The sequence below is a fragment of the Leuciscus leuciscus genome (genome assembly GCF_965113295.1).
Source record: "Leuciscus leuciscus genome assembly, chromosome: 18".
NCBI lineage: Eukaryota > Metazoa > Chordata > Actinopteri > Cypriniformes > Leuciscidae > Leuciscus > Leuciscus leuciscus.
In genome coordinates this window covers 36,866,957-37,011,135 of record NC_138742.1, presented here as the reverse complement: position 1 = coordinate 37,011,135, position 144,179 = coordinate 36,866,957, and positions in this window count along the sequence as shown.

The window sequence follows — 144,179 nt, the reverse complement described above, 5'->3', positions numbered from 1 at the left end:
GAATTCCCAGGCCTCCAGTCAGAGGCACCCTGTCCCTCTTCGCAATCCTCACCAACGGTCGGACAATCGAACACACACCTGATTCAACTCATCAGCTCGTTAGCAAAAGACTCCAAGAGATAAGAGAGACATCAAAAATGTGCAGTGACGGGCTTCTTTTTTTTCTTCTTTTCTTTTTTTCATGCTCCGGAACCGGCTCCATGAGCCAAAGATCGATTTAATACGCAGTCCCCGGATAGTGGACGAATCAGATATGAAACTGATAAGAACAGAGTTTATTTATTTATTTATTTATTTTTGAATTTGTTATTTTCACACCACCGTTACCAGTATTGGATATGATCACCTACGACAGCCATACACAGCAATATACACTACTTCCATGAACATCTGCTGTCACACAAGACTAAAACATTTCTCTCATTGAACACTTTAAAGGGGGTGCACCGTTCCCAGAAGTACTGCAATACCGGGTCGATGCGTGGAGTGGACGGAGCAAGCCCCTATTCCATCTCCCAGTTCCAAAAATCAATTTAATATATGGTGCCCGGGTAGGGCACGTATCAGATATTAAACTGATAAGAACAGATTTTTTCTTTCGAAAAAAGTTTATTGACACATTTTCATTCTTTACATTTCCTCATTTTTCTTTTAAAAATTGCACATGTCTTGTAAAACAAAAATGACACAATTAAGGGTTAAAAATCAGTATTGGGTGGTGTGTCGTGTGAAAGTCCATGTGTGTAAAATGTTGGTTTAAAAGAAGGTAAAATGAATGAAAATAAATAGCAATAAATGATGTAAAACAATAAAACATGCCAACTAAAACATCATCTCTTGTACAGGATCGCGGGTGAGTCCCTATCAAGATTGTCCATTCACTCCAGGTCTCCAGAACAGGCTCCGGACCTCCCGCTTCCGGTGCCCAGCGGAGATCCCCTCCCTCCGGCCCGCTGGCCCGCTGTTCCCGTAGCCGGTGTGGTGAGGGTGCATCTACGGGCGGCCAGGTACGGTGGTGGCCGGGACCTTTCCATGCGACCCCAGCCCCCCCATCCGAATGACGACGTCCGGCGCCTCCTGCAGCGTTGATCTTATAAGTTGCTCGCACGCGTGGAGGGGCACCGTAACGCGTTTCCCCACCAGCAGGTTTCTGGTGGTCCAGATGGCATCCTTGATATGGTTGAGGGTGAGCCAGAGCGAGGTAAATTGTTTTGATGTGAGGTCCTTCAAGCCCTGACCCACCCCCAGGATGGCGAGCTTGTATTCCATCTGGACACTACCCGCTGGCAGGCACGGGAAAACCAGGGGGCTGGTCCTGGCCCACAGGTCCCGCGCAGCACCGCACTCCCAGAGCAGATGGTAGACGGTCTCCGGGGAACCACATCCGGACCGTGGGCAGATGGAGTTTTTGGCCATGCCTCTGGAGTGCATGACCGCCCTGACCGGGAGGATCTCATGAGCCACCATCCACGATAAGTCCTTATGCCTGTTCTGGAGAGCTGGGTGGGCTGCGTTCCTCCAAACATCTTTGGCCTCACCTAGTGTGAGGCCTGGAACCGGACTCACCGATTCCCGATCCTGCACAAGAGAGATAAGAGACTTGTGGTTAGTTAAAATGGTGGCATCATTGGTCTCTAAAAGGTACTTTTTTAAAAATTTCTTTATAAAACTGTATTCTTTAGGCAAGTTAAAAGACACTGGACATTTAAGATCAATGGGTAAAATTTTCAAAGTTCTTAGGTAAGACCCCATCCAGAATCGGGTCATGGCTGCTGTCTTGTGTTCTCTGGATGGGGTCAGGGCGTATTGGATGTGGAGGGCGGCAAAGCGGCTGCCTAAAAACAGGTGGGGGTCTGGGAGGCCTTTCCCGCCATTCTCTTTTTTCTTTTTGACGACCTCCCTCTTTAGTCGTTCCCACTTGGACCCCCACAGGAAATAAAATACCGCCCTCTCCAGGTTGGCCAGGAATCGTCTTGGGGGACTAAAAACAGAACAGACAAGTAAAATCAGTGGTAAAATCACGGATTTAAAAATTAAAATCTTGCCTTCTAACGTCAATTGTCTTAGTCCCCAAAACCCCAGTCTTTGCCTGACTTTCCCTAACATGTCAGTCCAGTTTCCCTGTCCTCCACCCTCTTTGTCAAATTTGACTCCTAAAATTTTCATGTTATTGTCTTTAAAATTCAAATCAAGTCCACCTGTGTCCACGTCACCCCACGGCCCGAAGAGCTGGGCCTCGGACTTGCTCCTATTGAGCTTGGCGCCCGAGGCCCGACCGTACCAGTCAGTCAAGTCCATTGCTCTTCGTACTGATACAAGGTCAGTCGCTAAAAGGGTCACGTCATCCATATATAAAACACAGGTCGCCGTCAGTCCACCAGTTCCTGGGATGTCTAGTCCTTTAATCCATTTATCCCTTCTCAAGATTTGTGCCAGTGGCTCAATACAAGCCACATACAGAAGGGGAGATAAGGGACACCCCTGACGGACTCCGCTGTAGAGTTTTACAGCTTTGGATAAATGCCCATTAACCAAAACACTGCTAGACAGATCGTTGTACAGCAATCCCAGGAAACCCCATTTTTCCCAGTACCTGAAGCAGGTACTGGTGCGAGATGCGGTCAAAGGCTTTTTCGAAATCTAAATTTAGGACTACTAGCCGAATGTTTCTGTCTCTCGCATAACAGATGGCATCTCTGATCAGTACCAGGCTGTCCGTGATCTTCCTGCCGGGCACAGCACATGCTTGATCCAGGTGGATTACGTCCTCTAAAACAGTCGACATACGTGTAGCTAAAATCTTACTAAAAAGTTTGCAATCATAATTTAAAAGGGTGATTGGTCGCCAGTTTCTCAAGTCAGTCTTGTCTCCTTTTTTGTGTAGTAAAGTGACTATCCCTACTCTAAAGCTGTCCGGAAGTCTGTCAAGAGTCTCAAATTCTTTAAAAACTGTCAATAAGTCGTGTGCTAAAATGTCCCAGAAAGTCAGATAAAACTCAAAGGGGAGTCCATCCATACCTGGGGACTTCCCCTTTTTAAAACCTTTTAAAGCTTTGTGCATTTCTAAAAGAGTAAAATCTTGGGATAAAAGCACATCTGGACTCTTTACCTTTTTATCTAAAAATCCTAAAACTTCCTCTAAGATGCTGTTGATTTAAAAATCTTGCTTTCCCCTGTTGTTTAATTTCATGGAAACAGACACCAGTGATTTTGCAAAGAGATCTCTTATTTAATTGGGTTATAAAACATAGGAGGAAGAGACAATGGACCAAGCTAAGGTCTAATTCAGCTTCTCAGTCACCTTCTTTACATTTCCGTCTCTTCCTGATTTTCGGACAAACAGGGCTTGGTTTTTATATCCCTGACCAAGAAAAAAACTACATCACCATAGGAACACATACATTCAGCAGAAGAACATGTGGTTTCCATTAACGTTGGAATGTATTCCCCTTATGCTATGCATATACATTTCAGTCCAGCAGCAGCACACACTCAAGTCCAAAGTCTCCCAAAGTCTCTCCCACATATTCACAAAATACAATGAGTACAAATAATTATGAATGTATATAAAGAGTATAAAAGAGATACATAATACTACTAATTATGAATATTAATAAAAGGTAAAAAAAGTATTAATAATACTAAAAACAACAGTAAATGATGAAATTTGAGTCTTCAGTCCCTCCACTGGAACTACGGCCGTCAGTTCCACCATCATTCCCAGGTTGCGACCCTATAGAAGTGATAGTGAGGAGGAAAAGCAGACCAAGAAATAGAATAGAAGACAGAAGAATAGAAAAAGAAAAGAAGAAAAACAAAATAACAAAGAACCCCAACCATGTTATGTCCCCGTACTATGTGTTAATTTAACATCTATGTGTAAGCATTTAAAAATGAACCCCAATCATCTAAGAAAAGAAAAGCTAATAATTCTTCCGCCAGTGCCTTGACTCGTTAATTACTTAACTCCTCAAGTTCCTGGCCAAAACAACAAACTAAAATAAACGTTGATCTTAAAGGATTCTATCCCTCGGGGTTGAAAATCAATAGGCGGGTGTTCATTGTTTGTGAGGTTGTGTTTTGTATGTAGTGTAGAATGTGTAAAATCTCTTATTTCACACAGAATTTCCCATTCTTGGATCTATCAATATGTCTTGTATTGAGAATAACTTACAACCATCTCTAATCAATGTCAATGGACTTGATTCCTGAAATGGAAGCAGAGAAATAATTAAACATCACTTCTTTATTCCCAATCTTTAAAGCTAATGGATGAACAGTGCTCAGTATCAGGCCATAAGCCGTCATTATCATTTTGTTCATTCACTAAGCAAGGTTTAACTTGTGACCAATGATACCATCTATCTGTTCCTACACCCTTCCCTTTAAGGCAAACACTTGTATCGGTTGTTAAGAGTATCTCATATGGTCCCTCCCATCTAGGCTCTAAACCTTTCCTAGCAATGCGTTTGACCATAACAAAACTGCCTAACTCAGGAATGTGTGGAATATCAGTAGTGGTATGTTTTTCATCCCATTGCTGTTGAGCTTCTCGCACTTTCTTATTATTGTCTTTGGTAGCTTTGTCCAGCATTGTGAGATAATGTCGTAACTTCTCTTGGAACAAAGTAGAATCTCCTCCCGTTCCCGCAGGTGGCGGAGCATCAGGAGGTAGGACCATTGCTCTTCCAGTCATCAGTTCAAAAGGAGTTAGTCCTGTTACTCTGTTTGGAGTTGCTCTCAAGTTCCACAGAATAGCAGGTAATAACTTATGCCAACCTTGGCCAGTTTGCAGAATGGCTTTGGTAAGAGCGGTTTTCAACGATCTGTTCATTCGTTCTACCATGCCTGAGCTTTCCGGATGGTACGGAATGTGAAACTTCTGTTTGATCCCCATCAATTTCATTGCTTCCTTCATCAGTTTTCCAGTGAAGTGAGTTCCATTGTCAGAATCAACTTCATATGGAAGACCCCAGCGAGGAAAAACTTCTTCCACCATTACTCGTGCTGCCGCTTCAGCTGTGCAAGTTCTCGTAGGGAATGCTTCCACCCACCTAGTAAATCTGTCCATGATTACTAGAATGTATTGGTACCCTCCACTGGGTGATAAAGGTCCTGTGAAATCGATTTGGAGGTGTGTCCATGGACCCGTTGGTCTGGGTGCATGTGACATTCGCACCTTTACAGATTTTCCCACATTTGCTTTCATGCAAATTAAGCATCTTCTACAGTAATCATCAATGTCTCTCATCATTCGTGGCCACCACCACGTCTCACTGATTTGAGCTTTCATTGCTTTTGCTCCAGCATGCACTTTTCCATGATACAGCTGCATTAGTTCTCTTCTTGTTCCAATCGGCATCACCACTTGTCCGGTTGGAATTCTCCAGATGCCTTGATCATCCTCTTTTGCTCCTGCTTTTATCCATTGTTCTTTCTCTTCATCTGTCTCTATTTGATATGACAGAAGATGATGCTCAGGATTATCTTTGCTGTTTTCCTGTACCATGGTAACAGGAGTAAGAGGTAGTAAAGCTGCTTCTCTAGCTGCTGCATCTGCTGCCGCGTTTCCTTGACTTTCTTTGGACTTGTCTGATTGATGTGATTTTACTTTGATCACGGCTGCTTCTCTTGGTAAGTGACATGCTGCAATCAAGCGACGAATTATGGAAGCGTGTTGTATTTCGCTCCCGCTACTAGTGATAAGTCCACGTCTTTTCCACAGAGCAAGATAGTCATGGACCACGCCAAAAGCATAACGACTATCTGTGTAGATGTTGACTCGATCTCCTTCTGATAGTTCAAAAGCTTCCGTAAGTGCCGTGAGCTCAGCTACTTGTGCTGAAAATTGCCCAGGAAGAGCTCCTTTCTTCACAACAGTTCCATCAGCTTCCACTACAGCCCATCCAGTATGTCGTTTTCCATCAACGTAATAACTGGATCCATCAACCCATAACTCCTTATCTGGATTTTCAAGAGGGATTGGATTAACAGGACCATGGCTTTCCTCTTCTACTTGTTTTTCACACTCATGTGGTGTTCCCTCATGTGGTTCTAGCATCATTGTTGCAGGGTTAAGGGATGTGTCTCTGATTATTTCCACTCTCAAATCCTTGTTCAACAAAGTTGCTTCCCATTTTGCTCTTCTTGCGTCAGTTATGGTCTTGATGTTTGTGTTGTTCAACAACGTCACTATACTGTGTGGAGTGTGAAGTATGATAGTTTGTGCTCCTATCAAATTTTCCACAGCATCCACTGCCCATGTGGCACCATCGAGAGCTTGTATACATCGTGGTTGACCAATCATTGTGACAGGAATCTTTGTGGAAAAGTATCCAACTGGTCTGTATCGATCACCTGGTTTTTGACACAGTACTGCTGAGTAGGTCTCATTTCCCACCCTGGTCCACAAATGGAATGGCAATCGTCCATCGGGAAGTCCCAAGGCTGGGGCTGATGTCAGTTTCTCTTTCATAGATATAAATGCTTCCTCAGCTTCTGGTGTCCAGGTTATCTGCTCCACTCCAGGCTTTCCTCCCTTGTACAAGTCGATGAGAGGACTAGTGATGCTGGCAAAATCAGGTATATACTGGCGACAGTAGTTGAAAAGTCCCATCACCTTCCGTATTCCTGTAACTGTTAGAGGTTTTGGGAGTTTCCGTAATGCCTCTACACGCTCTGTTGTCATTCTCCTTCCCTCGACAGATATTTCTTGGCCCAAGTAGATAACCTTGGTTTTGGCCAACTGTGCTTTGTCGGGGTTGACTTTGAATCCTCCTTTCCTAAGGGCTTGTAGGACAACATTCAGAGCAAATATATGGCTGTTTTCATCTGGGCTTGCAATCAACAAGTCATCAACATATTGGATGCAAACACTCCCTGAACTCTCAATTTCAGCTTTTCGCTCCGTTAAGAACTGATCCAAAGTTCTATGGAATACCACAGGAGATAAATTTAGCCCTTGTGGGAGTCGGTTCCAGACAAACTGTTTTGCCCCCACTGTGAAGGCCAATTTCTCTTGAGATCTTTCGTCAATAGGTATAGACCAGAAAGCCGACAGTACATCTAATACTGTGAAAATTCTTGCGTTTCCTGGAATATCATTCAGAATGGTGGCTGGATTGGCCACAATAGGATGCGGTTTTGGTGTTACACTGTTAAGTCTTGTGTAATCGATGGTTAATCTCCATGAGTTATCCGATTTCTTGACAGGCCATACAGGACTATTAGTGGTTGATGAAGATTGTCTGATGATTCCTTCAGCTTCCAAGTCTGCCACTATCTCTTCCACAGCTTGTCTTGCTTCAGGTCGGATAGGGTATTGTTTATGAGGGGCATGTATCGGTCCCTCAATAACAACAGGGTCAATGTTGGCTTTACCGCAATCCAATTTGTGTTTAGCCCAAACATCTGGATATAAACTGCACAGAAGTCCCCACACACCATCTTTTCCCCAATCTCTGATAATTGGTTTTGCTGTACCAACAGACGTTAGATTACATGTGCGATCTTCGTGTGGTATTATTCCAGCTGTTGTAGCGATTTGACGACTGTCGGTAAATATGATCATGTTCAACAGTGGAAGAATGTCCATGCCAATAAGGCTTCCTTGTGAATTCGGACCCACCCAGAAGGATGTCCATAAGACTTCATCTTCATGTATTTGCAAAGGAACTTGTATACTTTTGCAAAATTTAGTGATACCTCCTCCAACTCCTTCAACTTCCATAGTTTCATCTGTTGTAGGTAGGTTCAGATCTGTTATCGAAATCGCTGCTCCTGTGTCAACCAAAATGTCACATGGGTGGCCCCCTATCAATGCATTGACGAAAAGGCGATTGTCTCTTTTCTTACTAATACAGGGGGCCGCTAATTCCTATTGCGGATGCATAATTCCCTCTATGAGCTGACGGACTTGCGCTTCAGTCCACATCTTCCCTTGAGAGGTTTCATCATTTTTTTTCGCACTGACTTGTTTAAATGATGGACCTTGACCTTCTGCTCCACCTCCTTTAGCCCAACAATCTTTTATTGAGTGGCCACGCTTTCCACAGTTGGTGCAGAAAATCATCCTCTTCTTTGTGTCCATGTTGTATTGAGCTGTTGCCACTCCTCTTCGATTTGGCTTGTTTCCTTCTTCCTTGTTTGATCTCGTAGCCATCTCTAAGCGCCCAGCCCATTGTAAAATCTGATCATATGTCTCACCTGGATTGACTCCAAGTGATAAGGCTTGTTGGTATTTTGTACTAAGTCCATCCACAAGTGTGTCAGTGAACTGTACATCATCTCTGTCAGGTTGTTTCTTAGCACAGAGAGCCCATCTCTCGTAAGCATTCCACTTACGCAGAGCATATTCATCTGGAGATTCATCATCCTTTTGCTTAATCAATGTCACTAATGTGAAAGGAATTTTTCCACTGCCCAAGATTTCTTGGATTTCTTTTCGAAACACATCTAATGCTTGCCAAAGACCCAGGGGTCGCCCCTGGTCATCAACCCACAAATTTATCCATTGGGCTGTGGTTATCGAAGCTGGCAAGCGTTCCCATCTGTCTCTTGGGATTTTAGCTTTCACAATGGTGTGTATGTCTTTTAATGTCATTTGATGTGCTTCAACCAGAGAGTCTAATTCTCGCCAAAACTCCGTGTTTGGATCTTGTCTCTTCAGAGGAGGCAAGACTGTGAGAATGGCTTGACGTTCTCCTGGTGTGAATGGTCTCTCTTCTGTCATCATTTCAGATTGTAAGTCTTCCCTTTTAATAACAGGTGAAGAAAATTCAGGACCGATCTTGTCAACTGTGATCATGTCGTCATCTCTTGTCTCATCATCCCAGTCAGATCCATAATTACGAGCTGGTGTACATTGCAACATGTCTCTGTTTGGCTGGGCTGATTTAGATCTTGTTATTACTGGAGCTGCTTGTGCAGATGCAATGTACATCTTGTCAACTGGACCTCCATTTGATCTCGAAGGTTGAGACTGTGTCACAGGTTTAGATGAACTTGTATATTGTTCAGGCAAAGCTGGATAGATTGGTTTATAAGGAGGAGGCGTTACTGTGGTTGCGGATTTCACTGGTAGTTGTGAATATTTTCTTTCCGCTTCAGTTATTATATTTGTCCAATCTGGATCAAACGAATCATCATTGGTTGTATTTTCTCCATCTGAACATTTAATAGACATGATTTTGTTCAACTTATTAAATGCTTCAATTTGAGGCTTCATTGCTTCAGCAAGTGGAACTGGACCGCCATTTATATCACAACAAATTCCACCTTGCTTTACAATCCAATGAGCTGCCAGTATTGGAAATGCTTGTGATTTTATCTTGTCTTTTTGAGACTCGAACCATTGTAACTGTGCATCCATATTTGCATTTATGTCAAGTCCTTTTTTCAAAAGCTTAGCTTGTTTCTTGTTCTTTCTTTCTTTCAAGGTACCAAGCCGAAATTGTTCTGCTGTTACAGTCACTTTCTGCCATCTTGCAAAGTTACTTTGTGCTGCTCAGAACAGCAGGGATGTGTGTCTGTGAGTGTGTTTCTCTAAGGGTGGGGCTATGGTACTCTGCTTCTCTCTCGCTCTCTCTGTATATTATGTGTGTGCGCTCAGAACTGCAAGCCTATGTATGTGTGTGTATGCATATGTGCATGCATGTATGTGTGTGTGTGTGTGTGTGTCAGAGGCTACCCTTCTTCTCTCTCTCTCTCTCCCTTCTCCAAACTACAGTATGTGTGTGCATGAAGGTATGGAGCAAATTCTGAAGGGAGGGGCTGCCTCACTCTTTCTCCCTTTACAGAACAAAAGAAAATTTTATAGAAAAGTTAACTTCAATGTTTTTCAGTATTTTGTTTAGGTTCCAGTTAACTCAAAACAATTTTTTCTTTCTTTTTTAAATATTTGTGGATTTTATCTCAGATTAATTTCTTGTTTTCTTTTTTCTTCTTTCTTTAAGCTTACTCAGATCGGTATCCTCAAATATTTGAAGAGCTTTACGGTCAAAATTGGAATGCACGCGATCCTAACTATTTTTACTCGTATTACTCCAGTGTATTAACGTGCTTTAGAGTTTTACCTGCCATCGTTTTAAACAGACTCGCCACACTTTAACCACTCATGTCAATCGAGCTTTGCTTGTGTTTCACCTCTTCGCCCCGGGTGCGAATTCTTCCGTGATGGGTATACTTTAGGAATTACTCTGCCTTCGTTTTTACAGTTCCGCCATATCCCTCACCAATCAGTGAAACCAGCAAATATCTATAAATAGTTTAACCGTCTTACAGCTAATTCTCCCAGATTTTTGACTAGATGGTCTTTTTTCTAAAAAAGATCCTTCTCAATCCCAGCATATCAAATAACTTTAGAGGTTTACTTTTCAGAGAACTCAAATAAGCCAAATTAAATTGAATTATTTTTATTTTTTTATTATACTATGTTTTATATTCTTTGGCAAAACCACAGGCTCCTTAAACAACACAGTTCTTTTTAGCAGTTACAGTCATTGTCTCTAATCATCAGGCAGACTTAGAACTTTTATATAAAGGAAAAAGTCTTACCTTGAGACATTATTTCTGGATATACTATCTTGTTCTTCGTGACGCCAAATTGTTGATTTAAAAATCTTGCTTTCCCCTGTTGTTTAATTTCATGGAAACAGACACCAGTGATTTTGCAAAGAGATCTCTTATTTAATTGGGTTATAAAACATAGGAGGAAGAGACAATGGACCAAGCTAAGGTCTAATTCAGCTTCTCAGTCACCTTCTTTACATTTCCGTCTCTTCCTGATTTTCGGACAAACAGGGCTTGGTTTTTATATCCCTGACCAAGAAAAAAACTACATCACCATAGGAACACATACATTCAGCAGAAGAACATGTGGTTTCCATTAACGTTGGAATGTATTCCCCTTATGCTATGCATATACATTTCAGTCCAGCAGCAGCACACACTCAAGTCCAAAGTCTCCCAAAGTCTCTCCCACATATTCACAAAATACAATGAGTACAAATAATTATGAATGTATATAAAGAGTATAAAAGAGATACATAATACTACTAATTATGAATATTAATAAAAGGTAAAAAAAGTATTAATAATACTAAAAACAACAGTAAATGATGAAATTTGAGTCTTCAGATGCCATTGTGTACCTCTTTAGTGCTGTATAAATTATTGTAAAAACTTTCAATTTCCCCTAAAATCAGATCTGTTGTATTTACCTCCCCACCTGTAAAAGTTTTTAAAGTATTAATTGACCCTCCCCGTGTTATTGTCTTTTTAAAAAAATATCTAGTACACTTTTCCCCTTCTTCTATTTCTCTCTCCTTACATCTTAAAATGACACCTTTACTCTTAGTTTCGGACAAATCTGACATTTCTTTCTTTACTTCTTTTATTTCTTCTGTAAAATCCAATCCACTGTTTAAAAGGTTAAAATATCTCTGCAGTCTTTTTTGCAGCCCCATCATGCGTCTTTTTTCTTTGTTCTTTTTATCTTTTCCAATTTGTTTAAAAAACCATCCTGTCTTTTGTTTCACCATCTCCCACCACTGTGCACGTGAGTCGTAAAAGTCCTGGAGGGTCTGCCATTGGCTGAACTGCTCCCTATACTCTTTGACCACTTCCTCATCCTCTAATAGGGAGCAGTTCAGCTTCCACAGCCCTCCCCCTACAGTCACACCTGTGGGTAGTGAAAGAGTGCAGGACAGCATCATGTGATCAGAGAAGAAGAGGGGGGTCAATGTAGCATCGGTCGGCGGGCAGTCCCTTGTAAAAACATAGTCAATTCGAGAGGCTCTGGCACCGTCACCACTGAACCAGGTGAAGCCCTCCTCTCTTTGATGCATTGTTTTAAAGCAGTCAACTAACTTAAAATCTTTGACTATATTTTGCAATAAAACCGATGTCTTGTCGACCTTAAAATCCTCTCCTACCCTCTTTCTGTCCTTTCTTGATAAAACACAATTAAAATCCCCTGCTACCACTAGGGGAGCCCTACCTAGCATGTGGGGCTGCAGGTCTTCTAAAAGCTCATACCTGTTGTTTTTTCCTGTAAAACCATACACATTTAAAATGTTAAAATCCTTACCTAAAAAAGTCAGATTAGCTAAAATTGCCCGCCCATCCCTCACCACAGTGCTGCCCTTCACCAAAACATTGGGATTTTTAATTAAAATAGCAACACCGTCATTTTTGTTAAAATTGGACCCACACCAGATGGAAGGTCCTGGGGTCCAAATCTCCTCCCACTTCCTGTAATTTGTTAAAAAAGGCAGACCACATTCTTGCAGTAAAAACACATCTGACTTAAAAGATTTTAAAAGGGATAACACGCTCTGTGCTCGTATATTACTCTTCACACTTCTCACATTGATTGTGGAGATAGTGAGAGCCATGAGCAGTATGGTTAAAAAGGTGTGAGACATTTAAAAGAAAACCATGGGACTACAGAGATATAATTAAAATCATGTTACATCTTGTTGCACTTGCCTTTCCTTTTGCCCAGAGAACCTGGGATCAAGGGGGAAAGTGCTTGACGCCTCAGGGCTCGCAGAGAGGACCTCTTGCGACTCCTTTGGCAACGATGTTCTTAGCTTGAAATGCAGAAAAGAGACTTCATTTGGAGATTCTGCGGGCCACATACGGTCTAGATCTTCCATGGGGGAACTATCTAGCCGATGCGCTACCCGCAGCTTTTTCTCCTCTGTTTGAACCAGAGGAGATCTCGCAGTTCTTTTCTGCACTTGAGCATTAGGGAGCGAACAGTCTGTTTCACTCCCACTAGTGGACACACTAACCTCAGACACGGTTACTAGGGAGGAAGCCATTTCCTCCTCTACATCCTCCATACTGTCTTCTTTTTCATTTTGAGGATTGGCTTCCTCCCCCTCACCAACTGCCAGAATTGACTCCGCCCCTGTGGCCGCCCCACTTCCTCCTTCCTGTCCAATCCCTGAGGCTGGCTGGGGGTTTGAATTTCCCGCCAAAACCTCAGGGCCCGCCTCCTCAATTGTTTGTTCTTTGGGTGGGGCGGCCATTTTGTTGCTTTTTAACTTGTTGGCAAAACTTTTAGGGCAGTCTCTGTAGAGATGGGATGATTCTCCACAGAGGTTGCACTTTCTGCCATTTTGGCACTCTTCAAAAATGTGCCCAATTTCTCTGCACTTCCTACACACTACTTCTTGGCATGCCTCGGCGAGATGTCCAAGTTGACCACACTTGCGGCATAGCTTGGGCATCCCTTGGTAATGGATGTAGCCTCTATTCTCTCCCAACACAATCATTGAAGGTATTTGACTCAGGCCATGGTAGCTGTTGGGATCTGCCCATTGTTTTATGGGCACTCTCCACGCACAGCTCCAGATACCGTCTTCATCTAAAACCTTGACTGGTTGTCCACGAATAGAGCAATATCTTGCCAACCATACAGCAATGTCATCTCCACTTACTGTTTCATTAAACATCCTGACAATCACAACCTTCAGTGAATTATCAGTCAGTTTTTCCACAGTGAACATGGAGAAATTGGCTTTACACATTTCAAACCGAGTCCAAAAAGTACTTAGCAAGGAAGCCGAAGCAAAGCTTACATCAAAACCATGATTCAGGGGCAGAGTCAACAGGCAGTTTATGTCCACAACTTTAAAACCAAGAATCTGTTGGATGCACTTCCTAGAAAAGTCCAATCTGGACATGGCCAGGAGAGTGCCATCCTCTTTTGCTTTGAATTTAAAATGCACGCTGTGGTGCCTCCTCACGCCGGACCGAGCAGCCGACATGTTGGAGGCACCACCAGCCTGCTGCGGCTAAAACTCAACAATAAATATACAATAAATAAATTAAAACCTGCTTACCTTAAAACAAGATTCCTCGCAGAAACGAGTCGTCACTTAAAAGCCGCTTGTCAATGTACCTCCTGAAGGATGTAGGTCCCGTGTGACAAGCCACACACGAAACCAAAAGGTCCCACAAGAGGCGATCGCTGTCCCAAACTTCTGACCAGACCACGTGATCTTAGCCAAAAGGCCGAGAAGCGATGCCGCAATGACGCCGAGGCGGGGGAGCCACCAAAGGCCACGCCCACCTGGGCCGCGGCGAGAGGGCCTAAGGTCGCCAACAAACAAGCTCACCGAAAACGGATCACAACGGAGTGCACAACACGACACTTTGGAGTGCAACCTGGGATTTTGGATCATCATCGTTCAAAAGCACGGAATGGCTCGTAACTCCTAAACCGTCCGTCGCAGACCCAAGTGTCTTACATCACCGGAATCCTTGGCTCGGGCCGAACGAGACGCACGCCACGGATCGGATGGTCGCGCTGGCGAGATTTTCGGGTATTTGGGATTTTCCGAAAAACCTACTTTTGCACAGTAGTCCTGGGTCGTTTGCCCAATCTGACCCAAAGCGGTGCCGAAAGATTCTCTGGAGTCTGACTGCCGACAGTGACCAGGAAAAAAGTCGGAATTTCGATTCACGTTGGCGACGGGACGCCAAGACGTTGGCGGTGGGCGAGGCGGGCTTTACTTGAATGGCTATAACTCTCCGACGGCAAAGAGACAATTACACCCAAGTGGGTACACCTGTGTACGGGCTCAGCCTGTGGTCACGTGAAAAGGGATGTGGCGACTGGCCACTTGGTGGCGCTGTAAACAGAAAAAAACAACAGCTTGAATACGGCCATAGACGACTGTGTATCACGTGATTTTTCACACGTGCACAAGGTATTCATACCACATGATAGAACTCCTCATTCTGAACAACTTTGGACCACTGCTGTCAATCAAAGCGTTCGTTAAATATTGGAGATTATGTGAAGAATGAAAAAAAAAGAAGAAAAAAAAACAAGCCTCCCAGGTTGTTTTCTATCTCTCAATCAACCACTGCAGTTCGGTTCTCTGGACTTCCAAGGTTTCATCAACCATCAGGAGAAGAAGGAAAAATGATTGGAGCTTTAACAATCTGCTCTTTTAATCAGTGTGTGTGTCCAGGGGAGAGCGCGAACGCAGTCCCCCACTACCATAAATTATGCAGTCGAGATTCCCACATTTGGGGAATTCGCAGGGGTCAGCACAACCGGAGTGCAATGGCCGAGCCTCGCCCTGGATGAACCACCTCCCTGATCATGGTGTCTCCCCTGCCAGGTAAGTATGAATTCCCGGGCCTCCAGTCAGAGGCACCGTGTCCCTCTTCGCAATCCTCACCAACGGTCGGACAATCGAACACACACCTGATTCAACTCATCAGCTCGTTAGCAAAAGACTCCAAGAGATAAGAGAGACATCAAAAATGTGCAGTGACATACTACACTTGATCTTAGCCAAAAGGCCGAGAAGCGATGCCGCAATGACGCCGAGGCGGGGGAGCCGCCAAAGGCCACGCCCACCTGGGCCGCGGCGAGAGGGCCTAAGGTCGCCAACAAACAAGCTCACCGAAAACGGATCACAACGGAGTGCACAACACGACACTTTGGAGTGCAACCTGGGATTTTGGATCATCATCGTTCAAAAGCACGGAATGGCTCGTAACTCCTAAACCGTCCGTCGCAGACCCAAGTGTCTTACATCACCGGAATCCTTGGCTCGGGCCGAACGAGACGCACGCCACGGATCGGATGGTCGCGCTGGCGAGATTTTCGGGTATTTGGGATTTTCCGAAAAACCTACTTTTGCACAGTAGTCCTGGGTCGTTTGCCCAATCTGACCCAAAGCGGTGCCGAAAGATTCTCTGGAGTCTGACTGCCGACAGTGACCGGGAAAAAAGTCGGAATTTCGATTCACGTTGGCGACGGGACGCCAAGACGTTGGCGGTGGGCGAGGCGGGCTTTACTTGAATGGCTATAACTCTCCGACGGCAAAGAGACAATTACACCCAAGTGGGTACACCTGTGTACGGGCTCAGCCTGTGGTCACGTGAAAAGGGATGTGGCGACTGGCCACTTGGTGGCGCTGTAAACAGAAAAAAACAACAGCTTGAATACGGCCATAGACGACTGTGTATCACGTGATTTTTCACACGTGCACAAGGTATTCATACCACATGATAGAACTCCTCATTCTGAACAACTTTGGACCACTGCTGTCAATCAAAGCGTTCGTTAAATATTGGAGATTATGTGAAGAATGAAAAAAAAAGAAGAAAAAAAAACAAGCCTCCCAGGTTGTTTTCTATCTCTCAATCAACCACTGCAGTTCGGTTCTCTGGACTTCCAAGGTTTCATCAACCATCAGGAGAAGAAGGAAAAATGATTGGAGCTTTAACAATCTGCTCTTTTAACCAGTGTGTGTGTCCAGGGGAGAGCGCGAACGCAGTCCCCCACTACCATAAATTATGCAGTCGAGATTCCCACATTTGGGGAATTCGCAGGGGTCAGCACAACCGGAGTGCAATGGCCGAGCCTCGCCCTGGGTGAACCACCTCCCTGATCATGGTGTCTCCCCTGCCAGGTAAGTATGAATTCCCAGGCCTCCAGTCAGAGGCACCCTGTCCCTCTTCGCAATCCTCACCAACGGTCGGACAATCGAACACACACCTGATTCAACTCATCAGCTCGTTAGCAAAAGACTCCAAGAGATAAGAGAGACATCAAAAATGTGCAGTGACGGGCTTCTTTTTTTTCTTCTTTTCTTTTTTTCATGCTCCGGAACCGGCTCCATGAGCCAAAGATCGATTTAATACGCAGTCCCCGGATAGTGGACGAATCAGATATGAAACTGATAAGAACAGAGTTTATTTATTTATTTATTTATTTTTGAATTTGTTATTTTCACACCACCGTTACCAGTATTGGATATGATCACCTACGACAGCCATACACAGCAATATACACTACTTCCATGAACATCTGCTGTCACACAAAACTAAAACATTTCTCTCATTGAACACTTTAAAGGGGGTGCACCGTTCCCAGAAGTACTGCAATACCGGGTCGATGCGTGGAGTGGACGGAGCAAGCCCCTATTCCATCTCCCAGTTCCAAAAATCAATTTAATATATGGTGCCCGGGTAGGGCACGTATCAGATATTAAACTGATAAGAACAGATACTACACTTGATCTTAGCCAAAAGGCCGAGAAGCGATGCCGCAATGACGCCGAGGCGGGGGAGCCGCCAAAGGCCACGCCCACCTGGGCCGCGGCGAGAGGGCCTAAGGTCGCCAACAAACAAGCTCACCGAAAACGGATCACAACGGAGTGCACAACACGACACTTTGGAGTGCAACCTGGGATTTTGGATCATCATCGTTCAAAAGCACGGAATGGCTCGTAACTCCTAAACCGTCCGTCGCAGACCCAAGTGTCTTACATCACCGGAATCCTTGGCTCGGGCCGAACGAGACGCACGCCTCGGATCGGATGGTCGCGCTGGCGAGATTTTCGGGTATTCAGATATTCAACAGCTTGAATATTTGGGATTTTCCGAAAAACCTACTTTTGCACAGTAGTCCTGGGTCGTTTGCCCAATCTGACCCAAAGCGGTGCCGAAAGATTCTCTGGAGTCTGACTGCCGACAGTGACCGGGAAAAAAGTCGGAATTTCGATTCACGTTGGCGACGGGACGCCAAGACGTTGGCGGTGGGCGAGGCGGGCTTTACTTGAATGGCTATAACTCTCCGACGGCAAAGAGACAATTACACCCAAGTGGGTACACCTGTGTACGGGCTCAGCCTGTGGTCACGTGAAAAGGGATGTGGCGACTGGCCACTTGGTGGCGCTGTAAACAGAAAAAAACAACAGCTTGAATACGGCCATAGACGACTGTGTATCACGTGATTTTTCACACGTGCACAAGGTATTCATACCACATGATAGAACTCCTCATTCTGAACAACTTTGGACCACTGCTGTCAATCAAAGCGTTCGTTAAATATTGGAGATTATGTGAAGAATGAAAAAAAAAGAAGAAAAAAAAACAAGCCTCCCAGGTTGTTTTCTATCTCTCAATCAACCACTGCAGTTCGGTTCTCTGGACTTCCAAGGTTTCATCAACCATCAGGAGAAGAAGGAAAAATGATTGGAGCTTTAACAATCTGCTCTTTTAACCAGTGTGTGTGTCCAGGGGAGAGCGCGAACGCAGTCCCCCACTACCATAAATTATGCAGTCGAGATTCCCACATTTGGGGAATTCGCAGGGGTCAGCACAACCGGAGTGCAATGGCCGAGCCTCGCCCTGGGTGAACCACCTCCCTGATCATGGTGTCTCCCCTGCCAGGTAAGTATGAATTCCCGGGCCTCCAGTCAGAGGCACCCTGTCCCTCTTCGCAATCCTCACCAACGGTCGGACAATCGAACACACACCTGATTCAACTCATCAGCTCGTTAGCAAAAGACTCCAAGAGATAAGAGAGACATCAAAAATGTGCAGTGACGGGCTTCTTTTTTTTCTTCTTTTCTTTTTTTCATGCTCCGGAACCGGCTCCATGAGCCAAAGATCGATTTAATACGCAGTCCCCGGATAGTGGACGAATCAGATATGAAACTGATAAGAACAGAGTTTATTTATTTATTTATTTATTTTTGAATTTGTTATTTTCACACCACCGTTACCAGTATTGGATATGATCACCTACGACAGCCATACACAGCAATATACACTACTTCCATGAACATCTGCTGTCACACAAGACTAAAACATTTCTCTCATTGAACACTTTAAAGGGGGTGCACCGTTCCCAGAAGTACTGCAATACCGGGTCGATGCGTGGAGTGGACGGAGCAAGCCCCTATTCCATCTCCCAGTTCCAAAAATCAATTTAATATATGGTGCCCGGGTAGGGCACGTATCAGATATTAAACTGATAAGAACAGATTTTTTCTTTCGAAAAAAGTTTATTGTCACATTTTCCATTTTCATTTTCATTTCCACACATTTTTCCACATTTTTCCTTTAAAACATAACACATGTCTTTAAAACAAAAAATACACAATTTAACGGTTAAAAATCAGTTTGGTTTTGTGTTGTGTAAAAGTCCATGTGTGTAAAATGTTTGGTTTAAAAGAAGGGTAAAATGAATGAAAATAAATAGAAATAAAGGATATAAAACAATAAAACATGCCAACTAAAACATCATCTCTTGTACAGGATCGCGGATGAGTCCCTATCAAGTTTTTCCATTCACTCCAGGTCTCCAGGACAGGCTCCGGACTCCCCGCTTCCGGTGCCCAGCGGAAATCCCCGCTCCTCCGGCCCGCTGGCCCGCTGTTCCCGTAGCCGGTGTGGTGAGGGTGCATCTACGGGCGGCCAGGGTCGGTGGCGGCCGGGACCTTTTCTGTGCGGCCTGGCCCCCCCATCCGAATAACGACGTGCGGCCCACCCTGCAGCGTTGATGTTATTCTATGCTCGCACGCGTGGAGGGGGACCGTCACGCGTTTCCCCACCAGCAGGTTTCTGGTGGCCCAGATGGTATCCTTTATGATGTTTAGGGTGAGCCAGAGCGAGGCAAATTTCTGCGGTGTTAGCTCCTTCAAGCCCTGACTCACCCCTAGGATAGCGAGCTTGTAGTCCACCTGGGCTCTACCCGCTGGCAGGCACGGGAAAAACAGGGGGCCGGTCTTGGCCCACAGGTCCCGCGCAGCGCCGCACTCCCAGAGCAGATGGTAGACGGTCTCCGGGGAGCCACATCCGGACCGTGGGCAGATGGAGTTTTTGGCCATGCCTCTGGAGTGCATGACCGCCCTGACCGGGAGGATCTCATGAGCCACCATCCACGACAAGTCCTTAAGCCTGTTCTGGAGAGCTGGGTGGGCTGCGTTCCTCCAAACGTCTTTGGCCTCACCTAGTGTGAGGCCTGGAATTGGACTCACCGATTCCCGATCCTGCACAAGAGAGATTACAGACTTGTGGTTAGTTAAAACTGTGACATCTTGATTCTCTAAAAAGTATTTCTTTAAAAAAAATTTGATAAAACAATACTCTTTGGGCAAGTTAAAAGACACTGGACATTTAAGATCAACTGGTAAAATTTTCAAATATCTTAGGTACGACCCCATCCAGAAACGGGTCATGGCTGCGGTCTTGTTCTCTCTGGATGGGGTCGTTGCATATTTAATGTGGAGGGCGGTGAAGCGGCTTCCTAAAAACAGGTGGGGGTCTGGGAGGCCTTTCCCGCCATTCTCTTTTTTCTTTTTAACGACCTCCCTCTTCAGTCGTTCCCACTTGGACCCCCACAGGAAATAAAATACCGCCCTCTCCAGGTTGGCCAGGAATCGTCTTGGGGGACTAAAAACAGAACAGACAAGTAAAATCAGTGGTAAAATCACAGCTTTAAAAATTTAAATCTTGCCTTCGTAAGTCAGTTGTCTTAGTCCCCAAAACCCGAGTCTTTGCCTAACTTTCCCTACCAAGTCAGTCCAGTTTCCTTGTCCTCCACCCTCTCTGTCAAATTTGACTCCTAAAATTTTCAAATTATTTTCTTTAAAATCCAAATCTAGTCCCCCTGTGTCAACAGTCCCCCACGGCCCGCAGAGCTGGGCCTCGGACTTACTCCTATTGAGTTTAGCGCCCGAGGCCCGACCGTACCAGTCAGTCAAGTCCATTGCTCTTCGTACTGATAAAAGGTCAGTCGCTAAAAGGGTCATGTCGTCCATATATAAAACACAGGTCGCCGTCAGTCCACCAGTTCCTGGGATGTCTAGTCCTTTAATCCATTTGTCCCTTCTCAAGATTTGTGCCAGTGGCTCAATACAGGCCACATACAGAAGGGCAGATAAGGGACACCCCTGACGGACACCGCTGTGAATATTTACAGCATTGGATAAATGCCCATTAACTACAAATCTGCTGATCAGACTGTTGTACAGCAGTCCCACCCAGGCTATGAATCTCCCTGGAAACCCCATTTTATCCAGTACCTTAAAAAGGAACTGGTGCGAGATGCGGTCAAATGCTTTTTCAAAGTCTAAATTTAGGACTACTAGCCGAATGTTTCTGTCTCTCGCGTAACAGATGGCGTCTCTGATCAGCACCAGGCTGTCCGTGATCTTCCTTCCGGGCACAGCGCATGCTTGATCCGGGTGGATTATGTCCGCTAAAACCGTCGACATACGTGTGGCTAAAATTTTGCTAAAAAGTTTGCAGTCAACGTTTAAAAGAGTAATGGGTCGCCAGTTCCGTAAGTCCGTCTTGTCTCCTTTTTTATGTAAAAGTGAAACTATCCCTATTCTAAAGCTGTCAGGAAGTCTTTCAAGAGTCTCAAATTCTTTAAAAACAGTCAGTAAGTCGAACGCTAAAATATCCCAAAAAGTTAAATAAAACTCCAGAGGAAGTCCGTCTGTACCAGGGGACTTTCCTCGTTTAAAACTTTTAAGAGCTTTGTGAATTTCTAAGATGTTAAAATCTTGAGATAAAATTGTACATTCGCTGTCGACTTTCTTTTCTAAAAACTCTAAAACTTCCCTTAGCGTGTCATTGTGAACTTCTTTTGTGCTGTATAGGTTTTCATAAAATACTTCAGTTTCCTTTAAAATTTCTTTTGTAGTGTAAACCTCCCTTCCTCCACTTTTCAAACTAGTGATAGCCCCACCCCGTGAAATAATCTTTTAAAAAAAATACCTAGTACACCTTTCACCTTCCTCTATCTCCCTCTCCCTGCTCCTTAAAATGACACCTTTGCTTTGACTTTCGGATAAAACTGACATTTCTTGTTTTATTTCTTTAATTTCTTCGCTAAAATCAATCCCATTATTTGAAAGATTAAAATACCTCTGTAGTCGTTTTTGCAGCCCCATCATGCATCGATTTAATCTATTCTTTTTATTTTTCCCTATCTTCCTAAAAAACTGTCTTGTCCGTTCCTTTACCATCTCCCACCACTGTGCACGTGAGTCGTAAAAGTCTCGGAGGGTCTGCCATTGGCTGAACTGCTCCCTGTACTCACTAACTACTTCCTTATCTTCCAAAAGGGAGCAGTTCAGCTTCCACAGCCCTCCCCCTACTGTCACACCAGTGGGCAGTGAAAGGGTGCGTGACAGCATTATGTGATCTGAGAAAAAGAGGGGGGTTAATGTTGCATCGGTTGGCAGGCAGTCCCGTGTAAAAATGTAGTCAATGCGAGAGGCTCTGGTGCCGTCACCACTGAACCAGGTGAAGCCCTCCTCTCTGTGATGCATTGCTTTAAAACAGTCTACTAATTTAAAATCTCTAACTAAACCCTGCAATAAAACCGATGTTTTGTCAACTTTAAAATCCTCTGTCCTCTTCCTATCTTTCTTAGTTAAAACACAGTTAAAATCCCCTGCTACCACTAGGGGAGCCCTACCTAACATGTGGGGCTGCAGGTCTTCTAAAAGCTCATGCCTGTTATTTTTGTCTGTAAAACCATACACATTTAAAATGTTAAAATCCTTACCTAAAAAAGTCAGATTAGCTAAAATTGCCCGCCCATCCCTCACCACAGTGCTGCCCTTCACCAAAATATTGGGATTTTTGATTAAAATAGCAACACCGTCATTTTTGTTAAAATTGGACCCACTCCAGATGGAAGTTCCTGGGGTCCAAATCTCCTCCCACTTCCTGTAGTTTGTTAAAAAGGGCAGACCACATTCTTGCAATAAAAACACATCTGACTTAAAAGATTTTAAAAAGGATAACACACTCTGTGCTCGTATATTGCTCTTCACACTTCTCACATTGATTGTGGAGATAGTGAGAGCCATGAGCAGTATGGTTAAAAGGGTGTGAGACATTTAAAAGCAACCAAGTGACTACAGAGATATAATTAAAATCATGTTACATGTTGTTGCATTTGCCTTTCCTTTTCCCCAGAAGACCTGGGATCAGGGGAGCAAGTGCTTGACGCCACGGGGCTCGCAGAGAGTACCTCTTGCGACTCCTTTGGCGACGATGTTCTCAGCTTAAAATGCAGAAAAGAGACTTCATTTGGAGAATCTGCGGGCCACATACGGTCTAGATCTTCCGTGGGAGAACTATCTAGCCGATGCGCTACCCGCAGCTTTTTCTCCTCTGTTTGAACCAGAGGAGATCTCGCAGTTCTTTTCTGCACTTGAGCATTTGGGAGTGAAAAAACACTTTCACTCCCACTGGAGGGCATACTCACCTCCGAGACGGTGTTGAGGGAGGAAACCGTTTCATCCTCTCCGCTTTCTGTTTCATTTCCTTTTTCTTGTTCGGGAGTGGTTTCCTCCCCCTGTTCCGTATCAATCCGTGACTCTGCCCCTGTGGCCGCCCCACTTCCTTTTTCCTGACCAATCCCTGAGGCTGGCTGAGAATTTGAAATTCCCGCCAAAACCTCAGGGACCGCCTCCTCCTCCCTTTGTTCTTTTGTTTGCCATGCTTGTGGGGCGGCCATTTTGTTGCTTTTAAGTTTGTTGGCGAAACTTTTTGGGCAATCTCTGTAGAGATGGTTTGATTCTCCACACAGGTTGCACCGCCTGCCATTGGTACACTCCTCAAAGTTGTGACCAATTTCTCTGCATTTCCCACATATAATTTCCTGGCATGCTTCAGCTAAGTGCCCAAACTTTCCACACTTCCTGCATAATTTGGGCATGCCCTGGTAATGAATGTAGCCTCTGTTCTCGCCAAGCACAATCATTGAAGGCAGATGATTCAGGCCCTGGTAGCCCCCGGCGTCTTCCCATTGTTTAATGGGAATTCGCCAAGAGCATGTCCAGATGCCGTCCTCATCTAAAACCTTAACTGGCTGGCTTCGAACGGTGCAAAATCTACCCAGCCATACACAAATGTCTTCCCCAGTCACTGTCTCATTAAACATTCTAACAATCACAGTTTTAAGTGTGTTATCAGAGAGCTTTTCAACAGTAAACATAGAGAACTGGGATTTAGCTGCTTCAAATCTGTGCCAAAACTCATTCAGGTGGGAAACCGCTCTAAAGCTAACATCATAACCTTTGTTGAGGGGCAGAGTCACAATACAATTTAAATCCTCAGGTTTAAAATTTAAAGTCTTTTGGATCAGCTTCCTGGAGAAATCAAGACGTGACATCCCCAGTAGCTTCCCCTCAACCTCTTTAAAAAGGAAACGCACGCTGTGGTGCCTCCGCATGCCGGCACGAGCAGCCGACATGGTGGAGACACCAACAGCCTAAAAACTTAAAGGAACAATAAATAAATAAATAGATAAATAGATAAAATGTCTTACATTTAAACTGTACAGTCGTAAAAACAGCTGGATCAATGTACCTCCTAAAAGTTGTGTGGCTCGGGATACAAGGCTAATCTCGAGCCAAGAAACCTCCAAGAGGCGATCGCTGTCTCCACCTGACGACCAGATACGTGATCTTAGCCAAAAGGCCGAGAAGCGATGCCGCAATGACGCCGAGGCGGGGGAGCCGCCAAAGGCCACGCCCACCTGGGCCGCGGCGAGAGGGCCTAAGGTCACCAACAAACAAGCTCACCGAAAACGGATCACAACGGAGTGCACAACACGACACTTTGGAGTGCAACCTGGGATTTTGGATCATCATCGTTCAAAAGCACGGAATGGCTCGTAACTCCTAAACCGTCCGTCGCAGACCCAAGTGTCTTACATCACCGGAATCCTTGGCTCGGGCCGAACGAGACGCACGCCTCGGATCGGATGGTCGTGCTGGCGAGATTTTCGGGTATTTGGGATTTTCCGAAAAACCTACTTTTGCACAGTAGTCCTGGGTCGTTTGCCCAATCTGACCCAAAGCGGTGCCGAAAGATTCTCTGGAGTCTGACTGCCGACAGTGACCGGGAAAAAAGTCGGAATTTCGATTCACGTTGGCGACGGGACGCCAAGACGTTGGCGGTGGGCGAGGCGGGCTTTACTTGAATGGCTATAACTCTCCGACGGCAAAGAGACAATTACACCCAAGTGGGTACACCTGTGTACGGGCTCAGCCTGTGGTCACGTGAAAAGGGATGTGGCGACTGGCCACTTGGTGGCGCTGTAAACAGAAAAAAACAACAGCTTGAATACGGCCATAGACGACTGTGTATCACGTGATTTTTCACACGTGCACAAGGTATTCATACCACATGATAGAACTCCTCATTCTGAACAACTTTGGACCACTGCTGTCAATCAAAGCGTTCGTTAAATATTGGAGATTATGTGAAGAATGAAAAAAAAAGAAGAAAAAAAAACAAGCCTCCCAGGTTGTTTTCTATCTCTCAATCAACCACTGCAGTTCGGTTCTCTGGACTTCCAAGGTTTCATCAACCATCAGGAGAAGAAGGAAAAATGATTGGAGCTTTAACAATCTGCTCTTTTAATCAGTGTGTGTGTCCAGGGGAGAGCGCGAACGCAGTCCCCCACTACCATAAATTATGCAGTCGAGATTCCCACATTTGGGGAATTCGCAGGGGTCAGCACAACCGGAGTGCAATGGCCGAGCCTCGCCCTGGGTGAACCACCTCCCTGATCATGGTGTCTCCCCTGCCAGGTAAGTATGAATTCCCGGGCCTCCAGTCAGAGGCACCGTGTCCCTCTTCGCAATCCTCACCAACGGTCGGACAATCGAACACACACCTGATTCAACTCATCAGCTCGTTAGCAAAAGACTCCAAGAGATAAGAGAGACATCAAAAATGTGCAGTGACAGGCTTCTTTTTTTTCTTCTTTTCTTTTTTTCATGCTCCGGAACCGGCTCCATGAGCCAAAGATCGATTTAATACGCAGTCCCCGGATAGTGGACGAATCAGATATGAAACTGATAAGAACAGAGTTTATTTATTTATTTATTTATTTTTGAATTTGTTATTTTCACACCACCGTTACCAGTATTGGATATGATCACCTACGACAGCCATACACAGCAATATACACTACTTCCATGAACATCTGCTGTCACACAAGACTAAAACATTTCTCTCATTGAACACTTTAAAGGGGGTGCACCGTTCCCAGAAGTACTGCAATACCGGGTCGATGCGTGGAGTGGACGGAGCAAGCCCCTATTCCATCTCCCAGTTCCAAAAATCAATTTAATATATGGTGCCCGGGTAGGGCACGTATCAGATATTAAACTGATAAGAACAGATTTTTCTTTCGAAAAAAGTTTATTGTCACATTTTCCATTTTCATTTCCACACATTTTTCCACATTTTTCCTTTAAAACATAACACATGTCTTTAAAACAAAAAATACACAATTTAACGGTTAAAAATCTGTTTGGTTTTGTGTTGTGTAAAAGTCCATGTGTGTAAAATGTTTGGTTTAAAAGAAGGGTAAAATGAATGAAGATAAATAGAAATAAAGGATATAAAACAATAAAACATGCCAACTAAAACATCATCTCTTGTACAGGATCGCGGATGAGTCCCTATCAAGTTTTTCCATTCACTCCAGGTCTCCAGGACAGGCTCCGGACTCCCCGCTTCCGGTGCCCAGCGGAAATCCCCGCTCCTCCGGCCCGCTGGCCCGCTGTTCCCGTAGCCGGTGTGGTGAGGGTGCATCTACGGGCGGCCAGGGTCGGTGGCGGCCGGGACCTTTTCTGTGCGGCCTGGCCCCCCCATCCGAATAACGACGTGCGGCCCACCCTGCAGCGTTGATGTTATTCTATGCTCGCACGCGTGGAGGGGGACCGTCACGCGTTTCCCCACCAGCAGGTTTCTGGTGGCCCAGATGGTATCCTTTATGATGTTTAGGGTGAGCCAGAGCGAGGTAAATTTCTGCGGTGTTAGCTCCTTCAAGCCCTGACTCACCCCTAGGATAGCGAGCTTGTAGTCCACCTGGGCTCTACCCGCTGGCAGGCACGGGAAAAACAGGGGGCCGGTCTTGGCCCACAGGTCCCGCGCAGCGCCGCACTCCCAGAGCAGATGGTAGACGGTCTCCGGGGAGCCACATCCGGACCGTGGGCAGATGGAGTTTTTGGCCATGCCTCTGGAGTGCATGACCGCCCTGACCGGGAGGATCTCATGAGCCACCATCCACGACAAGTCCTTAAGCCTGTTCTGGAGAGCTGGGTGGGCTGCGTTCCTCCAAACGTCTTTGGCCTCACCTAGTGTGAGGCCTGGAATTGGACTCACCGATTCCCGATCCTGCACAAGAGAGATTACAGACTTGTGGTTAGTTAAAACTGTGACATCTTGATTCTCTAAAAAGTATTTCTTTAAAAAAAAATTTGATAAAACAATACTCATTGGGCAAGTTAAAAGACACTGGACATTTAAGATCAACTGGTAAAATTTTCAAATATCTTAGGTACGACCCCACCCAGAAACGGGTCATGGCTGCGGTCTTGTTCTCTCTGGATGGGGTCGTTGCATATTTAATGTGGAGGGCGGTGAAGCGGCTTCCTAAAAACAGGTGGGGGTCTGGGAGGCCTTTCCCGCCATTCTCTTTTTTCTTTTTAACGACCTCCCTCTTCAGTCGTTCCCACTTGGACCCCCACAGGAAATAAAATACCGCCCTCTCCAGGTTGGCCAGGAATCGTCTTGGGGGACTAAAAACAGAACAGACAAGTAAAATCAGTGGTAAAATCACAGCTTTAAAAATTAAAATCTTGCCTTCGTAAGTCAGTTGTCTTAGTCCCCAAAACCCGAGTCTTTGCCTAACTTTCCCTACCAAGTCAGTCCAGTTTCCTTGTCCTCCACCCTCTCTGTCAAATTTGACTCCTAAAATTTTCAAATTATTTTCTTTAAAATCCAAATCTAGTCCCCCTGTGTCAACAGTCCCCCACGGCCCGAAGAGCTGGGCCTCGGACTTACTCCTATTGAGTTTAGCGCCCGAGGCCCGACCGTACCAGTCAGTCAAGTCCATTGCTCTTCGTACTGATAAAAGGTCAGTCGCTAAAAGGGTCATGTCGTCCATATATAAAACACAGGTCGCCGTCAGTCCACCAGTTCCTGGGATGTCTAGTCCTTTAATCCATTTGTCCCTTCTCAAGATTTGTGCCAGTGGCTCAATACAGGCCACATACAGAAGGGCAGATAAGGGACACCCCTGACGGACACCGCTGTGAATATTTACAGCATTGGATAAATGCCCATTAACTACAAATCTGCTGATCAGACTGTTGTACAGCAGTCCCACCCAGGCTATGAATCTCCCTGGAAACCCCATTTTATCCAGTACCTTAAAAAGGAACTGGTGCGAGATGCGGTCAAATGCTTTTTCAAAGTCTAAATTTAGGACTACTAGCCGAATGTTTCTGTCTCTCGCGTAACAGATGGCGTCTCTGATCAGCACCAGGCTGTCCGTGATCTTCCTTCCGGGCACAGCGCATGCTTGATCCGGGTGGATTATGTCCGCTAAAACCGTCGACATACGTGTGGCTAAAATTTTGCTAAAAAGTTTGCAGTCAACGTTTAAAAGAGTAATGGGTCGCCAGTTCCGTAAGTCCGTCTTGTCTCCTTTTTTATGTAAAAGTGAAACTATCCCTATTCTAAAGCTGTCAGGAAGTCTTTCAAGAGTCTCAAATTCTTTAAAAACAGTCAGTAAGTCGAACGCTAAAATATCCCAAAAAGTTAAATAAAACTCCAGAGGAAGTCCGTCTGTACCAGGGGACTTTCCTCGTTTAAAACTTTTAAGAGCTTTGTGAATTTCTAAGATGTTAAAATCTTGAGATAAAATTGTACATTCGCTGTCGACTTTCTTTTCTAAAAACTCTAAAACTTCCCTTAGCGTGTCATTGTGAACTTCTTTTGTGCTGTATAGGTTTTCATAAAATACTTCAGTTTCCTTTAAAATTTCTTTTGTAGTGTAAACCTCCCTTCCTCCACTTTTCAAACTAGTGATAGCCCCACCCCGTGAAATAATCTTTTTAAAAAAATACCTAGTACACCTTTCACCTTCCTCTATCTCCCTCTCCCTGCTCCTTAAAATGACACCTTTGCTTTGACTTTCGGATAAAACTGACATTTCTTGTTTTATTTCTTTAATTTCTTCGCTAAAATCAATCCCATTATTTGAAAGATTAAAATACCTCTGTAGTCGTTTTTGCAGCCCCATCATGCATCGATTTAATCTATTCTTTTTATTTTTCCCTATCTTCCTAAAAAACTGTCTTGTCCGTTCCTTTACCATCTCCCACCACTGTGCACGTGAGTCGTAAAAGTCTCGGAGGGTCTGCCATTGGCTGAACTGCTCCCTGTACTCACTAACTACTTCCTTATCTTCCAAAAGGGAGCAGTTCAGCTTCCACAGCCCTCCCCCTACTGTCACACCAGTGGGCAGTGAAAGGGTGCATGACAGCATTATGTGATCTGAGAAAAAGAGGGGGGTTAATGTTGCATCGGTTGGCAGGCAGTCCCGTGTAAAAAAGTAGTCAATGCGAGAGGCTCTGGTGCCGTCACCACTGAACCAGGTGAAGCCCTCCTCTCTGTGATGCATTGCTTTAAAACAGTCTACTAATTTAAAATCTCTAACTAAACCCTGCAATAAAACCGATGTTTTGTCAACTTTAAAATCCTCTGTCCTCTTCCTATCTTTCTTAGTTAAAACACAGTTAAAATCCCCTGCTACCACTAGGGGAGCCCTACCTAACATGTGGGGCTGCAGGTCTTCTAAAAGCTCATGCCTGTTATTTTTGTCTGTAAAACCATACACATTTAAAATGTTAAAATCCTTACCTAAAAAAGTCAGATTAGCTAAAATTGCCCGCCCATCCCTCACCACAGTGCTGCCCTTCACCAAAATATTGGGATTTTTGATTAAAATAGCAACACCGTCATTTTTGTTAAAATTGGACCCACTCCAGATGGAAGTTCCTGGGGTCCAAATCTCCTCCCACTTCCTGTAGTTTGTTAAAAAGGGCAGACCACATTCTTGCAATAAAAACACATCTGACTTAAAAGATTTTAAAAAGGATAACACACTCTGTGCTCGTATATTGCTCTTCACACTTCTCACATTGATTGTGGAGATAGTGAGAGCCATGAGCAGTATGGTTAAAAGGGTGTGAGACATTTAAAAGCAACCAAGTGACTACAGAGATATAATTAAAATCATGTTACATCTTGTTGCATTTGCCTTTCCTTTTCCCCAGAAGACCTGGGATCAGGGGAGCAAGTGCTTGACGCCACGGGGCTCGCAGAGAGTACCTCTTGCGACTCCTTTGGCGACGATGTTCTCAGCTTAAAATGCAGAAAAGAGACTTCATTTGGAGAATCTGCGGGCCACATACGGTCTAGATCTTCCGTGGGAGAACTATCTAGCCGATGCGCTACCCGCAGCTTTTTCTCCTCTGTTTGAACCAGAGGAGATCTCGCAGTTCTTTTCTGCACTTGAGCATCTGGGAGTGAAAAAACACTTTCACTCCCACTGGAGGGCATACTCACCTCCGAGACGGTGTTGAGGGAGGAAACCGTTTCATCCTCTCCGCTTTCTGTTTCATTTCCTTTTTCTTGTTCGGGAGTGGTTTCCTCCCCCTGTTCCGTATCAATCCGTGACTCTGCCCCTGTGGCCGCCCCACTTCCTTTTTCCTGACCAATCCCTGAGGCTGGCTGAGAATTTGAAATTCCCGCCAAAACCTCAGGGACCGCCTCCTCCTCCCTTTGTTCTTTTGTTTGCCATGCTTGTGGGGCGGCCATTTTGTTGCTTTTAAGTTTGTTGGCGAAACTTTTTGGGCAATCTCTGTAGAGATGGTTTGATTCTCCACACAGGTTGCACCGCCTGCCATTGGTACACTCCTCAAAGTTGTGACCAATTTCTCTGCATTTCCCACATATAATTTCCTGGCATGCTTCAGCTAAGTGCCCAAACTTTCCACACTTCCTGCATAATTTGGGCATGCCCTGGTAATGAATGTAGCCTCTGTTCTCGCCAAGCACAATCATTGAAGGCAGATGATTCAGGCCCTGGTAGCCCCCGGCGTCTTCCCATTGTTTAATGGGAATTCGCCAAGAGCATGTCCAGATGCCGTCCTCATCTAAAACCTTAACTGGCTGGCTTCGAACGGTGCAAAATCTACCCAGCCATACACAAATATCTTCCCCAGTCACTGTCTCATTAAACATTCTAACAATCACAGTTTTAAGTGTGTTATCAGAGAGCTTTTCAACAGTAAACATAGAGAACTGGGATTTAGCTGCTTCAAATCTGTGCCAAAACTCATTCAGGTGGGAAACCGCTCTAAAGCTAACATCATAACCTTTGTTGAGGGGCAGAGTCACAATACAATTTAAATCCTCAGGTTTAAAATTTAAAGTCTTTTGGATCAGCTTCCTGGAGAAATCAAGACGTGACATCCCCAGTAGCTTCCCCTCAACCTCTTTAAAAAGGAAACGCACGCTGTGGTGCCTCCGCATGCCGGCACGAGCAGCCGACATGGTGGAGACACCAACAGCCTAAAAACTTAAAGGAACAATAAATAAATAAATAGATAAATAGATAAAATGTCTTACCTTAAAACTGTACAGTCGTAAAAAACAGCTGGATCAATGTACCTCCTAAAAGTTGTGTGGCTCGGGATACAAGGCTAATCTCGAGCCAAGAAACCTCCAAGAGGCGATCGCTGTCTCCACCTGACGACCAGATACGTGATCTTAGCCAAAAGGCCGAGAAGCGATGCCGCAATGACGCCGAGGCGGGGGAGCCGCCAAAGGCCACGCCCACCTGGGCCGCGGCGAGAGGGCCTAAGGTCGCCAACAAACAAGCTCACCGAAAACGGATCACAACGGAGTGCACAACACGACACTTTGGAGTGCAACCTGGGATTTTGGATCATCATCGTTCAAAAGCACGGAATGGCTCGTAACTCCTAAACCGTCCGTCGCAGACCCAAGTGTCTTACATCACCGGAATCCTTGGCTCGGGCCGAACGAGACGCACGCCTCGGATCGGATGGTCGCGCTGGCGAGATTTTCGGGTATTTGGGATTTTCCGAAAACCTACTTTTGCACAGTAGTCCTGGGTCGTTTGCCCAATCTGACCCAAAGCGGTGCCGAAAGATTCTCTGGAGTCTGACTGCCGACAGTGACCGGGAAAAAGTCGGAATTTCGATTCACGTTGGCGACGGGACGCCAAGACGTTGGCGGTGGGCGAGGCGGGCTTTACTTGAATGGCTATAACTCTCCGACGGCAAAGAGACAATTACACCCAAGTGGGTACACCTGTGTACGGGCTCAGCCTGTGGTCACGTGAAAAGGGATGTGGCGACTGGCCACTTGGTGGCGCTGTAAACAGAAAATAACAACAGCTTGAAAAGAACAACAGCAAGATGACTGTGTATCACGTGATTTTTCACACGTGCACAAGGTAAGGTATTCATACCACATGATAGAACTCCTCATTCTGAACAACTTTGGACCACTGCTGTCAATCAAAGCGTTCGTTAAATATTGGAGATTATGTGAAGAATGAAAAAAAAAGAAGAAAAAAAAACAAGCCTCCCAGGTTGTTTTCTATCTCTCAATCAACCACTGCAGTTCGGTTCTCTGGACTTCCAAGGTTTCATCAACCATCAGGAGAAGAAGGAAAAATGATTGGAGCTTTAACAATCTGCTCTTTTAACCAGTGTGTGTGTCCAGGGGAGAGCGCGAACGCAGTCCCCCACTACCATAAATTATGCAGTCGAGATTCCCACATTTGGGGAATTCGCAGGGGTCAGCACAACCGGAGTGCAATGGCCGAGCCTCGCCCTGGGTGAACCACCTCCCTGATCATGGTGTCTCCCCTGCCAGGTAAGTATGAATTCCCGGGCCTCCAGTCAGAGGCACCCTGTCCCTCTTCGCAATCCTCACCAACGGTCGGACAATCGAACACACACCTGATTCAACTCATCAGCTCGTTAGCAAAAGACTCCAAGAGATAAGAGAGACATCAAAAATGTGCAGTGACGGGCTTCTTTTTTTTCTTCTTTTCTTTTTTTCATGCTCCGGAACCGGCTCCATGAGCCAAAGATCGATTTAATACGCAGTCCCCGGATAGTGGACGAATCAGATATGAAACTGATAAGAACAGAGTTTATTTATTTATTTATTTATTTTTGAATTTGTTATTTTCACACCACCGTTACCAGTATTGGATATGATCACCTACGACAGCCATACACAGCAATATACACTACTTCCATGAACATCTGCTGTCACACAAGACTAAAACATTTCTCTCATTGAACACTTTAAAGGGGGTGCACCGTTCCCAGAAGTACTGCAATACCGGGTCGATGCGTGGAGTGGACGGAGCAAGCCCCTATTCCATCTCCCAGTTCCAAAAATCAATTTAATATATGGTGCCCGGGTAGGGCACGTATCAGATATTAAACTGATAAGAACAGATACTACACTTGATCTTAGCCAAAAGGCCGAGAAGCGATGCCGCAATGACGCCGAGCCGGGGGAGCCGCCAAAGGCCACGCCCACCTGGGCCGCGGCGAGAGGGCCTAAGGTCGCCAACAAACAAGCTCACCGAAAACGGATCACAACGGAGTGCACAACACGACACTTTGGAGTGCAACCTGGGATTTTGGATCATCATCGTTCAAAAGCACGGAATGGCTCGTAACTCCTAAACCGTCCGTCGCAGACCCAAGTGTCTTACATCACCGGAATCCTTGGCTCGGGCCGAACGAGACGCACGCCTCGGATCGGATGGTCGCGCAGGCGAGATTTTCGGGTATTTGGGATTTTCCGAAAAACCTACTTTTGCACAGTAGTCCTGGGTCGTTTGCCCAATCTGACCCAAAGCGGTGCCGAAAGATTCTCTGGAGTCTGACTGCCGACAGTGACCGGGAAAAAAGTCGGAATTTCGATTCACGTTGGCGACGGGACGCCAAGACGTTGGCGGTGGGCGAGGCGGGCTTTACTTGAATGGCTATAACTCTCCGACGGCAAAGAGACAATTACACCCAAGTGGGTACACCTGTGTACGGGCTCAGCCTGTGGTCACGTGAAAAGGGATGTGGCGACTGGCCACTTGGTGGCGCTGTAAACAGAAAAAAACAACAGCTTGAATACGGCCATAGACGACTGTGTATCACGTGATTTTTCACACGTGCACAAGGTATTCATACCACATGATAGAACTCCTCATTCTGAACAACTTTGGACCACTGCTGTCAATCAAAGCGTTCGTTAAATATTGGAGATTATGTGAAGAATGAAAAAAAAAGAAGAAAAAAAAACAAGCCTCCCAGGTTGTTTTCTATCTCTCAATCAACCACTGCAGTTCGGTTCTCTGGACTTCCAAGGTTTCATCAACCATCAGGAGAAGAAGGAAAAATGATTGGAGCTTTAACAATCTGCTCTTTTAACCAGTGTGTGTGTCCAGGGGAGAGCGCGAACGCAGTCCCCCACTACCATAAATTATGCAGTCGAGATTCCCACATTTGGGGAATTCGCAGGGGTCAGCACAACCGGAGTGCAATGGCCGAGCCTCGCCCTGGGTGAACCACCTCCCTGATCATGGTGTCTTCCCTGCCAGGTAAGTATGAATTCCCGGGCCTCCAGTCAGAGGCACCCTGTCCCTCTTCGCAATCCTCACCAACGGTCGGACAATCGAACACACACCTGATTCAACTCATCAGCTCGTTAGCAAAAGACTCCAAGAGATAAGAGAGACATCAAAAATGTGCAGTGACGGGCTTCTTTTTTTTCTTCTTTTCATGCTCCGGAACCGGCTCCATGAGCCAAAGATCGATTTAATACGCAGTCCCCGGATAGTGGACGAATCAGATATGAAACTGATAAGAACAGAGTTTATTTATTTATTTATTTATTTTTGAATTTGTTATTTTCACACCACCGTTACCAGTATTGGATATGATCACCTACGACAGCCATACACAGCAATATACACTACTTCCATGAACATCTGCTGTCACACAAGACTAAAACATTTCTCTCATTGAACACTTTAAAGGGGGTGCACCGTTCCCAGAAGTACTGCAATACCGGGTCGATGCGTGGAGTGGACGGAGCAAGCCCCTATTCCATCTCCCAGTTCCAAAAATCAATTTAATATATGGTGCCCGGGTAGGGCACGTATCAGATATTAAACTGATAAGAACAGATTTTTTTTTTTCTTTCGAAAAAAGTTTATTGTCACATTTTCCATTTTCATTTTCATTTCCACACATTTTTCCACATTTTTCCTTTAAAACATAACACATGTCTTTAAAACAAAAAATTCACAATTTAACGGTTAAAAATCAGTTTGGTTTTGTGTTGTGTAAAAGTCCATGTGTTTAAAATGTTTGGTTTAAAAGAAGGGTAAAATGAATGAAAATAAATAGAAATAAAGGACATAAAACAATAAAACATGCCAACTAAAACATCATCTCTTGTACAGGATCGCGGATGAGTCCCTATCAAGTTTTTCCATTCACTCCAGGTCTCCAGGACAGGCTCCGGACTCCCCGCTTCCGGTGCCCAGCGGAAATCCCCGCTCCTCCGGCCCGCTGGCCCGCTGTTCCCGTAGCCGGTGTGGTGAGGGTGCATCTACGGGCGGCCAGGGTCGGTGGCGGCCGGGACCTTTTCTGTGCGGCCTGGCCCCCCCATCCGAATAACGACGTGCGGCCCACCCTGCAGCGTTGATGTTATTCTATGCTCGCACGCGTGGAGGGGGACCGTCACGCGTTTCCCCACCAGCAGGTTTCTGGTGGCCCAGATGGTATCCTTTATGATGTTTAGGGTGAGCCAGAGCGAGGCAAATTTCTGCGGTGTTAGCTCCTTCAAGCCCTGACTCACCCCTAGGATAGCGAGCTTGTAGTCCACCTGGGCTCTACCCGCTGGCAGGCACGGGAAAAACAGGGGGCCGGTCTTGGCCCACAGGTCCCGCGCAGCGCCGCACTCCCAGAGCAGATGGTAGACGGTCTCCGGGGAGCCACATCCGGACCGTGGGCAGATGGAGTTTTTGGCCATGCCTCTGGAGTGCATGACCGCCCTGACCGGGAGGATCTCATGAGCCACCATCCACGACAAGTCCTTAAGCCTGTTCTGGAGAGCTGGGTGGGCTGCGTTCCTCCAAACGTCTTTGGCCTCACCTAGTGTGAGGCCTGGAATTGGACTCACCGATTCCCGATCCTGCACAAGAGAGATTACAGACTTGTGGTTAGTTAAAACTGTGACATCTTGATTCTCTAAAAAGTATTTCTTTAAAAAAAAATTTGATAAAACAATACTCATTGGGCAAGTTAAAAGACACTGGACATTTAAGATCAACTGGTAAAATTTTCAAATATCTTAGGTACGACCCCATCCAGAAACGGGTCATGGCTGCGGTCTTGTTCTCTCTGGATGGGGTCGTTGCATATTTAATGTGGAGGGCGGTGAAGCGGCTTCCTAAAAACAGGTGGGGGTCTGGGAGGCCTTTCCCGCCATTCTCTTTTTTCTTTTTAACGACCTCCCTCTTCAGTCGTTCCCACTTGGACCCCCACAGGAAATAAAATACCGCCCTCTCCAGGTTGGCCAGGAATCGTCTTGGGGGACTAAAAACAGAACAGACAAGTAAAATCAGTGGTAAAATCACAGCTTTAAAAATTAAAATCTTGCCTTCGTAAGTCAGTTGTCTTAGTCCCCAAAACCCGAGTCTTTGCCTAACTTTCCCTACCAAGTCAGTCCAGTTTCCTTGTCCTCCACCCTCTCTGTCAAATTTGACTCCTAAAATTTTCAAATTATTTTCTTTAAAATCCAAATCTAGTCCCCCTGTGTCAACAGTCCCCCACGGCCCGAAGAGCTGGGCCTCGGACTTACTCCTATTGAGTTTAGCGCCCGAGGCCCGACCGTACCAGTCAGTCAAGTCCATTGCTCTTCGTACTGATAAAAGGTCAGTCGCTAAAAGGGTCATGTCGTCCATATATAAAACACAGGTCGCCGTCAGTCCACCAGTTCCTGGGATGTCTAGTCCTTTAATCCATTTGTCCCTTCTCAAGATTTGTGCCAGTGGCTCAATACAGGCCACATACAGAAGGGCAGATAAGGGACACCCCTGACGGACACCGCTGTGAATATTTACAGCATTGGATAAATGCCCATTAACTACAAATCTGCTGATCAGACTGTTGTACAGCAGTCCCACCCAGGCTATGAATCTCCCTGGAAACCCCATTTTATCCAGTACCTTAAAAAGGAACTGGTGCGAGATGCGGTCAAATGCTTTTTCAAAGTCTAAATTTAGGACTACTAGCCGAATGTTTCTGTCTCTCGCGTAACAGATGGCGTCTCTGATCAGCACCAGGCTGTCCGTGATCTTCCTTCCGGGCACAGCGCATGCTTGATCCGGGTGGATTATGTCCGCTAAAACCGTCGACATACGTGTGGCTAAAATTTTGCTAAAAAGTTTGCAGTCAACGTTTAAAAGAGTAATGGGTCGCCAGTTCCGTAAGTCCGTCTTGTCTCCTTTTTTATGTAAAAGTGAAACTATCCCTATTCTAAAGCTGTCAGGAAGTCTTTCAAGAGTCTCAAATTCTTTAAAAACAGTCAGTAAGTCGAACGCTAAAATATCCCAAAAAGTTAAATAAAACTCCAGAGGAAGTCCGTCTGTACCAGGGGACTTTCCTCGTTTAAAACTTTTAAGAGCTTTGTGAATTTCTAAGATGTTAAAATCTTGAGATAAAATTGTACATTCGCTGTCGACTTTCTTTTCTAAAAACTCTAAAACTTCCCTTAGCGTGTCATTGTGAACTTCTTTTGTGCTGTATAGGTTTTCATAAAATACTTCAGTTTCCTTTAAAATTTCTTTTGTAGTGTAAACCTCCCTTCCTCCACTTTTCAAACTAGTGATAGCCCCACCCCGTGAAATAATCTTTTAAAAAAAATACCTAGTACACCTTTCACCTTCCTCTATCTCCCTCTCCCTGCTCCTTAAAATGACACCTTTGCTTTGACTTTCGGATAAAACTGACATTTCTTGTTTTATTTCTTTAATTTCTTCGCTAAAATCAATCCCATTATTTGAAAGATTAAAATACCTCTGTAGTCGTTTTTGCAGCCCCATCATGCATCGATTTAATCTATTCTTTTTATTTTTCCCTATCTTCCTAAAAAACTGTCTTGTCCGTTCCTTTACCATCTCCCACCACTGTGCACGTGAGTCGTAAAAGTCTCGGAGGGTCTGCCATTGGCTGAACTGCTCCCTGTACTCACTAACTACTTCCTTATCTTCCAAAAGGGAGCAGTTCAGCTTCCACAGCCCTCCCCCTACTGTGGGCAGTGAAAGGGTGCATGACAGCATTATGTGATCTGAGAAAAAGAGGGGGGTTAATGTTGCATCGGTTGGCAGGCAGTCCCGTGTAAAAATGTAGTCAATGCGAGAGGCTCTGGTGCCGTCACCACTGAACCAGGTGAAGCCCTCCTCTCTGTGATGCTTTGCTTTAAAACAGTCTACTAATTTAAAATCTCTAACTAAACCCTGCAATAAAACCGATGTTTTGTCAACTTTAAAATCCTCTGTCCTCTTCCTATCTTTCTTAGTTAAAACACAGTTAAAATCCCCTGCTACCACTAGGGGAGCCCTACCTAACATGTGGGGCTGCAGGTCTTCTAAAAGCTCATGCCTGTTATTTTTGTCTGTAAAACCATACACATTTAAAATGTTAAAATCCTTACCTAAAAAAGTCAGATTAGCTAAAATTGCCCGCCCATCCCTCACCACAGTGCTGCCCTTCACCAAAATATTGGGATTTTTGATTAAAATAGCAACACCGTCATTTTTGTTAAAATTGGACCCACTCCAGATGGAAGTTCCTGGGGTCCAAATCTCCTCCCACTTCCTGTAGTTTGTTAAAAAGGGCAGACCACATTCTTGCAATAAAAACACATCTGACTTAAAAGATTTTAAAAAGGATAACACACTCTGTGCTCGTATATTGCTCTTCACACTTCTCACATTGATTGTGGAGATAGTGAGAGCCATGAGCAGTATGGTTAAAAGGGTGTGAGACATTTAAAAGCAACCAAGTGACTACAGAGATATATTTAAAATCATGTTACATCTTGTTGCATTTGCCTTTCCTTTTCCCCAGAAGACCTGGGATCAGGGGAGCAAGTGCTTGACGCCACGGGGCTCGCAGAGAGTACCTCTTGCGACTCCTTTGGCGACGATGTTCTCAGCTTAAAATGCAGAAAAGAGACTTCATTTGGAGAATCTGCGGGCCACATACGGTCTAGATCTTCCGTGGGAGAACTATCTAGCCGATGCGCTACCCGCAGCTTTTTCTCCTCTGTTTGAACCAGAGGAGATCTCGCAGTTCTTTTCTGCACTTGAGCATTTGGGAGTGAAAAAACACTTTCACTCCCACTGGAGGGCATACTCACCTCCGAGACGGTGTTGAGGGAGGAAACCGTTTCATCCTCTCCGCTTTCTGTTTCATTTCCTTTTTCTTGTTCGGGAGTGGTTTCCTCCCCCTGTTCCGTATCAATCCGTGACTCTGCCCCTGTGGCCGCCCCACTTCCTTTTTCCTGACCAATCCCTGAGGCTGGCTGAGAATTTGAAATTCCCGCCAAAACCTCAGGGACCGCCTCCTCCTCCCTTTGTTCTTTTGTTTGCCATGCTTGTGGGGCGGCCATTTTGTTGCTTTTAAGTTTGTTGGCGAAACTTTTTGGGCAATCTCTGTAGAGATGGTTTGATTCTCCACACAGGTTGCACCGCCTGCCATTGGTACACTCCTCAAAGTTGTGACCAATTTCTCTGCATTTCCCACATATAATTTCCTGGCATGCTTCAGCTAAGTGCCCAAACTTTCCACACTTCCTGCATAATTTGGGCATGCCCTGGTAATGAATGTAGCCTCTGTTCTCGCCAAGCACAATCATTGAAGGCAGATGATTCAGGCCCTGGTAGCCCCCGGAGTCTTCCCATTGTTTAATGGGAATTCGCCAAGAGCATGTCCAGATGCCGTCCTCATCTAAAACCTTAACTGGCTGGCTTCGAACGGTGCAAAATCTACCCAGCCATACACAAATGTCTTCCCCAGTCACTGTCTCATTAAACATTCTAACAATCACAGTTTTAAGTGTGTTATCAGAGAGCTTTTCAACAGTAAACATAGAGAACTGGGATTTAGCTGCTTCAAATCTGTGCCAAAACTCATTCAGGTGGGAAACCGCTCTAAAGCTAACATCATAACCTTTGTTGAGGGGCAGAGTCACAATACAATTTAAATCCTCAGGTTTAAAATTTAAAGTCTTTTGGATCAGCTTCCTGGAGAAATCAAGACGTGACATCCCCAGTAGCTTCCCCTCAACCTCTTTAAAAAGGAAACGCACGCTGTGGTGCCTCCGCATGCCGGCACGAGCAGCCGACATGGTGGAGACACCAACAGCCTAAAAACTTAAAGGAACAATAAATAAATAAATAGATAAATAGATAAAATGTCTTACCTTAAAACTGTACAGTCGTAAAAACAGCTGGATCAATGTACCTCCTAAAAGTTGTGTGGCTCGGGATACAAGGCTAATCTCGAGCCAAGAAACCTCCAAGAGGCGATCGCTGTCTCCACCTGACGACCAGATACGTGATCTTAGCCAAAAGGCCGAGAAGCGATGCCGCAATGACGCCGAGGCGGGGGAGCCGCCAAAGGCCACGCCCACCTGGGCCGCGGCGAGAGGGCCTAAGGTCGCCAACAAACAAGCTCACCGAAAACGGATCACAACGGAGTGCACAACACGACACTTTGGAGTGCAACCTGGGATTTTGGATCATCATCGTTCAAAAGCACGGAATGGCTCGTAACTCCTAAACCGTCCGTCGCAGACCCAAGTGTCTTACATCACCGGAATCCTTGGCTCGGGCCGAACGAGACGCACGCCTCGGATCGGATGGTCGCGCTGGCGAGATTTTCGGGTATTTGGGATTTTCCGAAAAACCTACTTTTGCACAGTAGTCCTGGGTCGTTTGCCCAATCTGACCCAAAGCGGTGCCGAAAGATTCTCTGGAGTCTGACTGCCGACAGTGACCGGGAAAAAAGTCGGAATTTCGATTCACGTTGGCGACGGGACGCCAAGACGTTGGCGGTGGGCGAGGCGGGCTTTACTTGAATGGCTATAACTCTCCGACGGCAAAGAGACAATTACACCCAAGTGGGTACACCTGTGTACGGGCTCAGCCTGTGGTCACGTGAAAAGGGATGTGGCGACTGGCCACTTGGTGGCGCTGTAAACAGAAAAAAACAACAGCTTGAATACGGCCATAGACGACTGTGTATCACGTGATTTTTCACACGTGCACAAGGTATTCATACCACATGATAGAACTCCTCATTCTGAACAACTTTGGACCACTGCTGTCAATCAAAGCGTTCGTTAAATATTGGAGATTATGTGAAGAATGAAAAAAAAAGAAGAAAAAAAAACAAGCCTCCCAGGTTGTTTTCTATCTCTCAATCAACCACTGCAGTTCGGTTCTCTGGACTTCCAAGGTTTCATCAACCATCAGGAGAAGAAGGAAAAATGATTGGAGCTTTAACAATCTGCTCTTTTAACCAGTGTGTGTGTCCAGGGGAGAGCGCGAACGCAGTCCCCCACTACCATAAATTATGCAGTCGAGATTCCCACATTTGGGGAATTCGCAGGGGTCAGCACAACCGGAGTGCAATGGCCGAGCCTCGCCCTGGGTGAACCACCTCCCTGATCATGGTGTCTTCCCTGCCAGGTAAGTATGAATTCCCGGGCCTCCAGTCAGAGGCACCCTGTCCCTCTTCGCAATCCTCACCAACGGTCGGACAATCGAACACACACCTGATTCAACTCATCAGCTCGTTAGCAAAAGACTCCAAGAGATAAGAGAGACATCAAAAATGTGCAGTGACGGGCTTCTTTTTTTTCTTCTTTTCATGCTCCGGAACCGGCTCCATGAGCCAAAGATCGATTTAATACGCAGTCCCCGGATAGTGGACGAATCAGATATGAAACTGATAAGAACAGAGTTTATTTATTTATTTATTTATTTTTGAATTTGTTATTTTCACACCACCGTTACCAGTATTGGATATGATCACCTACGACAGCCATACACAGCAATATACACTACTTCCATGAACATCTGCTGTCACACAAGACTAAAACATTTCTCTCATTGAACACTTTAAAGGGGGTGCACCGTTCCCAGAAGTACTGCAATACCGGGTCGATGCGTGGAGTGGACGGAGCAAGCCCCTATTCCATCTCCCAGTTCCAAAAATCAATTTAATATATGGTGCCCGGGTAGGGCACGTATCAGATATTAAACTGATAAGAACAGATTTTTTTTTTTCTTTCGAAAAAAGTTTATTGTCACATTTTCCATTTTCATTTTCATTTCCACACATTTTTCCACATTTTTCCTTTAAAACATAACACATGTCTTTAAAACAAAAAATACACAATTTAACGGTTAAAAATCAGTTTGGTTTTGTGTTGTGTAAAAGTCCATGTGTTTAAAATGTTTGGTTTAAAAGAAGGGTAAAATGAATGAAAATAAATAGAAATAAAGGACATAAAACAATAAAACATGCCAACTAAAACATCATCTCTTGTACAGGATCGCGGATGAGTCCCTATCAAGTTTTTCCATTCACTCCAGGTCTCCAGGACAGGCTCCGGACTCCCCGCTTCCGGTGCCCAGCGGAAATCCCCGCTCCTCCGGCCCGCTGGCCCGCTGTTCCCGTAGCCGGTGTGGTGAGGGTGCATCTACGGGCGGCCAGGGTCGGTGGCGGCCGGGACCTTTTCTGTGCGGCCTGGCCCCCCCATCCGAATAACGACGTGCGGCCCACCCTGCAGCGTTGATGTTATTCTATGCTCGCACGCGTGGAGGGGGACCGTCACGCGTTTCCCCACCAGCAGGTTTCTGGTGGCCCAGATGGTATCCTTTATGATGTTTAGGGTGAGCCAGAGCGAGGCAAATTTCTGCGGTGTTAGCTCCTTCAAGCCCTGACTCACCCCTAGGATAGCGAGCTTGTAGTCCACCTGGGCTCTACCCGCTGGCAGGCACGGGAAAAACAGGGGGCCGGTCTTGGCCCACAGGTCCCGCGCAGCGCCGCACTCCCAGAGCAGATGGTAGACGGTCTCCGGGGAGCCACATCCGGACCGTGGGCAGATGGAGTTTTTGGCCATGCCTCTGGAGTGCATGACCGCCCTGACCGGGAGGATCTCATGAGCCACCATCCACGACAAGTCCTTAAGCCTGTTCTGGAGAGCTGGGTGGGCTGCGTTCCTCCAAACGTCTTTGGCCTCACCTAGTGTGAGGCCTGGAATTGGACTCACCGATTCCCGATCCTGCACAAGAGAGATTACAGACTTGTGGTTAGTTAAAACTGTGACATCTTGATTCTCTAAAAAGTATTTCTTTAAAAAAAAATTTGATAAAACAATACTCATTGGGCAAGTTAAAAGACACTGGACATTTAAGATCAACTGGTAAAATTTTCAAATATCTTAGGTACGACCCCATCCAGAAACGGGTCATGGCTGCGGTCTTGTTCTCTCTGGATGGGGTCGTTGCATATTTAATGTGGAGGGCGGTGAAGCGGCTTCCTAAAAACAGGTGGGGGTCTGGGAGGCCTTTCCCGCCATTCTCTTTTTTCTTTTTAACGACCTCCCTCTTCAGTCGTTCCCACTTGGACCCCCACAGGAAATAAAATACCGCCCTCTCCAGGTTGGCCAGGAATCGTCTTGGGGGACTAAAAACAGAACAGACAAGTAAAATCAGTGGTAAAATCACAGCTTTAAAAATTAAAATCTTGCCTTCGTAAGTCAGTTGTCTTAGTCCCCAAAACCCGAGTCTTTGCCTAACTTTCCCTACCAAGTCAGTCCAGTTTCCTTGTCCTCCACCCTCTCTGTCAAATTTGACTCCTAAAATTTTCAAATTATTTTCTTTAAAATCCAAATCTAGTCCCCCTGTGTCAACAGTCCCCCACGGCCCGAAGAGCTGGGCCTCGGACTTACTCCTATTGAGTTTAGCGCCCGAGGCCCGACCGTACCAGTCAGTCAAGTCCATTGCTCTTCGTACTGATAAAAGGTCAGTCGCTAAAAGGGTCATGTCGTCCATATATAAAACACAGGTCGCCGTCAGTCCACCAGTTCCTGGGATGTCTAGTCCTTTAATCCATTTGTCCCTTCTCAAGATTTGTGCCAGTGGCTCAATACAGGCCACATACAGAAGGGCAGATAAGGGACACCCCTGACGGACACCGCTGTGAATATTTACAGCATTGGATAAATGCCCATTAACTACAAATCTGCTGATCAGACTGTTGTACAGCAGTCCCACCCAGGCTATGAATCTCCCTGGAAACCCCATTTTATCCAGTACCTTAAAAAGGAACTGGTGCGAGATGCGGTCAAATGCTTTTTCAAAGTCTAAATTTAGGACTACTAGCCGAATGTTTCTGTCTCTCGCGTAACAGATGGCGTCTCTGATCAGCACCAGGCTGTCCGTGATCTTCCTTCCGGGCACAGCGCATGCTTGATCCGGGTGGATTATGTCCGCTAAAACCGTCGACATACGTGTGGCTAAAATTTTGCTAAAAAGTTTGCAGTCAACGTTTAAAAGAGTAATGGGTCGCCAGTTCCGTAAGTCCGTCTTGTCTCCTTTTTTATGTAAAAGTGAAACTATCCCTATTCTAAAGCTGTCAGGAAGTCTTTCAAGAGTCTCAAATTCTTTAAAAACAGTCAGTAAGTCGAACGCTAAAATATCCCAAAAAGTTAAATAAAACTCCAGAGGAAGTCCGTCTGTACCAGGGGACTTTCCTCGTTTAAAACTTTTAAGAGCTTTGTGAATTTCTAAGATGTTAAAATCTTGAGATAAAATTGTACATTCGCTGTCGACTTTCTTTTCTAAAAACTCTAAAACTTCCCTTAGCGTGTCATTGTGAACTTCTTTTGTGCTGTATAGGTTTTCATAAAATACTTCAGTTTCCTTTAAAATTTCTTTTGTAGTGTAAACCTCCCTTCCTCCACTTTTCAAACTAGTGATAGCCCCACCCCGTGAAATAATCTTTTAAAAAAAATACCTAGTACACCTTTCACCTTCCTCTATCTCCCTCTCCCTGCTCCTTAAAATGACACCTTTGCTTTGACTTTCGGATAAAACTGACATTTCTTGTTTTATTTCTTTAATTTCTTCGCTAAAATCAATCCCATTATTTGAAAGATTAAAATACCTCTGTAGTCGTTTTTGCAGCCCCATCATGCATCGATTTAATCTATTCTTTTTATTTTTCCCTATCTTCCTAAAAAACTGTCTTGTCCGTTCCTTTACCATCTCCCACCACTGTGCACGTGAGTCGTAAAAGTCTCGGAGGGTCTGCCATTGGCTGAACTGCTCCCTGTACTCACTAACTACTTCCTTATCTTCCAAAAGGGAGCAGTTCAGCTTCCACAGCCCTCCCCCTACTGTGGGCAGTGAAAGGGTGCATGACAGCATTATGTGATCTGAGAAAAAGAGGGGGGTTAATGTTGCATCGGTTGGCAGGCAGTCCCGTGTAAAAATGTAGTCAATGCGAGAGGCTCTGGTGCCGTCACCACTGAACCAGGTGAAGCCCTCCTCTCTGTGATGCTTTGCTTTAAAACAGTCTACTAATTTAAAATCTCTAACTAAACCCTGCAATAAAACCGATGTTTTGTCAACTTTAAAATCCTCTGTCCTCTTCCTATCTTTCTTAGTTAAAACACAGTTAAAATCCCCTGCTACCACTAGGGGAGCCCTACCTAACATGTGGGGCTGCAGGTCTTCTAAAAGCTCATGCCTGTTATTTTTGTCTGTAAAACCATACACATTTAAAATGTTAAAATCCTTACCTAAAAAAGTCAGATTAGCTAAAATTGCCCGCCCATCCCTCACCACAGTGCTGCCCTTCACCAAAATATTGGGATTTTTGATTAAAATAGCAACACCGTCATTTTTGTTAAAATTGGACCCACTCCAGATGGAAGTTCCTGGGGTCCAAATCTCCTCCCACTTCCTGTAGTTTGTTAAAAAGGGCAGACCACATTCTTGCAATAAAAACACATCTGACTTAAAAGATTTTAAAAAGGATAACACACTCTGTGCTCGTATATTGCTCTTCACACTTCTCACATTGATTGTGGAGATAGTGAGAGCCATGAGCAGTATGGTTAAAAGGGTGTGAGACATTTAAAAGCAACCAAGTGACTACAGAGATATATTTAAAATCATGTTACATCTTGTTGCATTTGCCTTTCCTTTTCCCCAGAAGACCTGGGATCAGGGGAGCAAGTGCTTGACGCCACGGGGCTCGCAGAGAGTACCTCTTGCGACTCCTTTGGCGACGATGTTCTCAGCTTAAAATGCAGAAAAGAGACTTCATTTGGAGAATCTGCGGGCCACATACGGTCTAGATCTTCCGTGGGAGAACTATCTAGCCGATGCGCTACCCGCAGCTTTTTCTCCTCTGTTTGAACCAGAGGAGATCTCGCAGTTCTTTTCTGCACTTGAGCATTTGGGAGTGAAAAAACACTTTCACTCCCACTGGAGGGCATACTCACCTCCGAGACGGTGTTGAGGGAGGAAACCGTTTCATCCTCTCCGCTTTCTGTTTCATTTCCTTTTTCTTGTTCGGGAGTGGTTTCCTCCCCCTGTTCCGTATCAATCCGTGACTCTGCCCCTGTGGCCGCCCCACTTCCTTTTTCCTGACCAATCCCTGAGGCTGGCTGAGAATTTGAAATTCCCGCCAAAACCTCAGGGACCGCCTCCTCCTCCCTTTGTTCTTTTGTTTGCCATGCTTGTGGGGCGGCCATTTTGTTGCTTTTAAGTTTGTTGGCGAAACTTTTTGGGCAATCTCTGTAGAGATGGTTTGATTCTCCACACAGGTTGCACCGCCTGCCATTGGTACACTCCTCAAAGTTGTGACCAATTTCTCTGCATTTCCCACATATAATTTCCTGGCATGCTTCAGCTAAGTGCCCAAACTTTCCACACTTCCTGCATAATTTGGGCATGCCCTGGTAATGAATGTAGCCTCTGTTCTCGCCAAGCACAATCATTGAAGGCAGATGATTCAGGCCCTGGTAGCCCCCGGAGTCTTCCCATTGTTTAATGGGAATTCGCCAAGAGCATGTCCAGATGCCGTCCTCATCTAAAACCTTAACTGGCTGGCTTCGAACGGTGCAAAATCTACCCAGCCATACACAAATGTCTTCCCCAGTCACTGTCTCATTAAACATTCTAACAATCACAGTTTTAAGTGTGTTATCAGAGAGCTTTTCAACAGTAAACATAGAGAACTGGGATTTAGCTGCTTCAAATCTGTGCCAAAACTCATTCAGGTGGGAAACCGCTCTAAAGCTAACATCATAACCTTTGTTGAGGGGCAGAGTCACAATACAATTTAAATCCTCAGGTTTAAAATTTAAAGTCTTTTGGATCAGCTTCCTGGAGAAATCAAGACGTGACATCCCCAGTAGCTTCCCCTCAACCTCTTTAAAAAGGAAACGCACGCTGTGGTGCCTCCGCATGCCGGCACGAGCAGCCGACATGGTGGAGACACCAACAGCCTAAAAACTTAAAGGAACAATAAATAAATAAATAGATAAATAGATAAAATGTCTTACCTTAAAACTGTACAGTCGTAAAAACAGCTGGATCAATGTACCTCCTAAAAGTTGTGTGGCTCGGGATACAAGGCTAATCTCGAGCCAAGAAACCTCCAAGAGGCGATCGCTGTCTCCACCTGACGACCAGATACGTGATCTTAGCCAAAAGGCCGAGAAGCGATGCCGCAATGACGCCGAGGCGGGGGAGCCGCCAAAGGCCACGCCCACCTGGGCCGCGGCGAGAGGGCCTAAGGTCGCCAACAAACAAGCTCACCGAAAACGGATCACAACGGAGTGCACAACACGACACTTTGGAGTGCAACCTGGGATTTTGGATCATCATCGTTCAAAAGCACGGAATGGCTCGTAACTCCTAAACCGTCCGTCGCAGACCCAAGTGTCTTACATCACCGGAATCCTTGGCTCGGGCCGAACGAGACGCACGCCTCGGATCGGATGGTCGCGCGGCGAGATTTTCGGGTATTTGGGATTTTCCGAAAAACCTACTTTTGCACAGTAGTCCTGGGTCGTTTGCCCAATCTGACCCAAAGCGGTGCCGAAAGATTCTCTGGAGTCTGACTGCCGACAGTGACCGGGAAAAAAGTCGGAATTTCGATTCACGTTGGCGACGGGACGCCAAGACGTTGGCGGTGGGCGAGGCGGGCTTTACTTGAATGGCTATAACTCTCCGACGGCAAAGAGACAATTACACCCAAGTGGGTACACCTGTGTACGGGCTCAGCCTGTGGTCACGTGAAAAGGGATGTGGCGACTGGCCACTTGGTGGCGCTGTAAACAGAAAAAAACAACAGCTTGAATACGGCCATAGACGACTGTGTATCACGTGATTTTTCACACGTGCACAAGGTATTCATACCACATGATAGAACTCCTCATTCTGAACAACTTTGGACCACTGCTGTCAATCAAAGCGTTCGTTAAATATTGGAGATTATGTGAAGAATGAAAAAAAAAGAAGAAAAAAAAACAAGCCTCCCAGGTTGTTTTCTATCTCTCAATCAACCACTGCAGTTCGGTTCTCTGGACTTCCAAGGTTTCATCAACCATCAGGAGAAGAAGGAAAAATGATTGGAGCTTTAACAATCTGCTCTTTTAACCAGTGTGTGTGTCCAGGGGAGAGCGCGAACGCAGTCCCCCACTACCATAAATTATGCAGTCGAGATTCCCACATTTGGGGAATTCGCAGGGGTCAGCACAACCGGAGTGCAATGGCCGAGCCTCGCCCTGGGTGAACCACCTCCCTGATCATGGTGTCTCCCCTGCCAGGTAAGTATGAATTCCCGGGCCTCCAGTCAGAGGCACCCTGTCCCTCTTCGCAATCCTCACCAACGGTCGGACAATCGAACACACACCTGATTCAACTCATCAGCTCGTTAGCAAAAGACTCCAAGAGATAAGAGAGACATCAAAAATGTGCAGTGACTGGCTTCTTTTTTTTCTTCTTTTCTTTTTTTCATGCTCCGGAACCGGCTCCATGAGCCAAAGATCGATTTAATACGCAGTCCCCGGATAGTGGACGAATCAGATATGAAACTGATAAGAACAGAGTTTATTTATTTATTTATTTATTTTTGAATTTGTTATTTTCACACCACCGTTACCAGTATTGGATATGATCACCTACGACAGCCATACACAGCAATATACACTACTTCCATGAACATCTGCTGTCACACAAGACTAAAACATTTCTCTCATTGAACACTTTAAAGGGGGTGCACCGTTCCCAGAAGTACTGCAATACCGGGTCGATGCGTGGAGTGGACGGAGCAAGCCCCTATTCCATCTCCCAGTTCCAAAAATCAATTTAATATATGGTGCCCGGGTAGGGCACGTATCAGATATTAAACTGATAAGAACAGATACTACACTTGATCTTAGCCAAAAGGCCGAGAAGCGATGCCGCAATGACGCCGAGGCGGGGGAGCCGCCAAAGGCCACGCCCACCTGGGCCGCGGCGAGAGGGCCTAAGGTCGCCAACAAACAAGCTCACCGAAAACGGATCACAACGGAGTGCACAACTCGACACTTTGGAGTGCAACCTGGGATTTTGGATCATCATCGTTCAAAAGCACGGAATGGCTCGTAACTCCTAAACCGTCCGTCGCAGACCCAAGTGTCTTACATCACCGGAATCCTTGGCTCGGGCCGAACGAGACGCACGCCTCGGATCGGATGGTCGCGCTGGCGAGATTTTCGGGTATTTGGGATTTTCCGAAAAACCTACTTTTGCACAGTAGTCCTGGGTCGTTTGCCCAATCTGACCCAAAGCGGTGCCGAAAGATTCTCTGGAGTCTGACTGCCGACAGTGACCGGGAAAAAAGTCGGAATTTCGATTCACGTTGGCGACGGGACGCCAAGACGTTGGCGGTGGGCGAGGCGGGCTTTACTTGAATGGCTATAACTCTCCGACGGCAAAGAGACAATTACACCCAAGTGGGTACACCTGTGTACGGGCTCAGCCTGTGGTCACGTGAAAAGGGATGTGGCGACTGGCCACTTGGTGGCGCTGTAAACAGAAAAAAACAACAGCTTGAATACGGCCATAGACGACTGTGTATCACGTGATTTTTCACACGTGCACAAGGTATTCATACCACATGATAGAACTCCTCATTCTGAACAACTTTGGACCACTGCTGTCAATCAAAGCGTTCGTTAAATATTGGAGATTATGTGAAGAATGAAAAAAAAACAAGCCTCCCAGGTTGTTTTCTATCTCTCAATCAACCACTGCAGTTCGGTTCTCTGGACTTCCAAGGTTTCATCAACCATCAGGAGAAGAAGGAAAAATGATTGGAGCTTTAACAATCTGCTCTTTTAACCAGTGTGTGTGTCCAGGGGAGAGCGCGAACGCAGTCCCCCACTACCATAAATTATGCAGTCGAGATTCCCACATTTGGGGAATTCGCAGGGGTCAGCACAACCGGAGTGCAATGGCCGAGCCTCGCCCTGGGTGAACCACCTCCCTGATCATGGTGTCTCCCCTGCCAGGTAAGTATGAATTCCCGGGCCTCCAGTCAGAGGCACCCTGTCCCTCTTCGCAATCCTCACCAACGGTCGGACAATCGAACACACACCTGATTCAACTCATCAGCTCGTTAGCAAAAGACTCCAAGAGATAAGAGAGACATCAAAAATGTGCAGTGACGGGCTTCTTTTTTTTCTTCTTTTCTTTTTTTCATGCTCCGGAACCGGCTCCATGAGCCAAAGATCGATTTAATACGCAGTCCCCGGATAGTGGACGAATCAGATATGAAACTGATAAGAACAGAGTTTATTTATTTATTTATTTATTTTTGAATTTGTTATTTTCACACCACCGTTACCAGTATTGGATATGATCACCTACGACAGCCATACACAGCAATATACACTACTTCCATGAACATCTGCTGTCACACAAGACTAAAACATTTCTCTCATTGAACACTTTAAAGGGGGTGCACCGTTCCCAGAAGTACTGCAATACCGGGTCGATGCGTGGAGTGGACGGAGCAAGCCCCTATTCCATCTCCCAGTTCCAAAAATCAATTTAATATATGGTGCCCGGGTAGGGCACGTATCAGATATTAAACTGATAAGAACAGATTTTTTTATTTATTTTTTTATTTTTTTATTTTTTTATTCACAATATTTTTCCACTTCACCCCACAAACACATATATTCCTCTTTCTCCATCCTTATTTTCCACATTTTAGTTTCCATTAACACCTTGTATTTCAACTCATACCACAACTGTTTTGATGTTCTACCTTCTTTTTTCTTTTTTACTTGAGCATTTCTTTCTTCCCACAATATCTCTTTACCGATACTTATCATACACCAAATTATTTCCCCTTTTTTACACTGTACCAACCCTTCTCCTCTTATAATTAAATCAGGATTCAAAACACTATCTATTATTACTAACCTTAACAATTGTTGTGTTCTTTTCCAAAAACAATGAGCTAAATAACATTCCCAAAAAACATGTTGCAGAGTCTCGACCCATGGGCAACCTCTTGGACAACATCTAATACGTGTGGATCCTTGATTATACAGTCTTTCTCTCACCGGCAATCTATTCAATGCTGCCAACCAATTCAGATCTTTCCTCTCATTACTTAGATCTTTATGCTGAATACATTCCCACTTAACTTTTTTCTTTCTCAATTCTGCTTTTTGTGTTACTACCATCTCCTCTTTTAAATCTTGATATAATTGTTTATGATTTTTTAGTACCTCTTCCTTTACACACCCAGGATGTGCTCTTAAAAACAAAATTAGCTTTTCATATTGCCAAGGTCTACTCTCAGCCTTTGGTCCTCTATTGTCTAAGGGAACGATTTTCCTTAATGGCAAAGCTGCCCACAATTTTACAAAATACATGGCTTTATGCTGCACATTGTCTATTAGCATCTTACATAAAAAACAAACATACAATACTTCTAACTTTAACGGAATACACACCACCTCTCTACCTCCCTCTTCTATCTCTAGATACATCTGTTCCCTCTTAACAGGTTCGTACTTCCCTCCCCATATAAATGAAAAGACCAACCTGGTCAAAATTAGTTTACTTTTGGTAGGAATTGGAAAGATTAGGGCTAAGTAAATCAAACTAGACAACAGGTCTATCTTAACTACTAACCCCTTCCCCGTAATACTAAGCTTTCTGCACTTCCAAATATTCAATTTCTTTTTCACCCTCTCAATTTTTTCCTCCCAGTTTAATTTAGCCGAATCTTTATGATAAAATTTAACCCCCAAAATTTTAATTCCCGTAGGACACACCGAAAAACCGTGCCTCACCTCTTTCCTTCCTTTCCATTTTCCACAAAACATTAATGATGATTTGGCATGATTTATGGCTGAGCCAGTAGCTGCACAGTACATTCCCAATATTTGTACAATTTTCTCCAGCCCTCTATCTGTAGATATAAATACAGTTGTATCGTCTGCATACTGAGACACTTTTACCCGTTCACCCAAACCTCCTGGAATGTGTACTCCCTCAATGTGTTGCTCATTCCTTATTCTTTCTGCTAAAGGCTCTATAAACAAGACATATAACAATGGAGACAATGGGCATCCCTGCCTCACGCCACCTCTTTGTTCAATCGGCTCACTCAAAAACCCATTTATCTTCACCCTACTATAGACTTTATTATATAGGACCCTAACCCATGAAATAAAGCCTTCCCCAACATTCATTTTCTCTAATACTTTAAATAAAAATTCATGGTTAACCCTATCAAACGCTTTCTCCTGGTCTAAACTCAGTAGGCATAAAGGCAGATCCCTCTCCTCCACCCAGCTAATGATATCTCTTATGAGTAATAAATTAAAAGAACCAGCCCTTCCCTTAACCCCACAAGTTTGATCTGGGTTCACTAATATTGCCATCACCTCTCGTAACCTATTTGTTAAACATTTGCTTAAGATTTTATAATCAGTTGTTAATACAGTTATTGGTCTCCAATTTCTAATATCTTTTTTTTCACCTTTCTTGTGGATTAGATGTATAACCCCAGAGCTCATGGACCCAACTAGCTTACCTGTCTTATACATCTCTCTGTATACCAACACCAAATCTCTTTTTATTATGTCCCAAAAGCACCCATAAAACTCTTTAGGCAACCCATCCCCCCCTGGTGTTTTATTTCCTTTCATGGAAGTAAGGGCTGCTTTAATTTCCTCTTCCTTAATCTCACCTTCTATTCCCTCCCTATGTTCCTCAGATAAAACTCTCTTTATACCTCCCAAAAATTCATCTCCCCTCCTCCCATCTACCTCTCTTTTAGAAAACAGGTCCTTATAAAAGGCACAAACATACTTAAATATGTTTTCTTTCCCTTTAACCTCTCCTTTTTCTGACATAAACCCATCAATTATTTCCCCTTTTTGTTTCTGTTTTATTGTTTGAAAAAAATATTTAGTTACTTTTTCATCTTTTTCCCTTTCTTCTATCTTTGCTAAAAATGCAAACTCCTTTGCCTTTTTAGTATAGTACCTTTTAATTTTCTCCTTTATCTCCGCAATTTCCTCCTCTCTCACCCCTAACCCTCCATTTTGATTAGCCATTATTTTTTGCAATCTATTATTATCCCTCCAAACCTCCTTTCTTTCCTGTCTTCTTTTCTTTTCTGTATATCTTATGCAAAAACCAGCAATTTCTATTTTCAGCACTTCCCACCATTCTAAAAGTGATACATACCCCACTTTAAACTCTTGCCATAATTTATAAAAATCTTTAAATTCCTTTCTAAAGATGTCATCTTCCAGCAGACTAATATTCATTTTCCAATAACCCTTACCCATATTTACCTCATTATTTACTATTGTGACTAACACCATTTCATGATCTGAACACCAACATGGTAAAATCCTCAGCTCTTTTATTTCTATCCCCTGTGTAATAAAAAAATAATCTAGTCTACCTCTATTCCCCCTCGTATTACCCCATGTAAACCCTGAATCGTCTTTATTACCTTTCCTATATGCATCCTGTAAGGAATGCTCTTTTAATTCCTTTTTTAAATAAATCCCTGAAAAGTCGACTTCCCCATTTTTTTCCAAACTATCCAAATTTACATTAAAATCTCCTCCCATTATTACACATCTATTGGTATCCCACAAATTTGGTAAGTTTTTGAAAAACTCCAAACGTTTGCTTCTAACACAGGGTGCATATACGTTAATAAAACGAAATCTATACTCACCCCATCGTGCATCTAAACATTGTAATCTCCCCGGCACCAGTGAAACATAATTCTCTATCATAAATCTATTATTCCTAAACACAATCCCCAACCCATCCGAATGTACGTTCCCAATACTCCAATATGAGACCCCGGAAGTCCATTCTTTAGTAAAAGTTCTTGTATCTTCTTCACCTTTCAGATGACACTCTTGTAGGAACGCCACCTCAAAGTTCATGGATAGTAAGGAAAAGAACAAAGCGCCCCTCTTTCCAGCATCTCTCAGACCTCTCACATTGAGGGATACAAATTTTAAGTCTGTCATTTATGAAAATCAGCAGGTAATGATTTCTTTTTCTTTCCATTTCCTTTCCCCTTGTCTGTCCCTTCTACGAACCCAGTGGTCCCTATAAAAAGCTCCACATCTTCTCTCGATAGATAACCACCAGACAGCAACCCTGCCTCCACAACCTCCACCTCTTCCTCCAATGTTGACAAAGGAGGCACCAACGGGGATCCAGGCGTCGATGACCCACCCGCAATCTCAAACAAGCCCGCAGACTCCTCATCATCCATTTGATGCTCCAGCACACTAAACGGATTTAATGTCTCTATCTTGTTTTCTTCCTCGTTTCCTTCTAATTTCCTTTTATTTGTCCTAAGAGCAAACTTCCAAGACTCTTCAACTCCTTGCTCTTTCTCATCTTCAGTTCTGTCACCCCAGGAAGTATTGATTTTATGCTGTAAGGTGTCTGGGATCACTGTATCATGTAACTCAACACCCTCCTCTTCCATTTTCTCCGACTCCTCAATAGCTGGATTCGTTAGCTCAGCTAGGACAAGGCCTGAAACAGAGTTCCTTGTTGAAACCTCTCTCGCACCCTCCATTATTTCTGTATCTGTGGGTGAACCTATCTGGCTTACTACCTCATTTTGGCCAGTAGCTGCTCCATGGTATGCTTGTATTTCCTTAATAACAATCTCAATGGGCCTAAGGTCACCTCCTTCTTCTCCTCTTACTGCACCGGCATACGTTCTTTTCCGTTTTGGGCATGTCTTGAAGAGATGATCAGTATCCCCACACTCTTTGCACACTTTAGGTTTTGGACACTCCGAAGCAGCATGACCCGGATCCTTACAATTCAGACATCTTATATTGCATTGATATTCCAAGTGTCCAAATTCCTGGCATCTCCTACAATATTGAGGCTGACCAGAATACACTATGTATCCTCTTACCCCTGCAATCTTAAAACTGGCCGGAGGATGATGAAAACCCTGAAAACCAGCTGGGTCCTCGTTGAGTAACACTTGATACTGCCTTTGTCCATTCCACACCCCGAATCTGTCTCTTCTATATCTTGCCGTAGATATTATTCTGACATGATTTTGAAGAAAAGATTCCACCTCTTCATCTTCCATGTTCATGTCAAACATATTGATTGTCAAGATCCGGAAATTGTTTCTTCCCAAAGACTGCATTCTAAAATTATCCAGAGGATGCTCACCTTCTTTTTCTCTGACCTTTCCCAGAAATCCCTGGAACAGATTGCTGTCTTTCATCGTGACATCAAAATACTTATCTTTGCCATTTCTTTGAATTCCAAGAATCCCCGGAGGCTCAATCTTCAACAAATCAATGATGACTTTTTGGATGAATTCCTCCCTTTCTGACATCTCTTCTTCTCTGGATTCTTCCCAGTAGAGTCTCGCCGTGTTCTTTATCCTTCTCTCAAAAACTCCCTCCGCCATCTCTTCACCACTCTTTCACAAACCTTTTAGCCACCAAGAACTGCGGTCATGCCACTTGCACTTGATCTTAGCCAAAAGGCCGAGAAGCGAAGCCGCAATGACGCCGAGGCGGGGGAGCCGCCAAAGGCCACGCCCACCTGGGCCGCGGCGAGAGGGCCTAAGGTCGCCAACAAACAAGCTCACCGAAAACGGATCACAACGGAGTGCACAACACGACACTTTGGAGTGCAACCTGGGATTTTGGATCATCATCGTTCAAAAGCACGGAATGGCTTGTAACTCCTAAACCGTCCGTCGCAGACCCAAGTGTCTTACCACACCGGAATCCTTGGCTCGGGCCGAACGAGACGCACGCCTCGGATCGGATGGTCGCGCTGGCGAGATTTTCGGGTATTTGGGATTTTCCGAAAAACCTACTTTTGCACAGTAGTCCTGGGTCGTTTGCCCAATCTGACCCAAAGCGGTGCCGAAAGATTCTCTGGAGTCTGACTGCCGACAGTGACCGGGAAAAAAGTCGGAATTTCGATTCACGTTGGCGACGGGACGCCAAGACGTTGGCGGTGGGCGAGGCGGGCTTTACTTGAATGGCTATAACTCTCCGACGGCAAAGAGACAATTACACCCAAGTGGGTACACCTGTGTACGGGCTCAGCCTGTGGTCACGTGAAAAGGGATGTGGCGACTGGCCACTTGGTGGCGCTGTAAACAGAAAAAAACAACAGCTTGAATACGGCCATAGACGACTGTGTATCACGTGATTTTTCACACGTGCACAAGGTATTCATACCACATGATAGAACTCCTCATTCTGAACAACTTTGGACCACTGCTGTCAATCAAAGCGTTCGTTAAATATTGGAGATTATGTGAAGAATGAAAAAAAAAGAAGAAAAAAAAACAAGCCTCCCAGGTTGTTTTCTATCTCTCAATCAACCACTGCAGTTCGGTTCTCTGGACTTCCAAGGTTTCATCAACCATCAGGAGAAGAAGGAAAAATGATTGGAGCTTTAACAATCTGCTCTTTTAATCAGTGTGTGTGTCCAGGGGAGAGCGCGAACGCAGTCCCCCACTACCATAAATTATGCAGTCGAGATTCCCACATTTGGGGAATTCGCAGGGGTCAGCACAACCGGAGTGCAATGGCCGAGCCTCGCCCTGGGTGAACCACCTCCCTGATCATGGTGTCTCCCCTGCCAGGTAAGTATGAATTCCCGGGCCTCCAGTCAGAGGCACCGTGTCCCTCTTCGCAATCCTCACCAACGGTCGGACAATCGAACACACACCTGATTCAACTCATCAGCTCGTTAGCAAAAGACTCCAAGAGATAAGAGAGACATCAAAAATGTGCAGTGACGGGCTTCTTTTTTTTCTTCTTTTCTTTTTTTCATGCTCCGGAACCGGCTCCATGAGCCAAAGATCGATTTAATACGCAGTCCCCGGATAGTGGACGAATCAGATATGAAACTGATAAGAACAGAGTTTATTTATTTATTTATTTATTTTTGAATTTGTTATTTTCACACCACCGTTACCAGTATTGGATATGATCACCTACGACAGCCATACACAGCAATATACACTACTTCCATGAACATCTGCTGTCACACAAGACTAAAACATTTCTCTCATTGAACACTTTAAAGGGGGTGCACCGTTCCCAGAAGTACTGCAATACCAGGTCGATGCGTGGAGTGGACGGAGCAAGCCCCTATTCCATCTCCCAGTTCCAAAAATCAATTTAATATATGGTGCCCGGGTAGGGCACGTATCAGATATTAAACTGATAAGAACAGATACTACACTTGATCTTAGCCAAAAGGCCGAGAAGCGATGCCGCAATGACGCCGAGGCGGGGGAGCCGCCAAAGGCCAAGCCCACCTGGGCCGCGGCGAGAGGGCCTAAGGTCGCCAACAAACAAGCTCACCGAAAACGGATCACAACGGAGTGCACAACACGACACTTTGGAGTGCAACCTGGGATTTTGGATCATCATCGTTCAAAAGCACGGAATGGCTCGTAACTCCTAAACCGTCCGTCGCAGACCCAAGTGTCTTACATCACCGGAATCCTTGGCTCGGGCCGAACGAGACGCACGCCTCGGATCGGATGGTCGCGCTGGCGAGATTTTCGGGTATTTGGGATTTTCCTTTTGCACAGTAGTCCTGGGTCGTTTGCCCAATCTGACCCAAAGCGGTGCCGAAAGATTCTCTGGAGTCTGACTGCCGACAGTGACCGGGAAAAAAGTCGGAATTTCGATTCACGTTGGCGACGGGACGCCAAGACGTTGGCGGTGGGCGAGGCGGGCTTTACTTGAATGGCTATAACTCTCCGACGGCAAAGAGACAATTACACCCAAGTGGGTACACCTGTGTACGGGCTCAGCCTGTGGTCACGTGAAAAGGGATGTGGCGACTGGCCACTTGGTGGCGCTGTAAACAGAAAAAAACAACAGCTTGAATACGGCCATAGACGACTGTGTATCACGTGATTTTTCACACGTGCACAAGGTATTCATACCACATGATAGAACTCCTCATTCTGAACAACTTTGGACCACTGCTGTCAATCAAAGCGTTCGTTAAATATTGGAGATTATGTGAAGAATGAAAAAAAAAGAAGAAAAAAAAACAAGCCTCCCAGGTTGTTTTCTATCTCTCAATCAACCACTGCAGTTCGGTTCTCTGGACTTCCAAGGTTTCATCAACCATCAGGAGAAGAAGGAAAAATGATTGGAGCTTTAACAATCTGCTCTTTTAACCAGTGTGTGTGTCCAGGGGAGAGCGCGAACGCAGTCCCCCACTACCATAAATTATGCAGTCGAGATTCCCACATTTGGGGAATTCGCAGGGGTCAGCACAACCGGAGTGCAATGGCCGAGCCTCGCCCTGGGTGAACCACCTCCCTGATCATGGTGTCTCCCCTGCCAGGTAAGTATGAATTCCCAGGCCTCCAGTCAGAGGCACCCTGTCCCTCTTCGCAATCCTCACCAACGGTCGGACAATCGAACACACACCTGATTCAACTCATCAGCTCGTTAGCAAAAGACTCCAAGAGATAAGAGAGACATCAAAAATGTGCAGTGACGGGCTTCTTTTTTTTCTTCTTTTCTTTTTTTCATGCTCCGGAACCGGCTCCATGAGCCAAAGATCGATTTAATACGCAGTCCCCGGATAGTGGACGAATCAGATATGAAACTGATAAGAACAGAGTTTATTTATTTATTTATTTATTTTTGAATTTGTTATTTTCACACCACCGTTACCAGTATTGGATATGATCACCTACGACAGCCATACACAGCAATATACACTACTTCCATGAACATCTGCTGTCACACAAGACTAAAACATTTCTCTCATTGAACACTTTAAAGGGGGTGCACCGTTCCCAGAAGTACTGCAATACCGGGTCGATGCGTGGAGTGGACGGAGCAAGCCCCTATTCCATCTCCCAGTTCCAAAAATCAATTTAATATATGGTGCCCGGGTAGGGCACGTATCAGATATTAAACTGATAAGAACAGATTTTTTCTTTCGAAAAAAGTTTATTGACACATTTTCATTCTTTACATTTCCTCATTTTTCTTTTAAAAATTGCACATGTCTTGTAAAACAAAAATGACACAATTAAGGGTTAAAAATCAGTATTGGGTGGTGTGTCGTGTGAAAGTCCATGTGTGTAAAATGTTGGTTTAAAAGAAGGTAAAATGAATGAAAATAAATAGCAATAAATGATGTAAAACAATAAAACATGCCAACTAAAACATCATCTCTTGTACAGGATCGCGGGTGAGTCCCTATCAAGATTGTCCATTCACTCCAGGTCTCCAGAACAGGCTCCGGACCTCCCGCTTCCGGTGCCCAGCGGAGATCCCCTCCCTCCGGCCCGCTGGCCCGCTGTTCCCGTAGCCGGTGTGGTGAGGGTGCATCTACGGGCGGCCAGGTACGGTGGTGGCCGGGACCTTTCCATGCGACCCCAGCCCCCCCATCCGAATGACGACGTCCGGCGCCTCCTGCAGCGTTGATCTTATAAGTTGCTCGCACGCGTGGAGGGGCACCGTAACGCGTTTCCCCACCAGCAGGTTTCTGGTGGTCCAGATGGCATCCTTGATATGGTTGAGGGTGAGCCAGAGCGAGGTAAATTGTTTTGATGTGAGGTCCTTCAAGCCCTGACCCACCCCCAGGATGGCGAGCTTGTATTCCATCTGGACACTACCCGCTGGCAGGCACGGGAAAACCAGGGGGCTGGTCCTGGCCCACAGGTCCCGCGCAGCACCGCACTCCCAGAGCAGATGGTAGACGGTCTCCGGGGAACCACATCCGGACCGTGGGCAGATGGAGTTTTTGGCCATGCCTCTGGAGTGCATGACCGCCCTGACCGGGAGGATCTCATGAGCCACCATCCACGATAAGTCCTTATGCCTGTTCTGGAGAGCTGGGTGGGCTGCGTTCCTCCAAACATCTTTGGCCTCACCTAGTGTGAGGCCTGGAACCGGACTCACCGATTCCCGATCCTGCACAAGAGAGATAAGAGACTTGTGGTTAGTTAAAATGGTGGCATCATTGGTCTCTAAAAGGTACTTTTTTAAAAATTTCTTTATAAAACTGTATTCTTTAGGCAAGTTAAAAGACACTGGACATTTAAGATCAATGGGTAAAATTTTCAAAGTTCTTAGGTAAGACCCCATCCAGAATCGGGTCATGGCTGCTGTCTTGTGTTCTCTGGATGGGGTCAGGGCGTATTGGATGTGGAGGGCGGCAAAGCGGCTGCCTAAAAACAGGTGGGGGTCTGGGAGGCCTTTCCCGCCATTCTCTTTTTTCTTTTTGACGACCTCCCTCTTTAGTCGTTCCCACTTGGACCCCCACAGGAAATAAAATACCGCCCTCTCCAGGTTGGCCAGGAATCGTCTTGGGGGACTAAAAACAGAACAGACAAGTAAAATCAGTGGTAAAATCACGGATTTAAAAATTAAAATCTTGCCTTCTAACGTCAATTGTCTTAGTCCCCAAAACCCCAGTCTTTGCCTGACTTTCCCTAACATGTCAGTCCAGTTTCCCTGTCCTCCACCCTCTTTGTCAAATTTGACTCCTAAAATTTTCATGTTATTGTCTTTAAAATTCAAATCAAGTCCACCTGTGTCCACGTCACCCCACGGCCCGAAGAGCTGGGCCTCGGACTTGCTCCTATTGAGCTTGGCGCCCGAGGCCCGACCGTACCAGTCAGTCAAGTCCATTGCTCTTCGTACTGATACAAGGTCAGTCGCTAAAAGGGTCACGTCATCCATATATAAAACACAGGTCGCCGTCAGTCCACCAGTTCCTGGGATGTCTAGTCCTTTAATCCATTTATCCCTTCTCAAGATTTGTGCCAGTGGCTCAATACAAGCCACATACAGAAGGGGAGATAAGGGACACCCCTGACGGACTCCGCTGTAGAGTTTTACAGCTTTGGATAAATGCCCATTAACCAAAACACTGCTAGACAGATCGTTGTACAGCAATCCCAGGAAACCCCATTTTTCCCAGTACCTGAAGCAGGTACTGGTGCGAGATGCGGTCAAAGGCTTTTTCGAAATCTAAATTTAGGACTACTAGCCGAATGTTTCTGTCTCTCGCATAACAGATGGCATCTCTGATCAGTACCAGGCTGTCCGTGATCTTCCTGCCGGGCACAGCACATGCTTGATCCAGGTGGATTACGTCCTCTAAAACAGTCGACATACGTGTAGCTAAAATCTTACTAAAAAGTTTGCAATCATAATTTAAAAGGGTGATTGGTCGCCAGTTTCTCAAGTCAGTCTTGTCTCCTTTTTTGTGTAGTAAAGTGACTATCCCTACTCTAAAGCTGTCCGGAAGTCTGTCAAGAGTCTCAAATTCTTTAAAAACTGTCAATAAGTCGTGTGCTAAAATGTCCCAGAAAGTCAGATAAAACTCAAAGGGGAGTCCATCCATACCTGGGGACTTCCCCTTTTTAAAACCTTTTAAAGCTTTGTGCATTTCTAAAAGAGTAAAATCTTGGGATAAAAGCACATCTGGACTCTTTACCTTTTTATCTAAAAATCCTAAAACTTCCTCTAAGATGCCATTGTGTACCTCTTTAGTGCTGTATAAATTATTGTAAAAACTTTCAATTTCCCCTAAAATCAGATCTGTTGTATTTACCTCCCCACCTGTAAAAGTTTTTAAAGTATTAATTGACCCTCCCCGTGTTATTGTCTTTTTAAAAAAATATCTAGTACACTTTTCCCCTTCTTCTATTTCTCTCTCCTTACATCTTAAAATGACACCTTTACTCTTAGTTTCGGACAAATCTGACATTTCTTTCTTTACTTCTTTTATTTCTTCTGTAAAATCCAATCCACTGTTTAAAAGGTTAAAATATCTCTGCAGTCTTTTTTGCAGCCCCATCATGCGTCTTTTTTCTTTGTTCTTTTTATCTTTTCCAATTTGTTTAAAAAACCATCCTGTCTTTTGTTTCACCATCTCCCACCACTGTGCACGTGAGTCGTAAAAGTCCTGGAGGGTCTGCCATTGGCTGAACTGCTCCCTATACTCTTTGACCACTTCCTCATCCTCTAATAGGGAGCAGTTCAGCTTCCACAGCCCTCCCCCTACAGTCACACCTGTGGGTAGTGAAAGAGTGCAGGACAGCATCATGTGATCAGAGAAGAAGAGGGGGGTCAATGTAGCATCGGTCGGCGGGCAGTCCCTTGTAAAAACATAGTCAATTCGAGAGGCTCTGGCACCGTCACCACTGAACCAGGTGAAGCCCTCCTCTCTTTGATGCATTGTTTTAAAGCAGTCAACTAACTTAAAATCTTTGACTATATTTTGCAATAAAACCGATGTCTTGTCGACCTTAAAATCCTCTCCTACCCTCTTTCTGTCCTTTCTTGATAAAACACAATTAAAATCCCCTGCTACCACTAGGGGAGCCCTACCTAGCATGTGGGGCTGCAGGTCTTCTAAAAGCTCATACCTGTTGTTTTTTCCTGTAAAACCATACACATTTAAAATGTTAAAATCCTTACCTAAAAAAGTCAGATTAGCTAAAATTGCCCGCCCATCCCTCACCACAGTGCTGCCCTTCACCAAAACATTGGGATTTTTAATTAAAATAGCAACACCGTCATTTTTGTTAAAATTGGACCCACACCAGATGGAAGGTCCTGGGGTCCAAATCTCCTCCCACTTCCTGTAATTTGTTAAAAAAGGCAGACCACATTCTTGCAGTAAAAACACATCTGACTTAAAAGATTTTAAAAGGGATAACACGCTCTGTGCTCGTATATTACTCTTCACACTTCTCACATTGATTGTGGAGATAGTGAGAGCCATGAGCAGTATGGTTAAAAAGGTGTGAGACATTTAAAAGAAAACCATGGGACTACAGAGATATAATTAAAATCATGTTACATCTTGTTGCACTTGCCTTTCCTTTTGCCCAGAGAACCTGGCATCAAGGGGGAAAGTGCTTGACGCCTCAGGGCTCGCAGAGAGGACCTCTTGCGACTCCTTTGGCAACGATGTTCTTAGCTTGAAATGCAGAAAAGAGACTTCATTTGGAGATTCTGCGGGCCACATACGGTCTAGATCTTCCATGGGGGAACTATCTAGCCGATGCGCTACCCGCAGCTTTTTCTCCTCTGTTTGAACCAGAGGAGATCTCGCAGTTCTTTTCTGCACTTGAGCATTAGGGAGCGAACAGTCTGTTTCACTCCCACTAGTGGACACACTAACCTCAGACACGGTTACTAGGGAGGAAGCCATTTCCTCCTCTACATCCTCCATACTGTCTTCTTTTTCATTTTGAGGATTGGCTTCCTCCCCCTCACCAACTGCCAGAATTGACTCCGCCCCTGTGGCCGCCCCACTTCCTCCTTCCTGTCCAATCCCTGAGGCTGGCTGGGGGTTTGAATTTCCCGCCAAAACCTCAGGGCCCGCCTCCTCAATTGTTTGTTCTTTGGGTGGGGCGGCCATTTTGTTGCTTTTTAACTTGTTGGCAAAACTTTTAGGGCAGTCTCTGTAGAGATGGGATGATTCTCCACAGAGGTTGCACTTTCTGCCATTTTGGCACTCTTCAAAAATGTGCCCAATTTCTCTGCACTTCCTACACACTACTTCTTGGCATGCCTCGGCGAGATGTCCAAGTTGACCACACTTGCGGCATAGCTTGGGCATCCCTTGGTAATGGATGTAGCCTCTATTCTCTCCCAACACAATCATTGAAGGTATTTGACTCAGGCCATGGTAGCTGTTGGGATCTGCCCATTGTTTTATGGGCACTCTCCACGCACAGCTCCAGATACCGTCTTCATCTAAAACCTTGACTGGTTGTCCACGAATAGAGCAATATCTTGCCAACCATACAGCAATGTCATCTCCACTTACTGTTTCATTAAACATCCTGACAATCACAACCTTCAGTGAATTATCAGTCAGTTTTTCCACAGTGAACATGGAGAAATTGGCTTTACACATTTCAAACCGAGTCCAAAAAGTACTTAGCAAGGAAGCCGAAGCAAAGCTTACATCAAAACCATGATTCAGGGGCAGAGTCAACAGGCAGTTTATGTCCACAACTTTAAAACCAAGAATCTGTTGGATGCACTTCCTAGAAAAGTCCAATCTGGACATGGCCAGGAGAGTGCCATCCTCTTTTGCTTTGAATTTAAAATGCACGCTGTGGTGCCTCCTCACGCCGGACCGAGCAGCCGACATGTTGGAGGCACCACCAGCCTGCTGCGGCTAAAACTCAACAATAAATATACAATAAATAAATTAAAACCTGCTTACCTTAAAACAAGATTCCTCGCAGAAACGAGTCGTCACTTAAAAGCCGCTTGTCAATGTACCTCCTGAAGGATGTAGGTCCCGTGTGACAAGCCACACACGAAACCAAAAGGTCCCACAAGAGGCGATCGCTGTCCCAAACTTCTGACCAGACCACGTGATCTTAGCCAAAAGGCCGAGAAGCGATGCCGCAATGACGCCGAGGCGGGGGAGCCACCAAAGGCCACGCCCACCTGGGCCGCGGCGAGAGGGCCTAAGGTCGCCAACAAACAAGCTCACCGAAAACGGATCACAACGGAGTGCACAACACGACACTTTGGAGTGCAACCTGGGATTTTGGATCATCATCGTTCAAAAGCACGGAATGGCTCGTAACTCCTAAACCGTCCGTCGCAGACCCAAGTGTCTTACATCACCGGAATCCTTGGCTCGGGCCGAACGAGACGCACGCCACGGATCGGATGGTCGCGCTGGCGAGATTTTCGGGTATTTGGGATTTTCCGAAAAACCTACTTTTGCACAGTAGTCCTGGGTCGTTTGCCCAATCTGACCCAAAGCGGTGCCGAAAGATTCTCTGGAGTCTGACTGCCGACAGTGACCAGGAAAAAAGTCGGAATTTCGATTCACGTTGGCGACGGGACGCCAAGACGTTGGCGGTGGGCGAGGCGGGCTTTACTTGAATGGCTATAACTCTCCGACGGCAAAGAGACAATTACACCCAAGTGGGTACACCTGTGTACGGGCTCAGCCTGTGGTCACGTGAAAAGGGATGTGGCGACTGGCCACTTGGTGGCGCTGTAAACAGAAAAAAACAACAGCTTGAATACGGCCATAGACGACTGTGTATCACGTGATTTTTCACACGTGCACAAGGTATTCATACCACATGATAGAACTCCTCATTCTGAACAACTTTGGACCACTGCTGTCAATCAAAGCGTTCGTTAAATATTGGAGATTATGTGAAGAATGAAAAAAAAAGAAGAAAAAAAAACAAGCCTCCCAGGTTGTTTTCTATCTCTCAATCAACCACTGCAGTTCGGTTCTCTGGACTTCCAAGGTTTCATCAACCATCAGGAGAAGAAGGAAAAATGATTGGAGCTTTAACAATCTGCTCTTTTAATCAGTGTGTGTGTCCAGGGGAGAGCGCGAACGCAGTCCCCCACTACCATAAATTATGCAGTCGAGATTCCCACATTTGGGGAATTCGCAGGGGTCAGCACAACCGGAGTGCAATGGCCGAGCCTCGCCCTGGATGAACCACCTCCCTGATCATGGTGTCTCCCCTGCCAGGTAAGTATGAATTCCCGGGCCTCCAGTCAGAGGCACCGTGTCCCTCTTCGCAATCCTCACCAACGGTCGGACAATCGAACACACACCTGATTCAACTCATCAGCTCGTTAGCAAAAGACTCCAAGAGATAAGAGAGACATCAAAAATGTGCAGTGACAGGCTTCTTTTTTTTCTTCTTTTCTTTTTTTCATGCTCCGGAACCGGCTCCATGAGCCAAAGATCGATTTAATACGCAGTCCCCGGATAGTGGACGAATCAGATATGAAACTGATAAGAACAGAGTTTATTTATTTATTTATTTATTTTTGAATTTGTTATTTTCACACCACCGTTACCAGTATTGGATATGATCACCTACGACAGCCATACACAGCAATATACACTACTTCCATGAACATCTGCTGTCACACAAGACTAAAACATTTCTCTCATTGAACACTTTAAAGGGGGTGCACCATTCCCAGAAGTACTGCAATACCGGGTCGATGCGTGGAGTGGACGGAGCAAGCCCCTATTCCATCTCCCAGTTCCAAAAATCAATTTAATATATGGTGCCCGGGTAGGGCACGTATCAGATATTAAACTGATAAGAACAGATACTACACTTGATCTTAGCCAAAAGGCCGAGAAGCGATGCCGCAATGACGCCGAGGCGGGGGAGCCGCCAAAGGCCACGCCCACCTGGGCCGCGGCGAGAGGGCCTAAGGTCGCCAACAAACAAGCTCACCGAAAACGGATCACAACGGAGTGCACAACACGACACTTTGGAGTGCAACCTGGGATTTTGGATCATCATCGTTCAAAAGCACGGAATGGCTCGTAACTCCTAAACCGTCCGTCGCAGACCCAAGTGTCTTACATCACCGGAATCCTTGGCTCGGGCCGAACGAGACGCACGCCACGGATCGGATGGTCGCGCTGGCGAGATTTTCGGGTATTTGGGATTTTCCGAAAAACCTACTTTTGCACAGTAGTCCTGGGTCGTTTGCCCAATCTGACCCAAAGCGGTGCCGAAAGATTCTCTGGAGTCTGACTGCCGACAGTGACCGGGAAAAAAGTCGGAATTTCGATTCACGTTGGCGACGGGACGCCAAGACGTTGGCGGTGGGCGAGGCGGGCTTTACTTGAATGGCTATAACTCTCCGACGGCAAAGAGACAATTACACCCAAGTGGGTACACCTGTGTACGGGCTCAGCCTGTGGTCACGTGAAAAGGGATGTGGCGACTGGCCACTTGGTGGCGCTGTAAACAGAAAAAAACAACAGCTTGAATACGGCCATAGACGACTGTGTATCACGTGATTTTTCACACGTGCACAAGGTATTCATACCACATGATAGAACTCCTCATTCTGAACAACTTTGGACCACTGCTGTCAATCAAAGCGTTCGTTAAATATTGGAGATTATGTGAAGAATGAAAAAAAAAGAAGAAAAAAAAACAAGCCTCCCAGGTTGTTTTCTATCTCTCAATCAACCACTGCAGTTCGGTTCTCTGGACTTCCAAGGTTTCATCAACCATCAGGAGAAGAAGGAAAAATGATTGGAGCTTTAACAATCTGCTCTTTTAACCAGTGTGTGTGTCCAGGGGAGAGCGCGAACGCAGTCCCCCACTACCATAAATTATGCAGTCGAGATTCCCACATTTGGGGAATTCGCAGGGGTCAGCACAACCGGAGTGCAATGGCCGAGCCTCGCCCTGGGTGAACCACCTCCCTGATCATGGTGTCTCCCCTGCCAGGTAAGTATGAATTCCCGGGCCTCCAGTCAGAGGCACCCTGTCCCTCTTCGCAATCCTCACCAACGGTCGGACAATCGAACACACACCTGATTCAACTCATCAGCTCGTTAGCAAAAGACTCCAAGAGATAAGAGAGACATCAAAAATGTGCAGTGACGGGCTTCTTTTTTTTCTTCTTTTCTTTTTTTCATGCTCCGGAACCGGCTCCATGAGCCAAAGATCGATTTAATACGCAGTCCCCGGATAGTGGACGAATCAGATATGAAACTGATAAGAACAGAGTTTATTTATTTATTTATTTATTTTTGAATTTGTTATTTTCACACCACCGTTACCAGTATTGGATATGATCACCTACGACAGCCATACACAGCAATATACACTACTTCCATGAACATCTGCTGTCACACAAGACTAAAACATTTCTCTCATTGAACACTTTAAAGGGGGTGCACCGTTCCCAGAAGTACTGCAATACCGGGTCGATGCGTGGAGTGGACGGAGCAAGCCCCTATTCCATCTCCCAGTTCCAAAAATCAATTTAATATATGGTGCCCGGGTAGGGCACGTATCAGATATTAAACTGATAAGAACAGATACTACACTTGATCTTAGCCAAAAGGCCGTGTAACGTAAACGACTCGGGGTAAATGTGAATTAGCTCAAGACTATAGGGAATATTAATATTTATAACGCATGGTCATAATTCATAAGTCGGATGTACATTTATTTTATCAATTATCGAGATTACCTTGTTCTGTACTGTCTGATCATTACAGTTAAGAAGGGGTATCCCTTTTAAACTCCACGAAAGTTTTATCTTCTGGCCGCGAATATCAAACTTTCTGAGTTTATGAATTAAAACTACTCAAGGTAGTCAATATCGAGCTTGTAGCTTAGATCTTGAAGTTTCATTGACTTTTATAAGGTGGGTTTTCAAACACAGAGACAATTAAAAGTATAAATGGGTTTATTAATAAAATGGCACACACTAGAGATTATATAAACTACAAACATAAACGTACGTAAAAATGCAAACACCAATAAACATTTAACCGAACAAAAACATGAAATGAAAGAAAGAAAGATATAGAGGGAAGATAGAGGGTAACTTAGTCCACAGACCTAAGACCTAGACACCTGGAACAGCTTTTATAGGAATCAATATACTTGCGAGTGCTCTTTTTGGTCAGGCTGAAGCTGATGCAAGAAGCGAGGATGGTGTCCTGTTTCTGCTGCGTCTTCCGGTGTCGCGGGAAGCTTGAAAGGCTCACTGAATGTGATGTTACCGAGAAAGTTCAGATTCGTCTCCCGGGATGGGAGAGGCTGGAAATCTTAGTTGCAGAGACCGGCAGCTACGACTGGAACATGGGTTCGTTCGATGGAGAAGGCCAGGGCCTCCTTCAGATGTTCCTTGGAGAAGCGCTGCGCCGGGGAGGAGGGTCCAGAGAATTTGGATGAGTTGGAAGCGGAAGGATGAGAGCGAAGAGAAGAGAAGGTTTTGGACTTTTATCAGTGTCCCAGGTGCCGTCCCCTCCTTCGTGTAGGACGAATCAGCTGTCGAGATTTTTCGAGCGGGAAGATTCCTTTGTCCGGTTAGACACGCCCACTCGAATGAGTCATGATTGACTTTAACTGGAGAGGATTTTCTCCAGACATATGAACTTATAAAACAATGCGCATCACTGAATTCTGTTATTGGAATTCAACTCCGTTAGCTGGAGAGGATTACAAAGATATCAAAAATAGAATCTAGGCGTTGTAGCCATGCAACGATACATTATTATGCATTTGTATAGGCAATAGCAGTTCTATTAAGGTCACAAATAGGACATATGCTTTCCTATGGGTTACACACACCTCTTAACACACAAATATATATATTTAGTACCTTTAGGAGTGACTTTATGGGTTAAAGTCCTTTTCTGAAAGGGGGTTTCTGTTTCACAGTCCAGAGTGTGTTTGTATGTGTGTGTGTGTTGGAATGTTGCGACCCTGTTATCTCATGCATAGGGCTGGATAGCTCTGTGGTCAAATTTTATGACCTGCCAATGAGCTCGGGTTACGGGATGCGATTCTACTGGGAGAACATTCTTCAAAAATACATTTCAGATCCAAACACTCGAAGATCATAACTGTATGATCACAACACATTAATCACACATACATACAGGAAATTCAGATACCAGTCTGAGTTACACACATTTTAAGTTAAACACAAAAGGATGTTGGTGTGTGTGTGTGTGTGTGTGTGTGTGTGTGTGTGTGTGTGTGTTCTGGAATGTCACGAGTCTGTGAGGTTGTAAAAGTCACAGGGAGTCCAGAGCTGAAATGGGGGTTTTAGAGGGGATTCTAAGAAAACAGGGTTTCCTTATGTGACTCAAATGTCCCTCGGGGGAGCCACAAAGATGCAATTTTGACCGTTCAAGCAGACTTGGAGATCAGGATTTACTAATTTGAACAGCATGTGACCGCATGTCATAGTCATTGTCGTTACAGCCGAGAAGCGATGCCGCAATGACGCCGAGGCGGGGGAGCCGCCAAAGGCCACGCCCACCTGGGCCGCGGCGAGAGGGCCTAAGGTCGCCAACAAACAAGCTCACCGAAAACGGATCACAACGGAGTGCACAACACGACACTTTGGAGTGCAACCTGGGATTTTGGATCATCATCGTTCAAAAGCACGGAATGGCTCGTAACTCCTAAACCGTCCGTCGCAGACCCAAGTGTCTTACATCACCGGAATCCTTGGCTCGGGCCGGACGAGACGCACGCCTCGGATCGGATGGTCGCGCTTGCGAGATTTTCGGGTATTTGGGATTTTCCGAAAAACCTACTTTTGCACAGTAGTCCTGGGTCGTTTGCCCAATCTGACCCAAAGCGGTGCCGAAAGATTCTCTGGAGTCTGACTGCCGACAGTGACCGGGAAAAAAGTCGGAATTTCGATTCACGTTGGCGACGGGACGCCAAGACGTTGGCGGTGGGCGAGGCGGGCTTTACTTGAATGGCTATAACTCTCCGACGGCAAAGAGACAATTACACCCAAGTGGGTACACCTGTGTACGGGCTCAGCCTGTGGTCACGTGAAAAGGGATGTGGCGACTGGCCACTTGGTGGCGCTGTAAACAGAAAAAAACAACAGCTTGAATACGGCCATAGACGACTGTGTATCACGTGATTTTTCACACGTGCACAAGGTATTCATACCACATGATAGAACTCCTCATTCTGAACAACTTTGGACCACTGCTGTCAATCAAAGCGTTCGTTAAATATTGGAGATTATGTGAAGAATGAAAAAAAAACAAGCCTCCCAGGTTGTTTTCTATCTCTCAATCAACCACTGCAGTTCGGTTCTCTGGACTTCCAAGGTTTCATCAACCATCAGGAGAAGAAGGAAAAATGATTGGAGCTTTAACAATCTGCTCTTTTAACCAGTGTGTGTGTCCAGGGGAGAGCGCGAACGCAGTCCCCCACTACCATAAATTATGCAGTCGAGATTCCCACATTTGGGGAATTCGCAGGGGTCAGCACAACCGGAGTGCAATGGCCGAACCTCGCCCTGGGTGAACCACCTCCCTGATCATGGTGTCTCCCCTGCCAGGTAAGTATGAATTCCCGGGCCTCCAGTCAGAGGCACCCTGTCCCTCTTCGCAATCCTCACCAACGGTCGGACAATCGAACACACACCTGATTCAACTCATCAGCTCGTTAGCAAAAGACTCCAAGAGATAAGAGAGACATCAAAAATGTGCAGTGACGGGCTTCTTTTTTTTCTTCTTTTCTTTTTTTCATGCTCCGGAACCGGCTCCATGAGCCAAAGATCGATTTAATACGCAGTCCCCGGATAGTGGACGAATCAGATATGAAACTGATAAGAACAGAGTTTATTTATTTATTTATTTATTTTTGAATTTGTTATTTTCACACCACCGTTACCAGTATTGGATATGATCACCTACGACAGCCATACACAGCAATATACACTACTTCCATGAACATCTGCTGTCACACAAGACTAAAACATTTCTCTCTTTGAACACTTTAAAGGGGGTGCACCGTTCCCAGAAGTACTGCAATACCGGGTCGATGCGTGGAGTGGACGGAGCAAGCCCCTATTCCATCTCCCAGTTCCAAAAATCAATTTAATATATGGTGCCCGGGTAGGGCACGTATCAGATATTAAACTGATAAGAACAGATACTACACTTGATCTTAGCCAAAAGGCCGAGAAGCGATGCCGCAATGACGCCGAGGCGGGGGAGCCGCCAAAGGCCACGCCCACCTGGGCCGCGGCGAGAGGGCCTAAGGTCGCCAACAAACAAGCTCACCGAAAACGGATCACAACGGAGTGCACAACACGACACTTTGGAGTGCAACCTGGGATTTTGGATCATCATCGTTCAAAAGCACGGAATGGCTCGTAACTCCTAAACCGTCCGTCGCAGACCCAAGTGTCTTACATCACCGGAATCCTTGGCTCGGGCCGAACGAGACGCATGCCTCGGATCGGATGGTCGCGCCGGCGAGATTTTCGGGTATTTGGGATTTTCCGAAAAACCTACTTTTGCACAGTAGTCCTGGGTCGTTTGCCCAATCTGACCCAAAGCGGTGCCGAAAGATTCTCTGGAGTCTGACTGCCGACAGTGACCGGGAAAAAAGTCGGAATTTCGATTCACGTTGGCGACGGGACGCCAAGACGTTGGCGGTGGGCGAGGCGGGCTTTACTTGAATGGCTATAACTCTCCGACGGCAAAGAGACAATTACACCCAAGTGGGTACACCTGTGTACGGGCTCAGCCTGTGGTCACGTGAAAAGGGATGTGGCGACTGGCCACTTGGTGGCGCTGTAAACAGAAAAAAACAACAGCTTGAATACGGCCATAGACGACTGTGTATCACGTGATTTTTCACACGTGCACAAGGTATTCATACCACATGATAGAACTCCTCATTCTGAACAACTTTGGACCACTGCTGTCAATCAAAGCGTTCGTTAAATATTGGAGATTATGTGAAGAATGAAAAAAAAACAAGCCTCCCAGGTTGTTTTCTATCTCTCAATCAACCACTGCAGTTCGGTTCTCTGGACTTCCAAGGTTTCATCAACCATCAGGAGAAGAAGGAAAAATGATTGGAGCTTTAACAATCTGCTCTTTTAACCAGTGTGTGTGTCCAGGGGAGAGCGCGAACGCAGTCCCCCACTACCATAAATTATGCAGTCGAGATTCCCACATTTGGGGAATTCGCAGGGGTCAGCACAACCGGAGTGCAATGGCCGAACCTCGCCCTGGGTGAACCACCTCCCTGATCATGGTGTCTCCCCTGCCAGGTAAGTATGAATTCCCGGGCCTCCAGTCAGAGGCACCCTGTCCCTCTTCGCAATCCTCACCAACGGTCGGACAATCGAACACACACCTGATTCAACTCATCAGCTCGTTAGCAAAAGACTCCAAGAGATAAGAGAGACATCAAAAATGTGCAGTGACGGGCTTCTTTTTTTCTTCTTTTCTTTTTTTCATGCTCCGGAACCGGCTCCATGAGCCAAAGATCGATTTAATACGCAGTCCCCGGATAGTGGACGAATCAGATATGAAACTGATAAGAACAGAGTTTATTTATTTATTTATTTATTTTTGAATTTGTTATTTTCACACCACCGTTACCAGTATTGGATATGATCACCTACGACAGCCATACACAGCAATATACACTACTTCCATGAACATCTGCTGTCACACAAGACTAAAACATTTCTCTCATTGAACACTTTAAAGGGGGTGCACCGTTCCCAGAAGTACTGCAATACCGGGTCGATGCGTGGAGTGGACGGAGCAAGCCCCTATTCCATCTCCCAGTTCCAAAAATCAATTTAATATATGGTGCCCGGGTAGGGCACGTATCAGATATTAAACTGATAAGAACAGATTTTTTCTTTCGAAAAAAGTTTATTGTCAGATTTTCCATTTTCATTTTCATTTCCACACATTTTTCCACATTTTTCCTTTAAAACATAACACATATCTTTAAAACAAAAAATACACAATTTAACGGTTAAAAATCAGTTTGGTTTTGTGTTGTGTAAAAGTCCATGTGTGTAAAATGTTTGGTTTAAAAGAAGGGTAAAATGAATGAAAATAAATAGAAATAAAGGATATAAAACAATAAAACATGCCAACTAAAACATCATCTCTTGTACAGGATCGCGGATGAGTCCCTATCAAGTTTTTCCATTCACTCCAGGTCTCCAGGACAGGCTCCGGACTCCCCGCTTCCGGTGCCCAGCGGAAATCCCCGCTCCTCCGGCCCGCTGGCCCGCTGTTCCCGTAGCCGGTGTGGTGAGGGTGCATCTACGGGCGGCCAGGGTCGGTGGCGGCCGGGACCTTTTCTGTGCGGCCTGGCCCCCCCATCCGAATAACGACGTGCGGCCCACCCTGCAGCGTTGATGTTATTCTATGCTCGCACGCGTGGAGGGGGACCGTCACGCGTTTCCCCACCAGCAGGTTTCTGGTGGCCCAGATGGTATCCTTTATGATGTTTAGGGTGAGCCAGAGCGAGGCAAATTTCTGCGGTGTTAGCTCCTTCAAGCCCTGACTCACCCCTAGGATAGCGAGCTTGTAGTCCACCTGGGCTCTACCCGCTGGCAGGCACGGGAAAAACAGGGGGCCGGTCTTGGCCCACAGGTCCCGCGCAGCGCCGCACTCCCAGAGCAGATGGTAGACGGTCTCCGGGGAGCCACATCCGGACCGTGGGCAGATGGAGTTTTTGGCCATGCCTCTGGAGTGCATGACCGCCCTGACCGGGAGGATCTCATGAGCCACCATCCACGACAAGTCCTTAAGCCTGTTCTGGAGAGCTGGGTGGGCTGCGTTCCTCCAAACGTCTTTGGCCTCACCTAGTGTGAGGCCTGGAATTGGACTCACCGATTCCCGATCCTGCACAAGAGAGATTACAGACTTGTGGTTAGTTAAAACTGTGACATCTTGATTCTCTAAAAAGTATTTCTTTAAAAAAAATTTGATAAAACAATACTCTTTGGGCAAGTTAAAAGACACTGGACATTTAAGATCAACTGGTAAAATTTTCAAATATCTTAGGTACGACCCCATCCAGAAACGGGTCATGGCTGCGGTCTTGTTCTCTCTGGATGGGGTCGTTGCATATTTAATGTGGAGGGCGGTGAAGCGGCTTCCTAAAAACAGGTGGGGGTCTGGGAGGCCTTTCCCGCCATTCTCTTTTTTCTTTTTAACGACCTCCCTCTTCAGTCGTTCCCACTTGGACCCCCACAGGAAATAAAATACCGCCCTCTCCAGGTTGGCCAGGAATCGTCTTGGGGGACTAAAAACAGAACAGACAAGTAAAATCAGTGGTGAAATCACAGCTTTAAAAATTAAAATCTTGCCTTCGTAAGTCAGTTGTCTTAGTCCCCAAAACCCGAGTCTTTGCCTAACTTTCCCTACCAAGTCAGTCCAGTTTCCTTGTCCTCCACCCTCTCTGTCAAATTTGACTCCTAAAATTTTCAAATTATTTTCTTTAAAATCCAAATCTAGTCCCCCTGTGTCAACAGTCCCCCACGGCCCGAAGAGCTGGGCCTCGGACTTACTCCTATTGAGTTTAGCGCCCGAGGCCCGACCGTACCAGTCAGTCAAGTCCATTGCTCTTCGTACTGATAAAAGGTCAGTCGCTAAAAGGGTCATGTCGTCCATATATAAAACACAGGTCGCCGTCAGTCCACCAGTTCCTGGGATGTCTAGTCCTTTAATCCATTTGTCCCTTCTCAAGATTTGTGCCAGTGGCTCAATACAGGCCACATACAGAAGGGCAGATAAGGGACACCCCTGGCGGACACCGCTGTGAATATTTACAGCATTGGATAAATGCCCATTAACTACAAATCTGCTGATCAGACTGTTGTACAGCAGTCCCACCCAGGCTATGAATCTCCCTGGAAACCCCATTTTATCCAGTACCTTAAAAAGGAACTGGTGCGAGATGCGGTCAAATGCTTTTTCAAAGTCTAAATTTAGGACTACTAGCCGAATGTTTCTGTCTCTCGCGTAACAGATGGCGTCTCTGATCAGCACCAGGCTGTCCGTGATCTTCCTTCCGGGCACAGCGCATGCTTGATCCGGGTGGATTATGTCCGCTAAAACCGTCGACATACGTGTGGCTAAAATTTTGCTAAAAAGTTTGCAGTCAACGTTTAAAAGAGTAATGGGTCGCCAGTTCCGTAAGTCCGTCTTGTCTCCCTTTTTATGTAAAAGTGAAACTATCCCTATTCTAAAGCTGTCAGGAAGTCTTTCAAGAGTCTCAAATTCTTTAAAAACAGTCAGTAAGTCGAACGCTAAAATATCCCAAAAAGTTAAATAAAACTCCAGAGGAAGTCCGTCTGTACCAGGGGACTTTCCTCGTTTAAAACTTTTAAGAGCTTTGTGAATTTCTAAGATGTTAAAATCTTGAGATAAAATTGTACATTCGCTGTCGACTTTCTTTTCTAAAAACTCTAAAACTTCCCTTAGCGTGTCATTGTGAACTTCTTTTGTGCTGTATAGGTTTTCATAAAATACTTCAGTTTCCTTTAAAATTTCTTTTGTAGTGTAAACCTCCCTTCCTCCACTTTTCAAACTAGTGATAGCCCCACCCCGTGAAATAATCTTTTAAAAAAAATACCTAGTACACCTTTCACCTTCCTCTATCTCCCTCTCCCTGCTCCTTAAAATGACACCTTTGCTTTGACTTTCGGATAAAACTGACATTTCTTGTTTTATTTCTTTAATTTCTTCGCTAAAATCAATCCCATTATTTGAAAGATTAAAATACCTCTGTAGTCGTTTTTGCAGCCCCATCATGCATCGATTTAATCTATTCTTTTTATTTTTCCCTATCTTCCTAAAAAACTGTCTTGTCCGTTCCTTTACCATCTCCCACCACTGTGCACGTGAGTCGTAAAAGTCTCGGAGGGTCTGCCATTGGCTGAACTGCTCCCTGTACTCACTAACTACTTCCTTATCTTCCAAAAGGGAGCAGTTCAGCTTCCACAGCCCTCCCCCTACTGTCACACCAGTGGGCAGTGAAAGGGTGCATGACAGCATTATGTGATCTGAGAAAAAGAGGGGGGTTAATGTTGCATCGGTTGGCAGGCAGTCCCGTGTAAAAATGTAGTCAATGCGAGAGGCTCTGGTGCCGTCACCACTGAACCAGGTGAAGCCCTCCTCTCTGTGATGCATTGCTTTAAAACAGTCTACTAATTTAAAATCTCTAACTAAACCCTGCAATAAAACCGATGTTTTGTCAACTTTAAAATCCTCTGTCCTCTTCCTATCTTTCTTAGTTAAAACACAGTTAAAATCCCCTGCTACCACTAGGGGAGCCCTACCTAACATGTGGGGCTGCAGGTCTTCTAAAAGCTCATGCCTGTTATTTTTGTCTGTAAAACCATACACATTTAAAATGTTAAAATCCTTACCTAAAAAAGTCAGATTAGCTAAAATTGCCCGCCCATCCCTCACCACAGTGCTGCCCTTCACCAAAATATTGGGATTTTTGATTAAAATAGCAACACCGTCATTTTTGTTAAAATTGGACCCACTCCAGATGGAAGTTCCTGGGGTCCAAATCTCCTCCCACTTCCTGTAGTTTGTTAAAAAGGGCAGACCACATTCTTGCAATAAAAACACATCTGACTTAAAAGATTTTAAAAAGGATAACACACTCTGTGCTCGTATATTGCTCTTCACACTTCTCACATTGATTGTGGAGATAGTGAGAGCCATGAGCAGTATGGTTAAAAGGGTGTGAGACATTTAAAAGCAACCAAGTGACTACAGAGATATAATTAAAATCATGTTACATCTTGTTGCATTTGCCTTTCCTTTTCCCCAGAAGACCTGGGATCAGGGGAGCAAGTGCTTGACGCCACGGGGCTCGCAGAGAGTACCTCTTGCGACTCCTTTGGCGACGATGTTCTCAGCTTAAAATGCAGAAAAGAGACTTCATTTGGAGAATCTGCGGGCCACATACGGTCTAGATCTTCCGTGGGAGAACTATCTAGCCGATGCGCTACCCGCAGCTTTTTCTCCTCTGTTTGAACCAGAGGAGATCTCGCAGTTCTTTTCTGCACTTGAGCATTTGGGAGTGAAAAAACACTTTCACTCCCACTGGAGGGCATACTCACCTCCGAGACGGTGTTGAGGGAGGAAACAGTTTCATCCTCTCCGCTTTCTGTTTCATTTCCTTTTTCTTGTTCGGGAGTGGTTTCCTCCCCCTGTTCCGTATCAATCCGTGACTCTGCCCCTGTGGCCGCCCCACTTCCTTTTTCCTGACCAATCCCTGAGGCTGGCTGAGAATTTGAAATTCCCGCCAAAACCTCAGGGACCGCCTCCTCCTCCCTTTGTTCTTTTGTTTGCCATGCTTGTGGGGCGGCCATTTTGTTGCTTTTAAGTTTGTTGGCGAAACTTTTTGGGCAATCTCTGTAGAGATGGTTTGATTCTCCACACAGGTTGCACCGCCTGCCATTGGTACACTCCTCAAAGTTGTGACCAATTTCTCTGCATTTCCCACATATAATTTCCTGGCATGCTTCAGCTAAGTGCCCAAACTTTCCACACTTCCTGCATAATTTGGGCATGCCCTGGTAATGAATGTAGCCTCTGTTCTCGCCAAGCACAATCATTGAAGGCAGATGATTCAGGCCCTGGTAGCCCCCGGCGTCTTCCCAGTGTTTAATGGGAATTCGCCAAGAGCATGTCCAGATGCCGTCCTCATCTAAAACCTTAACTGGCTGGCTTCGAACGGTGCAAAATCTACCCAGCCATACACAAATGTCTTCCCCAGTCACTGTCTCATTAAACATTCTAACAATCACAGTTTTAAGTGTGTTATCAGAGAGCTTTTCAACAGTAAACATAGAGAACTGGGATTTAGCTGCTTCAAATCTGTGCCAAAACTCATTCAGGTGGGAAACCGCTCTAAAGCTAACATCATAACCTTTGTTGAGGGGCAGAGTCACAATACAATTTAAATCCTCAGGTTTAAAATTTAAAGTCTTTTGGATCAGCTTCCTGGAGAAATCAAGACGTGACATCCCCAGTAGCTTCCCCTCAACCTCTTTAAAAAGGAAACGCACGCTGTGGTGCCTCCGCATGCCGGCACGAGCAGCCGACATGGTGGAGACACCAACAGCCTAAAAACTTAAAGGAACAATAAATAAATAAATAGATAAATAGATAAAATGTCTTACCTTAAAACTGTACAGTCGTAAAAACAGCTGGATCAATGTACCTCCTAAAAGTTGTGTGGCTCGGGATACAAGGCTAATCTCGAGCCAAGAAACCTCCAAGAGGCGATCGCTGTCTCCACCTGACGACCAGATACGTGATCTTAGCCAAAAGGCCGAGAAGCGATGCCACAATGACGCCGAGGCGGGGGAGCCGCCAAAGGCCACGCCCACCTGGGCCGCGGCGAGAGGGCCTAAGGTCGCCAACAAACAAGCTCACCGAAAACGGATCACAACGGAGTGCACAACACGACACTTTGGAGTGCAACCTGGGATTTTGGATCATCATCGTTCAAAAGCACGGAATGGCTCGTAACTCCTAAACCGTCCGTCGCAGACCCAAGTGTCTTACATCACCGGAATCCTTGGCTCGGGCCGAACGAGACGCACGCCTCGGATCGGATGGTCGCGCTGGCGAGATTTTCGGGTATTTGGGATTTTCCGAAAAACCTACTTTTGCACAGTAGTCCTGGGTCGTTTGCCCAATCTGACCCAAAGCGGTGCCGAAAGATTCTCTGGAGTCTGACTGCCGACAGTGACCGGGAAAAAAGTCGGAATTTCGATTCACGTTGGCGACGGGACGCCAAGACGTTGGCGGTGGGCGAGGCGGGCTTTACTTGAATGGCTATAACTCTCCGACGGCAAAGAGACAATTACACCCAAGTGGGTACACCTGTGTACGGGCTCAGCCTGTGGTCACGTGAAAAGGGATGTGGCGACTGGCCACTTGGTGGCGCTGTAAACAGAAAAAAACAACAGCTTGAATACGGCCATAGACGACTGTGTATCACGTGATTTTTCACACGTGCACAAGGTATTCATACCACATGATAGAACTCCTCATTCTGAACAACTTTGGACCACTGCTGTCAATCAAAGCGTTCGTTAAATATTGGAGATTATGTGAAGAATGAAAAAAAAACAAGCCTCCCAGGTTGTTTTCTATCTCTCAATCAACCACTGCAGTTCGGTTCTCTGGACTTCCAAGGTTTCATCAACCATCAGGAGAAGAAGGAAAAATGATTGGAGCTTTAACAATCTGCTCTTTTAACCAGTGTGTGTGTCCAGGGGAGAGCGCGAACGCAGTCCCCCACTACCATAAATTATGCAGTCGAGATTCCCACATTTGGGGAATTCGCAGGGGTCAGCACAACCGGAGTGCAATGGCCGAACCTCGCCCTGGGTGAACCACCTCCCTGATCATGGTGTCTCCCCTGCCAGGTAAGTATGAATTCCCGGGCCTCCAGTCAGAGGCACCCTGTCCCTCTTCGCAATCCTCACCAACGGTCGGACAATCGAACACACACCTGATTCAACTCATCAGCTCGTTAGCAAAAGACTCCAAGAGATAAGAGAGACATCAAAAATGTGCAGTGACGGGCTTCTTTTTTTTCTTCTTTTCTTTTTTTCATGCTCCGGAACCGGCTCCATGAGCCAAAGATCGATTTAATACGCAGTCCCCGGATAGTGGACGAATCAGATATGAAACTGATAAGAACAGAGTTTATTTATTTATTTATTTATTTTTGAATTTGTTATTTTCACACCACCGTTACCAGTATTGGATATGATCACCTACGACAGCCATACACAGCAATATACACTACTTCCATGAACATCTGCTGTCACACAAGACTAAAACATTTCTCTCATTGAACACTTTAAAGGGGGTGCACCGTTCCCAGAAGTACTGCAATACCGGGTCGATGCGTGGAGTGGACGGAGCAAGCCCCTATTCCATCTCCCAGTTCCAAAAATCAATTTAATATATGGTGCCCGGGTAGGGCACGTATCAGATATTAAACTGATAAGAACAGATTTTTTTTCTTTCGAAAAAAGTTTATTGTCACATTTTCATTTCATTTTCACATTTTTTCTTTTAAACAATACACGTCTTTAAAACAAAAATGACACATTTAACATTTAAAAAACAGCTTTGTGTGGTGTGTCGTGTAAAAGTCCATGTATGTAAAAATGCTTGGTTTAAAAGAAAGGTAAAATGGATGAAATTAAATAGAAGTAAAAGATATAAGACAATAAAACATGCCAACTAAAACATCATCTCTTGTGCAGGATCGCGGGTGAGTCCCTATCAAGATTGTCCATTCACTCCAGGTCTCCAGAACAGGCTCCGGACCTCCCGCTTCCGGTGCCCAGCGGAGATCCCCTCCCTCCGGCCCGCTGGCCCGCTGTTCCCGTAGCCGGTGTGGTGAGGGTGCATCTACGGGCGGCCAGGTACGGTGGTGGCCGGGACCTTTCCGTGCGACCCCAGCCCCCCCATCCGAATGACGACGTCCGGCGCCTCCTGCAGCGTTGATCTTATAAGTTGCTCGCACGCGTGGAGGGGCACCGTAACGCGTTTCCCCACCAGCAGGTTTCTGGTGGTCCAGATGGCATCCTTGATATGGTTGAGGGTGAGCCAGAGCGAGGTAAATTGTTTTGATGTGAGGTCCTTCAAGCCCTGACCCACCCCCAGGATGGCGAGCTTGTATTCCATCTGGACACTACCCGCTGGCAGGCACGGGAAAACCAGGGGGCTGGTTCTGGCCCACAGGTCCCGCGCAGCACCGCACTCCCAGAGCAGATGGTAGACGGTCTCCGGGGAACCACATCCGGACCGTGGGCAGATGGAGTTTTTGGCCATGCCTCTGGAGTGCATGACCGCCCTGACCGGGAGGATCTCATGAGCCACCATCCACGATAAGTCCTTATGCCTGTTCTGGAGAGCTGGGTGGGCTGCGTTCCTCCAAACGTCTTTGGCCTCACCTAGTGTGAGGCCTGGAACCGGACTCACCGATTCCCGATCCTGCACAAGAGAGATGAGAGACTTGTGGTTAGTTAAAATGGTGGCATCATTGGTCTCTAAAAGGTACTTTTTTAAAAATTTCTTTATAAAACTGTATTCTTTAGGCAAGTTAAAAGACACTGGACGTTTAAGATCAATGGGTAAAATTTTCAAAGTTCTTAGGTAAGACCCCATCCAGAATCGGGTCATGGCTGCTGTCTTGTGTTCTCTGGATGGGGTCAGGGCGTATTGAATGTGAAGGGCGGCAAAGCGACTGCCTAAAAAGAGGTGGGGGTCTGGGAGGCCTTTCCCGCCATTCTCTTTTTTCTTTTTAACGACCTCCCTCTTCAGTCGTTCCCACTTGGACCCCCACAGGAAATAAAATACCGCCCTCTCCAGGTTGGCCAGGAATCGTCTTGGGGGACTAAAAACAGAACAGACAAGTAAAATCAGTGGTGAAATCACAGCTTTAAAAATTAAAATCTTGCCTTCGTAAGTCAGTTGTCTTAGTCCCCAAAACCCGAGTCTTTGCCTAACTTTCCCTACCAAGTCAGTCCAGTTTCCTTGTCCTCCACCCTCTCTGTCAAATTTGACTCCTAAAATTTTCAAATTATTTTCTTTAAAATCCAAATCTAGTCCCCCTGTGTCAACAGTCCCCCACGGCCCGAAGAGCTGGGCCTCGGACTTACTCCTATTGAGTTTAGCGCCCGAGGCCCGACCGTACCAGTCAGTCAAGTCCATTGCTCTTCGTACTGATAAAAGGTCAGTCGCTAAAAGGGTCATGTCGTCCATATATAAAACACAGGTCGCCGTCAGTCCACCAGTTCCTGGGATGTCTAGTCCTTTAATCCATTTGTCCCTTCTCAAGATTTGTGCCAGTGGCTCAATACAGGCCACATACAGAAGGGCAGATAAGGGACACCCCTGACGGACACCGCTGTGAATATTTACAGCATTGGATAAATGCCCATTAACTACAAATCTGCTGATCAGACTGTTGTACAGCAGTCCCACCCAGGCTATGAATCTCCCTGGAAACCCCATTTTATCCAGTACCTTAAAAAGGAACTGGTGCGAGATGCGGTCAAATGCTTTTTCAAAGTCTAAATTTAGGACTACTAGCCGAATGTTTCTGTCTCTCGCGTAACAGATGGCGTCTCTGATCAGCACCAGGCTGTCCGTGATCTTCCTTCCGGGCACAGCGCATGCTTGATCCGGGTGGATTATGTCCGCTAAAACCGTCGACATACGTGTGGCTAAAATTTTGCTAAAAAGTTTGCAGTCATCGTTTAAAAGAGTAATGGGTCGCCAGTTCCGTAAGTCCGTCTTGTCTCCTTTTTTATGTAAAAGTGAAACTATCCCTATTCTAAAGCTGTCAGGAAGTCTTTCAAGAGTCTCAAATTCTTTAAAAACAGTCAGTAAGTCGAACGCTAAAATATCCCAAAAAGTTAAATAAAACTCCAGAGGAAGTCCGTCTGTACCAGGGGACTTTCCTCATTTAAAACTTTTAAGAGCTTTGTGAATTTCTAAGATGTTAAAATCTTGAGATAAAATTGTACATTCGCTGTCGACTTTCTTTTCTAAAAACTCTAAAACTTCCCTTAGCGTGTCATTGTGAACTTCTTTTGTGCTGTATAGGTTTTCATAAAATACTTCAGTTTCCTTTAAAATTTCTTTTGTAGTGTAAACCTCCCTTCCTCCACTTTTCAAACTAGTGATAGCCCCACCCCGTGAAATAATCTTTTTAAAAAAATACCTAGTACACCTTTCACCTTCCTCTATCTCCCTCTCCCTGCTCCTTAAAATGACACCTTTGCTTTGACTTTCGGATAAAACTGACATTTCTTGTTTTATTTCTTTAATTTCTTCGCTAAAATCAATCCCATTATTTGAAAGATTAAAATACCTCTGTAGTCGTTTTTGCAGCCCCATCATGCATCGATTTAATCTATTCTTTTTATTTTTCCCTATCTTCCTAAAAAACTGTCTTGTCCGTTCCTTTACCATCTCCCACCACTGTGCACGTGAGTCGTAAAAGTCTCGGAGGGTCTGCCATTGGCTGAACTGCTCCCTGTACTCACTAACTACTTCCTTATCTTCCAAAAGGGAGCAGTTCAGCTTCCACAGCCCTCCCCCTACTGTCACACCAGTGGGCAGTGAAAGGGTGCATGACAGCATTATGTGATCTGAGAAAAAGAGGGGGGTTAATGTTGCATCGGTTGGCAGGCAGTCCCGTGTAAAAATGTAGTCAATGCGAGAGGCTCTGGTGCCGTCACCACTGAACCAGGTGAAGCCCTCCTCTCTGTGATGCATTGCTTTAAAACAGTCTACTAATTTAAAATCTCTAACTAAACCCTGCAATAAAACCGATGTTTTGTCAACTTTAAAATCCTCTGTCCTCTTCCTATCTTTCTTAGTTAAAACACAGTTAAAATCCCCTGCTACCACTAGGGGAGCCCTACCTAACATGTGGGGCTGCAGGTCTTCTAAAAGCTCATGCCTGTTATTTTTGTCTGTAAAACCATACACATTTAAAATGTTAAAATCCTTACCTAAAAAAGTCAGATTAGCTAAAATTGCCCGCCCATCCCTCACCACAGTGCTGCCCTTCACCAAAATATTGGGATTTTTGATTAAAATAGCAACACCGTCATTTTTGTTAAAATTGGACCCACTCCAGATGGAAGTTCCTGGGGTCCAAATCTCCTCCCACTTCCTGTAGTTTGTTAAAAAGGGCAGACCACATTCTTGCAATAAAAACACATCTGACTTAAAAGATTTTAAAAAGGATAACACACTCTGTGCTCGTATATTGCTCTTCACACTTCTCACATTGATTGTGGAGATAGTGAGAGCCATGAGCAGTATGGTTAAAAGGGTGTGAGACATTTAAAAGCAACCAAGTGACTACAGAGATATAATTAAAATCATGTTACATCTTGTTGCATTTGCCTTTCCTTTTCCCCAGAAGACCTGGGATCAGGGGAGCAAGTGCTTGACGCCACGGGGCTCGCAGAGAGTACCTCTTGCGACTCCTTTGGCGACGATGTTCTCAGCTTAAAATGCAGAAAAGAGACTTCATTTGGAGAATCTGCGGGCCACATACGGTCTAGATCTTCCGTGGGAGAACTATCTAGCCGATGCGCTACCCGCAGCTTTTTCTCCTCTGTTTGAACCAGAGGAGATCTCGCAGTTCTTTTCTGCACTTGAGCATTTGGGAGTGAAAAAACACTTTCACTCCCACTGGAGGGCATACTCACCTCCGAGACGGTGTTGAGGGAGGAAACAGTTTCATCCTCTCCGCTTTCTGTTTCATTTCCTTTTTCTTGTTCGGGAGTGGTTTCATGCTTGTGGGGCGGCCATTTTGTTGCTTTTAAGTTTGTTGGCGAAACTTTTTGGGCAATCTCTGTAGAGATGGTTTGATTCTCCACACAGGTTGCACCGCCTGCCATTGGTACACTCCTCAAAGTTGTGACCAATTTCTCTGCATTTCCCACATATAATTTCCTGGCATGCTTCAGCTAAGTGCCCAAACTTTCCACACTTCCTGCATAATTTGGGCATGCCCTGGTAATGAATGTAGCCTCTGTTCTCGCCAAGCACAATCATTGAAGGCAGATGATTCAGGCCCTGGTAGCCCCCGGCGTCTTCCCATTGTTTAATGGGAATTCGCCAAGAGCATGTCCAGATGCCGTCCTCATCTAAAACCTTAACTGGCTGGCTTCGAACGGTGCAAAATCTACCCAGCCATACACAAATGTCTTCCCCAGTCACTGTCTCATTAAACATTCTAACAATCACAGTTTTAAGTGTGTTATCAGAGAGCTTTTCAACAGTAAACATAGAGAACTGGGATTTAGCTGCTTCAAATCTGTGCCAAAACTCATTCAGGTGGGAAACCACTCTAAAGCTAACATCATAACCTTTGTTGAGGGGCAGAGTCACAATACAATTTAAATCCTCAGGTTTAAAATTTAAAGTCTTTTGGATCAGCTTCCTGGAGAAATCAAGACGTGACATCCCCAGTAGCTTCCCCTCAACCTCTTTAAAAAGGAAACGCACGCTGTGGTGCCTCCGCATGCCGGCACGAGCAGCCGACATGGTGGAGACACCAACAGCCTAAAAACTTAAAGGAACAATAAATAAATAAATAGATAAATAGATAAAATGTCTTACCTTAAAACTGTACAGTCGTAAAAACAGCTGGATCAATGTACCTCCTAAAAGTTGTGTGGCTCGGGATACAAGGCTAATCTCGAGCCAAGAAACCTCCAAGAGGCGATCGCTGTCTCCACCTGACGACCAGATACGTGATCTTAGCCAAAAGGCCGAGAAGCGATGCCGCAATGACGCCGAGGCGGGGGAGCCGCCAAAGGCCACGCCCACCTGGGCCGCGGCGAGAGGGCCTAAGGTCGCCAACAAACAAGCTCACCGAAAACGGATCACAACGGAGTGCACAACACGACACTTTGGAGTGCAACCTGGGATTTTGGATCATCATCGTTCAAAAGCACGGAATGGCTCGTAACTCCTAAACCGTCCGTCGCAGACCCAAGTGTCTTACATCACCGGAATCCTTGGCTCGGGCCGAACGAGACGCACGCCTCGGATCGGATGGTCGCGCTGGCGAGATTTTCGGGTATTTGGGATTTTCCGAAAAACCTACTTTTGCACAGTAGTCCTGGGTCGTTTGCCCAATCTGACCCAAAGCGGTGCCGAAAGATTCTCTGGAGTCTGACTGCCGACAGTGACCGGGAAAAAAGTCGGAATTTCGATTCACGTTGGCGACGGGACGCCAAGACGTTGGCGGTGGGCGAGGCGGGCTTTACTTGAATGGCTATAACTCTCCGACGGCAAAGAGACAATTACACCCAAGTGGGTACACCTGTGTACGGGCTCAGCCTGTGGTCACGTGAAAAGGGATGTGGCGACTGGCCACTTGGTGGCGCTGTAAACAGAAAAAAACAACAGCTTGAATACGGCCATAGACGACTGTGTATCACGTGATTTTTCACACGTGCACAAGGTATTCATACCACATGATAGAACTCCTCATTCTGAACAACTTTGGACCACTGCTGTCAATCAAAGCGTTCGTTAAATATTGGAGATTATGTGAAGAATGAAAAAAAAAGAAGAAAAAAAAACAAGCCTCCCAGGTTGTTTTCTATCTCTCAATCAACCACTGCAGTTCGGTTCTCTGGACTTCCAAGGTTTCATCAACCATCAGGAGAAGAAGGAAAAATGATTGGAGCTTTAACAATCTGCTCTTTTAACCAGTGTGTGTGTCCAGGGGAGAGCGCGAACGCAGTCCCCCACTACCATAAATTATGCAGTCGAGATTCCCACATTTGGGGAATTCGCAGGGGTCAGCACAACCGGAGTGCAATGGCCGAGCCTCGCCCTGGGTGAACCACCTCCCTGATCATGGTGTCTCCCCTGCCAGGTAAGTATGAATTCCCAGGCCTCCAGTCAGAGGCACCCTGTCCCTCTTCGCAATCCTCACCAACGGTCGGACAATCGAACACACACCTGATTCAACTCATCAGCTCGTTAGCAAAAGACTCCAAGAGATAAGAGAGACATCAAAAATGTGCAGTGACGGGCTTCTTTTTTTTCTTCTTTTCTTTTTTTCATGCTCCGGAACCGGCTCCATGAGCCAAAGATCGATTTAATACGCAGTCCCCGGATAGTGGACGAATCAGATATGAAACTGATAAGAACAGAGTTTATTTATTTATTTATTTATTTTTGAATTTGTTATTTTCACACCACCGTTACCAGTATTGGATATGATCACCTACGACAGCCATACACAGCAATATACACTACTTCCATGAACATCTGCTGTCACACAAGACTAAAACATTTCTCTCATTGAACACTTTAAAGGGGGTGCACCGTTCCCAGAAGTACTGCAATACCGGGTCGATGCGTGGAGTGGACGGAGCAAGCCCCTATTCCATCTCCCAGTTCCAAAAATCAATTTAATATATGGTGCCCGGGTAGGGCACGTATCAGATATTAAACTGATAAGAACAGATTTTTTCTTTCTTGTAATTTTATTTTTCTTTTCAACAATCATTACACATTTGAGCATTTACATTTTTCCATAAGAGCTGGTGTGACATTTCCAGCAGCATTGGTCATGTTACCACATTATATTCATTTGAATGTATTTTGTAATTTTCTTTTCCATAAAATCCCTTAAAATTTGCAAGAAAGAAGCACAAAAAAAGTAATAAAAAATAAATAAAAGGGTTTCTTTAACCTTATATAGGTAAAAGATGAAATAAAAGAATATCTAAAAATCAATGAATTTGGGTAGACATTCATAAAACAATAAAAGTATATCTAAAAAGCAATTTGGATATATATTAATAAAACAGTCGAACTTTTCCTTGTGCTGGAGCGGGGGTGAGTCCTTAACAATATTTGTCCCCATTTCTGCTCCTCTAAACAAAGCACCGAGACCAAGCGCTTCAGGCTCCCAGAGGAGACCCTCTTAAACCATGGCACCGCTGCCCTTTCCAGTTGTATGTGTGGGGCATCTACGGGCAGTCAGGGCTCGTGGCTGCGGGGACCTTTTTCCATGAAGCTCCGGCTCCCACGTCCGAATGGCAGCGTGCGGTGTACTCCTGCATCCTTTTCTTTGCCAGCTCCATGGTGGTATGAGGAGACACCTGCACCTGCTTCCCCACCAGCAGGTTTCTGGAGGTCCAAATAGCGTCTTTTATACAGTTTATGGGGAGCCAGAGGTTTGTCGGTGGAATGGCTGGCTTTCCCTTCTGGCTCAACCCACCCATTATCCTTCTGTAGGTTAGGACCTCCCCTGCTGGTAGGCACGGGAATTGCTGGGAGCCGGCCAGTGCCCACAGGTCCCTCGCAGCACTGCACTCCCAGAGCGCATGCCTCACGGTCTCAGGCGCGCCACACCCGGACCGTGGGCAGCTCGAGTCCCTTGCCATGCCCCGGGAGTGCATCACGGCCCTGACCGGGAGGATCTCATGGGCCACCATCCACGCCAAGTCACGGTGTTTGTTCAGAAGAGCTGGGTGGGACACGCTGCGCCAAGTTATTTGGGCTTCTCTCAAGGTGAGCCCGCGCACTGGGCTCACTTGCTCCCGCTCCTGCACAAGAGAAAGAATCGACTTGTGATTAGTTAAAATGTCTATTCCTTCTTTTTCAATGTTTAACTTGTTTAAAAATTTCTTAATAAAACCATATGTTATGGGTAGGTTAAAGGCCACCGGTTTTGTGTGGTCTCTTTCTACAAACTTTAAACTTCTAAGGTAAGAACCCATCCAAAACCGAACCATCGCTGTTGTTTTGTTGTCATTTGTTGTTGATGTGGCATATTTCATGTGTAGTGCTGTAAAACGAGCTCCAAGGAATAAATGTAAATCTGGAACTCCTTTTCCTCCATTTGTGTGCGTCTTTTTCATCTCCTCCCTCCTCAGCCTCTCCCATTTGGATCCCCACAGAAAATAGAATATAGCCCTGTCCAGGGCCTGCAGGAACCGTCTTGGGGGGTAAAAAACAGAACATAAAAGTAGCATTAGTGGTAAAATGACAGCTTTTATTATTAAAATCTTTCCTTCTATTGTCAATTTCCTTAGGCTCCAAAAGCCCAACCTTTGTTTTGCCTTCCTTAAAACCTCTTCCCAATTTCCTTTCCCTCTTCCTTCACCGTCGAACTTTACTCCTAAAATTTTTAACTCAGTGCTTTTAATTGTTATCTCCAGTCCTTTCCTGTCTATGGGTGTCCATGGTCCGTAGAACTGTGCTTGTGTTTTTCCTCTATTGAGTTTAGCCCCACTTGCCCTCCCAAACCAGTCTGTCAAGTCTAAGGTCCTTTGAATCGATAAAATGTCCGTACATAAAATGTTCACGTCATCCATATAGAGTGCAGTCTTTGCAGTCTGTCCCCCTGTCCCTGGAATAGAAAGTCCTCTGATCCGTTGATCCCTTCTCAAACCCTGTGCTAATGGTTCTATGCACATTACAAACAGGAGAGGAGATAATGGACAGCCCTGACGGACGCCGCAGCGTATATTAACTGCTTTTGTAAGATGTCCGCTTAACAGGATTCTGCTATTTATATCCCTATATAGCAATCCCACCCAAGCTAAAAATCTCTCTGGAAAACCCATTTTATTCAGTACTTTAAACAAGTACTGGTGCGAGACCCGGTCGAATGCTTTTTCAAAATCTAAATTTAACACCGCTAAACGAATATTTCTGTCTCTCGCGTAACAGATGGCGTCTCTAATCAGTACGAGGCTGTCCGTGATCTTTCTTCCTTGTACAGCACAGGTTTGATCCGGGTGGATCAGCTCTGCTAAAATCCCTGACAAGCGTGTTGCTAAAATCTTACTAAAAAGTTTACAGTCGACATTTAAAAGAGTAATAGGGCGCCAATTTCGCAAGTCTTCTTTTTCGTCTTTTTTATATAAAAGTGTCACAATGCCTGTCCTAAAACTGTCCGGTAAAAGATCGCTATCGTCAAAGTCATTAAAAACCGCTAGAAGGTCTTCAGCTAAAATGTCCCAAAATGTCTCATAAAATTCTAAGGGAAGTCCGTCTGCACCTGGGGACTTGCCTTTTTTAAAACTTTTCAGGCCTTTTGTAATTTCTAAGATGTTAAAATCTCTACTTAAAAGTTCTTTTTCCTTCACTGTTTTTTCCACCAGGGTTAGCACTTCATTTACTGTTTCTTCATCTATCTTTTTTTCCTCATACAATGCATCATAAAAGTCTTCCACTCCTTTTAAAATATCCCTTGTATTAGTCATCAGTTTTCCTTCTTTATTTTTTATACTTACAATTGCCCCACTTTTACTCACAATCTTCTTAAAAAAATACCTTGTGCATTTTTCACCTTCCTCAACCTCTCTTTCCTTGCTTCTAAGAATGACTCCTTTGCTTGTTATTTCTGATAAGATCGTCATCTCTTTTTTTACCTCTTTAATTTCTTCGTTAAAATCAAAGCCTACATTTAAAAGGTTAAAATAACGTTGTAAACGTTTTTGCAACCCCACCATCTTTTTCTTTTCTTTGGTTTTCTTTCTATTTCCTGCCCAAATAAAAAATGTCTTGGTCTTTTCCTTCACCATCTCCCACCACTGTGCTCTTGAATCAAAAAAGTCTTGAAGGGTCTGCCATTTACTATACTGCTGCTTATATTCATTTGCTACTTCTTTGTCTTGTAACAGGGAGCAGTTTAACTTCCACAGACCCTTCCCTACCGTCACACCCGGGGGGAGTGTAAGAGTGCATGACAGCATAGCGTGGTCAGAAAAGAAAACAGGGGAGATTCTAGCATCTCTCGGTGGGCACTCTCTGGTGAAGACATAGTCGATTCGAGAAGCTTTGGAGCCATCACTACTGAACCAAGTGTGGCCCTCCGCTTTTGGATGCATCGTCTTAAAACAGTCCGTTAATCTAAAATCTTTTACTATGTCTTGCAGTAGATGTGTTGTTTTGTCAGTTTTAAAAGCTTTCCCCGCTCCTCTCCTATCTCCTTTTCCTAAGATGCAATTAAAATCCCCGGCTAAGATTAAGGGGTTTCTCCCTAAAAGGTGGGGTTGCATATCTTCTAAAAGGCTGTATCTGTCATTCTTTTCTGTGTTCCCATAAAAATTTAGTACATTAAAATCCCTCCCTAAAAATGTCAAATTGGCTAAAAGGGCCCGCCCGTCTCTTAATATTGTGCTCCCCTTCACCAATATTTGTGTGTTTTTTATCAGGATGGCTATTCCGTCTGCTTTGTTTTGGTTTGAACCACTCCATAAGGAGGGTCCTTGCTGCCATTTATCCTCCCACTTCTTGTAGTTCTTTAAAAAGGGTAAGGCACATTCCTGTAATAAAAACACATCAGAGGGTTGTGTACTTAAAAAATTTAAGACCATTTGTGCTCTCGTTTGTGACTTCACACTTCTCACATTTACAGTTGAGATGGTGATGTTCGTGAGCATTAAAATGAGTATAAAGGACGACAGATACAGCATTTTAAAGTTTTAAAATTTTAAAAACCAACTATCCATTAAAAACCAAATTTTCTTGTAAAACAAACTCTTCCTGCATTCCCACCAGCGGGGAGACAGGGGGGTGAGTTTGTTTTCCTTCTGAGTCACAGGGTGAGCTCCTGGGTGTGGATGATTTCAGCTCAATCGCTAAGAAAGAAATCTCATTTGCTGTATGACTTGGGAATAATCTATTCAGGTCGTCTGACGAGGAGGAGTCAGAGAATCTTCCCATTTTATCTTTATCTATTTCTTTCAAGAGAGGGGAGTGTGCCACTCTCTTTTTATTCTTCGATTGAGCACAGGGGAGTTGCTCGCTTAATTGACTTTTTGTTTGCAACTCGTCTGTGTCCTCCCCTGCATTTTCACTTCCTTCTATATTGTCTTCACCTGTCCCTTCCAATTGATTTTCCACGCCCTGTTGTATTTCACTCATTTGCTCCACCCCTTCGTTACCTCTGTCATCTGTTCTCTCTTCACCACTCACCAGATTTGGCGGGAGATTTGAGTTTTTTGGCTCCGCCCCCTCGTTGTCTTTTTGTCTACTTTCCTCAACCGCCATTTTGTGTGCTTTAACTTTGTTAGCAAAAGACTTTGGGCAATCTCTGTAGAGATGAGCGGAGTCTCCACAGAGATTGCAACTTCTGCCATTGGGACACTCTTCAAAAGTGTGCCCAATTTCTCTGCATTTTCTACAAAACACTTTTTGACATGCCTCTACCAGGTGCCCAAACTCTCCACACCTGCGGCACAGCTTGGGCATCCCCTGGTAGTGGATGTAGCCTCTGTTTTCACCAAGAACTATCATTGATGGCAGATGTCTTAGGCCCTGATAGCCCTGGGGATCTTCCCACTGTTTGATCGGGATTCTCCAGGAGCAGTTCCAAATACCATCCTCATCCACCACCTTCATAGCCTGGCTCTTTACAGTGCAAAATCTACCCAGCCATACACAAATGTCTTCTCCAGTCACAGTCTCATTGAACATCCTAACAATCACAACCTTGTGAGTGTTGTCAGTTAGCTTCTCAACTTTAAACATGGAGAACTGGGTCTTTACATTCTCAAATCTATTCCAAAATTCAGATAACAAGGCTGTATTTCTAAAACTAACGTCAAAGCCTTTATTAAAAGGCAGGGAGAAAATACAATTCAAATCTTGGGGTGTGTAATTCAACGCTTTCTGAACGTATTTACGTGAAAAATCTAGACGGGACATTTCAATCGTCTTGACATTTTCTAAAAAGGTAAAACGCACGCTGTGGTGCCTCCGCATGCCGGCACGAGCAGCCGACATGATGGAGGCACCGCCAGCCTAAAAGGTTTAAAACTATACAATAAATAAGCAAATAAATAAATAAGTAAAAGGATAAAAAAGGGTCTTACCTTAAAATCTGTACAATTCAAAGCAGCAAAAACAATTTACCTCCTGAAGGTTGTGGGGCCCGGGACACAAAAATCTCGAGCCAAGAAACCTCAAGAGGCGATCGCAACTCCACCTGACAACCAGATACTTGATCTTAGCCAAAAGGCCGAGAAGCGATGCCGCAATGACGCCGAGGCGGGCGAGCCGCCAAAGGCCACGCCCACCTGGGCCGCGGCGAGAGGGCCTAAGGTCGCCAACAAACAAGCTCACCGAAAACGGATCACAACGGAGTGCACAACACGACACTTTGGAGTGCAACCTGGGATTTTGGATCATCATCGTTCAAAAGCACGGAATGGCTCGTAACTCCTAAACCGTCCGTCGCAGACCCAAGTGTCTTACATCACCGGAATCCTTGGCTCGGGCCGAACGAGACGCACGCCTCGGATCGGATGGTCGCGCTGGCGAGATTTTCGGGTATTCAGATATTCAACAGCTTGAATATTTGGGATTTTCCGAAAAACCTACTTTTGCACAGTAGTCCTGGGTCGTTTGCCCAATCTGACCCAAAGCGGTGCCGAAAGATTCTCTGGAGTCTGACTGCCGACAGTGACCGGGAAAAAAGTCGGAATTTCGATTCACGTTGGCGACGGGACGCCAAGACGTTGGCGGTGGGCGAGGCGGGCTTTACTTGAATGGCTATAACTCTCCGACGGCAAAGAGACAATTACACCCAAGTGGGTACACCTGTGTACGGGCTCAGCCTGTGGTCACGTGAAAAGGGATGTGGCGACTGGCCACTTGGTGGCGCTGTAAACAGAAAAAAACAACAGCTTGAATACGGCCATAGACGACTGTGTATCACGTGATTTTTCACACGTGCACAAGGTATTCATACCACATGATAGAACTCCTCATTCTGAACAACTTTGGACCACTGCTGTCAATCAAAGCGTTCGTTAAATATTGGAGATTATGTGAAGAATGAAAAAAAAAGAAGAAAAAAAAACAAGCCTCCCAGGTTGTTTTCTATCTCTCAATCAACCACTGCAGTTCGGTTCTCTGGACTTCCAAGGTTTCATCAACCATCAGGAGAAGAAGGAAAAATGATTGGAGCTTTAACAATCTGCTCTTTTAACCAGTGTGTGTGTCCAGGGGAGAGCGCGAACGCAGTCCCCCACTACCATAAATTATGCAGTCGAGATTCCCACATTTGGGGAATTCGCAGGGGTCAGCACAACCGGAGTGCAATGGCCGAGCCTCGCCCTGGGTGAACCACCTCCCTGATCATGGTGTCTCCCCTGCCAGGTAAGTATGAATTCCCAGGCCTCCAGTCAGAGGCACCCTGTCCCTCTTCGCAATCCTCACCAACGGTCGGACAATCGAACACACACCTGATTCAACTCATCAGCTCGTTAGCAAAAGACTCCAAGAGATAAGAGAGACATCAAAAATGTGCAGTGACGGGCTTCTTTTTTTTCTTCTTTTCTTTTTTTCATGCTCCGGAACCGGCTCCATGAGCCAAAGATCGATTTAATACGCAGTCCCCGGATAGTGGACGAATCAGATATGAAACTGATAAGAACAGAGTTTATTTATTTATTTATTTATTTTTGAATTTGTTATTTTCACACCACCGTTACCAGTATTGGATATGATCACCTACGACAGCCATACACAGCAATATACACTACTTCCATGAACATCTGCTGTCACACAAGACTAAAACATTTCTCTCATTGAACACTTTAAAGGGGGTGCACCGTTCCCAGAAGTACTGCAATACCGGGTCGATGCGTGGAGTGGACGGAGCAAGCCCCTATTCCATCTCCCAGTTCCAAAAATCAATTTAATATATGGTGCCCGGGTAGGGCACGTATCAGATATTAAACTGATAAGAACAGATTTTTTCTTTCGAAAAAAGTTTATTGACACATTTTCATTCTTTACATTTCCTCATTTTTCTTTTAAAAATTGCACATGTCTTGTAAAACAAAAATGACACAATTAAGGGTTAAAAATCAGTATTGGGTGGTGTGTCGTGTGAAAGTCCATGTGTGTAAAATGTTGGTTTAAAAGAAGGTAAAATGAATGAAAATAAATAGCAATAAATGATGTAAAACAATAAAACATGCCAACTAAAACATCATCTCTTGTACAGGATCGCGGGTGAGTCCCTATCAAGATTGTCCATTCACTCCAGGTCTCCAGAACAGGCTCCGGACCTCCCGCTTCCGGTGCCCAGCGGAGATCCCCTCCCTCCGGCCCGCTGGCCCGCTGTTCCCGTAGCCGGTGTGGTGAGGGTGCATCTACGGGCGGCCAGGTACGGTGGTGGCCGGGACCTTTCCATGCGACCCCAGCCCCCCCATCCGAATGACGACGTCCGGCGCCTCCTGCAGCGTTGATCTTATAAGTTGCTCGCACGCGTGGAGGGGCACCGTAACGCGTTTCCCCACCAGCAGGTTTCTGGTGGTCCAGATGGCATCCTTGATATGGTTGAGGGTGAGCCAGAGCGAGGTAAATTGTTTTGATGTGAGGTCCTTCAAGCCCTGACCCACCCCCAGGATGGCGAGCTTGTATTCCATCTGGACACTACCCGCTGGCAGGCACGGGAAAACCAGGGGGCTGGTCCTGGCCCACAGGTCCCGCGCAGCACCGCACTCCCAGAGCAGATGGTAGACGGTCTCCGGGGAACCACATCCGGACCGTGGGCAGATGGAGTTTTTGGCCATGCCTCTGGAGTGCATGACCGCCCTGACCGGGAGGATCTCATGAGCCACCATCCACGATAAGTCCTTATGCCTGTTCTGGAGAGCTGGGTGGGCTGCGTTCCTCCAAACATCTTTGGCCTCACCTAGTGTGAGGCCTGGAACCGGACTCACCGATTCCCGATCCTGCACAAGAGAGATAAGAGACTTGTGGTTAGTTAAAATGGTGGCATCATTGGTCTCTAAAAGGTACTTTTTTAAAAATTTCTTTATAAAACTGTATTCTTTAGGCAAGTTAAAAGACACTGGACATTTAAGATCAATGGGTAAAATTTTCAAAGTTCTTAGGTAAGACCCCATCCAGAATCGGGTCATGGCTGCTGTCTTGTGTTCTCTGGATGGGGTCAGGGCGTATTGGATGTGGAGGGCGGCAAAGCGGCTGCCTAAAAACAGGTGGGGGTCTGGGAGGCCTTTCCCGCCATTCTCTTTTTTCTTTTTGACGACCTCCCTCTTTAGTCGTTCCCACTTGGACCCCCACAGGAAATAAAATACCGCCCTCTCCAGGTTGGCCAGGAATCGTCTTGGGGGACTAAAAACAGAACAGACAAGTAAAATCAGTGGTAAAATCACGGATTTAAAAATTAAAATCTTGCCTTCTAACGTCAATTGTCTTAGTCCCCAAAACCCCAGTCTTTGCCTGACTTTCCCTAACATGTCAGTCCAGTTTCCCTGTCCTCCACCCTCTTTGTCAAATTTGACTCCTAAAATTTTCATGTTATTGTCTTTAAAATTCAAATCAAGTCCACCTGTGTCCACGTCACCCCACGGCCCGAAGAGCTGGGCCTCGGACTTGCTCCTATTGAGCTTGGCGCCCGAGGCCCGACCGTACCAGTCAGTCAAGTCCATTGCTCTTCGTACTGATACAAGGTCAGTCGCTAAAAGGGTCACGTCATCCATATATAAAACACAGGTCGCCGTCAGTCCACCAGTTCCTGGGATGTCTAGTCCTTTAATCCATTTATCCCTTCTCAAGATTTGTGCCAGTGGCTCAATACAAGCCACATACAGAAGGGGAGATAAGGGACACCCCTGACGGACTCCGCTGTAGAGTTTTACAGCTTTGGATAAATGCCCATTAACCAAAACACTGCTAGACAGATCGTTGTACAGCAATCCCAGGAAACCCCATTTTTCCCAGTACCTGAAGCAGGTACTGGTGCGAGATGCGGTCAAAGGCTTTTTCGAAATCTAAATTTAGGACTACTAGCCGAATGTTTCTGTCTCTCGCATAACAGATGGCATCTCTGATCAGTACCAGGCTGTCCGTGATCTTCCTGCCGGGCACAGCACATGCTTGATCCAGGTGGATTACGTCCTCTAAAACAGTCGACATACGTGTAGCTAAAATCTTACTAAAAAGTTTGCAATCATAATTTAAAAGGGTGATTGGTCGCCAGTTTCTCAAGTCAGTCTTGTCTCCTTTTTTGTGTAGTAAAGTGACTATCCCTACTCTAAAGCTGTCCGGAAGTCTGTCAAGAGTCTCAAATTCTTTAAAAACTGTCAATAAGTCGTGTGCTAAAATGTCCCAGAAAGTCAGATAAAACTCAAAGGGGAGTCCATCCATACCTGGGGACTTCCCCTTTTTAAAACCTTTTAAAGCTTTGTGCATTTCTAAAAGAGTAAAATCTTGGGATAAAAGCACATCTGGACTCTTTACCTTTTTATCTAAAAATCCTAAAACTTCCTCTAAGATGCCATTGTGTACCTCTTTAGTGCTGTATAAATTATTGTAAAAACTTTCAATTTCCCCTAAAATCAGATCTGTTGTATTTACCTCCCCACCTGTAAAAGTTTTTAAAGTATTAATTGACCCTCCCCGTGTTATTGTCTTTTTAAAAAAATATCTAGTACACTTTTCCCCTTCTTCTATTTCTCTCTCCTTACATCTTAAAATGACACCTTTACTCTTAGTTTCGGACAAATCTGACATTTCTTTCTTTACTTCTTTTATTTCTTCTGTAAAATCCAATCCACTGTTTAAAAGGTTAAAATATCTCTGCAGTCTTTTTTGCAGCCCCATCATGCGTCTTTTTTCTTTGTTCTTTTTATCTTTTCCAATTTGTTTAAAAAACCATCCTGTCTTTTGTTTCACCATCTCCCACCACTGTGCACGTGAGTCGTAAAAGTCCTGGAGGGTCTGCCATTGGCTGAACTGCTCCCTATACTCTTTGACCACTTCCTCATCCTCTAATAGGGAGCAGTTCAGCTTCCACAGCCCTCCCCCTACAGTCACACCTGTGGGTAGTGAAAGAGTGCAGGACAGCATCATGTGATCAGAGAAGAAGAGGGGGGTCAATGTAGCATCGGTCGGCGGGCAGTCCCTTGTAAAAACATAGTCAATTCGAGAGGCTCTGGCACCGTCACCACTGAACCAGGTGAAGCCCTCCTCTCTTTGATGCATTGTTTTAAAGCAGTCAACTAACTTAAAATCTTTGACTATATTTTGCAATAAAACCGATGTCTTGTCGACCTTAAAATCCTCTCCTACCCTCTTTCTGTCCTTTCTTGATAAAACACAATTAAAATCCCCTGCTACCACTAGGGGAGCCCTACCTAGCATGTGGGGCTGCAGGTCTTCTAAAAGCTCATACCTGTTGTTTTTTCCTGTAAAACCATACACATTTAAAATGTTAAAATCCTTACCTAAAAAAGTCAGATTAGCTAAAATTGCCCGCCCATCCCTCACCACAGTGCTGCCCTTCACCAAAACATTGGGATTTTTAATTAAAATAGCAACACCGTCATTTTTGTTAAAATTGGACCCACACCAGATGGAAGGTCCTGGGGTCCAAATCTCCTCCCACTTCCTGTAATTTGTTAAAAAAGGCAGACCACATTCTTGCAGTAAAAACACATCTGACTTAAAAGATTTTAAAAGGGATAACACGCTCTGTGCTCGTATATTACTCTTCACACTTCTCACATTGATTGTGGAGATAGTGAGAGCCATGAGCAGTATGGTTAAAAAGGTGTGAGACATTTAAAAGAAAACCATGGGACTACAGAGATATAATTAAAATCATGTTACATCTTGTTGCACTTGCCTTTCCTTTTGCCCAGAGAACCTGGCATCAAGGGGGAAAGTGCTTGACGCCTCAGGGCTCGCAGAGAGGACCTCTTGCGACTCCTTTGGCAACGATGTTCTTAGCTTGAAATGCAGAAAAGAGACTTCATTTGGAGATTCTGCGGGCCACATACGGTCTAGATCTTCCATGGGGGAACTATCTAGCCGATGCGCTACCCGCAGCTTTTTCTCCTCTGTTTGAACCAGAGGAGATCTCGCAGTTCTTTTCTGCACTTGAGCATTAGGGAGCGAACAGTCTGTTTCACTCCCACTAGTGGACACACTAACCTCAGACACGGTTACTAGGGAGGAAGCCATTTCCTCCTCTACATCCTCCATACTGTCTTCTTTTTCATTTTGAGGATTGGCTTCCTCCCCCTCACCAACTGCCAGAATTGACTCCGCCCCTGTGGCCGCCCCACTTCCTCCTTCCTGTCCAATCCCTGAGGCTGGCTGGGGGTTTGAATTTCCCGCCAAAACCTCAGGGCCCGCCTCCTCAATTGTTTGTTCTTTGGGTGGGGCGGCCATTTTGTTGCTTTTTAACTTGTTGGCAAAACTTTTAGGGCAGTCTCTGTAGAGATGGGATGATTCTCCACAGAGGTTGCACTTTCTGCCATTTTGGCACTCTTCAAAAATGTGCCCAATTTCTCTGCACTTCCTACACACTACTTCTTGGCATGCCTCGGCGAGATGTCCAAGTTGACCACACTTGCGGCATAGCTTGGGCATCCCTTGGTAATGGATGTAGCCTCTATTCTCTCCCAACACAATCATTGAAGGTATTTGACTCAGGCCATGGTAGCTGTTGGGATCTGCCCATTGTTTTATGGGCACTCTCCACGCACAGCTCCAGATACCGTCTTCATCTAAAACCTTGACTGGTTGTCCACGAATAGAGCAATATCTTGCCAACCATACAGCAATGTCATCTCCACTTACTGTTTCATTAAACATCCTGACAATCACAACCTTCAGTGAATTATCAGTCAGTTTTTCCACAGTGAACATGGAGAAATTGGCTTTACACATTTCAAACCGAGTCCAAAAAGTACTTAGCAAGGAAGCCGAAGCAAAGCTTACATCAAAACCATGATTCAGGGGCAGAGTCAACAGGCAGTTTATGTCCACAACTTTAAAACCAAGAATCTGTTGGATGCACTTCCTAGAAAAGTCCAATCTGGACATGGCCAGGAGAGTGCCATCCTCTTTTGCTTTGAATTTAAAATGCACGCTGTGGTGCCTCCTCACGCCGGACCGAGCAGCCGACATGTTGGAGGCACCACCAGCCTGCTGCGGCTAAAACTCAACAATAAATATACAATAAATAAATTAAAACCTGCTTACCTTAAAACAAGATTCCTCGCAGAAACGAGTCGTCACTTAAAAGCCGCTTGTCAATGTACCTCCTGAAGGATGTAGGTCCCGTGTGACAAGCCACACACGAAACCAAAAGGTCCCACAAGAGGCGATCGCTGTCCCAAACTTCTGACCAGACCACGTGATCTTAGCCAAAAGGCCGAGAAGCGATGCCGCAATGACGCCGAGGCGGGGGAGCCACCAAAGGCCACGCCCACCTGGGCCGCGGCGAGAGGGCCTAAGGTCGCCAACAAACAAGCTCACCGAAAACGGATCACAACGGAGTGCACAACACGACACTTTGGAGTGCAACCTGGGATTTTGGATCATCATCGTTCAAAAGCACGGAATGGCTCGTAACTCCTAAACCGTCCGTCGCAGACCCAAGTGTCTTACATCACCGGAATTCTTGGCTCGGGCCGAACGAGACGCACGCCACGGATCGGATGGTCGCGCTGGCGAGATTTTCGGGTATTTGGGATTTTCCGAAAAACCTACTTTTGCACAGTAGTCCTGGGTCGTTTGCCCAATCTGACCCAAAGCGGTGCCGAAAGATTCTCTGGAGTCTGACTGCCGACAGTGACCAGGAAAAAAGTCGGAATTTCGATTCACGTTGGCGACGGGACGCCAAGACGTTGGCGGTGGGCGAGGCGGGCTTTACTTGAATGGCTATAACTCTCCGACGGCAAAGAGACAATTACACCCAAGTGGGTACACCTGTGTACGGGCTCAGCCTGTGGTCACGTGAAAAGGGATGTGGCGACTGGCCACTTGGTGGCGCTGTAAACAGAAAAAAACAACAGCTTGAATACGGCCATAGACGACTGTGTATCACGTGATTTTTCACACGTGCACAAGGTATTCATACCACATGATAGAACTCCTCATTCTGAACAACTTTGGACCACTGCTGTCAATCAAAGCGTTCGTTAAATATTGGAGATTATGTGAAGAATGAAAAAAAAAGAAGAAAAAAAAACAAGCCTCCCAGGTTGTTTTCTATCTCTCAATCAACCACTGCAGTTCGGTTCTCTGGACTTCCAAGGTTTCATCAACCATCAGGAGAAGAAGGAAAAATGATTGGAGCTTTAACAATCTGCTCTTTTAATCAGTGTGTGTGTCCAGGGGAGAGCGCGAACGCAGTCCCCCACTACCATAAATTATGCAGTCGAGATTCCCACATTTGGGGAATTCGCAGGGGTCAGCACAACCGGAGTGCAATGGCCGAGCCTCGCCCTGGATGAACCACCTCCCTGATCATGGTGTCTCCCCTGCCAGGTAAGTATGAATTCCCGGGCCTCCAGTCAGAGGCACCGTGTCCCTCTTCGCAATCCTCACCAACGGTCGGACAATCGAACACACACCTGATTCAACTCATCAGCTCGTTAGCAAAAGACTCCAAGAGATAAGAGAGACATCAAAAATGTGCAGTGACAGGCTTCTTTTTTTTCTTCTTTTCTTTTTTTCATGCTCCGGAACCGGCTCCATGAGCCAAAGATCGATTTAATACGCAGTCCCCGGATAGTGGACGAATCAGATATGAAACTGATAAGAACAGAGTTTATTTATTTATTTATTTATTTTTGAATTTGTTATTTTCACACCACCGTTACCAGTATTGGATATGATCACCTACGACAGCCATACACAGCAATATACACTACTTCCATGAACATCTGCTGTCACACAAGACTAAAACATTTCTCTCATTGAACACTTTAAAGGGGGTGCACCATTCCCAGAAGTACTGCAATACCGGGTCGATGCGTGGAGTGGACGGAGCAAGCCCCTATTCCATCTCCCAGTTCCAAAAATCAATTTAATATATGGTGCCCGGGTAGGGCACGTATCAGATATTAAACTGATAAGAACAGATACTACACTTGATCTTAGCCAAAAGGCCGAGAAGCGATGCCGCAATGACGCCGAGGCGGGGGAGCCGCCAAAGGCCACGCCCACCTGGGCCGCGGCGAGAGGGCCTAAGGTCGCCAACAAACAAGCTCACCGAAAACGGATCACAACGGAGTGCACAACACGACACTTTGGAGTGCAACCTGGGATTTTGGATCATCATCGTTCAAAAGCACGGAATGGCTCGTAACTCCTAAACCGTCCGTCGCAGACCCAAGTGTCTTACATCACCGGAATCCTTGGCTCGGGCCGAACGAGACGCACGCCACGGATCGGATGGTCGCGCTGGCGAGATTTTCGGGTATTTGGGATTTTCCGAAAAACCTACTTTTGCACAGTAGTCCTGGGTCGTTTGCCCAATCTGACCCAAAGCGGTGCCGAAAGATTCTCTGGAGTCTGACTGCCGACAGTGACCGGGAAAAAAGTCGGAATTTCGATTCACGTTGGCGACGGGACGCCAAGACGTTGGCGGTGGGCGAGGCGGGCTTTACTTGAATGGCTATAACTCTCCGACGGCAAAGAGACAGTTACACCCAAGTGGGTACACCTGTGTACGGGCTCAGCCTGTGGTCACGTGAAAAGGGATGTGGCGACTGGCCACTTGGTGGCGCTGTAAACAGAAAAAAACAACAGCTTGAATACGGCCATAGACGACTGTGTATCACGTGATTTTTCACACGTGCACAAGGTATTCATACCACATGATAGAACTCCTCATTCTGAACAACTTTGGACCACTGCTGTCAATCAAAGCGTTCGTTAAATATTGGAGATTATGTGAAGAATGAAAAAAAAAGAAGAAAAAAAAACAAGCCTCCCAGGTTGTTTTCTATCTCTCAATCAACCACTGCAGTTCGGTTCTCTGGACTTCCAAGGTTTCATCAACCATCAGGAGAAGAAGGAAAAATGATTGGAGCTTTAACAATCTGCTCTTTTAACCAGTGTGTGTGTCCAGGGGAGAGCGCGAACGCAGTCCCCCACTACCATAAATTATGCAGTCGAGATTCCCACATTTGGGGAATTCGCAGGGGTCAGCACAACCGGAGTGCAATGGCCGAGCCTCGCCCTGGGTGAACCACCTCCCTGATCATGGTGTCTCCCCTGCCAGGTAAGTATGAATTCCCAGGCCTCCAGTCAGAGGCACCCTGTCCCTCTTCGCAATCCTCACCAACGGTCGGACAATCGAACACACACCTGATTCAACTCATCAGCTCGTTAGCAAAAGACTCCAAGAGATAAGAGAGACATCAAAAATGTGCAGTGACGGGCTTCTTTTTTTTCTTCTTTTCTTTTTTTCATGCTCCGGAACCGGCTCCATGAGCCAAAGATCGATTTAATACGCAGTCCCCGGATAGTGGACGAATCAGATATGAAACTGATAAGAACAGAGTTTATTTATTTATTTATTTATTTTTGAATTTGTTATTTTCACACCACCGTTACCAGTATTGGATATGATCACCTACGACAGCCATACACAGCAATATACACTACTTCCATGAACATCTGCTGTCACACAAGACTAAAACATTTCTCTCATTGAACACTTTAAAGGGGGTGCACCGTTCCCAGAAGTACTGCAATACCGGGTCGATGCGTGGAGTGGACGGAGCAAGCCCCTATTCCATCTCCCAGTTCCAAAAATCAATTTAATATATGGTGCCCGGGTAGGGCACGTATCAGATATTAAACTGATAAGAACAGATACTACACTTGATCTTAGCCAAAAGGCCGAGAAGCGATGCCGCAATGACGCCGAGGCGGGGGAGCCGCCAAAGGCCACGCCCACCTGGGCCGCGGCGAGAGGGCCTAAGGTCGCCAACAAACAAGCTCACCGAAAACGGATCACAACGGAGTGCACAACACGACACTTTGGAGTGCAACCTGGGATTTTGGATCATCATCGTTCAAAAGCATGGAATGGCTCGTAACTCCTAAACCGTCCGTCGCAGACCCAAGTGTCTTACATCACCGGAATCCTTGGCTCGGGCCGAACGAGACGCACGCCTCGGATCGGATGGTCGCGCTGGCGAGATTTTCGGGTATTCAGATATTCAACAGCTTGAATATTTGGGATTTTCCGAAAAACCTACTTTTGCACAGTAGTCCTGGGTCGTTTGCCCAATCTGACCCAAAGCGGTGCCGAAAGATTCTCTGGAGTCTGACTGCCGACAGTGACCGGGAAAAAAGTCGGAATTTCGATTCACGTTGGCGACGGGACGCCAAGACGTTGGCGGTGGGCGAGGCGGGCTTTACTTGAATGGCTATAACTCTCCGATGGCAAAGAGACAATTACACCCAAGTGGGTACACCTGTGTACGGGCTCAGCCTGTGGTCACGTGAAAAGGGATGTGGCGACTGGCCACTTGGTGGCGCTGTAAACAGAAAAAAACAACAGCTTGAATACGGCCATAGACGACTGTGTATCACGTGATTTTTCACACGTGCACAAGGTATTCATACCACATGATAGAACTCCTCATTCTGAACAACTTTGGACCACTGCTGTCAATCAAAGCGTTCGTTAAATATTGGAGATTATGTGAAGAATGAAAAAAAAAGAAGAAAAAAAAACAAGCCTCCCAGGTTGTTTTCTATCTCTCAATCAACCACTGCAGTTCGGTTCTCTGGACTTCCAAGGTTTCATCAACCATCAGGAGAAGAAGGAAAAATGATTGGAGCTTTAACAATCTGCTCTTTTAACCAGTGTGTGTGTCCAGGGGAGAGCGCGAACGCAGTCCCCCACTACCATAAATTATGCAGTCGAGATTCCCACATTTGGGGAATTCGCAGGGGTCAGCACAACCGGAGTGCAATGGCCGAGCCTCGCCCTGGGTGAACCACCTCCCTGATCATGGTGTCTCCCCTGCCAGGTAAGTATGAATTCCCAGGCCTCCAGTCAGAGGCACCCTGTCCCTCTTCGCAATCCTCACCAACGGTCGGACAATCGAACACACACCTGATTCAACTCATCAGCTCGTTAGCAAAAGACTCCAAGAGATAAGAGAGACATCAAAAATGTGCAGTGACGGGCTTCTTTTTTTTCTTCTTTTCTTTTTTTCATGCTCCGGAACCGGCTCCATGAGCCAAAGATCGATTTAATACGCAGTCCCCGGATAGTGGACGAATCAGATATGAAACTGATAAGAACAGAGTTTATTTATTTATTTATTTATTTTTGAATTTGTTATTTTCACACCACCGTTACCAGTATTGGATATGATCACCTACGACAGCCATACACAGCAATATACACTACTTCCATGAACATCTGCTGTCACACAAGACTAAAACATTTCTCTCATTGAACACTTTAAAGGGGGTGCACCGTTCCCAGAAGTACTGCAATACCGGGTCGATGCGTGGAGTGGACGGAGCAAGCCCCTATTCCATCTCCCAGTTCCAAAAATCAATTTAATATATGGTGCCCGGGTAGGGCACGTATCAGATATTAAACTGATAAGAACAGATTTTTTCTTTCGAAAAAAGTTTATTGACACATTTTCATTCTTTACATTTCCTCATTTTTCTTTTAAAAATTGCACATGTCTTGTAAAACAAAAATGACACAATTAAGGGTTAAAAATCAGTATTGGGTGGTGTGTCGTGTGAAAGTCCATGTGTGTAAAATGTTGGTTTAAAAGAAGGTAAAATGAATGAAAATAAATAGCAATAAATGATGTAAAACAATAAAACATGCCAACTAAAACATCATCTCTTGTACAGGATCGCGGGTGAGTCCCTATCAAGATTGTCCATTCACTCCAGGTCTCCAGAACAGGCTCCGGACCTCCCGCTTCCGGTGCCCAGCGGAGATCCCCTCCCTCCGGCCCGCTGGCCCGCTGTTCCCGTAGCCGGTGTGGTGAGGGTGCATCTACGGGCGGCCAGGTACGGTGGTGGCCGGGACCTTTCCATGCGACCCCAGCCCCCCCATCCGAATGACGACGTCCGGCGCCTCCTGCAGCGTTGATCTTATAAGTTGCTCGCACGCGTGGAGGGGCACCGTAACGCGTTTCCCCACCAGCAGGTTTCTGGTGGTCCAGATGGCATCCTTGATATGGTTGAGGGTGAGCCAGAGCGAGGTAAATTGTTTTGATGTGAGGTCCTTCAAGCCCTGACCCACCCCCAGGATGGCGAGCTTGTATTCCATCTGGACACTACCCGCTGGCAGGCACGGGAAAACCAGGGGGCTGGTCCTGGCCCACAGGTCCCGCGCAGCACCGCACTCCCAGAGCAGATGGTAGACGGTCTCCGGGGAACCACATCCGGACCGTGGGCAGATGGAGTTTTTGGCCATGCCTCTGGAGTGCATGACCGCCCTGACCGGGAGGATCTCATGAGCCACCATCCACGATAAGTCCTTATGCCTGTTCTGGAGAGCTGGGTGGGCTGCGTTCCTCCAAACATCTTTGGCCTCACCTAGTGTGAGGCCTGGAACCGGACTCACCGATTCCCGATCCTGCACAAGAGAGATAAGAGACTTGTGGTTAGTTAAAATGGTGGCATCATTGGTCTCTAAAAGGTACTTTTTTAAAAATTTCTTTATAAAACTGTATTCTTTAGGCAAGTTAAAAGACACTGGACATTTAAGATCAATGGGTAAAATTTTCAAAGTTCTTAGGTAAGACCCCATCCAGAATCGGGTCATGGCTGCTGTCTTGTGTTCTCTGGATGGGGTCAGGGCGTATTGGATGTGGAGGGCGGCAAAGCGGCTGCCTAAAAACAGGTGGGGGTCTGGGAGGCCTTTCCCGCCATTCTCTTTTTTCTTTTTGACGACCTCCCTCTTTAGTCGTTCCCACTTGGACCCCCACAGGAAATAAAATACCGCCCTCTCCAGGTTGGCCAGGAATCGTCTTGGGGGACTAAAAACAGAACAGACAAGTAAAATCAGTGGTAAAATCACGGATTTAAAAATTAAAATCTTGCCTTCTAACGTCAATTGTCTTAGTCCCCAAAACCCCAGTCTTTGCCTGACTTTCCCTAACATGTCAGTCCAGTTTCCCTGTCCTCCACCCTCTTTGTCAAATTTGACTCCTAAAATTTTCATGTTATTGTCTTTAAAATTCAAATCAAGTCCACCTGTGTCCACGTCACCCCACGGCCCGAAGAGCTGGGCCTCGGACTTGCTCCTATTGAGCTTGGCGCCCGAGGCCCGACCGTACCAGTCAGTCAAGTCCATTGCTCTTCGTACTGATACAAGGTCAGTCGCTAAAAGGGTCACGTCATCCATATATAAAACACAGGTCGCCGTCAGTCCACCAGTTCCTGGGATGTCTAGTCCTTTAATCCATTTATCCCTTCTCAAGATTTGTGCCAGTGGCTCAATACAAGCCACATACAGAAGGGGAGATAAGGGACACCCCTGACGGACTCCGCTGTAGAGTTTTACAGCTTTGGATAAATGCCCATTAACCAAAACACTGCTAGACAGATCGTTGTACAGCAATCCCAGGAAACCCCATTTTTCCCAGTACCTGAAGCAGGTACTGGTGCGAGATGCGGTCAAAGGCTTTTTCGAAATCTAAATTTAGGACTACTAGCCGAATGTTTCTGTCTCTCGCATAACAGATGGCATCTCTGATCAGTACCAGGCTGTCCGTGATCTTCCTGCCGGGCACAGCACATGCTTGATCCAGGTGGATTACGTCCTCTAAAACAGTCGACATACGTGTAGCTAAAATCTTACTAAAAAGTTTGCAATCATAATTTAAAAGGGTGATTGGTCGCCAGTTTCTCAAGTCAGTCTTGTCTCCTTTTTTGTGTAGTAAAGTGACTATCCCTACTCTAAAGCTGTCCGGAAGTCTGTCAAGAGTCTCAAATTCTTTAAAAACTGTCAATAAGTCGTGTGCTAAAATGTCCCAGAAAGTCAGATAAAACTCAAAGGGGAGTCCATCCATACCTGGGGACTTCCCCTTTTTAAAACCTTTTAAAGCTTTGTGCATTTCTAAAAGAGTAAAATCTTGGGATAAAAGCACATCTGGACTCTTTACCTTTTTATCTAAAAATCCTAAAACTTCCTCTAAGATGCTGTTGATTTAAAAATCTTGCTTTCCCCTGTTGTTTAATTTCATGGAAACAGACACCAGTGATTTTGCAAAGAGATCTCTTATTTAATTGGGTTATAAAACATAGGAGGAAGAGACAATGGACCAAGCTAAGGTCTAATTCAGCTTCTCAGTCACCTTCTTTACATTTCCGTCTCTTCCTGATTTTCGGACAAACAGGGCTTGGTTTTTATATCCCTGACCAAGAAAAAAACTACATCACCATAGGAACACATACATTCAGCAGAAGAACATGTGGTTTCCATTAACGTTGGAATGTATTCCCCTTATGCTATGCATATACATTTCAGTCCAGCAGCAGCACACACTCAAGTCCAAAGTCTCCCAAAGTCTCTCCCACATATTCACAAAATACAATGAGTACAAATAATTATGAATGTATATAAAGAGTATAAAAGAGATACATAATACTACTAATTATGAATATTAATAAAAGGTAAAAAAAGTATTAATAATACTAAAAACAACAGTAAATGATGAAATTTGAGTCTTCAGTCCCTCCACTGGAACTACGGCCGTCAGTTCCACCATCATTCCCAGGTTGCGACCCTATAGAAGTGATAGTGAGGAGGAAAAGCAGACCAAGAAATAGAATAGAAGACAGAAGAATAGAAAAAGAAAAGAAGAAAAACAAAATAACAAAGAACCCCAACCATGTTATGTCCCCGTACTATGTGTTAATTTAACATCTATGTGTAAGCATTTAAAAATGAACCCCAATCATCTAAGAAAAGAAAAGCTAATAATTCTTCCGCCAGTGCCTTGACTCGTTAATTACTTAACTCCTCAAGTTCCTGGCCAAAACAACAAACTAAAATAAACGTTGATCTTAAAGGATTCTATCCCTCGGGGTTGAAAATCAATAGGCGGGTGTTCATTGTTTGTGAGGTTGTGTTTTGTATGTAGTGTAGAATGTGTAAAATCTCTTATTTCACACAGAATTTCCCATTCTTGGATCTATCAATATGTCTTGTATTGAGAATAACTTACAACCATCTCTAATCAATGTCAATGGACTTGATTCCTGAAATGGAAGCAGAGAAATAATTAAACATCACTTCTTTATTCCCAATCTTTAAAGCTAATGGATGAACAGTGCTCAGTATCAGGCCATAAGCCGTCATTATCATTTTGTTCATTCACTAAGCAAGGTTTAACTTGTGACCAATGATACCATCTATCTGTTCCTACACCCTTCCCTTTAAGGCAAACACTTGTATCGGTTGTTAAGAGTATCTCATATGGTCCCTCCCATCTAGGCTCTAAACCTTTCCTAGCAATGCGTTTGACCATAACAAAACTGCCTAACTCAGGAATGTGTGGAATATCAGTAGTGGTATGTTTTTCATCCCATTGCTGTTGAGCTTCTCGCACTTTCTTATTATTGTCTTTGGTAGCTTTGTCCAGCATTGTGAGATAATGTCGTAACTTCTCTTGGAACAAAGTAGAATCTCCTCCCGTTCCCGCAGGTGGCGGAGCATCAGGAGGTAGGACCATTGCTCTTCCAGTCATCAGTTCAAAAGGAGTTAGTCCTGTTACTCTGTTTGGAGTTGCTCTCAAGTTCCACAGAATAGCAGGTAATAACTTATGCCAACCTTGGCCAGTTTGCAGAATGGCTTTGGTAAGAGCGGTTTTCAACGATCTGTTCATTCGTTCTACCATGCCTGAGCTTTCCGGATGGTACGGAATGTGAAACTTCTGTTTGATCCCCATCAATTTCATTGCTTCCTTCATCAGTTTTCCAGTGAAGTGAGTTCCATTGTCAGAATCAACTTCATATGGAAGACCCCAGCGAGGAAAAACTTCTTCCACCATTACTCGTGCTGCCGCTTCAGCTGTGCAAGTTCTCGTAGGGAATGCTTCCACCCACCTAGTAAATCTGTCCATGATTACTAGAATGTATTGGTACCCTCCACTGGGTGATAAAGGTCCTGTGAAATCGATTTGGAGGTGTGTCCATGGACCCGTTGGTCTGGGTGCATGTGACATTCGCACCTTTACAGATTTTCCCACATTTGCTTTCATGCAAATTAAGCATCTTCTACAGTAATCATCAATGTCTCTCATCATTCGTGGCCACCACCACGTCTCACTGATTTGAGCTTTCATTGCTTTTGCTCCAGCATGCACTTTTCCATGATACAGCTGCATTAGTTCTCTTCTTGTTCCAATCGGCATCACCACTTGTCCGGTTGGAATTCTCCAGATGCCTTGATCATCCTCTTTTGCTCCTGCTTTTATCCATTGTTCTTTCTCTTCATCTGTCTCTATTTGATATGACAGAAGATGATGCTCAGGATTATCTTTGCTGTTTTCCTGTACCATGGTAACAGGAGTAAGAGGTAGTAAAGCTGCTTCTCTAGCTGCTGCATCTGCTGCCGCGTTTCCTTGACTTTCTTTGGACTTGTCTGATTGATGTGATTTTACTTTGATCACGGCTGCTTCTCTTGGTAAGTGACATGCTGCAATCAAGCGACGAATTATGGAAGCGTGTTGTATTTCGCTCCCGCTACTAGTGATAAGTCCACGTCTTTTCCACAGAGCAAGATAGTCATGGACCACGCCAAAAGCATAACGACTATCTGTGTAGATGTTGACTCGATCTCCTTCTGATAGTTCAAAAGCTTCCGTAAGTGCCGTGAGCTCAGCTACTTGTGCTGAAAATTGCCCAGGAAGAGCTCCTTTCTTCACAACAGTTCCATCAGCTTCCACTACAGCCCATCCAGTATGTCGTTTTCCATCAACGTAATAACTGGATCCATCAACCCATAACTCCTTATCTGGATTTTCAAGAGGGATTGGATTAACAGGACCATGGCTTTCCTCTTCTACTTGTTTTTCACACTCATGTGGTGTTCCCTCATGTGGTTCTAGCATCATTGTTGCAGGGTTAAGGGATGTGTCTCTGATTATTTCCACTCTCAAATCCTTGTTCAACAAAGTTGCTTCCCATTTTGCTCTTCTTGCGTCAGTTATGGTCTTGATGTTTGTGTTGTTCAACAACGTCACTATACTGTGTGGAGTGTGAAGTATGATAGTTTGTGCTCCTATCAAATTTTCCACAGCATCCACTGCCCATGTGGCACCATCGAGAGCTTGTATACATCGTGGTTGACCAATCATTGTGACAGGAATCTTTGTGGAAAAGTATCCAACTGGTCTGTATCGATCACCTGGTTTTTGACACAGTACTGCTGAGTAGGTCTCATTTCCCACCCTGGTCCACAAATGGAATGGCAATCGTCCATCGGGAAGTCCCAAGGCTGGGGCTGATGTCAGTTTCTCTTTCATAGATATAAATGCTTCCTCAGCTTCTGGTGTCCAGGTTATCTGCTCCACTCCAGGCTTTCCTCCCTTGTACAAGTCGATGAGAGGACTAGTGATGCTGGCAAAATCAGGTATATACTGGCGACAGTAGTTGAAAAGTCCCATCACCTTCCGTATTCCTGTAACTGTTAGAGGTTTTGGGAGTTTCCGTAATGCCTCTACACGCTCTGTTGTCATTCTCCTTCCCTCGACAGATATTTCTTGGCCCAAGTAGATAACCTTGGTTTTGGCCAACTGTGCTTTGTCGGGGTTGACTTTGAATCCTCCTTTCCTAAGGGCTTGTAGGACAACATTCAGAGCAAATATATGGCTGTTTTCATCTGGGCTTGCAATCAACAAGTCATCAACATATTGGATGCAAACACTCCCTGAACTCTCAATTTCAGCTTTTCGCTCCGTTAAGAACTGATCCAAAGTTCTATGGAATACCACAGGAGATAAATTTAGCCCTTGTGGGAGTCGGTTCCAGACAAACTGTTTTGCCCCCACTGTGAAGGCCAATTTCTCTTGAGATCTTTCGTCAATAGGTATAGACCAGAAAGCCGACAGTACATCTAATACTGTGAAAATTCTTGCGTTTCCTGGAATATCATTCAGAATGGTGGCTGGATTGGCCACAATAGGATGCGGTTTTGGTGTTACACTGTTAAGTCTTGTGTAATCGATGGTTAATCTCCATGAGTTATCCGATTTCTTGACAGGCCATACAGGACTATTAGTGGTTGATGAAGATTGTCTGATGATTCCTTCAGCTTCCAAGTCTGCCACTATCTCTTCCACAGCTTGTCTTGCTTCAGGTCGGATAGGGTATTGTTTATGAGGGGCATGTATCGGTCCCTCAATAACAACAGGGTCAATGTTGGCTTTACCGCAATCCAATTTGTGTTTAGCCCAAACATCTGGATATAAACTGCACAGAAGTCCCCACACACCATCTTTTCCCCAATCTCTGATAATTGGTTTTGCTGTACCAACAGACGTTAGATTACATGTGCGATCTTCGTGTGGTATTATTCCAGCTGTTGTAGCGATTTGACGACTGTCGGTAAATATGATCATGTTCAACAGTGGAAGAATGTCCATGCCAATAAGGCTTCCTTGTGAATTCGGACCCACCCAGAAGGATGTCCATAAGACTTCATCTTCATGTATTTGCAAAGGAACTTGTATACTTTTGCAAAATTTAGTGATACCTCCTCCAACTCCTTCAACTTCCATAGTTTCATCTGTTGTAGGTAGGTTCAGATCTGTTATCGAAATCGCTGCTCCTGTGTCAACCAAAATGTCACATGGGTGGCCCCCTATCAATGCATTGACGAAAAGGCGATTGTCTCTTTTCTTACTAATACAGGGGGCCGCTAATTCCTATTGCGGATGCATAATTCCCTCTATGAGCTGACGGACTTGCGCTTCAGTCCACATCTTCCCTTGAGAGGTTTCATCATTTTTTTTCGCACTGACTTGTTTAAATGATGGACCTTGACCTTCTGCTCCACCTCCTTTAGCCCAACAATCTTTTATTGAGTGGCCACGCTTTCCACAGTTGGTGCAGAAAATCATCCTCTTCTTTGTGTCCATGTTGTATTGAGCTGTTGCCACTCCTCTTCGATTTGGCTTGTTTCCTTCTTCCTTGTTTGATCTCGTAGCCATCTCTAAGCGCCCAGCCCATTGTAAAATCTGATCATATGTCTCACCTGGATTGACTCCAAGTGATAAGGCTTGTTGGTATTTTGTACTAAGTCCATCCACAAGTGTGTCAGTGAACTGTACATCATCTCTGTCAGGTTGTTTCTTAGCACAGAGAGCCCATCTCTCGTAAGCATTCCACTTACGCAGAGCATATTCATCTGGAGATTCATCATCCTTTTGCTTAATCAATGTCACTAATGTGAAAGGAATTTTTCCACTGCCCAAGATTTCTTGGATTTCTTTTCGAAACACATCTAATGCTTGCCAAAGACCCAGGGGTCGCCCCTGGTCATCAACCCACAAATTTATCCATTGGGCTGTGGTTATCGAAGCTGGCAAGCGTTCCCATCTGTCTCTTGGGATTTTAGCTTTCACAATGGTGTGTATGTCTTTTAATGTCATTTGATGTGCTTCAACCAGAGAGTCTAATTCTCGCCAAAACTCCGTGTTTGGATCTTGTCTCTTCAGAGGAGGCAAGACTGTGAGAATGGCTTGACGTTCTCCTGGTGTGAATGGTCTCTCTTCTGTCATCATTTCAGATTGTAAGTCTTCCCTTTTAATAACAGGTGAAGAAAATTCAGGACCGATCTTGTCAACTGTGATCATGTCGTCATCTCTTGTCTCATCATCCCAGTCAGATCCATAATTACGAGCTGGTGTACATTGCAACATGTCTCTGTTTGGCTGGGCTGATTTAGATCTTGTTATTACTGGAGCTGCTTGTGCAGATGCAATGTACATCTTGTCAACTGGACCTCCATTTGATCTCGAAGGTTGAGACTGTGTCACAGGTTTAGATGAACTTGTATATTGTTCAGGCAAAGCTGGATAGATTGGTTTATAAGGAGGAGGCGTTACTGTGGTTGCGGATTTCACTGGTAGTTGTGAATATTTTCTTTCCGCTTCAGTTATTATATTTGTCCAATCTGGATCAAACGAATCATCATTGGTTGTATTTTCTCCATCTGAACATTTAATAGACATGATTTTGTTCAACTTATTAAATGCTTCAATTTGAGGCTTCATTGCTTCAGCAAGTGGAACTGGACCGCCATTTATATCACAACAAATTCCACCTTGCTTTACAATCCAATGAGCTGCCAGTATTGGAAATGCTTGTGATTTTATCTTGTCTTTTTGAGACTCGAACCATTGTAACTGTGCATCCATATTTGCATTTATGTCAAGTCCTTTTTTCAAAAGCTTAGCTTGTTTCTTGTTCTTTCTTTCTTTCAAGGTACCAAGCCGAAATTGTTCTGCTGTTACAGTCACTTTCTGCCATCTTGCAAAGTTACTTTGTGCTGCTCAGAACAGCAGGGATGTGTGTCTGTGAGTGTGTTTCTCTAAGGGTGGGGCTATGGTACTCTGCTTCTCTCTCGCTCTCTCTGTATATTATGTGTGTGCGCTCAGAACTGCAAGCCTATGTATGTGTGTGTATGCATATGTGCATGCATGTATGTGTGTGTGTGTGTGTGTGTCAGAGGCTACCCTTCTTCTCTCTCTCTCTCTCCCTTCTCCAAACTACAGTATGTGTGTGCATGAAGGTATGGAGCAAATTCTGAAGGGAGGGGCTGCCTCACTCTTTCTCCCTTTACAGAACAAAAGAAAATTTTATAGAAAAGTTAACTTCAATGTTTTTCAGTATTTTGTTTAGGTTCCAGTTAACTCAAAACAATTTTTTCTTTCTTTTTTAAATATTTGTGGATTTTATCTCAGATTAATTTCTTGTTTTCTTTTTTCTTCTTTCTTTAAGCTTACTCAGATCGGTATCCTCAAATATTTGAAGAGCTTTACGGTCAAAATTGGAATGCACGCGATCCTAACTATTTTTACTCGTATTACTCCAGTGTATTAACGTGCTTTAGAGTTTTACCTGCCATCGTTTTAAACAGACTCGCCACACTTTAACCACTCATGTCAATCGAGCTTTGCTTGTGTTTCACCTCTTCGCCCCGGGTGCGAATTCTTCCGTGATGGGTATACTTTAGGAATTACTCTGCCTTCGTTTTTACAGTTCCGCCATATCCCTCACCAATCAGTGAAACCAGCAAATATCTATAAATAGTTTAACCGTCTTACAGCTAATTCTCCCAGATTTTTGACTAGATGGTCTTTTTTCTAAAAAAGATCCTTCTCAATCCCAGCATATCAAATAACTTTAGAGGTTTACTTTTCAGAGAACTCAAATAAGCCAAATTAAATTGAATTATTTTTATTTTTTTATTATACTATGTTTTATATTCTTTGGCAAAACCACAGGCTCCTTAAACAACACAGTTCTTTTTAGCAGTTACAGTCATTGTCTCTAATCATCAGGCAGACTTAGAACTTTTATATAAAGGAAAAAGTCTTACCTTGAGACATTATTTCTGGATATACTATCTTGTTCTTCGTGACGCCAAATTGTTGATTTAAAAATCTTGCTTTCCCCTGTTGTTTAATTTCATGGAAACAGACACCAGTGATTTTGCAAAGAGATCTCTTATTTAATTGGGTTATAAAACATAGGAGGAAGAGACAATGGACCAAGCTAAGGTCTAATTCAGCTTCTCAGTCACCTTCTTTACATTTCCGTCTCTTCCTGATTTTCGGACAAACAGGGCTTGGTTTTTATATCCCTGACCAAGAAAAAAACTACATCACCATAGGAACACATACATTCAGCAGAAGAACATGTGGTTTCCATTAACGTTGGAATGTATTCCCCTTATGCTATGCATATACATTTCAGTCCAGCAGCAGCACACACTCAAGTCCAAAGTCTCCCAAAGTCTCTCCCACATATTCACAAAATACAATGAGTACAAATAATTATGAATGTATATAAAGAGTATAAAAGAGATACATAATACTACTAATTATGAATATTAATAAAAGGTAAAAAAAGTATTAATAATACTAAAAACAACAGTAAATGATGAAATTTGAGTCTTCAGATGCCATTGTGTACCTCTTTAGTGCTGTATAAATTATTGTAAAAACTTTCAATTTCCCCTAAAATCAGATCTGTTGTATTTACCTCCCCACCTGTAAAAGTTTTTAAAGTATTAATTGACCCTCCCCGTGTTATTGTCTTTTTAAAAAAATATCTAGTACACTTTTCCCCTTCTTCTATTTCTCTCTCCTTACATCTTAAAATGACACCTTTACTCTTAGTTTCGGACAAATCTGACATTTCTTTCTTTACTTCTTTTATTTCTTCTGTAAAATCCAATCCACTGTTTAAAAGGTTAAAATATCTCTGCAGTCTTTTTTGCAGCCCCATCATGCGTCTTTTTTCTTTGTTCTTTTTATCTTTTCCAATTTGTTTAAAAAACCATCCTGTCTTTTGTTTCACCATCTCCCACCACTGTGCACGTGAGTCGTAAAAGTCCTGGAGGGTCTGCCATTGGCTGAACTGCTCCCTATACTCTTTGACCACTTCCTCATCCTCTAATAGGGAGCAGTTCAGCTTCCACAGCCCTCCCCCTACAGTCACACCTGTGGGTAGTGAAAGAGTGCAGGACAGCATCATGTGATCAGAGAAGAAGAGGGGGGTCAATGTAGCATCGGTCGGCGGGCAGTCCCTTGTAAAAACATAGTCAATTCGAGAGGCTCTGGCACCGTCACCACTGAACCAGGTGAAGCCCTCCTCTCTTTGATGCATTGTTTTAAAGCAGTCAACTAACTTAAAATCTTTGACTATATTTTGCAATAAAACCGATGTCTTGTCGACCTTAAAATCCTCTCCTACCCTCTTTCTGTCCTTTCTTGATAAAACACAATTAAAATCCCCTGCTACCACTAGGGGAGCCCTACCTAGCATGTGGGGCTGCAGGTCTTCTAAAAGCTCATACCTGTTGTTTTTTCCTGTAAAACCATACACATTTAAAATGTTAAAATCCTTACCTAAAAAAGTCAGATTAGCTAAAATTGCCCGCCCATCCCTCACCACAGTGCTGCCCTTCACCAAAACATTGGGATTTTTAATTAAAATAGCAACACCGTCATTTTTGTTAAAATTGGACCCACACCAGATGGAAGGTCCTGGGGTCCAAATCTCCTCCCACTTCCTGTAATTTGTTAAAAAAGGCAGACCACATTCTTGCAGTAAAAACACATCTGACTTAAAAGATTTTAAAAGGGATAACACGCTCTGTGCTCGTATATTACTCTTCACACTTCTCACATTGATTGTGGAGATAGTGAGAGCCATGAGCAGTATGGTTAAAAAGGTGTGAGACATTTAAAAGAAAACCATGGGACTACAGAGATATAATTAAAATCATGTTACATCTTGTTGCACTTGCCTTTCCTTTTGCCCAGAGAACCTGGGATCAAGGGGGAAAGTGCTTGACGCCTCAGGGCTCGCAGAGAGGACCTCTTGCGACTCCTTTGGCAACGATGTTCTTAGCTTGAAATGCAGAAAAGAGACTTCATTTGGAGATTCTGCGGGCCACATACGGTCTAGATCTTCCATGGGGGAACTATCTAGCCGATGCGCTACCCGCAGCTTTTTCTCCTCTGTTTGAACCAGAGGAGATCTCGCAGTTCTTTTCTGCACTTGAGCATTAGGGAGCGAACAGTCTGTTTCACTCCCACTAGTGGACACACTAACCTCAGACACGGTTACTAGGGAGGAAGCCATTTCCTCCTCTACATCCTCCATACTGTCTTCTTTTTCATTTTGAGGATTGGCTTCCTCCCCCTCACCAACTGCCAGAATTGACTCCGCCCCTGTGGCCGCCCCACTTCCTCCTTCCTGTCCAATCCCTGAGGCTGGCTGGGGGTTTGAATTTCCCGCCAAAACCTCAGGGCCCGCCTCCTCAATTGTTTGTTCTTTGGGTGGGGCGGCCATTTTGTTGCTTTTTAACTTGTTGGCAAAACTTTTAGGGCAGTCTCTGTAGAGATGGGATGATTCTCCACAGAGGTTGCACTTTCTGCCATTTTGGCACTCTTCAAAAATGTGCCCAATTTCTCTGCACTTCCTACACACTACTTCTTGGCATGCCTCGGCGAGATGTCCAAGTTGACCACACTTGCGGCATAGCTTGGGCATCCCTTGGTAATGGATGTAGCCTCTATTCTCTCCCAACACAATCATTGAAGGTATTTGACTCAGGCCATGGTAGCTGTTGGGATCTGCCCATTGTTTTATGGGCACTCTCCACGCACAGCTCCAGATACCGTCTTCATCTAAAACCTTGACTGGTTGTCCACGAATAGAGCAATATCTTGCCAACCATACAGCAATGTCATCTCCACTTACTGTTTCATTAAACATCCTGACAATCACAACCTTCAGTGAATTATCAGTCAGTTTTTCCACAGTGAACATGGAGAAATTGGCTTTACACATTTCAAACCGAGTCCAAAAAGTACTTAGCAAGGAAGCCGAAGCAAAGCTTACATCAAAACCATGATTCAGGGGCAGAGTCAACAGGCAGTTTATGTCCACAACTTTAAAACCAAGAATCTGTTGGATGCACTTCCTAGAAAAGTCCAATCTGGACATGGCCAGGAGAGTGCCATCCTCTTTTGCTTTGAATTTAAAATGCACGCTGTGGTGCCTCCTCACGCCGGACCGAGCAGCCGACATGTTGGAGGCACCACCAGCCTGCTGCGGCTAAAACTCAACAATAAATATACAATAAATAAATTAAAACCTGCTTACCTTAAAACAAGATTCCTCGCAGAAACGAGTCGTCACTTAAAAGCCGCTTGTCAATGTACCTCCTGAAGGATGTAGGTCCCGTGTGACAAGCCACACACGAAACCAAAAGGTCCCACAAGAGGCGATCGCTGTCCCAAACTTCTGACCAGACCACGTGATCTTAGCCAAAAGGCCGAGAAGCGATGCCGCAATGACGCCGAGGCGGGGGAGCCACCAAAGGCCACGCCCACCTGGGCCGCGGCGAGAGGGCCTAAGGTCGCCAACAAACAAGCTCACCGAAAACGGATCACAACGGAGTGCACAACACGACACTTTGGAGTGCAACCTGGGATTTTGGATCATCATCGTTCAAAAGCACGGAATGGCTCGTAACTCCTAAACCGTCCGTCGCAGACCCAAGTGTCTTACATCACCGGAATCCTTGGCTCGGGCCGAACGAGACGCACGCCACGGATCGGATGGTCGCGCTGGCGAGATTTTCGGGTATTTGGGATTTTCCGAAAAACCTACTTTTGCACAGTAGTCCTGGGTCGTTTGCCCAATCTGACCCAAAGCGGTGCCGAAAGATTCTCTGGAGTCTGACTGCCGACAGTGACCAGGAAAAAAGTCGGAATTTCGATTCACGTTGGCGACGGGACGCCAAGACGTTGGCGGTGGGCGAGGCGGGCTTTACTTGAATGGCTATAACTCTCCGACGGCAAAGAGACAATTACACCCAAGTGGGTACACCTGTGTACGGGCTCAGCCTGTGGTCACGTGAAAAGGGATGTGGCGACTGGCCACTTGGTGGCGCTGTAAACAGAAAAAAACAACAGCTTGAATACGGCCATAGACGACTGTGTATCACGTGATTTTTCACACGTGCACAAGGTATTCATACCACATGATAGAACTCCTCATTCTGAACAACTTTGGACCACTGCTGTCAATCAAAGCGTTCGTTAAATATTGGAGATTATGTGAAGAATGAAAAAAAAAGAAGAAAAAAAAACAAGCCTCCCAGGTTGTTTTCTATCTCTCAATCAACCACTGCAGTTCGGTTCTCTGGACTTCCAAGGTTTCATCAACCATCAGGAGAAGAAGGAAAAATGATTGGAGCTTTAACAATCTGCTCTTTTAATCAGTGTGTGTGTCCAGGGGAGAGCGCGAACGCAGTCCCCCACTACCATAAATTATGCAGTCGAGATTCCCACATTTGGGGAATTCGCAGGGGTCAGCACAACCGGAGTGCAATGGCCGAGCCTCGCCCTGGATGAACCACCTCCCTGATCATGGTGTCTCCCCTGCCAGGTAAGTATGAATTCCCGGGCCTCCAGTCAGAGGCACCGTGTCCCTCTTCGCAATCCTCACCAACGGTCGGACAATCGAACACACACCTGATTCAACTCATCAGCTCGTTAGCAAAAGACTCCAAGAGATAAGAGAGACATCAAAAATGTGCAGTGACATACTACACTTGATCTTAGCCAAAAGGCCGAGAAGCGATGCCGCAATGACGCCGAGGCGGGGGAGCCGCCAAAGGCCACGCCCACCTGGGCCGCGGCGAGAGGGCCTAAGGTCGCCAACAAACAAGCTCACCGAAAACGGATCACAACGGAGTGCACAACACGACACTTTGGAGTGCAACCTGGGATTTTGGATCATCATCGTTCAAAAGCACGGAATGGCTCGTAACTCCTAAACCGTCCGTCGCAGACCCAAGTGTCTTACATCACCGGAATCCTTGGCTCGGGCCGAACGAGACGCACGCCACGGATCGGATGGTCGCGCTGGCGAGATTTTCGGGTATTTGGGATTTTCCGAAAAACCTACTTTTGCACAGTAGTCCTGGGTCGTTTGCCCAATCTGACCCAAAGCGGTGCCGAAAGATTCTCTGGAGTCTGACTGCCGACAGTGACCGGGAAAAAAGTCGGAATTTCGATTCACGTTGGCGACGGGACGCCAAGACGTTGGCGGTGGGCGAGGCGGGCTTTACTTGAATGGCTATAACTCTCCGACGGCAAAGAGACAATTACACCCAAGTGGGTACACCTGTGTACGGGCTCAGCCTGTGGTCACGTGAAAAGGGATGTGGCGACTGGCCACTTGGTGGCGCTGTAAACAGAAAAAAACAACAGCTTGAATACGGCCATAGACGACTGTGTATCACGTGATTTTTCACACGTGCACAAGGTATTCATACCACATGATAGAACTCCTCATTCTGAACAACTTTGGACCACTGCTGTCAATCAAAGCGTTCGTTAAATATTGGAGATTATGTGAAGAATGGAAAAAAAAGAAGAAAAAAAAACAAGCCTCCCAGGTTGTTTTCTATCTCTCAATCAACCACTGCAGTTCGGTTCTCTGGACTTCCAAGGTTTCATCAACCATCAGGAGAAGAAGGAAAAATGATTGGAGCTTTAACAATCTGCTCTTTTAACCAGTGTGTGTGTCCAGGGGAGAGCGCGAACGCAGTCCCCCACTACCATAAATTATGCAGTCGAGATTCCCACATTTGGGGAATTCGCAGGGGTCAGCACAACCGGAGTGCAATGGCCGAGCCTCGCCCTGGGTGAACCACCTCCCTGATCATGGTGTCTCCCCTGCCAGGTAAGTATGAATTCCCAGGCCTCCAGTCAGAGGCACCCTGTCCCTCTTCGCAATCCTCACCAACGGTCGGACAATCGAACACACACCTGATTCAACTCATCAGCTCGTTAGCAAAAGACTCCAAGAGATAAGAGAGACATCAAAAATGTGCAGTGACGGGCTTCTTTTTTTTCTTCTTTTCTTTTTTTCATGCTCCGGAACCGGCTCCATGAGCCAAAGATCGATTTAATACGCAGTCCCCGGATAGTGGACGAATCAGATATGAAACTGATAAGAACAGAGTTTATTTATTTATTTATTTATTTTTGAATTTGTTATTTTCACACCACCGTTACCAGTATTGGATATGATCACCTACGACAGCCATACACAGCAATATACACTACTTCCATGAACATCTGCTGTCACACAAAACTAAAACATTTCTCTCATTGAACACTTTAAAGGGGGTGCACCGTTCCCAGAAGTACTGCAATACCGGGTCGATGCGTGGAGTGGACGGAGCAAGCCCCTATTCCATCTCCCAGTTCCAAAAATCAATTTAATATATGGTGCCCGGGTAGGGCACGTATCAGATATTAAACTGATAAGAACAGATACTACACTTGATCTTAGCCAAAAGGCCGAGAAGCGATGCCGCAATGACGCCGAGGCGGGGGAGCCGCCAAAGGCCACGCCCACCTGGGCCGCGGCGAGAGGGCCTAAGGTCGCCAACAAACAAGCTCACCGAAAACGGATCACAACGGAGTGCACAACACGACACTTTGGAGTGCAACCTGGGATTTTGGATCATCATCGTTCAAAAGCACGGAATGGCTCGTAACTCCTAAACCGTCCGTCGCAGACCCAAGTGTCTTACATCACCGGAATCCTTGGCTCGGGCCGAACGAGACGCACGCCTCGGATCGGATGGTCGCGCTGGCGAGATTTTCGGGTATTCAGATATTCAACAGCTTGAATATTTGGGATTTTCCGAAAAACCTACTTTTGCACAGTAGTCCTGGGTCGTTTGCCCAATCTGACCCAAAGCGGTGCCGAAAGATTCTCTGGAGTCTGACTGCCGACAGTGACCGGGAAAAAAGTCGGAATTTCGATTCACGTTGGCGACGGGACGCCAAGACGTTGGCGGTGGGCGAGGCGGGCTTTACTTGAATGGCTATAACTCTCCGACGGCAAAGAGACAATTACACCCAAGTGGGTACACCTGTGTACGGGCTCAGCCTGTGGTCACGTGAAAAGGGATGTGGCGACTGGCCACTTGGTGGCGCTGTAAACAGAAAAAAACAACAGCTTGAATACGGCCATAGACGACTGTGTATCACGTGATTTTTCACACGTGCACAAGGTATTCATACCACATGATAGAACTCCTCATTCTGAACAACTTTGGACCACTGCTGTCAATCAAAGCGTTCGTTAAATATTGGAGATTATGTGAAGAATGAAAAAAAAAGAAGAAAAAAAAACAAGCCTCCCAGGTTGTTTTCTATCTCTCAATCAACCACTGCAGTTCGGTTCTCTGGACTTCCAAGGTTTCATCAACCATCAGGAGAAGAAGGAAAAATGATTGGAGCTTTAACAATCTGCTCTTTTAACCAGTGTGTGTGTCCAGGGGAGAGCGCGAACGCAGTCCCCCACTACCATAAATTATGCAGTCGAGATTCCCACATTTGGGGAATTCGCAGGGGTCAGCACAACCGGAGTGCAATGGCCGAGCCTCGCCCTGGGTGAACCACCTCCCTGATCATGGTGTCTCCCCTGCCAGGTAAGTATGAATTCCCGGGCCTCCAGTCAGAGGCACCCTGTCCCTCTTCGCAATCCTCACCAACGGTCGGACAATCGAACACACACCTGATTCAACTCATCAGCTCGTTAGCAAAAGACTCCAAGAGATAAGAGAGACATCAAAAATGTGCAGTGACGGGCTTCTTTTTTTTCTTCTTTTCTTTTTTTCATGCTCCGGAACCGGCTCCATGAGCCAAAGATCGATTTAATACGCAGTCCCCGGATAGTGGACGAATCAGATATGAAACTGATAAGAACAGAGTTTATTTATTTATTTATTTATTTTTGAATTTGTTATTTTCACACCACCGTTACCAGTATTGGATATGATCACCTACGACAGCCATACACAGCAATATACACTACTTCCATGAACATCTGCTGTCACACAAGACTAAAACATTTCTCTCATTGAACACTTTAAAGGGGGTGCACCGTTCCCAGAAGTACTGCAATACCGGGTCGATGCGTGGAGTGGACGGAGCAAGCCCCTATTCCATCTCCCAGTTCCAAAAATCAATTTAATATATGGTGCCCGGGTAGGGCACGTATCAGATATTAAACTGATAAGAACAGATTTTTTCTTTCGAAAAAAGTTTATTGTCACATTTTCCATTTTCATTTTCATTTCCACACATTTTTCCACATTTTTCCTTTAAAACATAACACATGTCTTTAAAACAAAAAATACACAATTTAACGGTTAAAAATCAGTTTGGTTTTGTGTTGTGTAAAAGTCCATGTGTGTAAAATGTTTGGTTTAAAAGAAGGGTAAAATGAATGAAAATAAATAGAAATAAAGGATATAAAACAATAAAACATGCCAACTAAAACATCATCTCTTGTACAGGATCGCGGATGAGTCCCTATCAAGTTTTTCCATTCACTCCAGGTCTCCAGGACAGGCTCCGGACTCCCCGCTTCCGGTGCCCAGCGGAAATCCCCGCTCCTCCGGCCCGCTGGCCCGCTGTTCCCGTAGCCGGTGTGGTGAGGGTGCATCTACGGGCGGCCAGGGTCGGTGGCGGCCGGGACCTTTTCTGTGCGGCCTGGCCCCCCCATCCGAATAACGACGTGCGGCCCACCCTGCAGCGTTGATGTTATTCTATGCTCGCACGCGTGGAGGGGGACCGTCACGCGTTTCCCCACCAGCAGGTTTCTGGTGGCCCAGATGGTATCCTTTATGATGTTTAGGGTGAGCCAGAGCGAGGCAAATTTCTGCGGTGTTAGCTCCTTCAAGCCCTGACTCACCCCTAGGATAGCGAGCTTGTAGTCCACCTGGGCTCTACCCGCTGGCAGGCACGGGAAAAACAGGGGGCCGGTCTTGGCCCACAGGTCCCGCGCAGCGCCGCACTCCCAGAGCAGATGGTAGACGGTCTCCGGGGAGCCACATCCGGACCGTGGGCAGATGGAGTTTTTGGCCATGCCTCTGGAGTGCATGACCGCCCTGACCGGGAGGATCTCATGAGCCACCATCCACGACAAGTCCTTAAGCCTGTTCTGGAGAGCTGGGTGGGCTGCGTTCCTCCAAACGTCTTTGGCCTCACCTAGTGTGAGGCCTGGAATTGGACTCACCGATTCCCGATCCTGCACAAGAGAGATTACAGACTTGTGGTTAGTTAAAACTGTGACATCTTGATTCTCTAAAAAGTATTTCTTTAAAAAAAATTTGATAAAACAATACTCTTTGGGCAAGTTAAAAGACACTGGACATTTAAGATCAACTGGTAAAATTTTCAAATATCTTAGGTACGACCCCATCCAGAAACGGGTCATGGCTGCGGTCTTGTTCTCTCTGGATGGGGTCGTTGCATATTTAATGTGGAGGGCGGTGAAGCGGCTTCCTAAAAACAGGTGGGGGTCTGGGAGGCCTTTCCCGCCATTCTCTTTTTTCTTTTTAACGACCTCCCTCTTCAGTCGTTCCCACTTGGACCCCCACAGGAAATAAAATACCGCCCTCTCCAGGTTGGCCAGGAATCGTCTTGGGGGACTAAAAACAGAACAGACAAGTAAAATCAGTGGTAAAATCACAGCTTTAAAAATTTAAATCTTGCCTTCGTAAGTCAGTTGTCTTAGTCCCCAAAACCCGAGTCTTTGCCTAACTTTCCCTACCAAGTCAGTCCAGTTTCCTTGTCCTCCACCCTCTCTGTCAAATTTGACTCCTAAAATTTTCAAATTATTTTCTTTAAAATCCAAATCTAGTCCCCCTGTGTCAACAGTCCCCCACGGCCCGCAGAGCTGGGCCTCGGACTTACTCCTATTGAGTTTAGCGCCCGAGGCCCGACCGTACCAGTCAGTCAAGTCCATTGCTCTTCGTACTGATAAAAGGTCAGTCGCTAAAAGGGTCATGTCGTCCATATATAAAACACAGGTCGCCGTCAGTCCACCAGTTCCTGGGATGTCTAGTCCTTTAATCCATTTGTCCCTTCTCAAGATTTGTGCCAGTGGCTCAATACAGGCCACATACAGAAGGGCAGATAAGGGACACCCCTGACGGACACCGCTGTGAATATTTACAGCATTGGATAAATGCCCATTAACTACAAATCTGCTGATCAGACTGTTGTACAGCAGTCCCACCCAGGCTATGAATCTCCCTGGAAACCCCATTTTATCCAGTACCTTAAAAAGGAACTGGTGCGAGATGCGGTCAAATGCTTTTTCAAAGTCTAAATTTAGGACTACTAGCCGAATGTTTCTGTCTCTCGCGTAACAGATGGCGTCTCTGATCAGCACCAGGCTGTCCGTGATCTTCCTTCCGGGCACAGCGCATGCTTGATCCGGGTGGATTATGTCCGCTAAAACCGTCGACATACGTGTGGCTAAAATTTTGCTAAAAAGTTTGCAGTCAACGTTTAAAAGAGTAATGGGTCGCCAGTTCCGTAAGTCCGTCTTGTCTCCTTTTTTATGTAAAAGTGAAACTATCCCTATTCTAAAGCTGTCAGGAAGTCTTTCAAGAGTCTCAAATTCTTTAAAAACAGTCAGTAAGTCGAACGCTAAAATATCCCAAAAAGTTAAATAAAACTCCAGAGGAAGTCCGTCTGTACCAGGGGACTTTCCTCGTTTAAAACTTTTAAGAGCTTTGTGAATTTCTAAGATGTTAAAATCTTGAGATAAAATTGTACATTCGCTGTCGACTTTCTTTTCTAAAAACTCTAAAACTTCCCTTAGCGTGTCATTGTGAACTTCTTTTGTGCTGTATAGGTTTTCATAAAATACTTCAGTTTCCTTTAAAATTTCTTTTGTAGTGTAAACCTCCCTTCCTCCACTTTTCAAACTAGTGATAGCCCCACCCCGTGAAATAATCTTTTAAAAAAAATACCTAGTACACCTTTCACCTTCCTCTATCTCCCTCTCCCTGCTCCTTAAAATGACACCTTTGCTTTGACTTTCGGATAAAACTGACATTTCTTGTTTTATTTCTTTAATTTCTTCGCTAAAATCAATCCCATTATTTGAAAGATTAAAATACCTCTGTAGTCGTTTTTGCAGCCCCATCATGCATCGATTTAATCTATTCTTTTTATTTTTCCCTATCTTCCTAAAAAACTGTCTTGTCCGTTCCTTTACCATCTCCCACCACTGTGCACGTGAGTCGTAAAAGTCTCGGAGGGTCTGCCATTGGCTGAACTGCTCCCTGTACTCACTAACTACTTCCTTATCTTCCAAAAGGGAGCAGTTCAGCTTCCACAGCCCTCCCCCTACTGTCACACCAGTGGGCAGTGAAAGGGTGCGTGACAGCATTATGTGATCTGAGAAAAAGAGGGGGGTTAATGTTGCATCGGTTGGCAGGCAGTCCCGTGTAAAAATGTAGTCAATGCGAGAGGCTCTGGTGCCGTCACCACTGAACCAGGTGAAGCCCTCCTCTCTGTGATGCATTGCTTTAAAACAGTCTACTAATTTAAAATCTCTAACTAAACCCTGCAATAAAACCGATGTTTTGTCAACTTTAAAATCCTCTGTCCTCTTCCTATCTTTCTTAGTTAAAACACAGTTAAAATCCCCTGCTACCACTAGGGGAGCCCTACCTAACATGTGGGGCTGCAGGTCTTCTAAAAGCTCATGCCTGTTATTTTTGTCTGTAAAACCATACACATTTAAAATGTTAAAATCCTTACCTAAAAAAGTCAGATTAGCTAAAATTGCCCGCCCATCCCTCACCACAGTGCTGCCCTTCACCAAAATATTGGGATTTTTGATTAAAATAGCAACACCGTCATTTTTGTTAAAATTGGACCCACTCCAGATGGAAGTTCCTGGGGTCCAAATCTCCTCCCACTTCCTGTAGTTTGTTAAAAAGGGCAGACCACATTCTTGCAATAAAAACACATCTGACTTAAAAGATTTTAAAAAGGATAACACACTCTGTGCTCGTATATTGCTCTTCACACTTCTCACATTGATTGTGGAGATAGTGAGAGCCATGAGCAGTATGGTTAAAAGGGTGTGAGACATTTAAAAGCAACCAAGTGACTACAGAGATATAATTAAAATCATGTTACATGTTGTTGCATTTGCCTTTCCTTTTCCCCAGAAGACCTGGGATCAGGGGAGCAAGTGCTTGACGCCACGGGGCTCGCAGAGAGTACCTCTTGCGACTCCTTTGGCGACGATGTTCTCAGCTTAAAATGCAGAAAAGAGACTTCATTTGGAGAATCTGCGGGCCACATACGGTCTAGATCTTCCGTGGGAGAACTATCTAGCCGATGCGCTACCCGCAGCTTTTTCTCCTCTGTTTGAACCAGAGGAGATCTCGCAGTTCTTTTCTGCACTTGAGCATTTGGGAGTGAAAAAACACTTTCACTCCCACTGGAGGGCATACTCACCTCCGAGACGGTGTTGAGGGAGGAAACCGTTTCATCCTCTCCGCTTTCTGTTTCATTTCCTTTTTCTTGTTCGGGAGTGGTTTCCTCCCCCTGTTCCGTATCAATCCGTGACTCTGCCCCTGTGGCCGCCCCACTTCCTTTTTCCTGACCAATCCCTGAGGCTGGCTGAGAATTTGAAATTCCCGCCAAAACCTCAGGGACCGCCTCCTCCTCCCTTTGTTCTTTTGTTTGCCATGCTTGTGGGGCGGCCATTTTGTTGCTTTTAAGTTTGTTGGCGAAACTTTTTGGGCAATCTCTGTAGAGATGGTTTGATTCTCCACACAGGTTGCACCGCCTGCCATTGGTACACTCCTCAAAGTTGTGACCAATTTCTCTGCATTTCCCACATATAATTTCCTGGCATGCTTCAGCTAAGTGCCCAAACTTTCCACACTTCCTGCATAATTTGGGCATGCCCTGGTAATGAATGTAGCCTCTGTTCTCGCCAAGCACAATCATTGAAGGCAGATGATTCAGGCCCTGGTAGCCCCCGGCGTCTTCCCATTGTTTAATGGGAATTCGCCAAGAGCATGTCCAGATGCCGTCCTCATCTAAAACCTTAACTGGCTGGCTTCGAACGGTGCAAAATCTACCCAGCCATACACAAATGTCTTCCCCAGTCACTGTCTCATTAAACATTCTAACAATCACAGTTTTAAGTGTGTTATCAGAGAGCTTTTCAACAGTAAACATAGAGAACTGGGATTTAGCTGCTTCAAATCTGTGCCAAAACTCATTCAGGTGGGAAACCGCTCTAAAGCTAACATCATAACCTTTGTTGAGGGGCAGAGTCACAATACAATTTAAATCCTCAGGTTTAAAATTTAAAGTCTTTTGGATCAGCTTCCTGGAGAAATCAAGACGTGACATCCCCAGTAGCTTCCCCTCAACCTCTTTAAAAAGGAAACGCACGCTGTGGTGCCTCCGCATGCCGGCACGAGCAGCCGACATGGTGGAGACACCAACAGCCTAAAAACTTAAAGGAACAATAAATAAATAAATAGATAAATAGATAAAATGTCTTACATTTAAACTGTACAGTCGTAAAAACAGCTGGATCAATGTACCTCCTAAAAGTTGTGTGGCTCGGGATACAAGGCTAATCTCGAGCCAAGAAACCTCCAAGAGGCGATCGCTGTCTCCACCTGACGACCAGATACGTGATCTTAGCCAAAAGGCCGAGAAGCGATGCCGCAATGACGCCGAGGCGGGGGAGCCGCCAAAGGCCACGCCCACCTGGGCCGCGGCGAGAGGGCCTAAGGTCACCAACAAACAAGCTCACCGAAAACGGATCACAACGGAGTGCACAACACGACACTTTGGAGTGCAACCTGGGATTTTGGATCATCATCGTTCAAAAGCACGGAATGGCTCGTAACTCCTAAACCGTCCGTCGCAGACCCAAGTGTCTTACATCACCGGAATCCTTGGCTCGGGCCGAACGAGACGCACGCCTCGGATCGGATGGTCGTGCTGGCGAGATTTTCGGGTATTTGGGATTTTCCGAAAAACCTACTTTTGCACAGTAGTCCTGGGTCGTTTGCCCAATCTGACCCAAAGCGGTGCCGAAAGATTCTCTGGAGTCTGACTGCCGACAGTGACCGGGAAAAAAGTCGGAATTTCGATTCACGTTGGCGACGGGACGCCAAGACGTTGGCGGTGGGCGAGGCGGGCTTTACTTGAATGGCTATAACTCTCCGACGGCAAAGAGACAATTACACCCAAGTGGGTACACCTGTGTACGGGCTCAGCCTGTGGTCACGTGAAAAGGGATGTGGCGACTGGCCACTTGGTGGCGCTGTAAACAGAAAAAAACAACAGCTTGAATACGGCCATAGACGACTGTGTATCACGTGATTTTTCACACGTGCACAAGGTATTCATACCACATGATAGAACTCCTCATTCTGAACAACTTTGGACCACTGCTGTCAATCAAAGCGTTCGTTAAATATTGGAGATTATGTGAAGAATGAAAAAAAAAGAAGAAAAAAAAACAAGCCTCCCAGGTTGTTTTCTATCTCTCAATCAACCACTGCAGTTCGGTTCTCTGGACTTCCAAGGTTTCATCAACCATCAGGAGAAGAAGGAAAAATGATTGGAGCTTTAACAATCTGCTCTTTTAATCAGTGTGTGTGTCCAGGGGAGAGCGCGAACGCAGTCCCCCACTACCATAAATTATGCAGTCGAGATTCCCACATTTGGGGAATTCGCAGGGGTCAGCACAACCGGAGTGCAATGGCCGAGCCTCGCCCTGGGTGAACCACCTCCCTGATCATGGTGTCTCCCCTGCCAGGTAAGTATGAATTCCCGGGCCTCCAGTCAGAGGCACCGTGTCCCTCTTCGCAATCCTCACCAACGGTCGGACAATCGAACACACACCTGATTCAACTCATCAGCTCGTTAGCAAAAGACTCCAAGAGATAAGAGAGACATCAAAAATGTGCAGTGACAGGCTTCTTTTTTTTCTTCTTTTCTTTTTTTCATGCTCCGGAACCGGCTCCATGAGCCAAAGATCGATTTAATACGCAGTCCCCGGATAGTGGACGAATCAGATATGAAACTGATAAGAACAGAGTTTATTTATTTATTTATTTATTTTTGAATTTGTTATTTTCACACCACCGTTACCAGTATTGGATATGATCACCTACGACAGCCATACACAGCAATATACACTACTTCCATGAACATCTGCTGTCACACAAGACTAAAACATTTCTCTCATTGAACACTTTAAAGGGGGTGCACCGTTCCCAGAAGTACTGCAATACCGGGTCGATGCGTGGAGTGGACGGAGCAAGCCCCTATTCCATCTCCCAGTTCCAAAAATCAATTTAATATATGGTGCCCGGGTAGGGCACGTATCAGATATTAAACTGATAAGAACAGATTTTTCTTTCGAAAAAAGTTTATTGTCACATTTTCCATTTTCATTTCCACACATTTTTCCACATTTTTCCTTTAAAACATAACACATGTCTTTAAAACAAAAAATACACAATTTAACGGTTAAAAATCTGTTTGGTTTTGTGTTGTGTAAAAGTCCATGTGTGTAAAATGTTTGGTTTAAAAGAAGGGTAAAATGAATGAAGATAAATAGAAATAAAGGATATAAAACAATAAAACATGCCAACTAAAACATCATCTCTTGTACAGGATCGCGGATGAGTCCCTATCAAGTTTTTCCATTCACTCCAGGTCTCCAGGACAGGCTCCGGACTCCCCGCTTCCGGTGCCCAGCGGAAATCCCCGCTCCTCCGGCCCGCTGGCCCGCTGTTCCCGTAGCCGGTGTGGTGAGGGTGCATCTACGGGCGGCCAGGGTCGGTGGCGGCCGGGACCTTTTCTGTGCGGCCTGGCCCCCCCATCCGAATAACGACGTGCGGCCCACCCTGCAGCGTTGATGTTATTCTATGCTCGCACGCGTGGAGGGGGACCGTCACGCGTTTCCCCACCAGCAGGTTTCTGGTGGCCCAGATGGTATCCTTTATGATGTTTAGGGTGAGCCAGAGCGAGGTAAATTTCTGCGGTGTTAGCTCCTTCAAGCCCTGACTCACCCCTAGGATAGCGAGCTTGTAGTCCACCTGGGCTCTACCCGCTGGCAGGCACGGGAAAAACAGGGGGCCGGTCTTGGCCCACAGGTCCCGCGCAGCGCCGCACTCCCAGAGCAGATGGTAGACGGTCTCCGGGGAGCCACATCCGGACCGTGGGCAGATGGAGTTTTTGGCCATGCCTCTGGAGTGCATGACCGCCCTGACCGGGAGGATCTCATGAGCCACCATCCACGACAAGTCCTTAAGCCTGTTCTGGAGAGCTGGGTGGGCTGCGTTCCTCCAAACGTCTTTGGCCTCACCTAGTGTGAGGCCTGGAATTGGACTCACCGATTCCCGATCCTGCACAAGAGAGATTACAGACTTGTGGTTAGTTAAAACTGTGACATCTTGATTCTCTAAAAAGTATTTCTTTAAAAAAAAATTTGATAAAACAATACTCATTGGGCAAGTTAAAAGACACTGGACATTTAAGATCAACTGGTAAAATTTTCAAATATCTTAGGTACGACCCCACCCAGAAACGGGTCATGGCTGCGGTCTTGTTCTCTCTGGATGGGGTCGTTGCATATTTAATGTGGAGGGCGGTGAAGCGGCTTCCTAAAAACAGGTGGGGGTCTGGGAGGCCTTTCCCGCCATTCTCTTTTTTCTTTTTAACGACCTCCCTCTTCAGTCGTTCCCACTTGGACCCCCACAGGAAATAAAATACCGCCCTCTCCAGGTTGGCCAGGAATCGTCTTGGGGGACTAAAAACAGAACAGACAAGTAAAATCAGTGGTAAAATCACAGCTTTAAAAATTAAAATCTTGCCTTCGTAAGTCAGTTGTCTTAGTCCCCAAAACCCGAGTCTTTGCCTAACTTTCCCTACCAAGTCAGTCCAGTTTCCTTGTCCTCCACCCTCTCTGTCAAATTTGACTCCTAAAATTTTCAAATTATTTTCTTTAAAATCCAAATCTAGTCCCCCTGTGTCAACAGTCCCCCACGGCCCGAAGAGCTGGGCCTCGGACTTACTCCTATTGAGTTTAGCGCCCGAGGCCCGACCGTACCAGTCAGTCAAGTCCATTGCTCTTCGTACTGATAAAAGGTCAGTCGCTAAAAGGGTCATGTCGTCCATATATAAAACACAGGTCGCCGTCAGTCCACCAGTTCCTGGGATGTCTAGTCCTTTAATCCATTTGTCCCTTCTCAAGATTTGTGCCAGTGGCTCAATACAGGCCACATACAGAAGGGCAGATAAGGGACACCCCTGACGGACACCGCTGTGAATATTTACAGCATTGGATAAATGCCCATTAACTACAAATCTGCTGATCAGACTGTTGTACAGCAGTCCCACCCAGGCTATGAATCTCCCTGGAAACCCCATTTTATCCAGTACCTTAAAAAGGAACTGGTGCGAGATGCGGTCAAATGCTTTTTCAAAGTCTAAATTTAGGACTACTAGCCGAATGTTTCTGTCTCTCGCGTAACAGATGGCGTCTCTGATCAGCACCAGGCTGTCCGTGATCTTCCTTCCGGGCACAGCGCATGCTTGATCCGGGTGGATTATGTCCGCTAAAACCGTCGACATACGTGTGGCTAAAATTTTGCTAAAAAGTTTGCAGTCAACGTTTAAAAGAGTAATGGGTCGCCAGTTCCGTAAGTCCGTCTTGTCTCCTTTTTTATGTAAAAGTGAAACTATCCCTATTCTAAAGCTGTCAGGAAGTCTTTCAAGAGTCTCAAATTCTTTAAAAACAGTCAGTAAGTCGAACGCTAAAATATCCCAAAAAGTTAAATAAAACTCCAGAGGAAGTCCGTCTGTACCAGGGGACTTTCCTCGTTTAAAACTTTTAAGAGCTTTGTGAATTTCTAAGATGTTAAAATCTTGAGATAAAATTGTACATTCGCTGTCGACTTTCTTTTCTAAAAACTCTAAAACTTCCCTTAGCGTGTCATTGTGAACTTCTTTTGTGCTGTATAGGTTTTCATAAAATACTTCAGTTTCCTTTAAAATTTCTTTTGTAGTGTAAACCTCCCTTCCTCCACTTTTCAAACTAGTGATAGCCCCACCCCGTGAAATAATCTTTTTAAAAAAATACCTAGTACACCTTTCACCTTCCTCTATCTCCCTCTCCCTGCTCCTTAAAATGACACCTTTGCTTTGACTTTCGGATAAAACTGACATTTCTTGTTTTATTTCTTTAATTTCTTCGCTAAAATCAATCCCATTATTTGAAAGATTAAAATACCTCTGTAGTCGTTTTTGCAGCCCCATCATGCATCGATTTAATCTATTCTTTTTATTTTTCCCTATCTTCCTAAAAAACTGTCTTGTCCGTTCCTTTACCATCTCCCACCACTGTGCACGTGAGTCGTAAAAGTCTCGGAGGGTCTGCCATTGGCTGAACTGCTCCCTGTACTCACTAACTACTTCCTTATCTTCCAAAAGGGAGCAGTTCAGCTTCCACAGCCCTCCCCCTACTGTCACACCAGTGGGCAGTGAAAGGGTGCATGACAGCATTATGTGATCTGAGAAAAAGAGGGGGGTTAATGTTGCATCGGTTGGCAGGCAGTCCCGTGTAAAAAAGTAGTCAATGCGAGAGGCTCTGGTGCCGTCACCACTGAACCAGGTGAAGCCCTCCTCTCTGTGATGCATTGCTTTAAAACAGTCTACTAATTTAAAATCTCTAACTAAACCCTGCAATAAAACCGATGTTTTGTCAACTTTAAAATCCTCTGTCCTCTTCCTATCTTTCTTAGTTAAAACACAGTTAAAATCCCCTGCTACCACTAGGGGAGCCCTACCTAACATGTGGGGCTGCAGGTCTTCTAAAAGCTCATGCCTGTTATTTTTGTCTGTAAAACCATACACATTTAAAATGTTAAAATCCTTACCTAAAAAAGTCAGATTAGCTAAAATTGCCCGCCCATCCCTCACCACAGTGCTGCCCTTCACCAAAATATTGGGATTTTTGATTAAAATAGCAACACCGTCATTTTTGTTAAAATTGGACCCACTCCAGATGGAAGTTCCTGGGGTCCAAATCTCCTCCCACTTCCTGTAGTTTGTTAAAAAGGGCAGACCACATTCTTGCAATAAAAACACATCTGACTTAAAAGATTTTAAAAAGGATAACACACTCTGTGCTCGTATATTGCTCTTCACACTTCTCACATTGATTGTGGAGATAGTGAGAGCCATGAGCAGTATGGTTAAAAGGGTGTGAGACATTTAAAAGCAACCAAGTGACTACAGAGATATAATTAAAATCATGTTACATCTTGTTGCATTTGCCTTTCCTTTTCCCCAGAAGACCTGGGATCAGGGGAGCAAGTGCTTGACGCCACGGGGCTCGCAGAGAGTACCTCTTGCGACTCCTTTGGCGACGATGTTCTCAGCTTAAAATGCAGAAAAGAGACTTCATTTGGAGAATCTGCGGGCCACATACGGTCTAGATCTTCCGTGGGAGAACTATCTAGCCGATGCGCTACCCGCAGCTTTTTCTCCTCTGTTTGAACCAGAGGAGATCTCGCAGTTCTTTTCTGCACTTGAGCATCTGGGAGTGAAAAAACACTTTCACTCCCACTGGAGGGCATACTCACCTCCGAGACGGTGTTGAGGGAGGAAACCGTTTCATCCTCTCCGCTTTCTGTTTCATTTCCTTTTTCTTGTTCGGGAGTGGTTTCCTCCCCCTGTTCCGTATCAATCCGTGACTCTGCCCCTGTGGCCGCCCCACTTCCTTTTTCCTGACCAATCCCTGAGGCTGGCTGAGAATTTGAAATTCCCGCCAAAACCTCAGGGACCGCCTCCTCCTCCCTTTGTTCTTTTGTTTGCCATGCTTGTGGGGCGGCCATTTTGTTGCTTTTAAGTTTGTTGGCGAAACTTTTTGGGCAATCTCTGTAGAGATGGTTTGATTCTCCACACAGGTTGCACCGCCTGCCATTGGTACACTCCTCAAAGTTGTGACCAATTTCTCTGCATTTCCCACATATAATTTCCTGGCATGCTTCAGCTAAGTGCCCAAACTTTCCACACTTCCTGCATAATTTGGGCATGCCCTGGTAATGAATGTAGCCTCTGTTCTCGCCAAGCACAATCATTGAAGGCAGATGATTCAGGCCCTGGTAGCCCCCGGCGTCTTCCCATTGTTTAATGGGAATTCGCCAAGAGCATGTCCAGATGCCGTCCTCATCTAAAACCTTAACTGGCTGGCTTCGAACGGTGCAAAATCTACCCAGCCATACACAAATATCTTCCCCAGTCACTGTCTCATTAAACATTCTAACAATCACAGTTTTAAGTGTGTTATCAGAGAGCTTTTCAACAGTAAACATAGAGAACTGGGATTTAGCTGCTTCAAATCTGTGCCAAAACTCATTCAGGTGGGAAACCGCTCTAAAGCTAACATCATAACCTTTGTTGAGGGGCAGAGTCACAATACAATTTAAATCCTCAGGTTTAAAATTTAAAGTCTTTTGGATCAGCTTCCTGGAGAAATCAAGACGTGACATCCCCAGTAGCTTCCCCTCAACCTCTTTAAAAAGGAAACGCACGCTGTGGTGCCTCCGCATGCCGGCACGAGCAGCCGACATGGTGGAGACACCAACAGCCTAAAAACTTAAAGGAACAATAAATAAATAAATAGATAAATAGATAAAATGTCTTACCTTAAAACTGTACAGTCGTAAAAAACAGCTGGATCAATGTACCTCCTAAAAGTTGTGTGGCTCGGGATACAAGGCTAATCTCGAGCCAAGAAACCTCCAAGAGGCGATCGCTGTCTCCACCTGACGACCAGATACGTGATCTTAGCCAAAAGGCCGAGAAGCGATGCCGCAATGACGCCGAGGCGGGGGAGCCGCCAAAGGCCACGCCCACCTGGGCCGCGGCGAGAGGGCCTAAGGTCGCCAACAAACAAGCTCACCGAAAACGGATCACAACGGAGTGCACAACACGACACTTTGGAGTGCAACCTGGGATTTTGGATCATCATCGTTCAAAAGCACGGAATGGCTCGTAACTCCTAAACCGTCCGTCGCAGACCCAAGTGTCTTACATCACCGGAATCCTTGGCTCGGGCCGAACGAGACGCACGCCTCGGATCGGATGGTCGCGCTGGCGAGATTTTCGGGTATTTGGGATTTTCCGAAAACCTACTTTTGCACAGTAGTCCTGGGTCGTTTGCCCAATCTGACCCAAAGCGGTGCCGAAAGATTCTCTGGAGTCTGACTGCCGACAGTGACCGGGAAAAAGTCGGAATTTCGATTCACGTTGGCGACGGGACGCCAAGACGTTGGCGGTGGGCGAGGCGGGCTTTACTTGAATGGCTATAACTCTCCGACGGCAAAGAGACAATTACACCCAAGTGGGTACACCTGTGTACGGGCTCAGCCTGTGGTCACGTGAAAAGGGATGTGGCGACTGGCCACTTGGTGGCGCTGTAAACAGAAAATAACAACAGCTTGAAAAGAACAACAGCAAGATGACTGTGTATCACGTGATTTTTCACACGTGCACAAGGTAAGGTATTCATACCACATGATAGAACTCCTCATTCTGAACAACTTTGGACCACTGCTGTCAATCAAAGCGTTCGTTAAATATTGGAGATTATGTGAAGAATGAAAAAAAAAGAAGAAAAAAAAACAAGCCTCCCAGGTTGTTTTCTATCTCTCAATCAACCACTGCAGTTCGGTTCTCTGGACTTCCAAGGTTTCATCAACCATCAGGAGAAGAAGGAAAAATGATTGGAGCTTTAACAATCTGCTCTTTTAACCAGTGTGTGTGTCCAGGGGAGAGCGCGAACGCAGTCCCCCACTACCATAAATTATGCAGTCGAGATTCCCACATTTGGGGAATTCGCAGGGGTCAGCACAACCGGAGTGCAATGGCCGAGCCTCGCCCTGGGTGAACCACCTCCCTGATCATGGTGTCTCCCCTGCCAGGTAAGTATGAATTCCCGGGCCTCCAGTCAGAGGCACCCTGTCCCTCTTCGCAATCCTCACCAACGGTCGGACAATCGAACACACACCTGATTCAACTCATCAGCTCGTTAGCAAAAGACTCCAAGAGATAAGAGAGACATCAAAAATGTGCAGTGACGGGCTTCTTTTTTTTCTTCTTTTCTTTTTTTCATGCTCCGGAACCGGCTCCATGAGCCAAAGATCGATTTAATACGCAGTCCCCGGATAGTGGACGAATCAGATATGAAACTGATAAGAACAGAGTTTATTTATTTATTTATTTATTTTTGAATTTGTTATTTTCACACCACCGTTACCAGTATTGGATATGATCACCTACGACAGCCATACACAGCAATATACACTACTTCCATGAACATCTGCTGTCACACAAGACTAAAACATTTCTCTCATTGAACACTTTAAAGGGGGTGCACCGTTCCCAGAAGTACTGCAATACCGGGTCGATGCGTGGAGTGGACGGAGCAAGCCCCTATTCCATCTCCCAGTTCCAAAAATCAATTTAATATATGGTGCCCGGGTAGGGCACGTATCAGATATTAAACTGATAAGAACAGATACTACACTTGATCTTAGCCAAAAGGCCGAGAAGCGATGCCGCAATGACGCCGAGGCGGGGGAGCCGCCAAAGGCCACGCCCACCTGGGCCGCGGCGAGAGGGCCTAAGGTCGCCAACAAACAAGCTCACCGAAAACGGATCACAACGGAGTGCACAACACGACACTTTGGAGTGCAACCTGGGATTTTGGATCATCATCGTTCAAAAGCACGGAATGGCTCGTAACTCCTAAACCGTCCGTCGCAGACCCAAGTGTCTTACATCACCGGAATCCTTGGCTCGGGCCGAACGAGACGCACGCCTCGGATCGGATGGTCGCGCAGGCGAGATTTTCGGGTATTTGGGATTTTCCGAAAAACCTACTTTTGCACAGTAGTCCTGGGTCGTTTGCCCAATCTGACCCAAAGCGGTGCCGAAAGATTCTCTGGAGTCTGACTGCCGACAGTGACCGGGAAAAAAGTCGGAATTTCGATTCACGTTGGCGACGGGACGCCAAGACGTTGGCGGTGGGCGAGGCGGGCTTTACTTGAATGGCTATAACTCTCCGACGGCAAAGAGACAATTACACCCAAGTGGGTACACCTGTGTACGGGCTCAGCCTGTGGTCACGTGAAAAGGGATGTGGCGACTGGCCACTTGGTGGCGCTGTAAACAGAAAAAAACAACAGCTTGAATACGGCCATAGACGACTGTGTATCACGTGATTTTTCACACGTGCACAAGGTATTCATACCACATGATAGAACTCCTCATTCTGAACAACTTTGGACCACTGCTGTCAATCAAAGCGTTCGTTAAATATTGGAGATTATGTGAAGAATGAAAAAAAAAGAAGAAAAAAAAACAAGCCTCCCAGGTTGTTTTCTATCTCTCAATCAACCACTGCAGTTCGGTTCTCTGGACTTCCAAGGTTTCATCAACCATCAGGAGAAGAAGGAAAAATGATTGGAGCTTTAACAATCTGCTCTTTTAACCAGTGTGTGTGTCCAGGGGAGAGCGCGAACGCAGTCCCCCACTACCATAAATTATGCAGTCGAGATTCCCACATTTGGGGAATTCGCAGGGGTCAGCACAACCGGAGTGCAATGGCCGAGCCTCGCCCTGGGTGAACCACCTCCCTGATCATGGTGTCTTCCCTGCCAGGTAAGTATGAATTCCCGGGCCTCCAGTCAGAGGCACCCTGTCCCTCTTCGCAATCCTCACCAACGGTCGGACAATCGAACACACACCTGATTCAACTCATCAGCTCGTTAGCAAAAGACTCCAAGAGATAAGAGAGACATCAAAAATGTGCAGTGACGGGCTTCTTTTTTTTCTTCTTTTCATGCTCCGGAACCGGCTCCATGAGCCAAAGATCGATTTAATACGCAGTCCCCGGATAGTGGACGAATCAGATATGAAACTGATAAGAACAGAGTTTATTTATTTATTTATTTATTTTTGAATTTGTTATTTTCACACCACCGTTACCAGTATTGGATATGATCACCTACGACAGCCATACACAGCAATATACACTACTTCCATGAACATCTGCTGTCACACAAGACTAAAACATTTCTCTCATTGAACACTTTAAAGGGGGTGCACCGTTCCCAGAAGTACTGCAATACCGGGTCGATGCGTGGAGTGGACGGAGCAAGCCCCTATTCCATCTCCCAGTTCCAAAAATCAATTTAATATATGGTGCCCGGGTAGGGCACGTATCAGATATTAAACTGATAAGAACAGATTTTTTTTTTTCTTTCGAAAAAAGTTTATTGTCACATTTTCCATTTTCATTTTCATTTCCACACATTTTTCCACATTTTTCCTTTAAAACATAACACATGTCTTTAAAACAAAAAATTCACAATTTAACGGTTAAAAATCAGTTTGGTTTTGTGTTGTGTAAAAGTCCATGTGTTTAAAATGTTTGGTTTAAAAGAAGGGTAAAATGAATGAAAATAAATAGAAATAAAGGACATAAAACAATAAAACATGCCAACTAAAACATCATCTCTTGTACAGGATCGCGGATGAGTCCCTATCAAGTTTTTCCATTCACTCCAGGTCTCCAGGACAGGCTCCGGACTCCCCGCTTCCGGTGCCCAGCGGAAATCCCCGCTCCTCCGGCCCGCTGGCCCGCTGTTCCCGTAGCCGGTGTGGTGAGGGTGCATCTACGGGCGGCCAGGGTCGGTGGCGGCCGGGACCTTTTCTGTGCGGCCTGGCCCCCCCATCCGAATAACGACGTGCGGCCCACCCTGCAGCGTTGATGTTATTCTATGCTCGCACGCGTGGAGGGGGACCGTCACGCGTTTCCCCACCAGCAGGTTTCTGGTGGCCCAGATGGTATCCTTTATGATGTTTAGGGTGAGCCAGAGCGAGGCAAATTTCTGCGGTGTTAGCTCCTTCAAGCCCTGACTCACCCCTAGGATAGCGAGCTTGTAGTCCACCTGGGCTCTACCCGCTGGCAGGCACGGGAAAAACAGGGGGCCGGTCTTGGCCCACAGGTCCCGCGCAGCGCCGCACTCCCAGAGCAGATGGTAGACGGTCTCCGGGGAGCCACATCCGGACCGTGGGCAGATGGAGTTTTTGGCCATGCCTCTGGAGTGCATGACCGCCCTGACCGGGAGGATCTCATGAGCCACCATCCACGACAAGTCCTTAACCCTGTAAGACCCAGATATAGAAAGAAATGAGCAAAAACATTTTTGACCTCCCAGATATTGTTTTAGGTGGCCTCTGATGTAGAAATGAAAGAGTTTTCAGATTTTTTACGTTTTAGTAAGTTTTTAGGAAAATGTTGTAAATTTGCAACATTGGGCATTGTTGGGAGCAGAATTTCTGTGTTTGTACTCACTTTGTCTGAACAGATATACAGAACATTTAAGCATTCATTTGCAGGGTTGATTGCTTACTTAGCCCCATAACAGTATATATCATGAGTAATAACCACACAACAATCATAGTTTTATGAATAAGCATTTATTAATAAAAAATATTGGAAACAAATATTTACGGTATTGGGACTGATAAAATCTTTTTTCAGCCAGCGAAACCTGTCCCGGGGCACAGTGTGTTTAATTGGTTGGGGCTTGATTTCCACATCATCATTGGCTGGGCAGTCAATGGGTTGGTGTTTTCATTGTCCATTTCACCTGCATCTTCATTCTCTGAGTCACTTGCATCAGTGTCGTCTGAGTCCATTTCAAAATCGCTCTCTCCATTTTGGACTGAAGCAATCACATCCTGCACACTGAATAAAAGACCTTTCTGTGCTGGTGGCATTCTGAAATGGAAAAAGTAAAAAATAATGAAGTTAAATATGTGAATAATACATATGGGTCTTACATTGTAGTAGATAAACTGAAAGAATAGACAGGGTGGTAGACCATGTGGGTAGAAATCTAAGTATTCCCATTAGCATGCCCATAAGTATTATAATTTCAGTGAAGTGATAATCAACATTTCACTACATTCAAACAATACTGTCTATTGCAGCCTATTATGCTCTCTACTTATCATACTAAAGGAACACATGCATCCCCCCAGGAAGAGTGGTAATCACTCTTTTATATAATTATAATTTCAATGAAGTGATAATCAACATTTCACTACATTCAAACAATACTGTCTATTGCAGCCTATTATGCTCTCTACTTATCATACTAAAAGAACACATGCAGCCCCCCAGAGCACTTACAGGTTCACATTCAAGACCATTTGCACCTGTCCCTGGACAATGCAACAGGCATCCCAAGAATACCAGAACATTCAGAATCTGTTTTTCTATCTCCTAATGCTACTAACTGCTGCTTGGGCTACACTGAGAAAAAATGGCTCAGGATCATTTAGAAGTAAAAAAACAAACAAAAAAACTACAAAGATACAGGGAGTTTCAAATACTGCTATAGATGCTGAAGTTTCAAATATCCCATACAATTTATTCATGTGTTTAATAATGGTCTAAGCTAAACTAAGTAAAAAATTAACAGAAAAACACATTTAGAGCTTAGTTACAATGAATCATGTAACACTACATTTCTACTACATTTTTTTTTTTTTCAATTTGTGATCATTTGAAAAGTGCAGTGTCCTTATGTAATGTGTAAGGTGCACAGGCTATTTTGACTACCACTCTGGACCAACGTTGTAGAATTACAACATAGACATAACAAGCTCTAAATCAAATTTGATGAAAGTTTTCCAAAATAACTAAATATGTACATGTTCTAGACATTGTAATAAACACCCAAAAAAATATTTAAGCAATTTTACTTACTTTAATCCTGACAAATCCAGTCATGCAAAAAAAGGAGATGAGCTCAGCGGGAAGTTTGCAGGTAGAGTGAGTTCATAGCCAGATGACCGGACCTATAAACACTTCTTCTATCCAATAGCATTGTGAGGACAAACAATAGGACCCAATGACTATGTAAATGTGGCAAAAAAAATAAAAAATATAACAGATTGTTTTTAAGGATGGTTAAATGTAACGTTGTAATTTTACAACAAGGGGTGTTACAGGGTTAAGCCTGTTCTGGAGAGCTGGGTGGGCTGCGTTCCTCCAAACGTCTTTGGCCTCACCTAGTGTGAGGCCTGGAATTGGACTCACCGATTCCCGATCCTGCACAAGAGAGATTACAGACTTGTGGTTAGTTAAAACTGTGACATCTTGATTCTCTAAAAAGTATTTCTTTAAAAAAAAATTTGATAAAACAATACTCATTGGGCAAGTTAAAAGACACTGGACATTTAAGATCAACTGGTAAAATTTTCAAATATCTTAGGTACGACCCCATCCAGAAACGGGTCATGGCTGCGGTCTTGTTCTCTCTGGATGGGGTCGTTGCATATTTAATGTGGAGGGCGGTGAAGCGGCTTCCTAAAAACAGGTGGGGGTCTGGGAGGCCTTTCCCGCCATTCTCTTTTTTCTTTTTAACGACCTCCCTCTTCAGTCGTTCCCACTTGGACCCCCACAGGAAATAAAATACCGCCCTCTCCAGGTTGGCCAGGAATCGTCTTGGGGGACTAAAAACAGAACAGACAAGTAAAATCAGTGGTAAAATCACAGCTTTAAAAATTAAAATCTTGCCTTCGTAAGTCAGTTGTCTTAGTCCCCAAAACCCGAGTCTTTGCCTAACTTTCCCTACCAAGTCAGTCCAGTTTCCTTGTCCTCCACCCTCTCTGTCAAATTTGACTCCTAAAATTTTCAAATTATTTTCTTTAAAATCCAAATCTAGTCCCCCTGTGTCAACAGTCCCCCACGGCCCGAAGAGCTGGGCCTCGGACTTACTCCTATTGAGTTTAGCGCCCGAGGCCCGACCGTACCAGTCAGTCAAGTCCATTGCTCTTCGTACTGATAAAAGGTCAGTCGCTAAAAGGGTCATGTCGTCCATATATAAAACACAGGTCGCCGTCAGTCCACCAGTTCCTGGGATGTCTAGTCCTTTAATCCATTTGTCCCTTCTCAAGATTTGTGCCAGTGGCTCAATACAGGCCACATACAGAAGGGCAGATAAGGGACACCCCTGACGGACACCGCTGTGAATATTTACAGCATTGGATAAATGCCCATTAACTACAAATCTGCTGATCAGACTGTTGTACAGCAGTCCCACCCAGGCTATGAATCTCCCTGGAAACCCCATTTTATCCAGTACCTTAAAAAGGAACTGGTGCGAGATGCGGTCAAATGCTTTTTCAAAGTCTAAATTTAGGACTACTAGCCGAATGTTTCTGTCTCTCGCGTAACAGATGGCGTCTCTGATCAGCACCAGGCTGTCCGTGATCTTCCTTCCGGGCACAGCGCATGCTTGATCCGGGTGGATTATGTCCGCTAAAACCGTCGACATACGTGTGGCTAAAATTTTGCTAAAAAGTTTGCAGTCAACGTTTAAAAGAGTAATGGGTCGCCAGTTCCGTAAGTCCGTCTTGTCTCCTTTTTTATGTAAAAGTGAAAC